Genomic DNA, 131,638 nt, shown 5'->3' with positions numbered 1-131,638 from the left:
TGGAGGTGTACCTGTGGATGTATTTCAAGGCCTACCATCAAACTCAGTGCCTCTTTGCTTGACATGGGAAAATCAAAAGAAACCAGCCAAGATCTCAGAAAAAAATTTGGAGACCTCCACAAGTCTGGTTCAATTTCCAAACGCCTGAAGGTACCACGTTCATCTGTACAAACAAAAGTACGCAAGTATAAACACCATGGGACCACGCAGCTGTCATACCGCTCAGGAAGGCGACACGTTCTGTCTCCTAGAGATTAATGTACTTTACATTTTTTATTTAAAAAAATTACCCCCTTTTTGTGATATCCAATTTGTAGTAGTTACAGTCTTCTCTCATCGCTGCAACTCCCGTACGGACTCGGGAGAGGTGAAGGTCAAGAGCCATGTCCTCCGAAACACAACCCAACCCAGCCGCACTGCTTCTTGACACAATGCCCATCCAACCCGGAAGCCAGCCGCACCAATGTGTCAGAGGAAACACCGTACACCTGGAGACCTGGTCAGCGTGCACTGCGCCCGGCCCGCCACAGGAGTCGCTAGTCCGCAATGAGACAAGGATATCCCTGCCAGTCAAACCCTCCCTAACCCGGACGACGCTGGGCCAATTGTGCGCCGCCCCGTGAGCCTCCAGGTCGCGGCCGGCTGCGACAGAGCCTGGGCTCGAACCCAGAATCGCTGGTGGCACAGCTAGCACTGCGATGCAGTGCCTTAGACCACTGCGCCACCCGGGAGGCCGAGATTAATGTACTTTGATGCGAAAAGTGCAAATCAATCCCAGAACAACAGCAAAGGACCTTGTGAAGATACTGGAGGAAAAAGGTTCTTAAGTATCTATATCCACAGCAAAACGAGTCCGGGCTTTGACTAGACCATTCCAAGACCTTTAAATGTTTCCCCTTAAACCAGTCGAGTGTTGCTTTAGCAGTATGCTTAGGGTCATTGTCCTTCTGGAAGGGGAACCTCCGTCCCAGTTTCAAATCTCTGGAAGACTGAAACAGGTTTCCCTCAAGAATTTCCCTGTAAAAAGCTACATTTTAGTCTCATCTGACCAGAGTACCTTCTTCGATATGTTTGAGGAGTCTCCCACATGCCTTTTGGCGAACACCAAACATGTTTGCTTATTTTTTTCTGGCCACTCTTCCTTAAAGCCCAGCTGTTTGGAGTGTAAGGCTTAAAGTGGTCCTACGGACAGATTCTCCAATCTCTGCTGTGGAGCTTTGCAGCTCCTTCAGGGTTATCTTTGGTCTCTTTGTTGCCTCTCTGATTAATGCCCTCCTTGCCTGGTCCGTGAGTTTTGGTGGGCAGCCCTCTCTTGGCAGGTTTGTTGTGGTGCCATATTCTTTCCATTTTTAATAATGGATTTCACGGTGCTCCGTGGGATGTTCAAAGTTTCAGATTTTTTTATAACCCAACTCCGATCTGTACTTCTCCACAACTTTGTCCCTGACCTGTTTGGAGAGCTCCTTGGTCTTCATAGTGCTGCTTGCTTGGTGGTGCGCCTTGCTTAGTGGTGTTGCAGACTCTGGGGCCTTTCAGAACCGGTGTATATATACTGAGATCATGTAACAGATCATGTGAAGGTAATTGGTTGCACCAGATCTTATTTAGAGGCTTCATATTAAAGGGGGTGAACACATATGCACCGTTTTCCGTTTTTTATTTTTTAGAATTTTTTGAAACAAGTAATTTTTTTCATTTCATTTCACTTCACTTCACCAATTTGGACTATTTTGTGTATGTCAAATAAAAATCCATTTAAATTGCAGGTTGTAATGCAACAAAATAGGAGAAATGCCAAGGGTGTGAATACTTTTGCAAGGCACTGTAAATGTGCAATTTAGGCCGTGGATGAGCTAATGCCTTGCGTCAAAGGATATCATCATTGGAAGACAGATTGACAGGAGATCCTCATTTGATATCATCATACATATACAGTAAAGGCATGCAGAAATAGCTGTATACTATGTAAAACAGGTGGAGAAGTGTAATGGTTTGTTGATGGTCTTGTCTAAGACAATAAACATGCAACAAATCCACTCAGACAGTGTGAAAAGCTTTGTCTGGTGGCTGGGTTGTGAATGTTTTATTTGATATGACCATAATTCTGATGAAAGCCACAGTGATGGTTTTTGTATGAGCCAATCAACCACTTAACCTTCTCCAGTACCTCTGAGCATGAGAGGTGCATCATAACAAGTGGTTTTGGATTAGATAAGGACTTCCTCCACCGGCAGTCCTAGTATGCACCCCAAATGCAAATGGCACCCTAATGGGCCCTGGTCATAAGTAGTGCACTATGTAGTGAATAGCATTCCATTTGAGTTGCAGACTTAGTCCCAATTAGGCTCTGCAGTGAGTGTTCATTTTGTTTCGATGAAACGGAACATTGCTCATAGGGGGAAGTAGAGTGTCAAAGGGGACCAATTTAACCGTAGAGGGGGATCGTTTGACATATCTACCTCCTGGCTAGTACTCTGAGGTTTCAGGAAGGATTACCTCTTCTGTGATACTCTGACACTGTAATGTTTAGGAAATTAAGGGCGATACAATACAGTAAAAAAAACATATTTTTTCCCTATGTAATATAATACCTAATTGTTGCTCTTTGTGAGGCTGCATAAACTCACCAGACTACCAATTTCCCTTTGTCTCATGTTTGGCAATTAACTGAAATAAGAACAAGGGGAAAAATCTGTATGGTTGAGATATTATTGCCTAAGGAATTACAATGTCTCATTACGAAAGACTGTGAGTGGTCTTGTGTGTGGCTCAGTTGGCACTAGCATTGTCAAGGTTGGGGGTTCAATTCCTGGCGGGATCATATACACATACTTAAAATGGCATGCATATATACAATATCAGTCAGAAGTTTGGACCTACTCATTCAAGGGTTTTTCTTTATTTTTACTATTTTCTACATTGTAGAATAATAGCGAATTCATCAAAACTATACCCCTACCTTGTCACAACAGAACTGATTGGCTCAAATGCATTAAGAAGGAAAGAAATTCCACAAATTCACTTTTAAAAGGCACACCTATTAACTATAATGCGTCCAAAAAAAGTACTGTACAGTATATACAGTACCAGTCAAAAGTTTGGACATACTTACTCATTCAAGGATTTTTCTTTCTTTTACTATTTTCTACATTGTAGAATAATAGTGAAGACATCATAACTATGAAATAACACATATGGAATCATGTAGTCATCAAAAAAGTGTTAAACAAATCAAAATATATTTTATATTTGAGATTCTTCAAAGTAGCCACCCTAGGCCTTAATGGCAGCTTTCCACACTCTTGGAATTCTCTTAACCAGCTTCATGAGATTAGTCACCTGGAATGCATTTTATTTAACAGGTGTACCTTGTTAATTTGTGGAATTTCTTTTCATCTTAATGCGTTTGAGCCAATCCGTTGTGTTGTGACAAGGTTGGTATACAGAAGATAGCCCTATTTGGTAAAAGACCAAGTCTGTATTATGTCAAGAACAGCTCAAACAAGCAAAGTGAAATGACAGTCCATCATTACTTCAGGACATGAAGGTCAGTCAATATGGAAAATATCAAGAACTTTGAAAGTTTCTTCAAGTGCAGTCACAAAAACCATCAAGTGCAATGATGAAACTGGCTCTCATGAGGACCGCCACAGGAATGAAAGACCCAGAGTTACCTCTGCTGCAGAGGATAAGTTACCAGCCTCCGAAATTGCAGCCAAATAAATGCTTCACAAAGTTCAAGTTACAAACACATCTCAACGTTAACTGTTCAGAGGAGACTGCGTAAATCAGGCCTTCATGGACGAATTTCTGCAAAGAAACCACTACTAAAGGACACCAATAAGAAGAAGAGACTTGCTTTGGCCAAGAAACACGAGCAATGGACATTAGACCGGTGGAAATCTGTCCTTTGGTTTGATGAGTCCAAATTTGTGATTTTTGGTTCCAACCGCTGTGTTTTTGTGAGATGCAGAGTAGGTGAACGGTGGATCTCTGCATGTGTAGTTCCCCCTGTGAAGCATGGAGTAGGAGATGTGATGGTGTAGGGGTGCTTTGCTGGTAACACTGTCAGTGATTTTACTTAGAATCCAAGGCACACTTAACCAGTATGGCTACCACAGCATTCTGCAGCAATACACCATCCCATCTGGTTTACGCTTAGTGGGACTATCATTTGTTTTTCAACAGGACAATGACCCAACACACCTCCAGGCTGTGTCAGGGGTATTTGACCAAGACGAATAGTGATGGAGTGCTGCATCAGATGACCTGGCCTCCACAATCACCCGACCTCAACCCAATTGAGATGGTTTGGGATGAGTTGGACCGCAGAGTGAACGAAAAGCAGCCAACAAGTGCTCAGTATATGTGGGAAGTCCTTCAAGACTGTTGGAAAAGCATTCCAGGTGAAGCTGGTTGAGAGAATGCCAAGAGTGTGCAAAGCTGTCAAAGGCAAAGGGTGGCTACTTTGAAGAATCACAAATATAAAATATGTTTTTATTTGTTTAACACTTTTTTGGTTACTACATGATTCCATATGTGTTATTTCATAGTTTTGATGTCTTCACTATTATCCTCTACAGGATCGGTGTCCCAATACCGGCACGGTTGTTGCTAACGTGCGCTAATGTGACTGGAATGACGTTGTAAGTAACAGCCAACTTTCCAGGACATAGACATTTTTTATATGTGCAGAGAGCTTACATTCTTGTTAATCAAACTTCACTGTCCAATTCACACAGGACCGGCTCAATTCCACCACCTGCCTGCCAGGTGACCCCATGACCTTTGGTTACCGTGGTTTTCTTCCTGGGGTTGCCTTGCATGCAGGTGACAAAAGGTCATGGGGTCACTTGGCAGGCAGGTGGTGGCGTTGAGCCGGTCCTGTGTGAATGCCACCGATGCCCTGAAGAGGAGTGTGTGTGCGTATGGGTGTGTGTGTGTGCGGGTCAGTGGCACCCTAATAAATGCAAACCAATCACACTTATTTGTGTGTTCAAAGAAGAGAAAATAAAGAGAGGGAAAGAAAGAGTGAGAGTCCCCATTTTATCATTCAATATTAACCTCTTTGTTTATTCAAACTCAATTCAATGATGAACATCGGCAACAAGCCCATTAATCAACCATGCCAGACCAGACAGCTGTAGACCAGACTAGCACAGGGAGAGATTGTGATAAAACAGAAAAACAAGAGAGATATCTTCTGTAATAACCCTAAGAAGATACCAGAATTATTCTAATACCAGAGGAAGTCATTTAGTCAAAACAGAAAATGGGGGGACAATGTTTTTGATTGGACAGGGCAGAAATCAGATATGTGCTATCGAGAGTATTTACATGCCATCATTCATTTATTATACAGTAGTGATAAGCAAAATGCCAAACACTGAGGGTGGAAATTAATATGAGGAATTAGCAACTAATAACATAAGGTTGAAACATATTTGGGGCCAGTTTCCTGGACCCAGATTAAGCTTATTCCTGGACCAAAAAGCACTTTCAATTAAGATTTTCCATATACTTTTTATTTCAGTGGGAGGTTTAATCTGAGTCTGGGAAACCATCCCTTGATGTTTCGTTTCAGACAGAAAGCTTGTCCCTGAGGACAATACCTTGAATTACCATAAATTGATGCCCCTGAAGATCACTTTCAATGGCTCTGACTTTATGAATTTAAGATCAGTCTTGTCCCAAGGGGAATTATTAAGTCTAGGTCCAACCAGCACTGTTGGCATGGCTGATGCTAAGCATTATGCAGAGACAGATAAGAAATCATTGCCAGCTCCCTCCCATCAGACACCAGGAGGAAATGAAAACACATCACAATCAGGCAGTGTTTTAGCTGGCTCACGGTCTGTTTTAACTGGCTCAGTCTGGTCTGGTCTCTGTATGCGTTGTGGTGCTACAAGCCTGGTGCTCACTGGATAGCAAGGTGTGTATTCAAATGTCATTTTCTCCTGTTTTGCCTGGCAAAAACAGAGTAGCCTACTTTTATATAATCCATATAAAATACAGTTAGCTATCTGCCACTGATGCATCTTTGCCAGAACAATCTGCCTGGTCTCATAGCAGCCCAGCAACAGTGAACAATAGGCTACCTGGCGATTTCATTGATCATTTCAGATAGGCCTAGTTTGGTGAAGTTAATTATTAGGCTGTACAGTGCATTCGGAAGGTATTCAGACCCCTTGACTTTTTCCACATTTTGCTACATTACAGCCTTATTCTAAAATTGATGAAATAGTTTTTTTCCCTAATCAATCTACACACAATACCCCATGTTGACAAAGCAAAAACAGATTTTTTTAAATGTATGCAAATGTATACAAAAAAAAAATGGAAATATCACGTTTACTTAAGTATTCAGACCCTTTACTCAGTACTTTGTTGAAGCACCTTTGGCAGCGATTACAGCCTTGAGTCTTCTTGGGTATGACGCTACAAGCTTGGCACACCTGTATTTGGGGAGTGTCTCCCATTCTTCTCTGCAGAACCTCTCAAGCTCTGTCAGGTTGGATAGGGAGTGTCGCTGCAGAGCTAATTTCAAGTCTCTCCAGAGATGTTCGATCGGGTTCAAGTCCGGGCTCTGGCTGGGCCACTCGAGGACATTCAGACTTGTCCCTAAGCCACTCCTGCGTTGTTTTGGCTGTGTGCTTAGGGACGTTGTCCTGTTGGAAGGTGAACCTTCGCCCCAGTCTGAGGTCCTGAGCACTCTGGAGCAGGTTTTCATCAAGGATCTCTCTGTACTTTGCTCCATTCATCTTTTCCTCGATCCTGACTAGTCTCCCAGTCCCTGCCGCTGAAAAACATCCCCACAGCATGATGCTGCCACCCCCTTGCTTTACCGTAGGGATGGTCCCAGGTTTCCTCCAGACGTGACGCTTGGCATTCAGGCCAAAAAGTTCAATCTTGGTTTCATCAGATCAGAGAATCTTGTTTCTCATGGTCTGAGAGTCTTTAGGTGTCTTTTGGCAAACTCCAAGCAATGTGCCTTTTATTGAGGAGTGGCTTCTGTCTGGCCACTCTACCAGAAAGGCCTGATTGGTGGAGTGCTGCAGAGATGGTTGTCCTTCTGGAATGTTCTCCCATCTCCACAGAGGAACTCTGGAGCTCTGTCAGAGTTACCATTGTGTTCTTGGTGACCTTCATGATCAAGGCCCTTCTACCCCGATTGCTCAGTTTGGCCTGGTGGCCAGCTCTAGCAAGAGTCTTGGTGGTTCCAAACTTCTTCCATTTAAGAATGATGGAGGCCACTGTGTTCTTGGGGACCTTCAATGCGGCAGAATTCTTTTGGTACCCTTCCCCAGATCTGTGCTTCGACACAATCCTGTACGGACAATTCCTTCTAATAACTTGGTTTTTGCTCTGACATGCACTGTCAACTGTGGGACCTTATATAGACAGGTGTGTGCCTGTCCAATCAATAGAATGTACCACAGGCAGACTCCAATCAAGTTGTAGAACCAGCTCAAGGATGATCACACCTGAGCTCAATTTTGAGTCTTATGGCAACGGGTCTGAATATTTATGTAAATAAGGTATTTCTGTTTTCTATTTTTAATACATTTGCAAAAATGTATAAAAACGTGTGTAGATTGAGGCTACTGTGTGTAGATTGATGAGGATAACATTAATGTTTATCAATTTTATAATAAGGCTGAAACGTAAAAAACTGTGGAAAAGTCAAAGGATCTGAATACTTTCCGAATTCACTGTACCTCAGTTCTGAGTACTGGCTATATGTCTAACGATAGCTGTAACATCGCACTACACTGAATACTTTTGGGATGATGTAAAATATTCTGGCGAATTTATTACGATATTTATGAGGAAGAAAAAGGCTACAGACAGACCATGCTTTCCAACCTGCATACAGAGGACCCTCAACCTACCCTTCATACAGAGGACCCTCAACCTACCCTTCATACAGAGGACCCTCAACCTACCCTTCATACAGAGGACCCTCAACCTACCCTTCATACAGAGGACCCTCAACCTACCCTTCATACAGGTAGGCCGTATTATCTTGCTTGCTCTGAAGAGACATGATATACCTAGTTGATATTGACTACTAAATGAATAACTTTCAGCTCAAAATTCAGGCATTAAACGCAGTTTATTTCTGTATCTTGCGTTTTGGTTGGGAGAATAGGGGTATGGCCGGGAGAGTGGGGGTGTGGCTGGGAGAGTGGGGGTGTGGCTGGTCAGGGGATAGCTGGGAGGAGGTGGTTCATAGGGAGAGATTGTAGGGGTTGGGGGGTGTTGGCAGAGAACATGAAGTATGACTCTGGGTGTACCTTGAGTATAAAAATAGATCTAATTTAAGGATCTAATTTTAGTCTGTGACAGTTTATAATTCAGAAGAGAATTCAGAACAGTTGGGCATCCATCCTATCCCAGCCTTAAATACAGACGGATGGAGGGAGGGAGGAAGCCGGGAGACATTGAACAGATGTAGCCGTGGTGTCGAGGGGAAGAAAGAAGCGAGTAATTGTTTTGAGACAGACAGGAGCACTCATGTATGGCAGGCAGCGTTTGTTCGTCTGTGCTTTTAGCGAAACGTTGACAAGAGGCCTCTAGCCTCAACTTCAAACACTATTTCCCTTTGTTTCAATTTAGCCATGATTGGCTCCTCATCAGTGTGTGTGTTTGTCTGTGTGTGTGTCTGTGTTTTCTGAACATGCCTTATTCATGATCTGTCATACTTTGCATTTAAAGATAGAATCCGCAGTACAGTGCCACTGGCCGCCCCACCACCCTTGTTATTGTTTTTGTTGCCGAGCAGAAAAACGTTGTGAGCAGAGAAACGTTGTGCAGCATGGTAAAAACATTACAGTACATATTGTGCTCTTCTATCGCGCGTGCAATGATGTCAGAGGGGGAAAAACTGTGTTCGTTGTTTGCAGTAACCTCTTTGTTGTTGTAATATTGCAAACAGACTTGGCTGTTTCACCATCAAGGATTCCAGCTTTAAAGACAAATGCAAATAAACATACTGAAGCTCATTATTCAAAGAGAAGCATGTTGTTTAGCTAAAACGTGAACAAGTGATTGATACAGCACAGTAGGTTGCATGTTGTGTGACAATGTTATCAGCGTATGGCAAAGGTCCCTCTGTAAAGTGTATTGAAAACTTGTGACAATACACTTTAAATAAAGTTGACTGGACTTCACGGGCATATGGGTGCCCTCTCTACTCCTGATGCCTAGTATTGGGTAGAAGGCTACAACAATCATCATGACCATCCAAAGCTAAATTCAAATAAATCACGAGTGTCCATATTTCCTTTATTTCCTTTAATGACATGCCTTTACAACGTGTGGATGGTTGTATCAGTGCTTGGTCTTGAGTTTTATCACAAAGCATCAGACAATGTTTTGTCCGTCTAAAAAAAACAAAAAGAAAATGGACAGGCAGAGAAGACAACCACATTCTCTCTGTTTTATGCTACTTTCACGTTTTTGCTTCTTTATTTAGATGGTGGGAAACTAGGATATCAACGTCCATTTCATTTCTATCAGCTCTTTCAAAGACAAACCATACAGAGTTAATGTCTCCTTTGTGTTGGTTCTGTATACACTATGCTGGACATGAAAGGATTCCAAAACACAGAAACCTTTGACTGTGAAGCGCAGTGCTTTTTTCATTCATGTCCAGAAAACAATTCTGAATGTGAAATTATTTGGTTAAAATGAGAAACAGAAAATGTGAGAGAAGTTTTTCAGGCACTTATTTAAATATTCTTCCAGAGTCCTTGGCTTGGCTACACTGTGCTTTTTTCATTTGCGGTATGGGTACATGCATTGAAAGAAAAAGTCTCCTCTCCTAAACCCATTACAAATACATGAGACATGAACTCATGGCCTCTGCTCTGCAGGACAAGACAGCGCAAAAGGCTGTACAGTAGCACAACATTCAAATACAACAATTTATTAAATGGATTTCAAATTCCTTCTCGCACACAACAACAATGTACCTATTTACATTTATTTTGATAAACGTGTGTTGTGACTAGGCCTACTTGTCTATCAACCTGTTGTAACTACTACCTGTTGTAACGACTTGTTTTAACTACAACCTTTTGTAACTACTACCTGTTGTAACAACCTTTTGTAACTACTACCTGTTGTAACAACCTTTTGTAACTACTACCTGTTGTAACTACTACCTGTTGTAACTACTACCTGCTGTAACTACAACCTGTTGTAACAACCTTTTGTAACTACTACCTATTGTAACTACTACCTGTTGTAACTACTACCTGTTGTTACTATTACCTGTTGTAACAACCTGTTGTAACTACAACCTGTTGTAACAACCTGTTGTAACTACTACCTGTTGTAACAACCTGTTGTAACAACCTGTCGTAAATACAACCTGTTGTAAATACAACCTGTTGTAACAACCTGTCGTAAATACAACCTGTTGTAAATACAACCTGTTGTAACAACCTGTCGTAAATACAACCTGTTGTAAATACAACCTGTTGTAACAACCTGTTGTAACTACTACCTGTTGTAACAACCTGTCGTAAATACAACCTGTTGTAACAACCTGTCGTAAATACAACCTGTTGTAAATACAACCTGTTGTAACAACCTGTCGTAAATACAACCTGTTGTAAATACAACCTGTTGTAACAACCTGTTGTAACTACTACCTGTTGTAACAACCTGTTGTAACAACCTGTCGTAAATACAACCTGTTGTAAATACAACCTGTTGTAACAACCTGTCGTAAATACAACCTGTTGTAAATACAACCTGTTGTAACAACCTGTTGTAACTACTACCTGTTGTAACAACCTGTTGTAACAACCTGTCGTAAATACAACCTGTTGTAAATACAACCTGTCGTAAATACAACCTGTTGTAACTACAACCTGTTGTAACTACCTGTGCTCATCATATGATCAAATCCTTCCAAATGAACTGGCCACCTTGCAGCACTGGGGGGAAAATCTAAACTGTGTAAACATTCCTTGTACATAATACATAATTTCTTAACCACATTGAATATGGAAAAAAAAGCTTTTACTTTTTTCATTCTCTCACTCTCCTGCCCATATCGCTCCTTTGCCCACCTATCTATCCTCTCTCCTTCTCTCTCTCGCTTTCTCTCTCACTTTCTATCCCTCTCCCTCTCTGCCCTGCCCTGCCCTCCCCCTCCCTTCTCTCTCCATCTTTCTCGCTATGGGATGTTTTAGTGAACCCATGTCACTGTGATGCAAGTGAAAGCCATTTAAACGAATGACAGCTGCAATTTTCTCTTCTCACATTGCTGGGGATAGAACTCTACACACAGTGTTATTAAAGGCAAGGTAAATGATGCATGCATCTATCTGCATTCTGAACGCAGCATGGGGGCTGAACAGAAAAGGGATGTTTGTGTTGAAATTATTACAGTCTTCCCATCGACAGGTTTGTGACTCTGTGGGTGTGTCCCAAATTGTACCCTATTCTCTACATAGTGCATTACTTTCCACCAGGGCCCATAGGGCTATATGTAGGGAATAGGGTCCCATTTGGGACACTGAGTATTTCTCCACTTTGGCTGAGAAAGGAATCTTTGTGTGAAACACATTTCTTTGAATATGAATATGTATTCTATTTCAGGAAGCATAGACTGAGTCATTAAAAATCTTAGCAAATGAGTTTTGTGGAAAAGCCAAATGCACAGTATTGTTTTTGGGTGTTGTTGTGTATGTGTTGTGTTAACATGTAACACAAAACACTTGTTGGTTCTCAGGACTTGAGAACTTGGACACTACTAGGGTACTGGTAAATCACATGACACACATACGAATCACTTAAATCTACCGACTCTTTTGGGAGTCATTTGATTTGATATCTACCCCAAACCATTGTGCTACGTTATCTGACCATCACAAATCTACTAAGATGCAATGAATCAACTTTGTCATTTCAAGACAACAAGAACATACAGTACAGGGACTTGACAAAATTAGGGAAGAAATGTTTAGTATTTTTACAGCACATCAGTAGTTTTTCAACATTGGTGATGTCATGATCATTTTAACAAATCATTGATTCTAATTATTTCACATTTGGAAAGTAAAGGTAAGTTTCATGATTGATGTTTGGGGCCTGTTATTTATTCAAATTAAATTAAACAAAGTAGGCAGTTGGATGCACAAGCACAGAACACTCTCTAGATCAAAGGCTTGTTATCATTACCTTACAAAAATGTTGTCCAAAAACCATTTCTCTAGATTTTGCTCTAAAAAAATACTTATCAGCCTATCAAAATTTAAACCTGAGATTCAGATTTTCAAAACAATCTCAGAACAGATCTCAATGAAGCCATCTGTGGTACCCCTATAGACTTTACCCTTCTGTTACTGTGATCTGAACTAACTGCTGTTGTCTATGCACATGTACACTGTGCATTCCAAAATGCTTGACTTTAGATTGACATCTGCAGACAAACACTAACATTTAAGCATTTCTCTTCTTTAAAAATTGGGCTTTCTCAGTGTTTACCTTTGTAATTAACACATATTGGGTATGAAGCTTCAAACGCAAGGATCCAGGTTTAATCTATCATGATTTCTTTTGAGTACATCAAAAAAACATTTTCACAACAGAAGACGTTACATCCATCTTGAAATATGGGTCCTATATCTCCGGGTTTAGTTCTGAACTTCTGCTGTTCATGCATAGAATTAGAATCAATTAGTCATTCTAATTCTAGAACTAATTAGGCAATCTAATTATATTGTATACAGTCAGTTCTCACTATAGTGATGTCAGTTCTCACTACAGGGATGTCACACTGGAGTACTGATGTCCTATAGTGTCTAGTAGTGATGATGTCCTGTTACACCACAGTACTGATGTCCTCCACCTCGTTGGGCTTCACAGGCTTGCTGGGCAGCGACTTAAGGTACTCCAAGTGTCGCCGGGCATCCTCCTGGTTCTGCCGTACGTAATACACCACGTAGGAGATGACCATGGCGAACCAGCCGAACATCGTCACCAGCATTGCGTAGTCCGTGGTCCTCTTGGCCAGGTTACACAGGTCCGTGTCCACCGCCAGGAAATGGCGGCCCTCCTGCTCCTGGAGCTCGGAGCTCCGGCAGAGGACGCGTGCAGCCGCCTCGTGGTTGTGGGCCATGCCGCCCAGTGCCTGCTGCAGGGTGCAGTCACAGTGCCAGGGGTTGTCGTCCACCAGGACCCGCGCTTTGAGCCGGGCGAACGCATCCTTGTGCACGCTAGTGATGCGGTTGTGTGAGAGGTCGAGGACCTGTAGTGTGGCCTCCACGCCACTGAAGGCACCCTCCTCCAGCGTCTCCACAGCGTTGTGGGACAGGTTGAGCTCCCGCAGCAGCCTCAGGCCCCGGAAGGCATGGTCGGGGACGGCCATGATCTGGTTGTGGTCGAGGCGGAGCACGGCGGTGTCTGGAGGCAGGTCCGGGGGGATCTCTTTGAGCCGGGACCCGGTACAGGTGACATTGAGGCCAAGGAAGAGCCCCAGGGGCCCCGGGCCAAGGTGGAGGCCCGGGTCGGGTCGGGCCCGCTGGCAGACGCAGCCCTTGGGACACATGGAGGCGGAGGGGAAGCACAGGGCCATGAGGACCAGGCTCTGGAGGAGCAGGCACATGGGGATGGAGCGGGACAGCCACAGGTCCAGGGGAGTCATACTGGTGGGGACCACCAGCCCTCAGCATCCCGCCAAGGGACAGGGACACCACACCACTGGACCGGCCCAAGGACCAACAGACCGGCCACGGCTCATACCAAACACTCCATACTGGAGACTGATGAGCCTCCACCAACACACTCACGGTCTGTTCAGGTCTAACAGGACCTGCCACCAGTTGAACTCATGCTGAAATAAAAACAGATAGAAGCATTAAAAAATATAAAACTGCTTAATGAAGGACTATAAGTATTTTGAACAACTTTTTTAGTGTGGACCTTTTGGTTTTTGCTGTAGTCAAAAAGACAAAACACGAGCACCACGGTGTGTAAGTGAAAATAAACCATTGATTTACTCTGTTGTATACACATCATCATCATTTCACTGTTATTGATAGAAACAATATTGCACGACTTGTTCTATTTATGACATGCTAGGCTACACGATAAGGTTAAGGTGCTGACCTGTTGCACCCTCTATAACCACTGTGACTATTATTTCACCCTGTTGGTCATCTATAAATGTTTGAACATATTGAAGAACAATCTGGCCTTAATGGCAATGTATTGGCCAGAAGATAATCTTCTAATCTCCACCTGGCAAAGCCAGAAGAGGACTGGCCACCCCTCAGAGCCTGGTAACTCTCTAGATTTCGTCCTAGGTTCCTGCCTTTCTAGGGAGGAATTCCTACAGTAGCCACCGTGCTTCTACATCTGCATTTCTTGCTCTCTGGGATTTTAGGCTCTGTTTCTGTATAAGCACTTTGTGACAACTGCTGATGTAAAAAGGACTCTATAAATACATTTGATTGATTAAGCTAGGTTAGACGAATCACTGTCCTTAAAAGAACACATTCTTTACTGAGACGTGGCAATAAGGATAGACCTGTGAATCAAACACTAGCAAGCTACAAACTATTTTTATTTAACCAGGCATGCTAGTTAAGAACAAATTCTTATTTACAATGACGGCCTAGGAACAGTGGGTTAACTGCCTTGTTCAGGGGCAGAACGACAGATTTTTACCTTGTCAGCTCGGGGATTTGATCTAGCAACCTTTCGGTTACTGGCCCAATGCTCTAACCACTAGACTCTAACCACTAGAATCTAACCACTAGGCTACAACTATGTTGTGTATTTAGTCAATTAACCTTTTACTGCAGTGGGCTAAATCAAGGTCACACAGAGTGTTTCTTGGTAGTCTTAAACAAATCTACTTTGAAACCAAAGTATACACCTCACACACATGGTTATGGGATTAAAAAAAGAAGGCCCCTGCATCATTTCAGATATAGAGTTGAAATGTATCACATTGTGAGTTTGCATCCCAATATTACACTTTATATACATTACAGAAGACTGAAATATAACAAAACCGTTTGACATAGAAACACCGGATTTTCGCCATTGAATATATATTTAAAAAAAATTATAATTATGAAATTCTGAGAAATATGAACATTCCACCCATGAGGCCACTAGCAGGGCGATTTAGTCATTTGACTGCAGGAAAGAGTTTTAAGAACAGATTCAAATTCACAATGACGATTTGTCAAACATGTTGTGACATGTACATTTTATTATCTGTGTAAGAGTAAGAATATGGTAAGTGCACAGTAATGGGAAGTTAGAGCGGACAATGGAATCAATGTTTACTTGCGTTCCCATTCATGACATGATCGGTATTGTTAGTAAAAAAAACATACACCTGCTCTATTGTAAGCTTGCGTACTGTGGATAACAACAACACATTGCCTGCATTCCAAAAGGCACCCTATTCTCTATGTGTGCACTACTTTTTACCAGGTCCCATAGGGAATGGGGTGCCATTTGGGACACATACATTGTGTGATAGGGACTCAGCCATTGTGTGATAAGTGCTAAGTACAGTGGAGTGCAGCAGGCTGGTTATATCCTGCCCCCCCTCATTCTCCCTCTGTCACACTGTGTATTGTCACCTTCTCAAAACAGATCCTTGTCTGCAGAACATCACATGGGGAAGACACAGCACAGGGTGAATGTCTGGAATTCACTTACAGTACAGGAACTCTACATTAACCCAACTGTACAATACAGCCCTATTCAATCATAAAAATGCTAGGCACCTTTATTCAGCCATAGCTGTATTTTCCCCATATTGAAAGCCTATCTATCCTGTAGTCTGTAAGTCAACTGTACAATACAGCCCTATTCAATTATAAAAGTGTGTGTCTGTCAGATCTCCCTGAGGTACTGATAAAACACATTCATTACCGAGTTCGAACAGGATAAGATCCTGAAAAATGTATCCACTTAGACATACAATCAATTCTGATTATACACAACTTTACCATACTGCCCAACAGCTTGAAGGGAGGAATTGTAGAGCGCTCTAGAATACAGTGATTGTTAATGGATATGGGCATCTCCCCATATCTGGGAAAAATAGATACTAAAAACTATAGAAATAATAATAACCTAGTGTGAGGGAGTGGCCCTATCTCCCTACAGCTTGTGTTGTTCACTAGATCCTATGAGGATGATAGAGAGAGAGATGGAGAGAGATTTAGAAAGGGAAGAATCTTAGTTGACTGTCTGAGGCCCAGTCTCCCCTGGGAGCACCAGGCACAGCTCAAAGATATGACAGAGAGACTAAAATAGAATAGAATTTATGTTTATTTATCCATTTCAGGGAGGGAAGCATCTGTGTTGTCTGAGGCCCAGCCTCCCTTAAGTGTGTCTAGGTTCAAACGCCAACTGACAAAACGTTGAATTGCATGCAGGCATGTCATCCACCATCCGCAAGTAGAAAAATGGCAAAGCAACACAAGTGACAGTTGGTATCCGCGGTGACGAGGGATTTTGAATGCATCATCTTCAGAGGCCCTTAGAGGGGAGAATGTAGGCTATGTGTCACTGGGAGTGTGTGAGCTTTGAGGCCTTTCAAGTCCAATGACTAACTGACTGAAGTCATACCATCATACCCAACAGATATTTCACAGTAATGACCTGGCTGAATTCAGCTGCTGGCCCTCTTCCGTCTCTGGTCACACTGCAGTGTCAAAGGTTTTTCACATACAGGTTGAAATGGGCGCCTTTGAATTCTATAATTGGCCAAACGTTAATTGATATGTAAATGTTGTGTGTCCACAGTCCACTAACAACTAGCATACAGCCTCAGCTGCGAGGCTGCAACAATTTCTATTTTTTTATTTTTATTTTTATAAATTTTATCCCCTTTTCTCCCCAATTTTCGTGGTATCCAATCGCTAGTAATTACTATCTTGTCTCATCGCTACAACTCCCGTAAGGGCTCGGGAGAGACGAAGGTCGAAAGCCATGCGTCCTCCGAAGCACAACCCAACCAAGCCGCACTGCTTCTTTAACACAGCGCGCCTCCAACCCGGAAGCCAGCCGCACCAATGTGTCGGAGGAAACACCGTGCACCTGGCCCCCTTGGTTAGCGCGCACTGCGCCCGGCCCGCCACAGGAGTCGCTGGAGCGCGATGAGACAAGGATATCCCTACCGGCCAAACCCTCCCTAACCCGGAAGACGCTAGCCCAATTGTGCGTCGCCCCACGGACCTCCCGGTCGCGGCCGGCTGCGACAGAGCCTGGGCGCGAACCCAGAGACTCTGGTGGCGCAGTTAGCACTGCGATGCAGTGCCCTAGACCACTGCGCCACCTACAATTTCTATTTTTGCCACCACTTCAATTTTCTTTTCACAAATCAAGAAGGACATGATTGCCCTGTCATTCAGATTCAGTGGAACCATTAAAACATTCATAAATTGAATAAAGTCCTTACTTTCTACCTGCAGTCTTTATATGACCATATTGTTTAGCAGCACGGTTTAGACAATTTTGAAACTCTGACCAATTACAGATGTAAGATCTTAATTTGAGCCAGTTTGCTACATGTGGATAATAATTTATGTGGATAATAATTTACATTTCTTGTAGGGGATAATACATTTTTCGTTAGGGTAAATCAAGTCTGACAGTTTAAAGTCGAAATTACAAACTTTATAAGCCTTTTTAAACCTACAAGTTTATACAAGTTTCATACACTACAAGTATGCATTTCCTACTGTGCAGGAAAATTCTCAGCAACAACAGAGTGATCAAATTAAGATCCTACATCTGTATCATGTCATCAATGTTAACTTTGATTTTTGTTAAGTAAATATCTGTCATCATATGATTTTAAGGGGTAAATGCCGGAGAGTGGATTGGGGATAGAGAATAATACAACCTTTAACATTACTGTAAAAAGAGCCATCCTTTACAAAAATCAGATTTTCAAATGCAACTAAATTGGTCTGCAATCACAATTTAGCAGGCACTCTAGAACTGGGATGGGCTCCCAATCAACTACAATCATGCATGGGCTTTGTAAATAGCATGTAGGCTATGTAGTGGCTGCTCAATAATTTTCTCCCCCATGTTTTTTCTCTCTTTGTAAGAGCTTAGCTGTGACTTCCACTGATGTCAACCAAAGCTTACAGTTAAAGCTAATTCTTATGACAAATCTCAACATGGCAGTAAGGATGAATCATGAAGTAAAGAAAAATAAATACAGCTATAACTCTTTTAGGTTAAGTGATATTGAAGCCATCCATTGCAAAACACTGTCAGCCAGGAAGCATTAGCCTGAAGATGAATGAATGGTCAATAGTTCAATGAAATAGCTCTTTGATATGACCCCACCATAAAGTCAGAGAATAAATAATGTCAATTGTTCCATTACTATGCATTTACAAAACAATTACTAGAATACTATGTAACATCAATGGTGTTACTGTAGTGTTACTACACAGTTATAAGAGCAACTTGATGTACACCATCATTGTATTAAGAGGCAGAGTGATTAGACAGAGTTTAAATGTTTTTTGACACAACCATGACACGATTTCTATTATTTATCATAGGATATAGCCATTCTCTTACTTAAGTTACATGTTCCTGTCAAGGCCATATTTATGAAATTCAACAAAGATGTGGTGTGCATCTCAGCATCCCAAATGGCACCCTATTACATACATAGTGCACTGCTTTTGACCAGAGCCGTAGTGCACTACATAGGGAATAGGGTGCAATTTGGGACATAGACTTAGATCTACAGTGGACTAGCCTACTATGTTTTCATGAAGCATATAGCCCCACATCACTTGATACAGTTTGTGTTAATCAAATCAACATTATTATTAAGGATGAACCATTTATGCAAATAGTCTTGATGCATTTAGGGATTTCGAATTACCATAGAAATGGGCCTGAGCAAATAATAGCCAAGCTATTCCTCAAAGACAATAGTCTGCAAGTGTTATAAATGGCATGGCATTTCCCAAACAAATAAACCATGCCCCATGGTAAAGAATCGGATTTATGAGTAGCCAAGCCTACACAGATTTGTACACTTTTTTTTAGGTAGGCCTATAGGTCTAAATGTATGCCTTTTGTTTATCGGTTATATATGATCATTCTGATATTACAAGATGTTATTATATAGTATGAGTTTTGATATGATATAATGAGTGTGTATCTGCTAAACAATTTTCATATGAACACTAAAGAAAAGGACACCCTGCTGTGTGAGCCTGCTCGTCACCAAGGTGAATTCCTTCCTATAGCGCACTCCTGGGCTCAACCGTCAACGGTTAACCCTACCCTCGAGCTCCGCGGCCGAATGCGACGTAACCTACTACAGGGTTCCCGGCTTCCCTTTCTGACCAGCGCAGCTGTTGTTTTCTACATGGAAACAACTCACTGCCATGATTAAACTATTTCATTGCGGCATGCATGTAAAGATGACACCCAATGAACTATGTTATGTCCAAGTATGTATCAAGGACATAACAGCAATATTATTGCAGGCATCCTATCATAACATTATTATAACAGAAAAATACCAGTATATTCGACATTCCAACAATAAACTATATTTGAGTGATCAGAAGACATGAATGAGGCTGTGAAGCAACACATTGAATCGTCACATGACAACGTTTAATAATAATATTAATTTAAAACATGGTGGATATTGAAATCACCCCAAAAACGGATATATGACTACCCCAACTCATCTATTTTTCCTGTTTGTTTCTTAATCTGACTAACAACAACCATCAGACAAGAAAAATAAAGGTGGAAAGCCAGCATGAAAATTATTCTATACATACGTGTGTGTGTGCTGCGCGTGTAACGGAACTGCGGAGCAACAGGCGACATATGTTTCCATTCTCACCTGCAATAAAAACAACCCCTCTCAATTCCATACGTTGACATTCTAAACGGATCGTTCCAACCCAATCTTCCTTCTGTAATTTTTGCCTCAAAGATGTTCGAATATCCGAAGTTGAAATTCACATTGTTGCAATTGCTTGTTGCTGCTCAGTATTGAACATGAAAGGAATGTGACTGGGCTCGAGCTGGTAAGGGAGGGGTTTGCGAGACAAGAATTGGCCGCGACGGTATTTACCCGGAGCGCGCGCGGGGATGAATGGAATGCACGCGGCGGTCAGACAGAAAGTAGGTATTGCCATACTGTCTGTTGGGTTCTTCTGACTAATTCAATCAACTTGTAATACATCATCAGACATTTTCATTGTATTGTATTCTCGTAAAACTAAATGGAGAGTTGTTAAGTTAAGACAAACTGTAGATGCATTTCACTGTTAGTCTACACCTGTTGTTTACGAAGCATGTGAGGAATACAATTTGATTTGTGGCCCCAGTCACCACCCTCAATCTGCATAACACTTCAATGAGTCCAGGGTAGAAATAATTGTCAAAATATTGCTCTTTCAGTGTTGCATACTTGAATTGTAGCCGATCACATTGGTCCACATTTGAAAATACCCTATACTAAATACTTTTCTGTTACTATGTGTCTGCTCACACAAGCTTCCTACAGGTAGCCTACATAATGTAATCAGGAGCCCACATTTGCCATGTGGCCTACACAGTAAATACCATGGTAAATGTGGCCTACACAGTAAGTACCATTTACCATGGTATTTATGAGTCACATGAAGCTGTCACACTGCCACGTGACAGTCAGGGGAATCTGAGGGGAACTGTCTATGTAACATGCCCATGGTGGCCACCAGCCGGGCAGTCAAGCAGGATCTCCCTCAATTTCTCACATAACAGGCAGGGAAGGAATGGGGACATCCATATACATCATTTCTATGGGAACACCCAACTGTGGTGATGACATGAGGGGCCCTAGAGATTCCCTGGGGGCCAGACACCACGTGACATCAAGTGCTTTCTGAGTTTGGTCATAGCCTGGCCAGGCAACCATGGACACAGTATACAAAGACATTCAGGACTCAGGAGTCTATATTTTGTAATCAGACATCTCCGATCACCACCATTCCACCACAAGACTGTGATAGCCCGCTGAACAAAAGCCTCAACATTAGCTCAGGGAGCTAATGCAAGTCTTCAGATCTCAGGTAAGATTATTCATCACTTCATCATGTGGTTAGTCAAACCACCTCCGCTACACCTTATGTATAATTCCCCAACAGATGTTGATTCGAGATAAATAGCCATCTATTTACATGTAACAGTCCTTTTCTCATATTAAGCAGTTAGTGATCAGCTGAGGTATATCAACCACACACAAATCATCCAGCGATGTATTTGAGAGGGTCTAGCTGCTCCGATGATGAGACATTTTCCTTTTCACCCATAAAAGGTTTTGTTTTGTTACGGTTATTTGCATACTGAGTGGCTAATTATTTCCAGCCAATAAGCAGTTATCTGATGGATGATTTAGAGGGGAAAGAATGATGAATAGTTAGTACAATTTATCAGGCCATTAGTCTATTTGGGTGACCACTGCGATCAAACTCTGCATGCAACACAGATAATATTTATAACCCTATCCCTAACCCTTTATGTCATGAGATGGTAAAGGGGATACCTAGTCAGTTACACAACTGAATGCATTCAACCGAAATGTGTCTTCCGCATTTAACCCACCCCCTGCCTATAATTCCTCAATTGCCATGTAATGCCTACCAATACATTTGCAATGTTTAAGTCTGTCTTCAAGCAATCATTTTCTCAAACCTGTCATTTCATATATACCTGAACGGAATAAATTAATTAAATAAATGATGGTCTGTTTACCGCTGTCACAGAGATTTTCTGCAGCAACCAGCAGCCTCTCAGTTTAACTCTGTTAACTGGACCTGTCCCTTTCAACACAATACAATCTGATAAAAGTGTATATGTCACCAATTAAAATGATCAAAAATGGCTGTAGTGGGCCTTTAAACACAATCCGATTGTGTTTTTATTTACCTTTGTTTTAACTCAAAGGTAAGGCTATTTGACATAGCACGTACACAGCAGCATCAGGCGGTCGATACACACACACACACACGCATGCACAAACGCACAAAACAGCAAGGGGGCGGCCAGTTGATACGGGCACATCAAAAGTAGTGCACTATGTATAGGAAACAGGGTGCCATTTTGGACGCACCCTTTGATTGTCTCCTAGATTAAGCCCCTCCTCCTAAGGTTTGACAGATTGATGTAGCACACTGTTCCTCCTCCATTTCTAAGGGGGAATAGATTGATGTTACCACTAGGATAAGTATGTTGTTTGTGTGGTGTTGTACAGACAAAGATGAGGTTGAATGGCACTCTAAGGAAAATGGTTGAAAGAGACCCTTAATACAAACACACCCCCATAAAGAAAATGAGAATTAAAAACAGGTTCAGCCCCTGGTTCGACGGTGATCTTGCAGAGTTACTCCACCTCAAGAATTGCATTTGGCGAAAGGCTCGGCACAAGCATACTCAGGCTGACTGGCTTTCGTTCATGCAAATGAGAAATAAGTGCACTCAGGCTATCCGGAAGGCCAAAGTTAGTTACTTTAAGGAGCAGTTCTTTCTCTGTGGGTCTAACCCCAAGAAGTTATGGAAAACGGTTAAAGACCTGGAGAATAAACCCTCCTCCTCACAGCTGCCCAAGTTGATGATGTGGTTGTTACTGACAAGAAGCACATGGCTGAGCTCTTTAATCACCACTTCATTAAGTCAGGATTCCTATTTGACTCAGCCATGCCTCCTTGCCTGTCCAACATTTCCCCATCTCCCACCCCTTCTAATGCGACTATCCCCGATGCTTCTCCCTCTTTTCCCCCTGCCCTGCTATAAAGTTTCTCCCTGCCGGCAGTCACTGAGTCCAAGGTGCTAAAGGAGCTCCTGAAACTTGAACCCCAAAAAACATCTGGGTCAGATGGTTTAGACTCTTTCTTCTTTAAGATTGCTGCCCCTATCATCACCAAGCCTATCTCCAACCTTTTTAACCTGTCTCTCCTTTCTGGGGAGGTTCCCATTGCTTGGAAGGCAGCCACAGTTCATCCGTTATTTAAAGGGGGAGATCAAGCTTATCGTAACTGTTATAGGCCTATTTCTATCAAAAGTGTTGGAAAAACTTGTTAATAATCAACTGACTGGCTTTCTTTATGTCTATAGAATTCTCTCTGGTATGAAATCTGGTTTCCCCTCAGGTTATGGATGTGTCACTGCAACCTTAAAGGTCCTCAATGACGTCACCATTGCCCTTGATTCTAAGCAATGTTGTGCTGTTATTTTTATTGACTTGGCCAAAGCTTTTGATACGGTAGACCATTCCATTCTTGTGGGCCGGTGTCACGACTTCCGCCGAAGTCGGTCCCTCTCCTTGTTCGGGCGGTGTTCGGCGGTCGACGTCACCGACCTTCTAGCCATTATTGATCCATTTTTCATTTTCCATTGGTTTTGTCTTGTCTTCCTACACACCTGGTTCCAATCCCATCAATTACATGTTGTGAATTTAACCCTCTGTTTCCACTCATGTCCTTGTCGGAGATTGTTTGTTGTATGTAGGTGTTTATTGTTATTTCTGTTGTGCGACGGGTTTTGCACCCTCTATTTCTTATTTTGTATACTTTGGTTTTCGGAGGTTTTGATGTTTATTAAACAGCTCTGTTTTTACCAAGTTCATTCTCCTGCGGATGACTTCCGTGCCACCAGCACGCACCACATTACAGCCGGCTAAGGAGTATTGGTGTCTCTGAGGGGTCTTTGGCCTGGTTTGCTAACTACCTCTTTCAAAGAGTGCAATGTATAATGTCAGAAAATCTGCTGTCTCAGCCACTGCCTGTCACCAAGGGAGTACCCCAAGGCTCGAACCTAGGCCCCACGCTCTTCTCAATTTAGATCAACAACATAGCTCAGACAGTAGGAAGCTCTCTCGTCCATTTATATGTAGATGATACAGTCTTATACTGAGTTGGCCCTTGCACGGATTTTGTGTTAAATGCTCTACAACAAAGCTTTCTTAGTGTCCAACAAGCTTTCTCTACCCTTAACCTCCAAAACAAAGGTCATGTGGTTTGGTAAGAAGAATGCCCCTCTCCCCACAGGTGTGATTACTACCTCTGAGGGTTTAGAGCTTGAGGTAGTCACCTCATACAAGTACTTCAGAGTATGGCTAGACAGTACACTGTCCTTCTCTCAGCACATATCAAAGCTGCAGGCTAAAGTTAAGTCTAGACTTGGTTTCCTCTATCTTAATCGCTCCTCTTTCACTCCAGCTGCCAAACTAACCCTAATTCAGATGACCATCCTACCCATGCTAGATTACGGAGACATAATTTATAGATTGGCAGGTAAGGGTGCTCTCGAGCGGCTAGATGTTCTTTACCAATAGGCTATCAGATTTGCCACCAATGCTCCTTTTTGGACACATCACTGCACTCTATACTCCTCTGTAAACTGGTCATCTCTGTTGATGCTTATTTATAAAACCCTCTTAGCCCCCCCCCCCCCCCCCCCCCCCCCCCCTCTGAGAAATCTACTACAGCCCTCATCCTCCACATACAACACCCGTTCTGCCAGTCACATTCTGTTAAAGGTCCCCGAAGCACACACATCCCTGGTTCGCTCCTCTTTTCAGTTCGCTGCAGCTAGCGACTGGAACGAGCTGCAACAAACACTCAAACTGGACAGTTTTATCTCAATCTCTTCATTCAAAGACTCAATCATGGACACTCTTACTGACAGTTGTGGCTGCTTAGTGTGATATATTGTTGTCTCCACCTTCTTGCCCTTTGTGCTGTTGTCTGTGCCCAATAATGTTTGTACCATGTTTTGTGCTGCTACCATGTTGTGTTGCTACCATGCTGTTGTCATGTTGTGTTGCTGCCTTGCTATGTTGTTGTCTTAGGTCTCTCTTTATGTAGTGTTGTGTTGTCTCTCTTGTCGTGATGTGTGTTTTGTCCTATATATATATATTTCTATATATATATACACACATTTTAATCCCAGCCCACGTCCCGGCAGGAGGCCTTTTGGTAGGCCGTCATTGTAAATAAGAATTTGTTCTTAACTGACTTGCCTAGTTAAATATAGTTTCAAATAAACACAGAGAGGTATTTGTATCAAGCAAAGCCACAAAGCCCCTAAAAAAATCGGTGAAAAACTTTTTATTCCACATTTTTTACATAAAAAAAATCACAAAAGTTGTGAACTGGGCCTTTAATAGTCCTTTATTAGCAGACCGATATAGCCATCTGTAGCGCGTGCAAAATATCTGCACCGCCACCCCCCCTACACAAGCCTACACAATGTCCTCTATCAAATGCTTCTGACTTGACAAGACACATTCATCAGAGCAGCTAAATTAGCTTAATGTTATAACTAGATAATGGTAACGGGGGAAAGTGTGTGTGTTTCTGTGTGTGTGTGCTTGTGCAATTGTGTTTTGCAAAGCTCAAGCTCAATAAAGAAGCTCATGATTGAAATTGTGACAATGGGTTAATGAGGGGTTAATGACGTAAATGGTATTTCTGTCTGTTGGTCAGCTGTGAATAAGCTGCATGGACAATGTATTACATAGATAGAGACAGGGTATTCCGGGAACACAGTGAAAGTGACATGCCATTGACTCATTGACTCTTCACAGGTACAGCTCACCATACGCTCACACACACACACACACACACACACACACACACACACACACACACACACACACACACACACACACACACATACCAGCACGCACGCAGTGACACAATGAAACACACACACACACCAAGTTGCCTTAATTATAAAGAGTATAGAAATAGATTCTTGGTTCATATGGCAATTAAACCTGGAAGAAGCATGATTATCCAAGCATTTCACTTTACCATCTCATCTAGCCACTCTTCTGGGCTCTGTGTGTGTGTGTGTGTGTGTGTGTGTGTGTGTGTGTGTGTGTGTGTGTGTGTGTGTGTGTGTGTGCACTATGCATTATGGAACATTTAACATGACTGTCAAGAACAGGAAACACCTCTTTTCTTTCTCATACCAATGGTTGGTCATTTAGCACGTGTAAACTGGAGTTGAGCTCTGTATCATGAGCCTACACTTAAATAATAGGGAGGCAATACAAAAGAGAGACATTTATGATTAATTTGACAATAAAAAATACAATTTAGCCACTCATGTGGATACACTGCATTTAAAATCATAGAGGATAACAAAATAGAGTTTAACAACTTATTCCATTGGGGTCTTCTTGCTTTCATACCAAAAACAGACTAATATTATGATACTGTTTCAAATTGGTGTGGGGACTTTTTTAATGAATCTAATCAGAAGAGTGATACTAACTTTATTTGTAGAGCCAATATATGAAAGCAATAGTAAGTGAATAATATTGGGGCAGTTTTCTATGATTCCTCATGTGGAGAGAGGGGAAAGACCGCTTCTTCAGCTTCATGGTTCTCCAATAAAAGGGGGAAATCCCTGTGTGGCAAGTGCCAGAGTAAGCTGCAAGAAAATCTGCCTTGAGGTATAGCTGGAGAGTTTTGTACGGTAAGACTGTTCTACAAGTCCATTCAACAAACTGGGTGGGATGCACGCCACAGAAGACTGCATTAGCCTGCTGAGCTAAAGTTGAGGTATTAGCTTGGGGAGCTAATGCAACTAAACCATCTCTGTTACACTTACTGGTGGACTATGGACTGCAGTGCTCCTGTTGAGAAGAGCACTGTTGCTGGCTCATGTTATGATCTCAGCAATTTATACCTTCTAACAATGAGATAGAGAAAACCCATTTCAGCCCTTTGTGTGCACAGCTAAAAACAAACCCAATCTCTGTGCATAGTTGCCCGAAAGCCTGAAGGCTATCCTTTGAAGTGCTTAGACAGAACTCAACTAATGTCTTAGAAAGCATGTGTGACCACGCTGTTTTAAATAGACTGGATGCACACCATTAGCAAGAGAGAGGATCAAATTGAATTGGCGTTAAAACGTTGGGCCGTTCTCTCTTCCTGATCTGCTTGGCAGTGTGCTATCTCATCTCAGTGGATATGGTAATTACCATTTTGCTTTTGTATAACATCAGTTCAAATGGCCTCTTTCGCCCTGCTCTGGGCCGCATCAGATATAGTCAGTGGCAAATGGCACCGGAGCTCTGGTCAAAAGTAGTGCACTATATAGGGAATAGGGTGCCATTTGGGATGCAATCAGTGCCTCCGTAGCCTCTCCTTTGAAATGTCTTTATCCCCAGTCAGTCTGTCTGGGACTTTGTGGAAATTATGACATTGGAATCATAACCCTGGAGTGTAGCCACTTGTCTGGGTCACAATGTGTGTGTGTTTGTGTAGCCACTTGTCTGACTGTGTCATGATTGACGGTTTCTGGAATTTTGCCAGGACCGGGCCGTTCTCTTGATATCATTTTGTAATAATCTCTGCCTGCATTGACTGAGTGCACTGTCAGTTGCAGCTGGGGTCCCTCGTTCCTTTCATCCCTCCTTTCCTTCAACCCTCCTTCCCTCCATTACCCCTTGTCTCATCCATTTTTCCATTCCTCCTTCCTTCCACCTCTTCTTCCCTCCATTCCTCCTTCCCTCCATCCCTCTGTCTCTGCATTCATCCCTCTTATCTCTATCACTCAGTCCTTCTATCCCTCCTTATCTCATTTAATTCTTCCTTCTCTTCATCCCTCAGTCCTTTCATCCCTCTATAATCATATTCACTGATACATTCAATGTTGAGATGTGTTCAAGGTTAGATCAGCCAATTACTTGCTATGAATGGACCAACAGCTGTATGCCCTTGGGTCCTCACTGATGTCAATGTCACATTGAGTGTGAAGTGTGAGGGCACACTGGGGAGCAGGTGAAGGAGGGGGAAAAAGAGGGGGAGAGGAGGGAGGATGAGGCTGAGAGGAGGAGGGATGGAGGAAGAGAGGAGGATGATGGGGAGGGTGAGTGAGGAGGAGGAGCAGAGGGAAGAGGAAGGGGGGATGAGGAGGAAGAGGACGACTATAGAAGGTGTAAATCCCAATGACAATATAGAGTAATCCACAGTTAATAGTGGTAGCGTCAGCAGCCAGTAGTCCCATATGGACCTACAGGAGAGGAGACCAAGGTGATTGTTGCCTGCCTGTCAAAAAAATGTCATACAGATGCTCAGTACAGATTCAATATTACATTACTCACCACTCTGTCCACAGCACCAAGGGCAAGGTCTCTCACCCTCACAACTGTCTGCCACTATTGTTTAATCAATCAAACCATAAACAGTACTGTACTCTCACTAATAACTACAATATGTCATTGTTTTTCTGTAAATCCACTCTGATCGAAAATCTGTTCCCATGTATTGAATTCAAAAATGAAGGTTGTGGAGTTTGCCTGAGCTCGGGAGATGTGCCTGCTTCAGTATCTTTTTAAGAAGAAGTCTGAGTGGGCGACGTGACTGTCAAGGTAATTGTCACTGTATCCACACATGGCTATAGAAATCAATAGAAAATAATACATGTGTGTGTGTGTGTATTTCTCTCTCTCTCTCTCTCTCTGTGTCTCTCTCTCTCTCTCTCTGTCTCTTTCTCTCTTGGAGAAACAAGGGTTATAGAATAATGTGCCAGATATCCACAGAAAAAAAATCTATACTGTATTGTGGACACTCAACATAACATACAAACTGTCGAAGCACACAACCCAGAATAGTGAAATACCACTTGAACCACTTGAAAACAATACCCTTAGAGTGTTGCAAAATTAAAACAGCAATGCAAAAACCATACATCATGCAATAGGAAGAATAACGAAGGCAGTCAGTCAGTGGCGAGAACTATGAGGCAGCTGGGCAATGAGGAGAGAGTCTTTGTATCCTAAACCCAGTTGACTCTTTTTCTGTCTCATTGTAACGTAGGGTTTGAAACACGATGGGCTCTTTTAACAACATGCAATGCATGTCCCCCGCCACCCTCTCTCCGAGCGCATGGCTTTGAAACGTCTCTCTGCTTTAAAAGTCGTAATTTCCATGTTCTCTTCATTATAAGTAGAATCCCTCATCCAAGCCAGGCTTTTTCATGCATAAAACATAGAAGTCTAGATACAGCCTTCACAGATGTGGATGGAGAGGGATACTCCACTATACCAGCAGCATTCTGACTCAAAATATTACATTTGCTTTTCATACCTTTCACCAGAGGAATTCATCAAATGTCTCATATTTACACATTTCTCCCTAATTTCATCTGTCAAAAAAAACATATTTCACATATTCAGAAACGTGGCATTTAAAGGTAATATTACTCCAACTCTGGAAAACCCTGGTATTTTACAGAGATCAGGGGGATTCCGTGAATCTTTAAGGAGATAGCCTAATGGTCCAGGAGTTCTTTCAGGGAAGTTCTTTCCATCCAATTAAGAAAGGAATTAACAGTGATAAGGAGGACATTTATCTAACCGCTCTGTGACTCCAAAATCCACCGGAGCTCCAAGATTCCTCTTTAGGGAATATTCTCACTTCTCATTGTCAGTCATCCCTCTCTGTACTCTGCCCCTTCCTCCTTCCACACCCCCTACATCCTTACCATTCCTCCTCGATAGAAAGGGCATAAAGTGGATGGAATGAAAAAGGTGTATGGTACTCCTTTTAGGTGCCTGAAGCCTACTCCTTTCATCTTGAGCTCCAATGTTCTGAGAGCCAATGTTCTATGAGGTGCCGATACTCAAGCCGTAGAAAACTCAGGGTGTCGGTATACACTGTACCAGTGAGCACCGCTCAAGCACTGCTGTTCTAGTCTCAGGTCATTAAAATCCCATGGTATGACAATTGCATGGGACATTGCCTACATTTGTGGGAGAAAATGCATGGGAATAGGTGCCGTTAAGAGATCTCTGATATCATGGTTCCTCGGTGTGTATGTAGAGGAGGTGATTTCTTGGTCGGTTGACCCGGAGGGATCTAATCCTAACGGTTACACATACAAATATGCACTTGCGTTTATGTACTGCACTTGAGTTTATGTACTGCACCTGAGTTTATGTACTGCACCTGAGTTTATGTACTGCACTTGAGTTTATGTACTGCACTTGCGTTTATGTACTGCACCTGAGTTTATGTACTGCACCTGAGTTTATGTACTGCACTTGCGTTTATGTACTGCACTTGCGTTTATGTACTGCACTTGCGTTTATGTACTGCACTTGCGTTTATGTACTGCACCTGAGTTTATGTACTGCACTTGAGTTTATGTACTGCACCTGAGTTTATGTACTGCACTTGCGTTTATGTACTGCACCTGAGTTTATGTACTGCACTTGCGTTTATGTACTGCACCTGAGTTTATGTACTGCACTTGCGTTTATGTACTGCACTTGAGTTTATGTACTGCACCTGAGTTTATGTACTGCACTTGAGTTTATGTACTGCACTTGAGTTTATGTACTGCACTTGCGTTTATGTACTGCACTTGAGTTTATGTACTGCACTTGCGTTTATGTACTGCACTTGAGTTTATGTACTGCACCTGAGTTTATGTACTGCACTTGAGTTTATGTACTGCACTTGAGTTTATGTACTGCACTTGCATTTATGTACTGCACTTGAGTTTATGTTGGCATATATCTAATAATGTGTCTTTGAGTGTCCTGAAAGGTGTCTGCCAAATAAAATCCATTATTATCATTATTATTATTAATAGTTAGCCGAGGTTGTCCTTGTAGATGATTAGATTTACATTGAAACTGAACACAAACTCAGCCACAACAAGTCTAAACATCAGCCTCTCTCTATGAGCTGAACATCCCAAGAGTTACATAGGAGAGATGAAAGGTTACCTCTCTCCCCCTCCTCTCTCTCTCTCTCTCGCTTTCTCTGTCTCTGTTTCTCTCTCTCTCAGAGTACAAGAGAGTCAACACTTGTTCATGTCCTTGGGGAAAGTAAAGGCAGAATTGGTAGCTATAAAGCTTTTTTTTAAAGCAATAAAAGAATTCACTTCAACTTGTATGGGTTGGAGACAGAAACATCCTTGACAAATAATTGACCAAGAAGTTTCATAATATCTAATTTTACAGTTTCAGGCTACAGAAGCACAGTACAAGCTTATGACTATAACGTGACAACAACCTTGAATATTGAGAAACTTGTGAATAGCCAGCTACACTTCATGGACAAAGGTTTCCGCTTGACAGGAAATTACTTTTAATGCTCAGGGGGGAACGTGCACTTCTTGTCCCCCGCTAAACCACAGAGAACAGAGATCGACCCTCGTCCTGCGAGACGTGAGTGAGTTGTGCTTCACCATTCATATTAACACCACTTAACAGAGCACACACGGAAGTTGTTATTAGCAATCCAATGAGGAAGGGAACAAAGAGGATACTAGTATAGTAGTAGGCAGGTAAAGTTCTGTGGCCTGCCATGGAACACACTATCTAGACAGGCAGCTTCGTGTGTGGAAGTATTATGTTCAACATAGGAATGAAGAGGATGAATTACAGATGTAGGATTTTTTTTTGGGGGGGGCCGGTTTGCTACAGCAGGAAATAATCGTGCAGCAACAGGAAATATTAATTATTATGTGGATTATAATTAATATACATTTTTTGCAGGGGTTGATACATTTTTCATAAGGGAAAATCATATCTGAAATTTAAAAGTGGAAATGACAAACTTCAGAAGTAATTTCAAACCTCAAATACACTACAAATAAAAAAAGATCCTGTATTGCAGGACATTTCTGCAACAGGGTGATTAAATTAAGATCCTGCATTGTAGCCTATGTGGGCAGTTCTTAAAAATAAATTCAGAACATTGTCCTCCTGTGCAGTCATTATAATACACCGTATAGGTAAGCATCTTCACTGGAACCCATCAGAACATGCTGAGTTGACAAAAACTACATCCATTTACACAGGAGGGCTACATTGAACAGGACAGGAGTATACTCTATGTAAGGGGCTGGTTGCTGGCATATCAATTTCTTCATTGTCTCAGGAGACCCTGAGTGTGTGTGGGTCTATGTGTGTTTCCACGTGAAGGAGAGAAAGCCTCTGGAGTGCAGCTTATCCCTCCCTCCTTTCATCACTCCCTCCTTCATCCCTCCTTTTCAGTGTCCTTCTGGTAGAGGAGGAGAAGATAGCCAAGGAAGACATTCCCAATGGATACCTGTGTGTGTGTGTGTGTGTGTGTGCATGTGTGTGTGTGTGTGTGTGGTTAATTAGGTAGTATTTACTCAGTTCCTCAGGTCATAAAGAATGTTAATTCAACCATTGGTGGATACTAGTTGAACTCTGTCTCTGTATTTACAAGACAACACAGATTGTGTGTGTGTGTGTGTGGCTCCTGAGTAAAGGTCAAGAATGTGAGAATGGCCAGTCAGTCAACCCGTCTGTCCAATCAACAGCTGTCTTTGAAGTGTGTGTGTGTGTGTGTGTGTGTGTGTGTGTATGTGTGTGGTTAATTAGGTAGTATTTACTCAGCTCCTCAGTTCAAAAAGAATGTTAATTCAACCATTGGTGGATACTAGTTGAACTCTGTATTTACAAGACAACACAGATTGTGTGTGTGTGTGTGTGTGTGTGTGTGTGTGTGTGTGTGTGTGTGTGTGTGTGTGTGTGTGTGTGTGTGTGTGTGTGTGTGTGTGTGTGTGTGGCTCCTGAGTAAAGGTCAAGAATGTGAGAATGGCCAGTCTGTCAACCCGGCTGTCCAATCAACAGCTGTCTTTGAAGTGTGTGTGTTTGTGTGTGTGTGTGTGTGGTGAGGGGTAATCCATGCGTTAGCCCTCTAGAGCCCTACGCATTAGTCTGACAACAGATAGGCATGCTGCACCATTCTCTCCGGTTCTATCTCTAATGCTGAGGAACCCCAGACACAGTGGGCTACATAATGATGATTCAAATAATGCACAGTATAATATAGCTTCTATAATTGATGCTCTTACCAGTTAATTCAACTAAACACGTACCCAGTAATTTCCAGTTATAAATATAACACAGATCACTATGTGGGGGTACTAATACGCTGCGTATCGTCACAGGTTGTTCAATGGAGAGTGTCCAGGACTAAACACTGTAGGTATAAACTAGGTCTGGGAAACATATTGCTTTGTAATGCTACTCAATAGATGTTGGACAACATTAATGTGTCACACAATATTCACTATAGCCAGATGAGAGCACTGTTTGTTCAGCGGTCTGTCTGGTCAGTCAAATATGTCATGCAGGTCATTAATTACTTGATATGCTACTAACTCACATAGGGACTTCTCACTGACTCCATTTACAGGCTGGGCATTGGGAGTATTGGAGCTGCTGAGGTAGACAAGTGTTTCTCAATCAGCTTTGTACTAGTTTAAGTCAGGAGTGCTCCAAGGAGGAAGGATTATATAGCTGCCTGTCTCTGGTACAAAACAGGTTGAGAAACACTGAGGTAATAGAGAACCTCACCCCAGTAGTTCCAAAAACATGTTGGTACCTTGAACCCACCCAACACCTTTGGAGTTTCTATGCGACCCTGCAAGTCACATCTTTTTATATACCGGAACTGTTGAGTGGAACAGACTACCACAACAACTCAAAGCCATGCAGACCATAACTTAATTTAATAATGTCAAAATCTGGCTAATGATCGGGCAATTGAACAACTGTTAATGTCTGTATCTATGAAATGTATCTGTATCTAAGTAATGTTTTTTCACCATGGAATTTAGGGACCACAATGGAAATAAGTCTGACTTTTTTGTGATATCTCTGTCATGTTTTTAAAATGTACAGTGCCTTCGGAAAGTATTCAGACCCCTTGACTTTTTCCACATTTTGTTAGAATACAGGCTTATTCTAAAATGTATTAAATAATTTCCCCCCCCTCATCAATCTACACATAATACCCCATAATGACAAAGCAAATACAGTTTTTTAGACATTTTTGCTAATTTGTCAAAATAAAAAGAACTGAAATATCACATTTACATAAGTATTCAGACCCTTTAATCAGTACTTTGTTGAATCACCTTTGGCAGCGATTACAGCCTCGCGTCTTCTTGGGTAGGACGCTACAAGCGTGGCATACCTGTATTTGGGGAGTTTCTCCCATTCTTCTCTGCAGATCTTCTCAAGCTCTGTCAGGTTGGATGGGGAGCGTTGCTGCACAGCTATTTTCAGGTCTCTCCAGAGATGTTCGATCAGGTTCAAGTCCGGACTCTGGCTGGGCCACTCAAGGATATTCAGAGAGTTGTCCCAAAGCCACTCCTGCGTTGTCTTGGCTGTGTGCTTAGGGTCGTTGTCCTGTTGGAAGGTGAACCTTCGCCCGCGTCTGAGGTCCAGGGCGCTGTGTAGTAGATTTTCATCAAGAATCTCTCTTTACTTTGCTCCGTTCATCTTTGCCTAGTTCCTGACTAGTCTCCCAGTCCCTGCCGCTGAAAAACATCCCCACAGCATGATGCTGCAACCACTATTCTTCACTGTAGGATGGTGCCAGGTTTCCTCCAGACGTGACGCTTGGCATTCAGGCCAAAGAGTTCAATCTTGGCTTCATCAAACCAGAGAATCTTGTTTCTCATGGTCTGAGAGTCTTTAGGTGACTTTTGGCAAACTCCAAGCAGGCTGTCATGTGCCTTTTACTGAGGAGTGGCTTTCGTCTGGCCATTCTACCATAAAGGCCTGATTGGTGGAGTGCTGCAGAGATGGTTGTCCTTCTGGAAGGTTATCCCATCTCCACAGAGAAACTCTAGTGCTCTGTCAGAGTGACCATCGCATTCTTGGTCTACACCTGCTTCAATCTGCATTGCTTGCTGTTTGGGGTTTTAGGCTGGGGTTTCTGTACAGCACTTTTTGACATCAGCTGATGTAAGAAGGGCTTTATTAATACATTTGATTGATTGATCACCTCCCTGACCAAGGCCCCTTTCCCCCGATTGCTCTGTTTGGCTGGGCGGCCAGCTCTAGGAAGTGTCTTGGTGGTTCCAAACTATTCCATTTAATAATGATGGAGGCCACTGAGTTCTTGGAGACCTTCAATGCTGCAGAAATGTTTTGGTACCCTTCCCCAGATCTGTGCCTCGACACAATCCTGTCTCGGAACTCTCTACGGACAATTCCTTCGACTTCATGGCTTGGTTTTTGCTCTGACATGCACTGTCATCGGTGGGACCTTATATAGACAGGTGTGTGCCTTTCCAAATCATGTCCAATCATTTGAATTTAACACAGGTGGACTCCAATTAAGTTGTAAAAACATATCAAGGATGATTAATGGAAACAGGATGCACCTGAGCTCAGTTTCGAGTCTCATAGCAAAGGGTCTGAATACTCATGTAAATAAGGTATTTTTTTATTTGAATTTTCATACATTTGCAAACATTTCTAAAAATCTGTTTTTGTTTTGCCATTATGGGGTATTGTGTGTAGATTGATGAGGATTTTTATTTATTTAATCTATTTTAGAATAAGGCTGTAACGTAACAAAATGTTGAATAATTCAAGCGGTCTGAATACTTTCCGAATCCACTATTTGTACTGTGTGTGTGTTTTTTAACTGGAATATAAAATCAGTCAATCAAGTCAACAAAACCAGTGTTTGTAGCCAAGCTAGAGTCTTAATTAAACCGGGAAAATAACTTGCTGAGACCCATCACCAATGAGTTCTTACCCACTGTTTGGGAAACACTGCCCATGGAGTGGAACACAGCAACAGAGGCTCACACTAAGCTGTAAAACCCATGACCCCTCGGTTCATTAGTTTCTTTACCAGGTTAGTGGAACATATCTTTGACCATTCGTTATATTCCTCTCTATACATTACCATGCTGTAGTGAAAATCTCTAGGCTAACACACAGGTCATAATCTGAACTATGCCCTTTGAAGAATGTGCATGGTCTTCCATCCTCCCTGTGTCGACTCTAGTGCGTCATATTCCAGAGCCTTTTAGCCCATTGATCCGAATATAAGCATCTCTGCCTGTGGTGATGTGATATACGGCGACATCAGGTTCTACTGTATATTGACCCTCATTAAACCAGCACTAGGCCCCAATGAATGGCCGAGATAGAGAGGCTATAATTTTAGTATGCATACATGTTTCTGTAGAGGAGCTAAACCCCGTTCCTCTCCTCTGGGACGGTTGGTTGGCTCGGCCTGATATCAAAGGGAATACATGCCGACTCTGTTGCCATGGTGAGCCTAATTCAGCTTGGACGTCTCCTAATTGGAAAGCATGGATGGAGAAAAAGAGAAAAAATAAGAGAAAAACATCAGAGTCATTATCATTAATAGGAATCAATAGTCCCTGGCCTAGGTGCTCGGGCTGTGGCAGTATCGATAGGTGAAGGGGGAGAGGTGAGGGGGGAGGGGAATCAGAGGAGGGCTGTGACAGGGGGAGGGAGGGAGGAAGGGTGTTCATACAGATCAATGGAGGAGCCTTTAACTTAAATGATTGCCGCTCAGAGTAGAAAAGCCAGGCAGAGAAATACTTTTAAGCTGAACGTACCGTATACCACAGATCATTTACATACTCAGGGTCCGCTCTCTCTAGCTGTCAGTGTTTTACCACCTGACGTACTGTGCACTAAATGGCAGTGTGAGTGCATTACAGTACCGTGAGGTGGGAAGGCAGGGGCACCTACTTCTGTCAATGCTGTAGGTGGGAGCTAGCCTTTTGTTCATAACGCTATAAAAACAAATGGAACTGTAAATGTCAATCTCCAATTTCATGCACAAAAATGCAGCATTGCGGAATGGAATGAGAAGACCTAAAACTCTACTCTCTCTGTTAAACCAACAAACGAAGAAACAACAAGTCAATTGGAAACCATATTTGTGATCTCGTGATCCCACATTTCTTTGTCTATCCTGTACATGGAATAGATCAGTAGCATCTCTTGATCTATAATCAGTCATAACAGCACAATACTGCAGTGTGTCAATGGCAGTACTTTTGATACATGAGGGATGGTAATGCAATGGCAGCCTTTGAGGGGGTGTTAGGTCATCACTGAATAAACATTCCTACAATGAATCTGTTATTATTGTGTTCTGTCTGATACATTAGGTTCACTTTCCATTAATCTCCTTCCCAAACACTTCCGCCCAAATGCACTTTGCGCAATAGCCAGGGGACGAGGTTGACTTTCCACAAATAACTTTGTGAAAATACCACAGATAACAGCACCTGCTGCTGGTTTAGGTCAGATCCCCCTACAAAACTCTAAAAAGGTTCAAGACACAGATAAGGACTTTCCTTCCCTCCCAACTCGAAAAAAAGGTTCCCCTATCATTTATCCATGTCAAATTATTTAAAATTAAAATGGCGAATGAATAATTGATTTATTCATTAGTGGAAGATGACATCCTGTAAGAGTTAATAAAACTTCATCTCTAAAAATGGCCTTGAGAGATACATCCCCCTGTAATTCATCATGCAAGTTAGTTTCCTGTATTGCATCTTCTATTAACTTCAGTCATGACTCGTGACTGAACAAACTATTGAAGAATTCATACACTGAAGAGTATGTTTTGCACAATGTTTCCAATACATAGAAAGCCTGCATTTTGTTCATATCTGTCACGTTCCTGACCTATTTCTGTTAGTTTGTTGTATGTGTTAGTTGGTCAGGACGTGAGTTTGGGTGGGCATTCTATGTTTTCTGTTTCTATGTTGGTTTAAGGGTTGCCTGGTATGGCTCTTAATTAGAGGCAGGTGTTTGGCGTTCCTCTAATTGAGAGTCATATTTAGGTAGGTTGTTTCACAGTGTTCGTTGTGGGTGGTTGTCTCCTGTGTCAGTGTTTGTCGCACCATACGGGACTGTTCGGTTTGTTTTTGTACATCGTCATTTTGTGTAGTCTATTTTCCCTGTTCGTGCGTTCTTCGTGTTTATGTAAGTTCGTCGTCCAGGTCTGTCTACTCCGTTTGTTGTTTTGTTAGTTATAGTGAAGTTCGTGTTTTTTCGTCTTGTCTTTAAATAAATTATGTGTTCACAACCCGCTGCGCCTTGGTTCCATCACTACTCCTCCTTTTCGGATGAAAAGGAGGAGAACAACCGTTACAATATCAACTGATGTTCTTACCAGTCAATATGTACAGTAAAATACACTACTAGTACATCATACTGTATGCACCTCTCTATATACTCCTGCGCCAACAGGTTGCAAGAGGCTAGTCTTCTTTTGCAATCACATTCATAGTAGCTTTGCCTCAGACTGAGCAACCCACATCCAGTGATCCAGAGGGAATACAAAGAGGATAAGAGATCCCCAAATCACCCTTCATATTCCCCCTATGCAATCATTACACATCTCCCTCAGAAGGACCACGTTGGTTCAACAACTCCGTTTTTGTTTTCCACTGAAGAGCGGCTAGCACTGATTATGGCTTTTACATATTGGAGGAGTGGAGGAACAAATGTGAAAGCTTATTTTCCTGGTCCCCTCTGGGCCACGTTTCTCCCATTACCTCTGCGTCTCCCTTGAAATAATGTATGCGTCCCAAATGACCAGAACCCTGTAGTAGCGTGCTAGGGGGAATAGGGTGCCATTTAGGATGCAGATAATGCCACATTGTCTCCACTGAACCTTCCCCTATATCACATCACCACTGTGCTCTCCTCTGTCTGAGACTGAGACCTTGTTGTTCACACAGAGCCCAAACAAATACAACGCCGGTTTACCTGACAATTTCCCTGAGAATCTCCATTGAAAGCAATTTTTTTGTCCAGGACTAGGCTTTGTAACCTGTGTCCGGGAAACCGGCCCCCCAGTATCTAGAATAGATCTTAGTAAATTAGAGAGAAAATGCATTCAGATAGCGATCTGTCATTAACATGCCACTCGTGACAAAGTTTCATCTGAAATGTCATTGCCAGAATCCATAAACGAAATTGTGTAATGAATCATATATGGGACTGTATGAAGTGAAGGTCTTCAGTTAAAACATTCTACTGCAATGGTTTTACAAGTTGGATTGTACAACCCAGAATGAAGGGTTTGAAAGGATGAAGTGTCTGATTTTGTGTTGATTGTATTTACAACCCAGAATGAAGGGTTTGAAGGTGTCTGTGGTTTTATGCGTTGATTTCGTTTACTTACTCCTTTGATAGTTTAACCTCTTTCAGCTAGGGGGCAGAATTTTTATGTTTGGAAAAATAACATTCCCAAGGTAAACGGACTATTTCTCAGGTGCAGATGCTAGAATATGCATATAATTGACAGATTGGGATAGAAAACACTCTAAAGTTTCCAAAACTGTCAAAATATTGTCTGTGGGCCTCCCGGGTGGCGCAGTGGTCTAGGGCACTGCATCGCAGTGCTAACTGCGCCACCAGAGTCTCTGGGTTCGCGCCCAGGCTCTGTCGCAGCCGGCCGCGACCGGGAGGTCCGTGGGGCGACGCACAATTGGGCTAGCGTCGTCCGGGTTAGGGTGGGTTTGGCCGGTAGGGATATCCTTGTCTCATCGCGCTCCAGCGACTCCTGTGGCGGGCCGGGCGCAGTGCGTGCTAACCAAGGGGGCCAGGTGCACGGTGTTTCCTCCGACACATTGGTGCGGCTGGCTTCCGGGTTGGAGGCGCGCTGTGTTAAAGAAGCAGTGCGGCTTGGTTGGGTTGTGCTTCGGAGGACGCATGGCTTTCGACCTTCGTCTCTCCCGAGCCCGTACGGGAGTTGTAGCGATGAGACAAGATAGTAATTACTAGCGATTGGATACCACGAAAATTGGGGAGAAAAGGGGATAAAATTTATTTAAAAAAAAAATAAAAAATAAATATTGTCTGTGAGTATAACAGAACTGATTTTGCAGGCGAAAACCTGAGGAAATCCAACCCGGAAGTGCCTTTTATTTGGAAACATCCCTGTTCCGTTGCCTGCCCCTCCTCCATTTAAAGGGGTATCAACCAGATTCCTTTTCCAATGGCTTCCTCAGGCTGTGACCAGGCTTTAGACATAGTTTCAAGCTTTTATTTTGAAAAATGAGCGAGATTTTTCAAAACGCGTCAGGTGTCCTTTGATTAGTTCCTGCGCGCGACAGATGTAGCTCGACATTTTCCTTCTCTGTAGTATTGAATAGGTTACCGTCCGGTTTAAATATTATCGATTATGTATGTTAAAAACAACCTGAGGATTGATTATAAAAAACGTTTGACATGTTTCTACGAACATTACGGATACTTTTTGGAATTTTCGTCTGCCCTTCAGGACCGGAACGAGCCTGTGGTTTTCTGAACATAACGCGCAAAGCAAATGGCGTTTTTTGGTTATAAAACTAATCTTTATCGAACAAAAAGAACATTTATTGTGTAACTGGGAGTCTTGTGAGTACACGAGTGTACTTACACTTTATGAACAACCAACTGCTCATTACTGGGCTGGGACACATTCTTCTATTACAATAGGCTCTGAGATGGAGCTGAACTTCCTGTATAGACTGTCTAAATATAAAAGGTAAGAAACCCATAGCCTCTCCAGTGTAGGTTTCATGTGAGACAGTGCCACCTGCTGGTGATAAATATATATACTACTGGTATTCAAGTACACAAAGTATATCTGTATTTTAATGAACAAAATGCAAACATCGATGTCACGAATATCACCGAAGGTGGCTCCCCTTCCCGTTCGGGTGGCGCTCGGCGGTCGTCGTCACCGGTCTACTAGCTGTCACCGATCCCTTTTTCCCTTTTCGTTTGGTTTTGTCTAATTGTTTTCACCTGTTCCTTGTTGGGGTTTTTGGGTTGGTGTTATTGAAGTTCGATTAGCCCGATTGTGTTTGTGCGGGCTTGTTTCTGTTATGTGAGAGGTGTTCTTTATTTGTATGGGTTTTCCGCTGTCCGGTTAGATACCAGTGTGTACTTAGGTGGAATGGTTTACGCCTATGTTCGGCGTTATTGTACGTTTTTTGGTTGGACATCAAAGCATGTTTTTCCCCGTAACCTCTGCTCTCTGCGCCTGACTCCACACCCATTCACTCTTTGAACGTTACAGAAGCCCGCACCACAAGTATGGAGTCAGCAGGAGCAGCGACCACCCCTCTCCCCACGATGGAGGAGCGAGTCCTTCATCACACGTCCATCCTCCATCGCATCGGATCAGCGATGGATCAGATGATGGAGAGGATGGACCGCTGGGAGAGGGGTGGTCTCCCTACTACCCCTCCAACCCTCCCATCGGCAACGCTACCATTTCCTCCAGCGGGATCCGGTACCAGCGCTCTGCGTATTGCGCCTCCGAGGGAGTATGATGGAGCGGCGGCAGGGTGCCAGGGATTCCTGCTACAACTAGAGATTTACCTGGCCACCGTTCGGCCGGCTCCCTCGGACGAGGAGAGCGTGAGTGTCCGCGTCTCTTGCCTGACGGGTAGAGCCCTGGAGTGGGCCAATGCCGTCTGGAACGGGCCCGACTCGGCGAGGGGCCACTACCCAGAGTTCACCCGCCGTTTCCGGGCCGTGTTCGATCACCCTCCGGAGGGCCGAGCGGCGGGTGAGAGATTGTTCCATCTCAGGCAGGGGACGAGGAGAGCGCAGGACTTCGCGCTGGAATTCCGGACCTTGGCCGCTGGAGCGGGATGGAACGACAAGGCCCTGATAGACCATTACAGGTGTAGCCTGAGAGAGGACATCCGCAGGGAGTTGGCTTGTCGGGACACTACGCTCAGCCTGGACAAGCTCATAGACATGTCGATCCGGCTAGACCATCTGCTGGCTGTTCGCGGACGTTCTGAAAGGGTCCTGTCTGTTCCACCTCCTGGCCCTCCCGCTCCCATACCTATGGAGCTAGGGGGGGCTGCATCTAGGGAGACCGGAGGAGGAGGCTCCTCCTGTACCAGTTGTGGCCAGAGAGGGCACACTTCCGGTCGGTGCTGGAGGAGTCCATCTGGGAGTCGAGAGGGCAGGCAGAACACTCCTCAGTCACCCCAGGTGAGTCAGCACCACCCTCACCCAGAGATTCCTGTTGGTCACATGTTTTTATTAATTTGTTTCCTTAAGTTTTCTCCTTCTTTCCAGCATAAGGCGCTAGTCGATTCAGGCGCAGCTGGGAACTTTATAGATCGTGGACTCGCCCAGAGGTTGAGGATTCCGTTAGTACAGGTAGACCCCCCTTCCCCGTGCACTCCTTAGATAGTTGACCGTTAGGGTCAGGGCTGGTCAGGGAGGCCACGATTCCTCTGGAGATGATTACTCGGGGGGGATCATAAGGAGCGGATTAGTCTGTTCCTTATCGATTCACCTGCGTTTCCGGTGGTGCTGGGGATTGCCTGGCTGGCTATTCACAATCCTAAGATTTCGTGGAGACAGGGAGCTCTCCAGGGGTGGTCTGATGAGTGTTCAGGTAGGTGTGTAGGAGTTTCCATCGGTGCGACAACGGTGGAGAGTCCAGACCAGGTTTCCACCGTGCGCATTCCCGCTGAGTATGCCGATTTGGCTATCGCCTTCAGTAAAAAGAAGGCGACCCAATTACCACCCCATCGACAGGGGGATTGCGTGATAAACCTCCAGGTAAACGTTGCACTGCCCAGGAGTCACGTGTATCCTTTGTCCCAGGAGGAGACGTTGGCTATGGAGACATATGTCACGGAAGCTCTGGGACAGGGGTACATTCGGCCCTCCATGTCACCCGTCTCCTCGAGTTTCTTTTTTGTGAAGAAAAAGGAGGGTGGTTTGCGTCCGTGTATTGATTATCGAGGTCTCAATTCCATCACGGTGGGTTTTAGTTACCCACTACCTCTCATCGCTACGGCGGTGGAATCATTTCACGGGGCGCGGTTCTTCACGAAACTGGACCTCAGGAGCGCGTATAATCTAGTGCGTATTCGGGAGGGAGATGAGTGGAAAACCGCGTTTAGTACCACATCTGGCCATTATGAGTACCTCGTCATGCCGTACAGGTTAAAGAATGCGCCAGCCATCTTTCAATCCTTCGTCGACGAGATTCTCAGAGACCTGCACGGACAGGGTGTGGTGGTGTATATTGACGATATCTTGATCTACTCCGCCACATGCCGCGCATGTGTCTCTGGGCGCAAGGTTCTTGGGCGACTGCTGGAGCATGACCTGTACGTGAAGGCGGAGAAATGTGAGTTTTCCAAACGAGCCGTTTCCTACCTGGGTTATCGCATTTCCACCTCGGGGGTGGTGATGGAGTGTGACCGCGTCAAGGCCGTGCGTAATTGGCCGACTCCGACCACGGTAAAAGAGGTGCAGCGGTTCTTAGGGTTTGCCAATTACTACCGGAGGTTTATCCGGAGTTTTGGCCAGGTAGCGGCTCCCATTACCTCACTGCTGAAGGGGGGGCTGGTGCGTTTGCAGTGGTCAGCAGAGGCGGACGGAGCTTTCCATCGTTTGAAGGCGCTGTTCACCGACGCGCCAGTGTTGGCGCATTCGGACCCTTCTTTGGCGTTCATAGTAGAGGTGGACGCATCCGAGGCTGGGGTTGGAGCCGTGCTCTCACAGTGCTCGGGTACGCCACCGAAGCTCCGCCCCTGTGCTTTTTTCCCCAAAGAAGCTCGGGCCGGCGGAGCAAAACTATGATGTGAGGGACAGGGAGTTGTTGGCTGTGGTTAAGGCCCTGAAAGTGTGGAGACACTGGCTTGAAGGGGCTAAGCACCCTTTCCTCATCTGGACTGACCACCGTAACCTGGAGTATATCCGAGCAGCTAGGAGACTGAATCCTCGTCAGGCAAGGTGGGCCATGTATTTCACCAGATTTCAATTTAAGATCTCGTATCGGCCAGGTTCCCTCAACACTAAGGCCGACGCACTGTCCCGTCTTTACGACACTGAGGACCGGTCCATCGATCCTACTCCCATCATTCCGGCGGCTAGGTTGGTGGCACCGGTAGTATGGGAGGTGGACGCGGACATCGAGCGGGCGCTAAGGGAGGAACCTGCGCCTCCACAGTGCCCGGAGGGTCGTAGGTACGTGCCGCTCGCTGTTCGTGATCAATTGATTCGATGGGCTCATAGTCTACCCTCGTCAGGTCACCCGGGTATTTCGAGGACAGTGCGAGGTCTTAGGGGGAAGTACTGGTGGCCCACCTTAGTGAGGGATGTGCGATTCTATGTCTCCTCCTCTTCGGTGTGCGCCCAGAGTAAGGCTCCTAGGCACTTGCCACGAGGGAAGTTACAACCCCTCCCCGTTCCACAACGGCCGTGGTCCCATCTATCGGTGGACTTTCTCACTGATCTTCCCCCGTCTCAGGGAAACACGACGATCCTGGTCGTTGTGGATCGGTTCTCGAAGTCCTGCCGTCTTATCCCGTTGCCCGGCCTCCCTACGGCCCTACAGACTGCGGAGGCTCTTTTCACCCATGTCTTCCGGCACTACGGGGTGCCCGAGGATATTACGGAGTCCCCAGTTTACATCCCGAGTGTGGAGGGCGTTTATGGAACGTCTGGGGGTCTCGGTCAGCCTGACCTCGGGGTATCACCCGGAGAGTAATGGGCAGGTGGAGAGAGTGAACCAGGAGGTGGGTAGGTTTCTGCGGTCGTATTGCCAGGACCGGCCTGGGGAGTGGGCGAGATACATTCCCTGGGCTGAAATGGCCCAGAACTCACTAAGCCACTCCTCTACCAACATGTCACCGTTTCAGTGCGTGTTGGGGTACCAGCCGGTCCTGGCACCATGGCATCAGAGCCAGACCGAGGCTCCTGCGGTGGAGGAGTGGGTGCAGCGCTCTAAGGAGACCTGGAGAGCCGTCCAGGAGTCATTACGTCAGGCGAGTGGATGGCAGAAGAGGAGCGCTGACCGTCACCGCAGTGAGGCCCCCGTGTTTGCACCGGGGGACAGGGTCTGGCTCTCGACCCGAAACCTGCCCCTCCGCCTGCCCTGCCGGAAGCTGGGTCCGCAGTGTGTGGGGCCATTCAAAGTCCTGAGGAGAATAAACGAGGTGTGTTATCGATTATTAATTCCTTCGTATTATCGTATTAACCCCTCGTTTCATGTGTCTCTCCTCAGGCCGGTGGTAGCTGGTCCCATGCAGGAAGGCGAGGTTCCGGAGGTCCCTCCGCCCCCTCTGGACATCGAGGGGTCCCCGGCGTAAACGATAAGGGCCATTCTGGACTCGAGACGCCGGGTGAGGGGCCTGCAGTACCTCGTGGACTGGGAGGGGTACGGGCCGGAGGAGAGGTGCTGGGTCCCGGGGGGGACATATTGGATCCATCTATGCTATTGGATCCACCTGCGCCTCGCCCCCCGGGTCGTCCCCGAGGCCGGTGTCGGCGCGCTGCGGGAGCCGTGCGTCGGGGGGGGGGGGGGGGGGGGTACTGTCACGAATATCACCGAAGGTGGCTCCCCTTCCCGTTCGGGTGGCGCTCGGTAGTCGTCGTCACCGGTCTACTAGCTGCCACCGATCCCTTTTTCCCTTTTCGTTTGGTTTTGTCTAATTGTTTTCGGGTTGGTGTTATTTAAGTTCGATTAGCCCGATTGTGTTTGTGCGGGCTTGTTTCTGTTATGTGAGAGGTGTTCTTTATTTGTATGGGTTTTCCGCTGTCCGGTTAGATACCAGTGTGTACTTAGGTGGAATGGTTTACGCCTATGTTCGGCATTACCTATTGTACGTTTTTTGGTTGGACATTAAAGCGTGTTTTTCCCCGTAACCTCTGCTCTCTGCGCCTGACTCCACACCCATTCACTCTTTGAACGTTACAATCGATCATAATTTCATGCAAATTATTTACTGTTACATGTCCCAATATAATATTGAGAACATTTTGAAACTGAAATACTAGGAATCTATAAAGGATCTGTTGCAAAATCAAATCCCATACAAAACCAGTAAGAAGTGAATCCTTCAGACAAGCTTTTCAGACACTGGTGAGACACAGCGACACATTAGTCCCCCCAAACCCAAAAGAGTTTGATAGCTACCCGTCTACCCTCTTTCTTCCACTGCTATGCAGTGCAGGGCACATAGTTCAGGTCAAACTCTGGCTCAGTGAAGTCCAGATTGAAGGTGGGTGGCAAAGTGCTGTGGTAGCAGGCCAGAGCAGTGAAGGCTGCCTCTAGGGCTGCAGCAGCCCCCAGTAGATGTCCCGTGGCCCCCTTAGTGGAGGGGACAGCCAGGGTGGCGGCGTGCTGCTGGAACAGTCTCTTGATGGCAGTGTTCTCTGCAGAATCACCTAGTGGTGTAGAGGTGGCATGTGCGTTCACATACGTTCCATGGGCTGGTTCCACACCAGTGTCTCAGAGCGATGCAGACATGCACCTGGAAGAAGAACAGGAGAAGTAAAGTGGACTGTAAAAATGTCATGACTTCAAATATGTTCACCATTTCATAAAAAAATTCTGAATTGTTTTAAAATAGGCCTAAGATTTTTAAATGTTTTATGTCATGGTCAAGTTGATAGATATTGATAATGGTACTGGCTACAGTACATCTCAATGATTCTTTAACACAAATAGTAAGCACCTGGTGAAAGAGTGCTATAAACCCCATCCATGACTATTACCTGATGGCTCCATCTCCATCAGCAGTGGGGGCTGTGATGTGGCTGGCGTCCCCTGACAGGCCGTACCCCAGCACCTCAGCATACACCCTGGCCCCCCTCCTCACAGCATGCTCCCACTCCTCCAGGAACACCACCGCAGACCCTTCACCCATCACAAACCCATCCCTCTCTGGGTGTAAGGGCCGTGATGCCAGCCTGGGCTGGTCGTTCCAATGGGTACCCAAAGCCCTTCAAGAAAATGTAAAAGTTGAATTACACCTACATAGCAGTCAATACAAACTGAAATCCATGAACATACAAATGGCGTAGGCATATCTTAATACATATGTAAAAATGTATAAAAAGGACAGACTAGATGTATACTAACAACAACAATAACACAAAAAAAACAAATATCCTGGGATCTTCAAGATTTACCTCGCCCTCGCAAACCCCACGATTGACAGAGGTCCCACCTGCTACCATGGCGACAGCGTCTCCGTGGGCAATGAAACTGGCTGCGTCACCGAGGGCATGGTCTCCAGTTGTGCAGGCGGTGGACACGGCGTGGTTGGGGCCTTTTAGTTTGTGCTTAATGCTGACGTGACCTGCAGCCATGTTGACCAGGATACGAGGCACAAAGAAGGGGCTGACCTAGAATACAACTTTTATTAACTTCATCCATCCATCGAAATAGAAATTGGTGTTTTATTTGCAGACTGTTCTTATATAATCCCAAGTTCTCAACCCTCTTCTGCAAATAGGACACATTCAGACTACAAAGGGAAGCACAGCCGCGAGCTGCCCAGTGGCATGAGCCTACCAGACGAGCTAAATCACTTCTATGCTCGCTTCGAGGCAAGCAACACTGAGGCATGCAAGAGCGCATCAGCTGTTCCGGGAGACTGTGTGATCACGCTCTCCATAGCCGACGTGAGTAAGACCTTTAAACAGGTCAACATACACAAGGCTGCGGGGCCAGACGGATTACCAAGATGTGTGCTCCGGGCATGTGCTGACCAACTGGCATGTGTCTTCACTGACATTTTCAACATGTCTCTGATTGAGTCTGTAATACCAACATGTTTCAAGCAGACTACCATAGTCCCTGTGCCCATGAACACAAAGGCAACCTGCCTAAATGACTACAGACCCGTAGAACTCACGTCCGTAGCCATGAAGTGCTTTGAAAGGCTGGTAATGGCTCACATCAACACCATTATCCCAGAAACCCTAGACCCACTCCAATTTGCATACCGCCCAAACAGATCCACAGATGATGCAATCTCTATTGCACTCCACACTGACCTTTCCCACCTGAACAAAAGGAACACTTATGTGAGAATGCTATTCGTTGACTACAGCTCAGCGTTCAACACCATAGTACCCTCAAAGCTCATCACTAAGCTAAGAATCCTGGGACTAAACACCTCCCTCTGCAACTGGATCCTGGACTTCCTGACGGGCCACCCCCAGGTGGTGAGGGTAGGTAGCAACACATCTGCCACGCTGATCCTAAACACTGAAGCTCCCCAGGGGTGCTTGCTCTGTACCCTCCTGTACTCCCTGTTCACCCACGACTACATGGCCAGGCACGACTCCAACACCATCATTAAGTTTGCAGACGACACAACAGTGGTAGGCCTGATCACCGACAACGACGAGACAGCCTATAGGGAGGAGGTCAGAGACCTGGCCCCATTCTCATCGACGGGGCTGTAGTGGAGCAGGTTGAGAGCTTCAACTTCCTTGGTGTCCACATCAACAACAAACTAACATGGTCCAAACACACCAAGACAGTCGTGAAGAGGGCACGACAAAACCTATTCCCCCTCAGGAAACTAAAAATATTTGGCATGGGTCCTGAGATCCTCAAAAGGTTCGACAGCTGCAACATCGAGAGCATCCTGACTGGTTGCATCACTGCCTGGTACAGCAATTGCTCGGCCTCTGACTGCAAGGCACTACAGAGGGTAGTACGTACGGCCCAGTACATCACTGGGGCTAAGCTGCCTGCCATCCAGGACCTCTACACCAGGCGGTGTCAGAGGAAGGCCCTAAAAATTGTCAAAGACCCCAGCCACTTCAGTCATAGACTGTTCTCTCTACTACCGCACGGCAAGCGGTACCGGAGTGCCAAGTCTAGGACAAAAAGGCTTCTCAACAGTTTTTACCCACAAGCCATAAGACTCCTGAACAGGTAATCAAATGGCTACCTGGACTATTTGAATTGTGTGCCCCCCCAACCCCTCTTTTTACGCTGCTGCTACTCTCTGTTTATCATATATGCATAGTCACTTTAACTATACATTCATGTACATACTACCTCAATTCGGCCGACCAACCAGTGCTCCCGCACATTGGCTAACCTGCATTGTGTCCCGCCACCCACCAAACCCTCTTTTACGCTACTGCTACTTTCTGTTCATCATATATGCAGTCACTTTAACCATATCTACATAAACATACTACCTCAATCAGCCTGACTAACCGGTGTCTGTATGTAGCCTCGCTACTTTTATAGCCTCGCTACTGTACATAGCCTGTCTTTTTACTGTTGTTTTATTTCTTTACTTACCTATTGTTTACCTAATACCTTTTTTTGCACTATTGGTTAGAGCCTGTAAGTAAGCATTTCACTATAAGGTCTGTTGTATTCGGCGCACATGACAAATAAACTTTAATTTGATTCCTACCTACCAACCCTGCCACAAACACACATCTGAGAGGTTGGAAGCAGCACAGCACGCTTCAGCGCCTGCTGGCTACAGCAGACCCCATAACTGTTCTTACTGTAACCTTTCGCCTAGAAGATGGCCAATGTCTTGGCGATCTTATCCAGCGAAACCATTCCCACCTCTGTGGTCAGCTGCTCCTCCCCAGGGCTGCTGGGATACCACCCAGAATCCTCCAGTGCCAGCTGTGTAGCACCGAGAGCCATGACAGTGACATACTGTTGATCTCCCCGCGCGTGGCGAATCTCTCGTCCTTGAACTGGCCCTCTCCATCCCCTCGGGCACCAGGGCTGCCACTTTACAGGGGACTGTCTTATATGTCTCAGAGTCAAGGGCGACAATCCCACTGGCACCGCTAATCAGCTGGTTCCAGGGTAGAGTAGTCCCTGTGCTGAGAGGAGAGAGAAGTGCTATTCCAGTGATTGCTACTCTCCTCCTGGACGGATTCTTTCCACAGGTGTAGTGTCTCAGATTGGGACTCATTGAACAAATACAAGTGTTCTTGTTGAGAAGTGTTATGGTTGTGATGTGATGCCAAGTACAACAGCAGCTTTGGCCTACACGATGAAGACATGATGTTGTTTTGTTTCTCTGCTATCTCTGTGGAATAGAAAAAACTATAATAAACAGTTTAGCAGTATAACTCATTCTTGACTCATACCTACCACCAATCACGTCAATACAGTACGGTATGTAGGTAGTACAAATGCTATCATATCCACCAAGGTAAAGTTGGTTTTATATTCACACATTCAACAGATATTCATCAAACATTCGCCAAAATAAATTTAAAATGGTAAAAAAATCAATAACTTATTAATTGATTGTCACAGATACATAAAAATAGATATGGTTTATTCTATAAATGTCTACCACACTTTTACAACCTTTGTTTTGAATAAAAAAATCCAGTTTTGATTTGATGGAAATACATAATCTTTCAAATGCAATTTAAAGCTGTATAAATCAATAACTAATTCACCATTTGTCACAATCATCAAACTAGATATGATTTATTCTATAAATGTCTAGCATACTTTTACAACCTTTGTTTTGAGTAGAAATTCCAGTTTTGACATGATAGAAATACATAACATCTATAAAATGCAATTTAAAGCTATATAAATCAATAATGTTTTTACTGATTATGACAGAATCATCAAACTTGGTATGATTTATTCTATAAATGTCTAGTATACTTTTACAACCTTTGTTTTGAGTAGAAATTCCAGTTTTGACATGATAGAAATACATAAAATCTCAAATATTGCTTTTAAAGATGAAGAAATCTAATTCAGTGATTGTCTCAGAAAAAAGTGAAAATATGCATTTATTTGCAATAACTTTTAAGAAATTTTAATTTCAAGTGCATTGTGTTCTGTATGAAGTTGTACAATGTTTACAATCTTAAATTGTATGCCAAATCAATGTTTGCATTTTTAGTGCATTTTATGTCTCTATTTTGGTTTCGTCAGGGTGTGATTTGGGTGAGCATTCTATGTTCCTTTTTCTATGATTTGTATTTCTGTGTGTTTGGCCGGGTGTGGTTCTCAGAGGCAGCTGTCTATCGTTGTCTCTGATTGAGAACCATACTTAGGTTGCCTTTTCCCACCTGTATTGGTGGGTTATTGTCTGTGTAGTTGCATGTCAGCACTAGTTGTTTATAGCTTCATGTTCGTTTTGTTAGTTTGTTTAAGTGTTCTTCGTTTGAATGAAAGAAGAATGTATTCCAATCACGCTGCGCCTTGGTCTCTTTCCTTGACGGACGTGACAGTGCAACAGTTCCACATTGTAAAGTAGTTACAAGGCACAACAGTCATTTATTTATACGTCTCTAATTTAACAGTAAAGAGGCCCCTTCCAATCATTTTCTATTTTGGCTTTGTTGAAGTCCTTCATGGTCATCCCCAGACAAGCTGATTGGTACCATCTCTGGCACACAGAGTATTCTATCTGCAGTATTAAAAACATGAAACAATGTTTTGTTTATTTACATGTAAATTACAGTTCTGGAATACCCAAATTCTGTTACATGCTTTTGCAATTAGGACCATTTTCAAATTGAATTGGATTTTTGTTCAATTGCTAAATTGACTTTAAATGACATGCATTTGACCACAACCCTGACAGAAGCACACATAACTGAGATGTTAATCATCGTTGAGTATTCAGGCAATATAAATCATATAGTATGATGAAAAAGGTATCTCACATCAATGTTGTAATATCAAACATTACAATAATGGCAGTCTTTGAAATCCAAATCAGTTTAATCGTCACTTGTGCCAGATACGTGTACCTATTACAGTGAATTGCTGTCATAGTATGTATCTGGTATCTCTCACAGTATAATAATACAAGAGTCATGATAATAGAGCATTAGAGCAATAACAAGGATAACCCTGATTAAAAAGTTTAAAGACAAAGTTTCATACTTTTAAATGTCTTGAAGGATGAAACTACATGAGTTTTCATAGCCTACTGTAATATTACACAAAGACAAACCCAGTTGGTCAGATCATCATTTTTCTCTTGATGATGCAAAGCACACATTGAGCAGTCTTGCTTCAAATTGAAGACTGGAAAAAAAGGAGGACCACATTTTTATGCATTGACACATTTAATGACACATTTAAAGATGCTCTCTGGAACCCTTAGTTCTCAAGGTTCTGCTTCAAAGACAAAATCTGTCCCTCACAGTTGTTCTCTCACTGTCTGTGCTTTACCCCCTTCCCACACCCTGTAGCAAAGGGTTCCTCAAAGATCGTCTTTCTGCTTTACACGACCCATTGGACCCAAAAGTTTACCTCGAAAAACCCTAGTCAACCTTGTTGTAAGCTACTGTCTGAGAAGTCTGAGAATTTCTCTCCTTTTTTCTGTATTTCCTGTATTTCCTGTTAGCCTAATGCAGAATAAAAATAACACCTCCTCCTAGTGGCCAAGACATAAAAATAGCAAAACTCCATGAGATCACCATGTGGGATTTAGAAATATATGTAATATTAATTACAATAACAACAGTATGTACCTCAAACCTACATCAAAGTACATTAAACCGCCCAAAATGTATTTTCCAGTATCAGTATTTCCTTTTTCAGGCTATTTTCCTGAGATAATAGATTCAACTGTTCAACACTTACAGCCAAATGATTAATACCCCGGGTATTCCCGAGAACACATTCTGGAAAGTCTTTAGATTCAGTGGTCACTTTATTAAGTACAACCCACTTTGCACCTGGAACAGCGTGAATTCAAAACTGTTGATGCAACTGGGAAAGGAGATACACTGTTCAAGTTGGAATTATTAAAAAAGTGTTGGAATTATTAAAAAACACTTATGGAACTTTTCTGAGTTACAAAAGACCATCACAGACTGTGCTGTCATTTTGTACATTCTAAAGTTCAAACAAACAGTAAGAAAATACCATAATACTTCTCTGCATTCTTTAGTGTCTAGCAAGCCAAGACCACGGGACTTGGTGTATGTAGGAGCAATTTATTTTTGTGAATAGGGTGGTGAACATAATAAAGTGGCAACTGAGTATAGCTATCACAAACAATTCCTTTTGAGCAGTGTCTGTCTGTTATACGTTTGATCAATGGGTATAATGGTAAATCTGATCCCCAAGGTCCTCATAGGCTCACTTGGATATATAGAGTTGGAGGTAAATAAAAAAAAGATGAAACTAAGACATTAAAACACTGGCAGAATTCTTTCATCCACATCCATTCACATAAAATATGTATTTTAAAGTATAAATACCCTTCTAAGACCACTGTCTTTCTGGACATTTTAAAAGGTTTGCAAATAGTTCTTTCTGCAAGGAATATGATTTGAAAGGGATATGGTAATACCTATGTAGGTGACGTAGTTTCTCCACGGGTATAACGTGTGGTAGTTGCACACCTCCCTGCTGAATTATGTAGAGCTGATTTGGGCCAGCTGATCTTTTTTTGTCATGATCTTTCTGAAAGAACACATTTTCACATTGGCTTTATGCTAGCAGTTTAAGAGAGAAAGAGAGCAAATAGCATAGGGACAACCTGGTTGAAGTCCTAGTTTTTAATGGTTAGTGCCAGTGGATTGCAGAGGGGTTCACATACAGTTCAGAGGCAAATCATAATGTATACATTTAGCCCAAAAACCAAACATGTACCATCTACTTCTTATATTAGTGCTTTTGTTTGTTATCCACCCTCTGGTATCGCGAATGCTAGCTATATACAGTATATACGTATGTTATGGTTATGTTATGTTATGGTTCACTCTTAGTTTTCATTATCTCCACTGTGGAATGTCCATGTTGATCCTCTTGGTTGTCTTGGTCCTCTTGATCCATCCACCTGTCTTTTTTGTTAGTCAGGTCTGACCCCTTCATCCCATAGTTTTCCCCTGTAATCTAATTTAATACGACTGAAGATGCAGCATTTTCTGCCAGGCCCCTTCTAATAGGGTATAACAGACTCGTTAGAACTTTGACCGCACGCCCTCTAGACGGACTACATGCCCTCTATCAAATCAAAACTGGAATTTTTCCTCAAAACAAAGGTTGTGAAAGTATGCTAGACATTTATTGAATAAATCATACCTAGTTTAATGTTTCTGTGACAAACGGTGAAATAGTTATTGATTTATACAGCTTTAAATGGCATTTGATAGATTTTATGCATTTCTATCAAGTCAAAACTGGAATTTTTCCTCAAAACAAAGGTTGTAAAACTATGCTAGACATTTATAGAATAAACCATATCTAGTTTTATGTTTCTGTGACAATCAATGAATTAGTTATTTTAAATGGCTTTTGGCAAATGTCTGTTGAATGTCTATTGAAAGTCCGAATGTGTGAATATAAAACCAACTTTACCTCGGTATCATATCCTTACTGCTCCAACTGTGTCCCTGGACCCAGGCTGTCAATGACTGATCCCTCACCAACACGACAACATAACAGGCTATTAGCGTTCTAATTTGTCCAACTACGAAATACACCTCCCTGAATCATCTATTTGCCACTTATCACGTGAAAGCGATGATATATTATGTCATTATACGTCTGAAATCCTTTGCAAATGTCAAATGTGTTTCGCTCATACACTGGCATCCAAGCAAGTGAGTTCATTCAACGGGGATACTATCGTATTGCCTGATACCATACATTGAACATAGAAGTGTAGATTACAATTTATATACAACAGAACAATGTCAATTAATGTATACATTTGGGAAATATTGATTTATGGATGTCATTACCATATTTTACATAGATTTTTGAATAGTTTTTATTTGTAATATTCGTGATTTGTTCAGGCATTGCAATGGCAGCTATTTGGATTATTTACTTGAGGTTGCTAGCAGCAATGAAATCGTCGTTCATATAGCTAACGTTAGCTACCCTAGTGAGTAAAATACGTCCAGGGAAGGAGGTTGTAGCAGAGAAGACATGGCTGGGTCTCAAGGATTCTCAACACTATGCGAAAATTCGAATGAAGTGTTTCTAGACGTCGCGAAATTGTTGATCACCTATGCCGACAACATTCTTAGGTAATAATGTATTTGTGCTTGAATGTAAGCGGAAAATATTGCCTAGCTAACTTTGCTAGTTAGCTTATGATGCTAGCTTCCTTACTAACTAGCTTAGATTCTTTAGCTCATAGCTAGACATTATGCAATGTCATCTTGTTGAAAAGAAAATGGAAATATGAGGCGACTACAAACTACTGAAACGGGCAAAGCTGTCATCCGCTTGAGTCGCGAGCGCTTGTTACATTGTAACGGCATTTATTTTTCTCTTGGAAACGATTGTAACAAATGACCTACTTGTCTCTAGCTCAACTTTATCTCATGCAGCTGCTGAGCAACGTATGACAATTGCTTTAAAGGAACTCCAAGACCTGCCTGTTCTTTACATAACATACAATGCCTTGCAAAAATATTCAGACCCCTTGCCTGTTGGATTTCATCACAATTTATTTTTAAATTGAAAAAATAATTGTCATCGACACAATCATGTCTAAGTGGATTTCATTTTTTAAATTTTATTAATAAAATGTAATAAATAAAATATAGTCGTATTCAGCTCCCTAAGTCGATACGTGTTAGAAAAACATTTAGCATCGATTACAGCTGTCTTCTTGGGTAGCTGCAAAATGCAGAATTTGCTCCTCCATTCCCTTGTTGCTAAAATTGTAATTGTTCGCCTAATTTCAGTTTGACAAAACAATCTATAGTGTAGATAATCATTGTACCATCTCTAAACCGCTGTGAAATATATTTGCAATAACCTAAAATATTGTATTTTATGCTTTATTTAAGCTAGTGTACAAAACCGAAAGTAACATACTGACCACACCGCTCCCATCGCGTGCGCAAGCGTTGCAAAATAAATGTACACATGCATGTTATTCAATCTTTGCGCCAACGAGCGTCTGCGTTGCCAAGCGCTAAAATAGAAGTCAGTTCTATTTGTGACACGTTGTGCAAGTCCTGCCTCACCCATCTCCACATTGGTTATACCCACTTGGGTGATTGAAAGATGAACTGAGGTTGGTTGTTGTGGTAATACTATGAAAGTTAGATGCCATTCGCCATATAAATTAGCGATCACGACACGCAGGTTGAAATATCAAAAACTCTGACCCAATTATAGTAATTTAGGGACAAGTCAAAAAGCACTAAACATTTATGGCAATTTAGCTAGCTAGCTAGCTTGCAGTTGCTAGTTAATTTGTCCTATTTAGTTAGCTTGCTGTTGCTAGCTAATTTGTCCTGGGATATAAATGTTTAGTTGTTGTTTTACCTGAAATGCACAAGGTCCTCTACTCTGACAATTAATCCACACATAAAACAGTCAACCGAATCGTTTCTAGTCATCTCTCCACCTTCCAGGCTTTTTCTTCTTTGAAATTTATATGGAGTTAGATGCCAAACTTTCATAGTATTACCACGACGACCAACCGACCTCAGTTTGTCTTTCAATCATATCTGCTTCTATAAATCAATGAGGAGATGGGAGAGGCAGGACTTCGTCACAAATAAAACTGACTTCTATTTTAGCGCTTGGCAACGCAGATGCTTGTTGGCGCGTGCGAGCGAGCAGTGTGGGTGCAATGATTGAATAACATGTATGTGTACATTTTATTTTTGTAACATGACGCGAGCGGTGTGTGTGAGATGCAAAAAAATTGTGATCATAGAAATATCACCCTTAAAACAGATCTACCACTTTCTTTCAACAAGTGACAGATCTATAACTAATTTCTATGTTAATTTGGTCGGTCCTCCAAAAAGTTACGTATTGCTTAAAGTTATGGGAGTTGTCTTGAGTCTTTTTGGGGTAAATCTCTACTTGCTTTGCACACCTGGATTGTGCAATATTTGCCCATTTATTATTTTCAAAATTATTCAAGGTCTGTCAAGCTGTTGTGGGATCATGGCTACACAGCAATTGTCATGTCTTGTCATAGATTTTAAAGCATATTTGCCAAAACTGTAACTTGGCCACTCCAGAACGTTCACTGTCTTCTTGGTAAGCAACTCCAGTGTAGATTTGGTCTTGTATTGTAGGTTGTCCTGTTGAAAGGTGAATTCCTCTCCCAGTGACTGGTGTATGGCAGACTGACTGAAGCAGGTTTTCCTCTAGCATTTTGCCTGTGCTTAGATCCATCCCATTTCTTTTTATTCTGGAAAAACTCCCCATTATTTGCCAATGTCAAGCATACCATACCATGATTCAGCCACCACCATGCTTGAAAATAAGGAGGCAGTTACTCAATGATGTGTTGGCTTTGCCCCAATCATAAGGCTTTACATTTAGGCCAAATTATGTATTCCTTTGCTGTGTTTTTGTTGTTGTTGCAGTATTAATTTAGTGCCTTGTTGCATACAAGATGCATGTTTTGGAATATTTTTATTCTGTATATTTCTATTATTTTCACTCTGTCATTTAGGTTATTATTGTGGAGTTTCTACAATGTTGTTCCACCCTCATTTTTCTCCCATCACAGCCATTGAACTCTAGCCATTTTAAAATCAAGAATGGCCTCATGGTATTTTGTTAATTTAACCTTCATTTAACTAGGCAAGTCAGATAAGAACAAATTCTTATTTACAATGACTGCCTACCCCGCCCAACTCTGGGCCAATTGTGCGCTGCCCTATGGGACTCCCAATCACGGCTGGTTGTGATACAGCCTGGAATCGAACCAGGGTGTCTGTAGTGACGCCTCTAGCACTGAGATGCAGTGCCTTAGACCGCTGCACCACTCGGGAGCCCGTGGTAACATCCCTGAGCAGTTTCATTCCTGTCCTGCAGCTCAGTTCAGAAGGACAACTATCCTTGCTGTGTCTGGGTGGTTGAATACATAAACAAAAGCATAATTATTATCTTGACCATGCTTAAGGAGATATTCAATGTCTGATTTTGTTTTTAAAGTTTACATTTTTAAAAACTTTTCCCCCTTTTTCTCCCCGGGATTTCGTGGTATCCAATTGGTAGTTAGTCTTGTCTCATCGCTGCAACTCCCATACGAACTCGGGAGAGGCGAAGGTCGAGAGCCATGTGTCCTCCGAAACATGACCCAACCAAGCTGCACTGCTTCTTGACACAATGCCCGCTTAACCCGGAAGCCAGCTACACCAACTTGTCGGAGGAATCGCCGTACACCTGTTGACGTGCATGCGCCCGGCCGGCCACAGGAGTCGCTAGAGCGCGATGGGACAAGGATATCCCTGCCAGCCAAACCCTCCCCTAACCCGGACGACACTGGGCCAATTGTGTGCCGCCCCATGGGTCTCCCGGTCGCGGCCAGCTACGACAGAGACTGAACTCGAACCAGGATCTCTAGTGGCACAGCTAGCAACTGCGATGTAGTGCCTTAGACCACTGCGGCGCTCAGGAGGCCCTGATTTGTTATTATTACCCATCTACCAATCACTGACCTTTTTGATGCTTTTGAAAAGCTCCCTGATCTTTGTAGTTAAATTCAATACTTGACTGAGAGACCTGATAGATGTTGTATGTATGGGGGACAGAGGAAGGGTTAGTCATTCAAAAATGTCAAGCCGTATTATTTCACACAGAATCCATATGATTTGTTCAGCCAAATTGTATTCCTGTGCTAATTTAGGCTTGCCTAAACAGAAGGGCTGAATAGTTATGCAACAAATTCAAAATTTTAAATCATCTTTAAAAAAAATAGTTTTTCTTCCACTGACAGAGTATTTTGTGTGGATTGACAAATTACAATTAAATCCATTTTAATCCCACTTTGCATCACAAAAAGTTAAGAAATCCACGGGGTCTGAATACTTTTGCAAGGCACTGTGCATCCAATACATTTTCACTAGCTAAGATATTTGTGAATGTCCTTGCAGGAATCCCAATGAAGGCAAATACAGGTCTATTCGAATAGGGAACCCTACATTTTCCACCAAACTCCTTCCTATCAGAGGGGCAGTGGAGTGCCTCTTTGAGATGGGCTTTGAGGAGGTAGGCTACTGTTGTCATCCTTATTCTAAAAACACACTGATTGAATGTAATTGAAATGTCAAGAAAGATGTATGCATGACTGCCTTTGAAAAGTTCTACATAAGTAAACATGCCAGAAGCCTAGATGCATGTCTTTTGGGATGTATTTTTATCTGGATGTCTCCCTCTCTCCTCAGGCTGAAACTCACCTGGTGTTCCCCAAGTCTGCCTCTGTGGACCAGCTGAGGAGAATCCGGGAGTCCATCGCTGCAGAAAGGGATCAGAGACTGGATGTGGGTCAGCCCCAACAGTCTCCTGTGACAGCAAGTGCCACAGCCCTAGCCTCAGCTCCAGCCTCGGCAGCAGCCCAGGGTCCACCTGTTACTGCCAGCCTGGCAGCTAGACAAACCCCTGCTGCACAAGCACCCTCCTTGGTAAAGCTTCAGTCTTGTGTGATAATTTCTCTCCGATACACTTTTGTATTTTTTATTTGTATTTTATTAGGACCCCATTAGCTGTTGCAAAAGTAGCATATCCTCCTGGGGTCCAAACAAAACATGAAACATAATACAGAGCATCATTAGACAAGAACAGCTCAAGGACAGAACTACATACATTTTCTTACTTTGTCAGTAAACGATTGCATCCCTTCAATTGACCTCTCTCTCATCTCTCTCACCCCCCCTCTCTCCCTTTTTAATCTATCTCCCTCCCTCTGTTTCTGTTCATCAGGAAAGCAGTATGATCTTCCTGACCACCCTCCAGTCTAACTTCCAGCATGTGATGGAGTATGAGAACTCAGAGCTACAGCAGAAAGCTTTAGGTGTTATACCACACCAGCAGCTGACCACCACAGCCAAGGAGAAACTACAGCAGGCCAAGCAGGCCGATCCAGGTAACACCAACCCCGTAGTTCAGAGTTCCTATTCAGGTTTAACCTCGTTCCCAGTCTCAATTGCTATTGTCGGTTGGCAGATGAGATGAATTCCGGCTAAACCAGTTCTACTGTGCTTTATAAACGCTGGGTGGATTGCAACAAAGATGTTGAACTTTACATGGTGCACCGTGTTGGTACAGTTTTTCTTAAAACGATACTGAGTCCTAAAATAAGCTTGATTGCAATGAAAAACTCACAACAACAAACCAGTGATTTGGCTGATCTTCAGGGGTGCAAACTAGTCACCTTTCGGAAAATAGGTGACGTACGTGATTTGTTTAGATCCAATGAGAAGTTTGGGGGTGGGGGGGCTTTGGCTGACTACTGGCTGTATGTGAACGAGTGATATGCATTTGGAGCAATACTGGATGTATCCAAGGCTTAGCTAATCGTTCACGTAACAGAATGCAGCACGTGACTGAAGAGAGAAGAGACAACCAATTTGTTAGTTACAACAGCATCAGTGCTCGCTCTGGAAAGAGCGTGGAGCGGTAAATCTGTGGCCAATGATAGTTGCAATTGAGATCACCCGTGCGGCTAATTTTAGCAGTTGTTGTTGGTTTAACGAGACATTACCTTGTTTTAGTAAGCTGGCCAATATTAGCTGCAATAGGCGTAGTAGTAGTAATAATAATAATTAAAACGACAAGAACACTTGCTACCTCACTCCACACAGAAGGTGCATGAATAAAGGAGCAAACTCTTCAGAGCTTGTAATCAAACTGTTGATGTTTATTGTATTTCTGGATGTCCATGAACTTTAAAGACATTTGTTCTTTCTTTGACCTTATTCCTGTCTCTCTCCGGTCTTCAGATTGCAACCTGAGTGAAGAGGACCTACTGGTGCTGGAACTGCTCCGCTGGTTTAAAGGGGAGTTCTTCTCTTGGGTGGACTGCCTGCCGTGCAACCACTGTGGGGGTCCAACCCAGTCCTCAGGCCCACTGGCCCCTTCTACAGACGACCTTCGATGGGGAGCCCAGAGGGTAGAGAACCATCACTGTCAGGCCTGTAACCACTCTACCAGGTTCCCCAGGTGGGTTCAACGAGTCAGTGTTTTCTCTATCATTATATATCCCACCTGTTTCAAAGATGAGCTGGAACATGGTCCTATGTGGCCAGTTGGTAGGAGCGTGGTGCTAACAATTCCAAGGTCGTAGGTTCAATTTCTGCAGGGATTATAATTAAAAATGTATGCACTCACTACTGGATGTCACATTGGATAAAACATCTGCTAAGGTACAAATTAAGACATCACTCTCCTCCGTGTGCAGGTACAACAACCCTGAGAAGTTGCTGGAAACCAGGAGAGGGCGCTGTGGGGAGTGGGCCAACTGTTTCACCCTGTGCTGCAGAGCCCTGGACCTGGAGGCCAGGTATATCTGGGACAACACAGGTACTGTAACACTCTATTCATTCATGTTAAAGCACAGAAGCTGTTAGAGGCTCTACTAATTAAGACTGGTTCAGGAGGGGATCTCTCGACATGTTCCTGTTCTGTGTTAGTGTGACTGCTTTCCCATTCTCTGCTACTTTCCCTGGAGAGGTTTATTGACTACATGGAGCAATTAGCTCCGTGGTGGTTTATCCTATTCTATTCTCAACTATTTCTAACTGGCCATAACTGTGCATCTCCGCAAATACTGTATGGCAGATATGTCGTTAATATGTTATCCTGTTCCTTGTCCTGTCCCAGACCACGTGTGGACGGAGGTGTACTCTGCCTCTCAGCACCGCTGGCTGCACTGTGACTCCTGTGAGAACGCCTGTGACAAACCTTTGCTCTATGAGATTGGCTGGGGGAAGAAACTAGACTATGTTCTTGCTTTCTCCAAGGACCAGGTGAGGAACACACTCGCTCTCACACAGAATGTACACTTTGAAGGTGCCGGAGAGAGTAGTTGGCGTTTCCAACTGAAAATGCCTTGTTCAAACACAACGCAATAGTGAGCATTCACTTAGGCACAATCTGTTAAAGTATGAAGAGATGCTTTACCTAATCTCTTCACCCATGCTTAGCTTGATTACACACACACTTCAGAAACAAATGAGTCAATAAGTCTCTAGCTGTGGCTTGTAGAGTTTTCAGGATGTTAGGAGTATGTTGATGTGCTGCAGGTGGTGGATGTGACCTGGAGGTATTCCTGTAAGCACCCAGAGGTCCTGTCCAGACGGAACAAGGTCCAGGAGCCCTGGCTGCTATACACCATCAACGGGCTCAATGCTGTGGTAGGTTCACCTCAGACCTCCACCACTTTTTAACCTCATATATTCATCACCAAACCCGTGTCTACATATGTGTAAACGAATATAGTGCTTCACGTGTTATGAGCATATATGTTATGCAATTTGTGTAGAGAGACCTCTCATCTGGTGAGGTAGATTGTAAACATACAAGCAACAGCCCCTCATCCATGTTGTTCAGGGTTTGTCTATAGAGGCACCAGTCACTTTACCCAGAGCCTGATAACATTCCTGTGTGTTCATCTGTAGAGGGTAGAGCTCAGTCACCCATCACTTTTCTGTATTCATGTCCAGAGGCAGCAGTCCCTGAGCTCTGAGAGGAAGAAGGAGCTGTTAGAGAGACTCCTAGTGGAGCTGGTGGAGTTTATATCTCCTAAGACACCCAAACAGGGCGAGCTGGGAGGACGCAACTCTGGCTCCCTGGCCTGGAGGAATGCCCGCGGCGAAACAAGACCAGGGACTACTCCATCGGTGAGCTATACAGCTGTGTTACTGAGTCAAATAACTTGTTACTTCCTTGCATCTTTGTGGACCCACTGGGACCACCGATACGAAAATGTATGCATGCATGACTATAGTCGCTTTGGGTAGAAGTATCTGCTAAATGGCGTTGTTGTTATTAATAATAATAACTGTAATGGTCCTTTGAGTCAGATAGGAACAATTGTCTTGTAACAATGGGGGAAACGTCTCTTTTTAAATGAATGTATTTGTGTTTCTCTCTCTACCAGGCTGCTGCAGCAGAGTTTGTGTTTGTTCCGACTGAGAAGGAGAAGAGTGGGAGAGTATTCCATCTGCGGTACAACTCCACCAAGGATCACTACTGCAGGGTGTCCAATGACAGTGAGGACATCCAGGGCTGGGACAAGACTGTGTGGAGGAAAGAGTCTGTCTTCAGGAAGCTGGAGAATGACTGGCAGATGGTTTGTTTTTATCCATGATATATAAACGACAAGATGCAATGCTCTTATTGATTCAATCTAGTTCTTATATTGACACATCAATGGGATACTTTGTTGCTTTTCTGTCTTTTTAATATTGGTCAGTCTTTGATCGTTAATTCAAGGGCATTACTTTTTTGCAGAACCAATAATAAAGAAGTTGCCTTTATCAATATATCCTAACTTTGGATATGTTGCTTCTATAAGATGTATGTATCGCAACTGTAAATGTTTCCATATTTATTCTGTCTTTTTCCTGTCAGTAAATGCGCTCTGTCCTGTCAGGTATATCTAGCTCGTACAGAGGGCTCATTGTCAGGGAAGATCAGTTGGAAGTTGGACTGTGCTCCTGTAAGGATGAAGATAAAGACCGTCTCAGTCAGAGCATGCAGCCAGACGTTTCACTCTGGAACCGTCCGCTGGGGTCTGCAGTCTGGACAGAACACCACAGAGTTCTCAGGAGGTTGATTGATAGATTTGTCTGGTTTATGTGACCCATCCCTTTCACGATTAAGTTGGAAGCCTTTTTTCAAATTGACTAGAAGTGCTAATTGTATACTTAGTGATTTGTAAATGTAAAACTGATATATTATGATTTGATTATCAGGTATGCTTTGCTTGTGCACTTAAATTATATATTTTTCTTCTTTATCCTGCATAACAATGGCTAAATGTTTTGTCATGTTTTTGAACACCCAGACGGGGAGATGCATTTGCTTCCGGGCCTTTCGGGATCCTCTGAGTTGGTCGTGGAGGCGGAGCTAGCCGGAGGAGAGGGCGAGTCGTCATGGCAACACTCCCAGCTGTTCCGGCGGAATTTGAATGAGCCGGAGGAATCCTCGTTGGAAATCTTCGTCGAGATGGAGGAGGAGGATGCTTGATGATGGAGACTGTGCATTCGATGGCGATCGCTCTGAGCAAGGCGCTGCTACGTTAATCTTCATCGCGTAATGAGTAGTTATATTTGGGATGCAACATGATGTATAGATCAGTGATTCTTCTCAGTGCCTTGCTCAAGATCAGGGGAGTCAAACTCATTCCATGGAGGGCCTAGTGTCTGCTTTTTTTTCTTCTTTCAATTAAGACTTAGACAACCAGGTGAGGGAAGTTCCTTACTAATTAGTGACCTTAATTCAGCAATGAAGTACAAGGGAGGCGTGAAAATCCACAGACATACTGCTCTCCGTGGAATGAGATCGACACATGCTCAATATGATCACCTTGAATACACAGACTCTGTACATAGTCATGTATAGTATATTCATATGCGTCCTGGCGCTTATGAGACAAACGACGGGTTAGTAGTTTGGTGATGATGATGGTTGTGGGTACAGGATGGATGGTCGGTCATGTAGTCCAATAATCCTTTGGGATCTGTGTGTCTTGAATCAATAATCTTATATTGATTACAGATCTTGTAATGATGCTGGTTGGATATTTACTGCCGGGAATGTAGCAAGACCCAGACCCAGCTTCTGTATGACACAAAAGCCTCTTATCTAGACTGTCTCTGCCCAATGAGGAGTAACTTAATCCTCTTGGACCCCTTGGGAGCATATGGTGTCCAACATGGCTTTCCACCTTAAAGGGGACTATGGATCAATATGGCCTGGCTGCAACCCCCTGCCATAACAAGGTTCTGGCTCCTGGACATAGGAATATGACCTGTGAGCCTGAAGTCCATCTGATTTGGATTTTCCACTTGTCTTTTGAAGAAAGCAATATAATATCTGTGTGTAATTGTTGTATGTAAAGTTGAATGGGTCCCAGAAAGCAATGTAACTATTGATAGGTTTTGATGTCTGTATCCACTTATGGATATACAGGTATTCTATATTTTATTTGTGGTGAATGCATGATGAAGACCTTTGTTAAAATATTTTAACTACCTTGCAGAAATATGAAAGAAGTTAATGTGTCCTTGTTCAAATATGTCAATTGTGCAATCGGTATAATAAAGAATACATTTTTTTGATTAACTGGTTTCATGCAGTCTATGGACAACATGGGTTCCTAAGTAAGAAAAAGTAGTACGGTCGGTGTTTCTACTACCACCTACTGGTTAGAAATTGCAAGTACATGATGGGTCATGTTATTTTTTTTCTTCCATTTCTTCCATTGGCTGAAGTACCGGCTCCTCGAAAAGCGAGCACCGGATTGGTGGGTTCCGCTGTGGGGGATTGTCGCCTTGAGGATGGTGGAACCTGACGGAGGCAGGCGGCGGTGTTATTATTTGTGAATGAACATTTTGGTATTGATTTACAGCCGTATTTTAAAGTCATTTTATTTATACAGTATTTCAATTTATTTTGTACTACATTACATTTTGTGGAACTATTTAACGTCTGGATTTTGTACAGTAATTTATACACATCGGCAAGTAGCACGCAAGCGTTGACGATTTCAGGCCTAGTTCTAACCACCGCTCGTCGATTTTAACAATAGCCGCGCTACAGTCCCCCATCTTGAACTATTTTGACAGACATTTTATACTTGTACTGACACAGAAAATAACCGAATGGGGTCCGTTAACTGAAAGCATTCCTGAGTTTATGGACTATATTGCATGCCGGACTTTTCAGTATTTTATCTGCTTAGTAGCATCACTCAAATTTAGGGAAACAAAAGGAAGATGTCCAACGGCGCAGCAGGAAGTGGGGGTCTGACTTGGGTGGTAAGTTACTATTTTGTTATGTTGCATTACTGGACATGTTTACTTTATCGATTCAGCTAGCGTTGATCATTTTGCTGGGATGCACGAGAGAAATTCCCCAGTTTCAAGAGCTGGATATTTGTAAAATGGCCAGTGATAACTAGCCAGCAGCTAATACATTCCTTTAAACTATAATGCGCCTATTCAAGATGGGCCATGATTTGGGATATTCATTTAGCTACGATTGCCCGACACATACAATCACAGATTGGTCCACCAACGTCAGATACATTGTTTTCTTTTATCATGTCATTCGGCAACATTGCTTTTCGGTGAGTGAGCCACTTGGCCAATGGCAATGCCCCAAGAAGTTCTTTGTTGCAATACACGTCAAGTGTGATTGATAGTCAGTTTGCATATTTTACATGCACGCCGTTTGAATATAGAATCTTGAAGGTGTCTCAAATCCCGTAATTCGTAGGTAGCCTAATCTATATATAAAAAAAAAAAGATTATGCGAAATATTCCTTAAATGTATTTGCACGACATTTGGTCAGCTAACGTTAGCTTTAGCAGCGACCAGCCCGTAGATACGGCAGCACAATTTGGGACCTGTGTAAAGCTAGCCACAAGCATTAGCCACAATAGTGGAATTTGCGGTTTTCCTTCTAAATAAAAGTCCCCGTTTGAAAGTGATTCAAACGGATATATAGTGGAATCGTGACATATTTGGACTAGATAATGCTAAACAAAAGACAATTAGTTAATTTGACAAAAATCTGTTGAAATCATACTGTGGATGTATTAGACCTTAGAATTGCATCGGGGGCATACTTGCATGCTACTGTAGAGCCTAACCTATGGATTTTGCACCCATGAAATGGGGTATTGGCCTTCTCAGTGACACTCACAGAACACAACTGTGTAGAGTTTACACAAATATTAGGTCTCTGGTAAGTTAAAATGTATTTATGCATATCGGGTAGGGTGGGAAAGCCACAGATCCATTTCGGAACAGGTACAACTTTTTGGACCCTTGAAGACCTCTAGCTTAAAGCAATGAGTGATGTATTTGAAGGGCAGTGGTGCATTTTGAACCCACAACCTCTGTTTTTCAATTGGTTCTTCAGAACAGCACCGGTCTGTTTAATTGAACATTGTATTATGTTTTTTGGGCCTGATTGCAGCTTTGTTTTCTATTAAAAAAAAGTTTGAAAATAAAATGGTGACAATTTTAAAATAAATGTCACACCAAAAATGAGCGTAACAACATATTGGGCCATATTATCAAGCTGGTGTGTTATTTAGCAATAAGCAATTATCCCCTGTAGCCCAACTGATGCAGTATAGTTGCTATAAATAAATAGATGGGGTTGCCCATCTGTATTTGTGCTAATCATTAGCTAGATTTATATATTTTTTATTTAACCAGGCAAGTCAGTTAAGAACAAATTCTTAATTACAATGACGGCCTAGGAACAGTGGGTTAACTGCCTTGTTCAGGGGCAGAACGACAGATTTTTACCTTGTCAGCTCGGGGATTCAATCTAGCAACCTTTCGGTTACTGGCCCAACGCTCTAACCACTAGGCTACCTGCCGATCAGTGCCTCCCAAACGTTTTCAGTCTTGGCCCCTTCATCATGGGGGAAGTAAGGAGGATAGGTTGCTGCTGGTCAGAGTCTGAGACAGGCATGCTGCCTCTGACTGGGGAGAGAAACAGGCTAGCTTGAGCCTACTGCCTGAGGATCAGAGAAACAGCCCTAATGTAATTATGTGGTTTACTGGAACCCAGTTTCAAAGTTTATAATACTTCCAAAGTTGACTTTGAACTCACAAAATTGAGCCCAATTTAACAGTGACCAATAATCACTTGTTTTTCACGCCCCGTCACTTCGCAATCGAAACCTTCTCCATTTAAAAAATATTATTTTCTAATTAATTCTTATTTATGCTTATGAATTTACCATGTTAAATATGATTGTACATCTCCATTTATTACAAGTTAGCTCAGAGAATTAAGTGTTTTAAGAGAGTGGAGAGAAAGAGGCGTTATTGGGCAACTTTTTTCCCTTCACAAAAGAACAGCCTCTGAGGACCGGACAAAACCAAGCATAATTGGTGGTGGGGGGTCCAATCATAAAATGAAGAATAGAGTAGTACTGTGTAGTTTAAAGCCACAGAAGGCCAGTAGCTAAGGTGGGAAAATAATTTCCAATTCATCAAGATCATCATGGTACACTACCGGTCAAAAGTTTTTTAGGTTTTCTTTATTTTTACTATTTTACTACATTGTAGAATAATAGTGAAGACATCAAAACTATGAAATAACACATATGGAATCATGTAGTAACCAAAAAGTGTTAAACAAATCAAAATATATTTGAGATTCTTAAAATAATCACCCTTTGCCTTGATGACAGCTTTGCACACTCTTGGCATTCTTTCAACCAGCTTCACCTGGAATGCTTTTCCAATAGTCTTGAAGGAGTTCCCACATATGCTGAGCACTTGTTGGCTGCTTTTCTTTTGCTCTGCACTCTGACTCATCCCAAACCATCTTAATTTGGTTGAGGTCGGGGGATTGTAGATGCAGCACTCCATCACTCTCCTTCTTGGTAAAATAGCCCTTACACAGCCTGGAGGTGTGATGGGTCATTGTCCTGTTGAAAAACAAATGATAGTCCCACTAAGCCCAAACCAGATGGGATGGCGTATCGCTGCAGAATGCTGTGGTAGCATGCTGGTTAAGTGCCTTGAGTTCTAAATAAATCCCAGTGTCACCAGCAAAGCACCCCCACACCATAACACCTCCTCCTCCATGCTTCATGGTGGGAAATACACATGCGGAGATCCTCCGTTCACCTACTCTGCGTCTCACAAAGACACTATGGTTGGAACCAAAAATCTCCAATTTGGACTCCACACCAAAGGACAAATTTCCACCAGTCTAATGTCCATTGCTCGTGTTTCTTGTCCCAAGCAAGTCTCTTCTTTTTATTGGTGTCCTTTAGTAGTGGTTTCTTTGCAGCAATTCAACCATGAAGGCTTGATTCACACAGTTGATTGATTCTGCATTGTTGGGAAAGGGCTCGTAAGTAAATATTACACGCTATAGTCCACACTTGTTTTATTCGGCGCATGTGACAAATAAAATTTGATTTTGATTTGTGCGTATAAGTATGCCCCCCCAATGCAATTCTAAAGTCTAATTTATCCAAAGAGTGTTTACTTTTTTTTGGTCAAATTTACAATTTGTTGTTGAATTTATAACAATATTCCGTCCTTGTTTAGCATGATCTAGTGCAAATATGGCATGATTCCACTTTGTATCAGTTTGAATCACTTTCGATGGGGGACTTTTATTTTGAAGGCGAAGTGCAAATTCCACTATTGTGGCGAATCCTTATTGTGACTAGCTTCACACAGGTCAATTTGGGTGCCACTGGCAGCAGATAGACAATGGAGCAGCTGGCTGTCTGATAGAAGATGCGATAATGAGGTCATGCAGAATTCTTTGTGTGTTTGAGCAACCAAGATTAGGTTCTTAGCAGACCTAATATATAATACTCTCAAGATTAATTTTTTGTACATATCTTGTCAATGCAAATATCCCAGAGTGGTGGACTGTCCTGAGCTAAATGGCTGCTTTCGCTTGATAATCTGATTATGACTTGCTGTGAGAGTTGGTAAACCATAGATCATATGGAGTGAACTGTCTTGGGTCCTCTGTTTGTTACTAATAGGCTGATGAGAATTGTGAGGGTCTGTTGCTCAGATACCTCCCCATAGAGAAATGTAAACAGATCTCAAGGGCCACAGGTGACAGGGACTGCATTTTACTCAACCACTGTGTTTGTTAGTGCACAGTAGATTATTTGCTTAGTCTATTGCATGCTCAACGGCTCTGGATCAATTGTATACATACATTACCACAACAATACCGTTTAGATTTCCCTATGCTTGAAACATTTACATTTTTATTTGATAAAGTTTGCTCCTCAGGCTCAGTCACTTTTTGGCCTCTCCTTGGGTGCAGTCCTAAGTATTTAACAATGAGATCTACTGCCTTAACCAATGGTGTCTACTGTGGGTGTGTGCCGGGCAATTAGCCTAACCAAGTAAACCTTCCAAGTTCCAACCAACCCACTAATCAACCAACCAACCAAAGCGTAAAGGAGCATTGACGGAAACATTTGAGGTTACACTGGACTAGTAGGATTTAGACCAGGGGTGTCAAACTCATTCCATGGAGGGCTGAGTGTCTGCCGGTTTTAGTTTTTTCTTTCAGTTAATACCTAGACAACCAGGTGTGGGGAGTTCCTTACTAATTAGTGACCTTAATTCATCAATCAAGTACAAGGGAGGAGCAAAAACCTGCAGACCCTCGGCCCTCCGTGGAATGAGTTTGGATGGTCTGTCTAAGTCCCGTGTCAAACAATCAAATTCAAACAAAACGGCTACTGCTGTGCCTTAGTTCTTGCAGTGCCTGCAGACACAGAGTTCAATAATTTATCTCTAGTGTAATTTTTAACAAAGTTGTGCACATGTGTCTAATACCAGACCCTCTTTGATAAGAAGAATGCTGCCAAAAAGAGGGAGGAGGAGGCAGCAGCGGCAGCGAACGGCAGGGGCGATGGGGGCAAGCCCGAGGGAGGAGGTGGAGGAGCCAAGAAGAAGGGAGGAGAGAAGATGTCAGTGGAGAGGGTGTACCAGAAGAAGACCCAGCTGGAACACATCCTACTGAGGCCTGACACCTACATCGGCTCTGTGGAACCTGTCACCCAGGTGGGTTCGGTTTCTTCATGACTGTAGATGTCTAGCTTGTGTTCAGGAGGGTGCAAAAAAAAAAAAAATTGTGAATATTTTTTTTCACTCCTGTTTTGCCAAATTAACTTTACTCATATTCTACACCAGTGGTTCCCAAACGGAGGGGTTCGGCTTTAAACTTACTCTTGAAAGTTGTAATAGGTGAATGCACAAGGTGTCATTTTGAAATTGGGTAGTGAATCATCAGCTCCTCTTGTCATGTTAGTCATTGCAGACCTTAGAGAGCTATTTATAACTTGTCAGAAATGTGCAGATACACTAGCCCATGTCAGCTAACGTTTTGTTATTTAGGTTTCTTTGCCCATAGATATTGTTGTAATTTTCTTGTCACTCAAATATCACATGAATACACATTAGACATGGCAAAGTTTATAGAATTGAAAGAAAATTTGCTTTAAAACTGCTAAATGTTCTTTGTACCCCATGACAAAATGTGTAGAATTGCAGGAAATAAGCTTCAAACCTGCAAAATAGACATTCCACATGCTGGAAGGGGGGCCCGAGTGAAACAGTTTGGGAACCCCTGTTCTACACAACGTTAGTCACAACAACATCCAGTTCTATAGATATATCTAACAGAAATCTGGTGTTGCTCTTTGTTGTTGTTGCGTAGTCAAGTATTATGAATGGTTGATCAATAGACGTATCTATTTCAACCCTTTCAGCAAATGTGGGTTTTCGATGAAGACCTTGGGATGAATCTACGAGAAATCACCTACGTCCCTGGATTATACAAAATCTTTGATGAAATTCTTGGTAAGTCTATTTATCAGGGTATTTTAAAGCAGAACATACACAGGTAACAAGGTGGTCATTATGAACTAGCCATAGCACTCAGTTAATTGTTATTAGGCTGTTATTAATCAGTTATTATCAGTTTATATCAGGCCCAGTTATTACTGTGATGGCCTCTGATGGACATTGCCTCAAGATCGGCAGATAGGGGCCTCCCGAGTGGCGCAGCGTTCTAAGGCACTGTATCGCAGTGCTAGAGGCGTTACTACAGACCCTGGTTCATTCCCAGGCTGTGCCACAACCGGACGTGGCCGGGAGTCCCATAGGACGGCACACAATTGGCCCAGCTTCGTCCAGGTTGGGAGGGTTTGGCAGGTAAAGCTACTCCTTGTTGCGGGCTTGGTACCTGCAGGCTGACCCCGGTCACCAGTTGAACGGTGTTTCCTCTGACACATTAGTGCGGCTGGCTTCCAGGTTAAGCTGGCAGGTGTTAAGGAGCGTGGTTAGGCGGGTCATGTTTCGGAGGACGTATGACTCGACCTTCGCCTCTCCTGAGCCCGTGTTGAAGCGATGAGACAAGATCGGAATTAGGAAGAAAAGGGGGGTAAAAAAAAGAAGCGGCAGGTAGCCTAATAATTAGCCAAAATGTCGCTGGATCGAATCCCCGACCAGACTAGGGTCTCGATAAGAGCGGCTGCTAATTGACTAAAATGTAAATGTAAGAGAACATAAAAATCTCAATTGTTTGACGTAGATTCTATTTTAGGCATACTTTGCTATGTCAGTCGACCAGTCTAAATTTGACATTTGATTCATTTTAGCAGACACTTTTATCCAAACAGACGTACATACAGTCAATCTATTGTTGTAGGTAGGATGATAATATTTTTGTACACCAGTGACTGGAGATGAAAACCAGATTCTAGGTAGGCTTAATATCTGGTCCAACAATACCTCTGAAACATCTATTAGATGTAACCTGTTGTGTAGAGGAGCTAGCTTGTCCTTGTGTGTTCTGTGTCCCTCTCCTCGCTCCTACTCCTCATGTAGTAATTTGTCTGGAATGAAGAGCCGTCTGAGGAAATCTTTTATTGGTTGTCAGTCGCACACTGATTAAGGCAAGCGGCAGTAGAATCCAGCGCTAGTCTCGCTTATGTGTTTGGCTGACTGGCACACATGGTGTACAACCAATTATTGTACCGGAAAATGTTAGGCTCATGCATTGATTAAAAGATGAATACCCCTGTCCTGTAACAGTACGTTTATACCAGGCAGTACCTTGAGCGATCAAACTCCTGGAACTCGGTCATATGCAATGGAAGGAGACATGAGAAGACATCAAGTTTTTTTGGTCCGCACACTGTGCTCATTTAGCTGTTTTATAGTGGTGATAAGGTAATGACAGCCGTCTGTCCTCGTTGGTCAAATATTCACTAGTTCCTACCACGTCTCTGTAATTACTGACTAGACATAACTCACACAGGGTCAGTCACACAATGTCACATTACAACCAAAGCAAAGGCTTTATAATGCAAACCGTATAACACACAGGAGACTTGATTGAGGCTATTTGACTTTTCAATCTGTTTTCAGTATGAGAGACTTGCTGTGTTGAAAGGATGTGGTTTTGGATTTTATTGGCCAGACAACATTTAGGCTATTGATTCTCAAGTGTGTCTAAAGCTCTTGATGAAAATGCCAGTACCAAGTATCTTTTCGATAGTTTCTATCAACACAATTGAATCCCTGCAGTGTACTACTTTTCATGTGAACATGATTTTCTCTACTCCACAGTCAACGCGGCCGACAACAAACAACGGGATAAGAGCATGTCGACCATAAAGATCTCCATTGATCCGTAAGTACACATGACCAGTAAGCAGTTGTCAATCATTAGTCAAGTCCAAAAACCGTACTGTGCACGTGGCTTAGGTAGGCACAGCAGCTTCTATCTGATGCATCTGTCATGAATCCGTCATTATCATAAGTTCTGTTTAACAGTCCTGTTTTGTTTCGGCAAAGCCCTCAGCTCGTGCGTAGGAGTCAAATCATTTGAGCATAGCAGCGCCACCTCAAAAAAAATGTGCAGTGCATGTTGCCTAGGTAGGTGCAGCCGCTTCCCTTCATTGGAAAACAATGGCTCGCCCATTGCCATTTTTGCTGTTAGAATGTGAAAGCCCTTTCAAGCATCACTTTGAGGTAGTTGAGTGAGTGGCTGTTTAGAAGATTAAAAAAATAAAAAATAAATGTAACATGATGCTTTCACTCTTTAATGCCATCAGATTGTCATGCTGCCTGGGTCTCTAGACTTCTTGCCGTTAAATTATTGATATTTTAGCGGCATTAGGTGGAAATGGTTCTGGTTGACCAATAAAATAAAACCAATAAAATAAAACCCAATAGCCTTATAAATATACAGTGCCTTCAGAAACTACCCCATGACTTATTCCACATTTAGTTACTTTACAGCGTGAATTCAAAGTAGATTAAATGCATGTTTTTTTTCTCACCCATCTACACACAATACCCAATAATGACAAAGTTCATTTTTAAAGTTTTTTTTTAATGCAAATTTATTTAAAAAATGTAATATATAAATATCTTATTTACATAACTATTCACACTCCTGAGTCTTTACAGCTGTGAGTGTTTCTGGGTAAGACCTTACACTATTTACAATATTTGCCCATTATTCTTTTAACAAATTCTTCAAGCTCTTTCAAATTGGTTGTTGATCATTGCTAGACAACCATTTTCAAGTCTTGCCGTAGATTTTCAAGCAGATTTAAGTTAAAACTGTAACTCGGCCACTCAGGAACATTTACTGTCTTCTCGGTAAGCAACTCCAGTTTATATTTGGCTTTGTGTTTTAGGTTATTGTCCAGCTGAAAGGTGAATTCATCTACCAGTTTCTGGTGGAAAGCAACCACTATGCTTCAAAATAAATACGGAGAGTGGTACTTAGTAATGTATTGTATTGGAAATTCACTGCTCGACTGGGGGACCTTACAGATAATTGTATGTGTGGGTACAGAAATGAGGTAGTCATTAAAAAATTATGTTCAACACTATTTTTGCACACAGAGTGAGTCCATGCAACTTATTTTGTGACTTGTTAAGCATATTTTTACTCCTAAACTAATTTAGGCTTGCTGTAATAAAGGAGTTGAATACTTAATAGCTCAAGACATTTCAGCTTCTCATTTTTCATGAATTTGTAAGATTTCAAAAAACATTATTCCACTTTGACATAATGGGGTATTGTGTGTGTAGGCCAGTGACAAAAACATCTACATTTAATCCATTTTAAATTCAGGCTGAAATGCAACAAAATTTGAAAAAGTCCAGGTGTGTGAATACTTTCTGAAGGCACTGTATCAAGGCATGAGGATTTTTCTGTGGGAGGATGTCTTTGAAAATGCAGAGCATCCATTTTGTTGAAGTGATCTGATGCCTGTGTGGTGTGTGTGTGTGTTTGTGTTAAAGTCTGCATTGTGCATGGTTCAGCTGAGTATTTAGCTGTAGGTTGATCCGTGGCACAGTTGTTGGTGGCCTTGGTAGTTAGCTAACAGCAAGGGGTTTTAGTGGAGGGGTTTAGGGAGAACAGAGTGAAGACGTGGAGGAGAGAAGCGCCAGAGGAGAAAGAGATGAGAGGGGAGCGGTGGAGAAGGAGAGGAGAGGTAAGATAAGAGAGAAGAGGAGATGGAAGAGAGGAAGGAGGGTGTGTGGGAGATAACTGGACAATGGAGAGGAGAGAGACATGGAGGTACTGTAGAGGCTGAAAGATCTCTGGGTAGAGAGAGAGACATGGAGGTACTGTAGAGGCTGAAAGATTTCTGGGTAGAGAGAGAGACAGGGAGGTACTGTAGAGGCTGAAAGATCTCTGGGTAGAGAGAGAGAGACAGGGAGGTACTGTGGAGGCTGATAGATCTCTGGGTAGAGAGAGACAGGGAGGTACTGTGGAGGCTGATAGATCTCTGGGTAGAGAGAGAGAGAGAGAGACAGGGAGGTACTGTGGAGGCTGATAGATCTCTGGGTAGAGAGAGAGACAGGGAGGTACTGTGGAGGCTGATAGATCTCTGGGTAGAGAGAGAGAGACAGGGAGGTACTGTGGAGGCTGATAGATCTCTGGGTAGAGAGAGAGAGACAGGGAGGTACTGTAGAGGCTGATAGATCTCTGGGTAGAGAGAGAGAGACAGGGAGGTACTGTAGAGGCTGATAGATCTCTGGGTAGAGAGAGAGAGACAGGGAGGTACTGTAGAGGCTGATAGATCTCTGGGTAGAGAGAGAGAGAGAGACAGGGAGGTACTGTAGAGGCTGATAGATCTCTGGGTAGAGAGAGAGACAGGGTGGTACTGTGGAGGCTGATAGATCTCTGGATAGAGAGAGAGACAGGGAGGTACTGTGGAGGCTGATAGATCTCTGGGTAGAGAGAGAGACAGGGTGGTACTGTGGAGGCTGATAGATCTCTGGGTAGAGAGAGAGACAGGGTGGTACTGTGGAGGCTGATAGATCTCTGGGTAGAGAGAGAGACAGGGTGGTACTGTGGAGGCTGATAGATCTCTGGGTAGAGAGAGAGACAGGGTGGTACTGTGGAGGCTGATAGATCTCTGGGTAGAGAGAGAGACAGGGTGGTACTGTGGAGGCTGATAGATCTCTGGGTAGAGAGAGAGACAGGGTGGTACTGTGGAGGCTGATAGATCTCTGGGTAGAGAGAGAGACAGGGTGGTACTGTGGAGGCTGATAGATCTCTGGGTAGAGAGAGAGACAGGGTGGTACTGTGGAGGCTGATAGATCTCTGGGTAGAGAGAGAGACAGGGTGGTACTGTGGAGGCTGATAGATCTCTGGGTAGAGAGAGAGACAGGGTGGTACTGTGGAGGCTGATAGATCTCTGGGTAGGTCTTAATGAACAGTCAGTTCTGGAATTCAGGGAGCTCATTTAACATGCTGTTCAACCTACGGCACGAAAACCACAGCAATCTGCCGAACGCACGCATTCCTCTGGGGCTTCTGTCTCCACACACAGAGAGAGAAAGAGCAGACCGCTTAGCACCAGTGTCCTTTAGCAGAGCTCCCAGTCTTCTCCCTATAAGGCCCTGTCATACCTCTCATCTTATGCACTCAGGACATGCGTTGAGAGTCCAGAACTCCCTAATGATTATCAGGTCGCTAATGGCCTGGTACTCAGTGCTCGATTGTCCCTCTAACCACTCAATGCAAATGTTATTGAAAATCACATCAAACACATCATCAAAACAGTATGTGCGTTTAAAACTCACCTCACTGATCAATTTGAAGAAAGAAGTTCAACAATGGGTTGAAACTGAGTGGATACATGCTCATTGTGGATGTTGTTTCAAAGCCTAAAGGTGTCCCCATGCTTCCCAGCTGAAACAGTTCAGAAGAGTTTGTGCATATATTATGACAACATTTTGTGATGTTTTTGTTCGTTTCGGAATTCGGTGAGGGGTTTGTCAGTTGTTCGGGCACACAACATTTTTTCTTGAGGCAAGTCACTGAGGCCGTCATTGTAAATAGGAATTTGTTCTTAAAACTGACTTGCCTAGTTAAATAAAGGTTAAATAACAAAAGTCTACACCCCTTCGTCGGTGAACAGTAAGGATTCTTCAGGAAAGTCTTTCTTGTCATTCAATGAGAGACTTGTTTTCATGCACATTGTTTGGTACAGGATTTCCAAATAAAACATCTTAGTGAGATGTAAAATTGCGCAACTAAGATCTTCTTGACAAAAACGTCAAAATTAATGACATTTACTGAGTTATCTTAGATTAATTCTGACTAGTTTGAGGAAGTGTATACTGGTTACGGCGTCTCAAAATGGACAAACGGTACTATTTCCGCTTATTTCTCTTTTTTCAAGTGAATGTCTTTTAAGGGAGTATGCGAGCACACTCGTTCGCCTAGCCAACTTCAGCTAGCCGCCAGCCGAACTAAAGCATGCTGACACCTTTACACAACGAAATGAACAGCACTTTATAAGGTGACGATTAATTCAAAGCCGCCATATGCATATTAGTGTGTATGCATACGCATAGAACTATATATGAGCCCAAGCCCGAAAAAAATAAATCTATATACTAAAATAATTGTTTTGCCGTTATACAATACATAGCCTACTGCATATAATGCACGACTGACACATTACCTTTAGCTACGGAATATCTCACCAACACCATCTCCTCCCCTCTCTCCTTCATTCCTTTCTCGAGTGTGCAGAGAGGGATTGTCAACACTTGAAATATGTTTTGTTGTGGAAACATGTTACTATTGATGTTCCCGAACAGATTTCACTTGGTTTCCCAAATTAAGCACTGGGTAGCTACAGGAACCTAGTTGGAGAGCCTAGGACATAGAGAGTTTGGGCAGAATATCACCTGTCGCTCAGCAGCCTCCTCAAACAGTGGCTGATGTGTAGAGTGAAATAACCAGAGTAGCCTACCCGGTATGAGTGAAAAACAAACCAGTGGGAAAAACAAACCTGCGGGAAAGTGGCCTCCATTCGCTTTTCGAGTGCATACGGATAACTCTAAGTCTAATGTATAAGGCCTGTTTCAAATGATCACTTTTACTCTCAACCTAGCCACTTCATATTCGCACTCACTCCAGAATGGGCAAAGTATCCTTTCTATTTCATTCAGCTAAGTTCAATTATATTCTTCTTACTATAAAATCAGATAATATAAAATAATGGCATGGGACCAGTGGAGTCTCCTCAGAGGAGGTAGTGGAGGACCATCCATAGTGAATTTCATAAAAATAATGAAACATTAAAAAAGTTATGCTTTTAGTTAAAACTATACTAAATATATTAACAATATATTCAGCACACTGTAGGATAGCACCATGGTGTAGCCAGAGGACAGCTAACTTCTGTCCTCCTCTGGGTACATTGAATTGAACCTAGGAGGCTCATGGTTCTCAGCCCCTTCCGTAGACTTACACAGTAATTATGACAACTTCCGGAGGACGTCCTCCAACCTATCAGAGCTGTTGCATCATTTTTTTTTTTTTTTTAAATTTAATCATTATTTAACTAGGCAAGTCAGTTAAGAACAAATTCTGATTTACAGTGAAGGTCTACCAGAAGGCAAAAGGCCTCCTGCGGGGACGGGAGCAGGGATTACATAAAAAAAATCAAAAATAATAGTACAAAACACGCATCACGGCAAGAGAGACACCACAACACTACATAAAGAGAGACCTAAGACAACTAGCATGAACTGACATGTTGTCCACCCAATCATAGGATCAGAGAATGGATCTTGTACTGAAAGCATAAGCTAAAGCTAGCTAGCACTGCAGTGCATAACATGTGGTGAGTAGTTGACTCAAAAAGAGAGAAACACAATAGTTATACAGTTTTGAACAAATGTACTTATTCCAAAATTAATAGAGAGATATATTTTGTTGTATATATTTTTACACTTCTCTTACTTAGCTAGAGTCTAATGCAGCTAGCTAGTTTAGCATACTTAAACACCCGGCTCAAACAGAGAGGGAAGCTATTTTAGATAGCTGGCTATGGCTATCCAACACTGGAACTCATCCAAGTCAAGATAAGCTTTTGGTTTTATTAATTTATTGCCACATGGGCCCGCCTGTGTAACTTCTAAGCTGCTTGCTGCTGACTGTACACTATACTGCATGATTGTAGCAGGTTTACTAACACGTTAGGTCTAGTAGCTATGTTGACTATGACGTGACAATGATGTAGGCTGTGTGTAGCGGTTAGCAGTCATGATATGAAGGTTTGGCTTGGAAAAGTTTGTGCTCCTGGTCACAGACAGCTGATGTGTTATGCACTGAAGTCCAAAAGCCAAGGGAAAAGGTGAGAGGAGGAGAGTGCGTAGTTAGATGCGAGAATAAATTATATATACAATGAGCTGTTTGAATGTGGCTGCTATGAAAGTGAACTGTGTGATCAGGGGTAAATTCATTGAGCCGATTCTGTTGAAAAACATTTCTTAAACGGAAGCTAACAGAATGGAACTGGGATAAACATACCTGAGTTTGTCCAATAGAAACTCTTGTTTGCAAATGTTGAACTAACGATTACACATTAGATCAGCTAGATGCAGGCAAGAGTGCAAGGCGGTATTGAATGTGTCACTGTCTGTCACCTTGATAACTCAAATTCTCTCCCTCCCTGTGTGCACCTACGTTATAAACTTTCATTCGTAGGCTAGGTTGTAGCAACCTCATGATGAGTATAGGGAAAATGTTAGTATCATGTAGTAGCCTGAATCTATTGATGTCACATTGAGCTGGGTGAATGAAATATGAATGAATGTCATCCAATGTGCTGTAATAGAAATAAGGCCATGCTCATGAAAAGTAAAAAAAATAACCTCCCTCATCTTAAACAGCACCAATCCGCCAATGCATGGAACATATAAGCATATCTTGTCTGCTAAATGAACAAGCCTACTGTCAATGGCACATAGCCAGATAACATACAATAGACCAACTCATATTCTGTTCTTCTGAAATACATTTTCTTCATATCATAATGTTTCTTTAGACCTGAATAAAATAAATAATGGATTTATTGTGATGGTGTATATTCAATTGATTTATTAGAATTTTTAAATTGTAGATGTTCCAAAAGCGTGCATCAGTGGTTTGTATTCATGGAGGCCTGGAGATGCTAAACATTTATGTTAATTAACGATCAATTACCGTGAGACCAGCAGTCTTTTGCATGACAATAACCGTCTGACAAAATGTCATTACCGCCAGAGCCCTAATCTAAAGGTTAGTACATCTAAATGGAAATACGTAATGGTTATTCAAGTTGGGTCATGATGCTTCTGTCTGTCCTGTGAAGTTCTTTGGCATGCATTGTTTATCCATCCTTGTTTATTCCTCCACGTTTATTCCTCCGTTCATCCTCCTCTCTTCCTTCAGTGAGTCCAACACCGTCACCATCTGGAACAATGGTAAAGGCATCCCCGTGGTGGAACACAAAGATGAGAAGATGTATGTTCCCGCTCTCATCTTCGGACACCTCCTCACCTCCAGTAACTACGACGACGAGCAGAAGAAAGTCACAGGTGACAAAATCATTCTGAAAACGAGAATCTAATTAATTTATTATTGTCCATTTGTGTAACACCATTTCATATGGTTTCGATAAAGCTTCAGCCAGAACGTCCAACCTAAACCATTTTTACTGTCTGCTTTTATGATCTCAACTGAATAGTTTTGTGCTACCCCTTGCAGTGCTTAGTAACACAACACTGGAATGAGTGAATGACTATAGCTCTTCAAGGACAATCTCTCCATAGATGAAAGCATGTCTCCCTTCTGTTTTCCTGCTAGGTGGAAGGAACGGGTACGGTGCTAAACTCTGCAATATCTTCAGCACAAAGTTTACAGTGGAAACTGCCTGTAAAGAGTACAAACACAGCTTCAAACAGGTACAGACAACGAGAAAGCACAGTGTGATTGACATCTGTTGTTTAGTCAACCTTGAAAATAACATTCTTCAAACAGCTGAACTGCAGTTGATGTTTTGTAGGAGTACAGTATGTAAGGGGGTGAGTATGAGTTGATTTGCACTGTCGGGGGTGGTCTCACAGGATTTTTATGTTGACATTGTAGGAGTCTATATAGTTTTGGGGAATTTCGGTTATTTCTCGTAAGCCAGATGGTTGTTGTCTTTGTGGTTTGTCCTACAATTGTCACTTTCAATGAAATGACTCACCAAAATAGTGATAGTTTGTTCAATCAGTTTCACAAGGCTTTTTATTAACTCGTATCTCTTTGATGGAATTTCACCATTCACAATATTTAATTCTAGTTTTCTTTACATGTGAAGAATGTAGTGCATTTCATGACAATCTCTGTCCCCTTCTTTCTCTCTCTTTTCCCCTCTTTTTCTCTCCCCCTCTTTCTCTCTCCCTCCTTAGACCTGGCAGAACAACATGGGGAAGACGAGCGACCCCAAGATCAAGTTCTTTGACGGGGACGACTTCACGTGCGTGACCTTCCAGCCGGACCTGTCCAAGTTCAAGATGGAGAAGCTGGACAAGGACATCGTGGCTCTGCTCACCAAGAGGGCTTACGACATTGCTGGCTCCTGCAAGGGCGTCAAAGTCATGCTCAACGGGAAGAAACTCCCTGTAAGTCTCCCTACCCCATGTAACCGCACATAGTAAGATGGGCTGTCCCATATACACAGACTATATGCTGTACATAACGTGCCAAGTCTTGGAAGACCCTGAGCAGAATGTTTTGACTTGAAATAAAACAGCTCATTTCACTACACCTCTTTCAATACAATGTCATTTGCTAATAACCTTTCCAGTACCAGAGCCACTATCCAGACCCGGTTTAGGCTCCTCTCACCTGTCCTCGTCCTCCCAGGTGACTGGGTTCCGCAGCTATGTGGACCTGTACGTGAAGGACAAGCTGGATGAGGTGGGCGTAGCCCTAAAGGTGGTCAACGAGTCCATCAACGAGCGTTGGGAGGTGTGTCTCACCATGAGTGAGAAGGGATTCCAACAGATCAGCTTCGTCAACAGTATCGCCACCACCAAGGTAACATCCCCTCAGAGAATTATGTTGTTATTTACCAGAAATCTACCCTTTGATTTAGAAAACTATGACTTGACCAATCTAGGAATAATGGACAGAAATGAAGTGCCATTTGCATGTGTAAATATACTGGGATGAGTGTGCATCTTAATGGTATTCACATCTCGGAGTATGACTTGAATCACTTTCTACCACATCAGACATGTTTTATGTACTACACTGCTTGTTTTGTGTCATTCAGGGTGGCAGACACATTGATTACGTGGTGGACCAGATCGTAGCCAAGCTGATAGAAGTGGTGAAGAAGAAGAACAAAGCTGGTGTCTCAGTCAAACCCTTCCAGGTTAGTTATTGCCATCTTATTACTGTGTTATTACTGTCATGTTACTACAATAGTGTTACTAGTGATTACATTCTTAGTACACTGGTATAGGAGCAACCTAATGTAAAGTTTGGTCAATCTTAATGCTTTGTTTTTCTCTCCATCAGGTGAAGAACCACATCTGGGTGTTTGTGAATGCGTTGATCGAGAACCCGACCTTTGACTCCCAGACCAAGGAGAACATGACCCTCCAAACCAAGAGCTTTGGTTCTAAGTGTCCTCTGTCTGAGAAGTTCATCAGAGCGGTAAGGAGATACATCATTCATGTATACATCCTATGTTGTGCATTTACTCTCTACATACACTGTTTCCTTACTGAGAAAGTAAAGTTATTTAGATTTAATTGATATCATATGATCCTAAAATCTGTTCCATGTCCTCTTGTGTTCTCAGTTCACCTGGAGTATTAAACAATGATATATCATATTCAATTATTTATTTTGTCTGCAGGCGACTAACTGTGGCATTGTGGAGAGTATCCTGAACTGGGTGAAGTTCAAGGCCCAGACACAACTCAACAAGAAGTGTTCTTCAGTGAAGTACAGCAAGATTAAAGGCATCCCCAAGCTGGACGACGCCAACGATGCCGGTAAGACAACCACAACTACTCTGCCCTGCTATGTTCCTAATCTACTTATCCACCAAGAGGGCCTATTTTACCAAATGTTTATATTGACACTAGTTGAAGATATTTAATTAGGCTGGGGGAACAGAGCTAGGCGGTTGGGCCCCACCCCACTTATAAAACATTAGGGGAACACTGTTTCCCCTCCCTCATTGTCGTCACACGTCATCAGAGTGAGCAGTTGAACACTGTATGCTGGAAAACACCCGGTTTGTTATTTTTGATTAAAACTAAACCGCTGTTAATTGAATAAGAATACCAAACTTGTTTTTGTGTGGATTCTGCGACGTGTTTAGCTTTGAACAGCTAGAAAACACCGCTAACCAAACAACAGTGCTAGGTGGCTGTATTAGAGACACCAGTTGTCGTCGTGGGAAAGGTGCATTGTTAAAAACTTTTGAAAAACAGTAAAGAGCCAACCTGGATACTAAGAAGATCCTGAGGGAAATCGACGAGTACCAACAGCTTTAAGCTATGGAGGAACAACATACTCCATCATGGAAAGATCCGACTACCTCACAAAATAACTTGAACCCGACAAAAAAAAGAAAAACAGATTAATCTACAGACGTGGATGATTTACTTACCTTTGAAGTAGAGGCTAGTGCTCTGGCTGGAATCCATGCAACACTGGAAAAGTTGTGAGGAGGTAGCAGGGCTGAGGGGGTTTGGCCAGAGTAAAATTCTCACGCTCCAAGGAGAGAACAAGGCACTCACAGCCAAGGTAAAAATCCAACATTCTGAAATGGATTGTCTACTCCATTTTACACTTCCTCTAGAGACTGTAAACAAGGTGGCTTTCCACTGTGTACACAGACTTGGAGCTCCAAGTCTAAGGGTCCCTGGCCGATTATCGCAAAATTTAAACACTACCAACAAAAGGAACTGATCAAAAGCAGGGGAAGGGAGCTTAAAGGGACCAAATTTGATCTCAATGACCAGTTTCCAAGGGAGATAAATGAACATCGCAAGAGACTGTATCCGGTACAGAGGCAACAGAGGGAGAGGGGTAAGCGTGCCTTTCTCATTGTGGACAAACTCTTTATAGATGGACAGCTATTCCGAGACAGCTCCGTAACACCATGGCTGTACTATATTCTACAGGGACTTCAGGTTACGAAAAAAAGAAAGTATGGGAACTGTAAAAATATCTGAACACTATGAAGTGGATATGAACACACATGTACTCAATTACATGCTCGCTTACACATACGGACTTATACATACGCACACACACCTGATCTCGCTGTCTTCTCTCCCTCTCTCTTTTCTCTTCTCTCTCTCTCTATTGTCGAGAACTGTTCTATAATTGAATATGTTTCTTGTTTGTCCATCTTTTCTATGTATTTGTCTACATGTTTATATATGTTTACAACAAGCAAGGGAAAGATATCAGAATGGAGACATTGGGGAATAATAACATATTGTACAGGATAAATTTGTATTGTAGTGAAGCCGTCTCCAGAGTAATGCAAGGTCTCTTTCATGATCATGTGAAACGTCAATTGCTCTGGTAATGCTGGGATGTGTTTTTCAATGATGTTAAAGGTAATTATGATGCAGCTATGACGGTGATACGATATGGATTACAATTATCATCATGAATATTAAGGTTATACGCACTACATGTTACACACATAGACACTCAACCATGCAAATTGGCGGAGTTATTATTTTTTTGGACAGCACACATTATAATCTTACTCTTATACAGACATCGTATACACTCTCACTAAATCACATCCAATATCATACTCATCAACCTACTCAGATTTACTACACACATAATATCTTATCTCAATTTTCTAACATCTGTGGCATTGGCTCACAGGCAAACAGGCAAGGGAATAAAACATATATTGCTAGAACCTATTTCTTGAATTGTAAATATCAGACATTTGAAAGCTCTGGTTTTGATACCTCATAATACCTCTGATGGCAGTAACTTTACAAGCACCAATTATGGACAATTTAGACTGAGAATAGTATCTGGTTATGGTAAGGGGTGAAATAAGTATAGCCAGTTACAATTGTAACGGTTTAGCAGATTATAAAAAAAGAAGATCAGTCTTTGTGTCTAAAAGAAAAGGAATATAACATATATTGTTTACAGGAAACTCACTCTACATCCTTAGATGAAGTTGCGTGGAAAAGGAATTGGGTGGTGAAATCATTTTCTGTCATGGACAAAGGAACTCAAAAGGTGTGATGATATTAATTAACCAAAATTTCGATCTGAATGTGCAAATAGTTAGGAATGATTCGCAAGGAAGGTGGATTTTAAAAAATATGAAAGTGGACAAAAAAGATTTGGCTCATTAATCTATATGGTCCAAATCAGGATGATCCATACTTCTTCAAAAATATTTATACCAATTTATTGAACTTACAGGCAACAAATGATCAAATCATTATGGTAGGAGACTATAACACAGTGTTAAGTACCTCAATGGACGGAAAAAGGAAATCACTCTACAAACTCATCACACCGTGCCCTTAACGAAACCACAAATATTATGGACACATTAGAAATAGTGGATATTTGGAGTCTAAAAAACTCAGACCTAGTGAGATATACATGGAGGAGACTTAATTCTCTCTTTCTCTCTTGCATCAAAGGTTAAAAAAGTTTTAATAGGAGACAGAATGCGATCAGATCATCATCTAATTGGCCTTCACATAACTCTTATAGGGTTTCCACGTGGATGGAGATATTGGAAATTTAATCAAAGTTTACTGGAGGACAACTTATTTTTAACTGAGACAAAATCATTTATAACTGAATTTTTCCAGTATATTATAGGAACAGCAAATCCACTTATTGTTTGGGATACCTTTAAATGTACCTTCAGAGGTCATTCAATTCAATATTCATCAATTATAAAAAGCAGTTTCTGGCTAAAGAGACAAGACTAACAAGGGAAATCCATGAACTAATAGTACAGGTAGATAGCAATAAAAACAATACTACAGAGATACAAAATAAGTTAGAGGAAAAACAAAAATAACTCGAGGAACTTATTCAAGAACAATCTAATATAATCTATTACAAAAATAAAGCAAACTGGATGGAATATGGAGAAAAATGCACAAAATTCTTCCTGAATCTCCAACACAGGAACGCTAACAAAAATAATTTGCAGAAACTCATTACTGAAGACGGAGTCATCTATGATTCCCCAAATGATATTTTAAAAGAGGAAGCTAAATATTTTAAGCAGATGTTCTCTTTTCCGTCTCATCCTCTCCCACTGAATGAAGATTACGGTAAGGAATTCTTTCCAAATAATAAAAAAAATGGAAAATTAACAAATGTACAGAAAGATCAGTGCGAAGGCCAAATTACAGAGGAAGAACTTTTTGAGGCTATTAAATCCTTTCAGTCTGGAAAACCCCCAGGGCTTGATGGCATACCGGTAGAGGAACAGTTGAAGTCGGAAGTTTACATACACTTTGGTTGGAGTCATTAAAACTAGTTTTTCAATCACTACACAAATTTCTTGTTAACAAACTATAGTTTTGGCAAGTCGGTTAGGACATCGACTTTGTGCAAGACACAAGTAATTTTTCCAACAATTGTTTACAGACAGATTATTTCACTTATCATTCACTGTATCACAATTCCAGTGGTTCAGAAGTTTACATACACTAACTTGACTGTGCCTTCAAACAGCTTGAAAATTCCAGAAAATTATGTCATGGTTTTAGAAGCTTCTGATAGGCTAATTGACATCATTTGAGTCAATTGGAGGTGTACCTGTGGATGTATTTCAAGGCCTACCATCAAACTCAGTGCCTCTTTGCTTGACATCATGGGAAAATCAAAAGAAATCAGCCAAGACCAAGTCTGGTTCATCCTTGGGAGCCATTTCCAAACGCCTGAAGGTACCACGTTCATCTGTACAAACAATAGCACGCAAGTATAAACACCATGGGACCACGCAGCCGTCATACCGCTCAGGAAGGAGAAGCGTTCTGTCCTAGAGATGAACGTACTTTGGTGCGAAAAGTGCAAATCAATCCCAGAACAACAGCAAAGGACATTGTGAAGATGCTGGAGGAAACAGATACAAAGGTATCTATATCCACAGTAAAACAAGTCCTATATCGACATAACCTGAAAGGCTGCTCAGCAAGGAAGAAGCCACTGCTCCAAAACCGCCATAAAAAAGCCAGACTACGGTTTGCAACTGCACATGGGGACAAAGATTGTACTTTTTGGAGAAATGTCTTTTGGTCTGATGAAACAAAAATAGAACTGTTTGGCCATAATGACCATCATTATGTTTGGAGGAAAAATGGGGAGACTTGCAAGCCGAAGAACACCATCCCAACCGTGAAGCACGGGGGTGGCAGCATCATGTTGTGGGGGTGCTTTGCTGCAGGAGGGACTGGTGCACTTCACAAAATAGATGGCATCATGAGGTAGGAAAATTATGTGGATATATTGAAGCAACATCTCAAGACATCAGTCAGGAAGTGAAAGCTTGGTCACAAATGGGTCTTCCAAATGGACAATGACCGCAAGCATACTTCCAAAGTTGTATCAAAATGGCTTAAGGACAACAAAGTCAAGGTATTGGAGTGGCCATCACAAAGCCCTGACCTCAATCCTATAGAAACTTTGTGGACAGAACTGAAAAAGTGTGTGCGAGCAAGGAGGCCTACAAACCTGACTCAGTTACACCAGCTCTGTCAGGAGGAATGGGACAAAATTCACCCAACTTATTGTGGGAAACTTGTGGAAGGCTACCTGAAACGTTTGACCCAAGTTAAACAATTTAAAGGCAATGCTATCAAATATTAATTGAGTGTATGTAAACTTCTGAGCCACTGGGAATGTGATGAAAGTAATAAAAGCTGAAATAAATCATTCTCTCTACTATTATTCTGACATTTCACATTCTTAAAATAAAGTGGTGATCCTTACTGGCCTAAAACAGGGAATTTGTACTAGGATTAAATGTCAGGAATTGTGAAAAACTGAGTTTAAATGTATTTGGCTAAGGTGTATGTAAACTCCCGACTTCAACTGTATATCAATCCTTTTTTGATATACTAAAAGCTCCATTGTTAGATTGTTTTAACTACTCCTATAGAAATTGTTGTCTGTCAGGTACTTAGCAGGAAGGTCTGATTTCACAATTATTAAAAGAAGACCCAGATGGCAAATATAAAGGTCCTTCTATTAAAAAAAAACCTGGAGGCCCCTTACACGTCAATGTTGTGATGCAAAAATACTAGCGAAATGTATAGCACTCAGAATTAAAAGGGTTTAACCAGGTATTGTTCATCCTGATCAGACAGGTTTTTTACATGGACGATACATTGGAGATAATATACGACAACTACTAGAAATAATAGAACATCATGAAACATCAAAGAAGCCAGGCCTGGTATTTATAGTGGATTTTGAAAAGTCATTTGATAAAGTAAGACTGGATTTTATTTATAAATGCCTGGATTTTTTTCGATTTCGGTAATTCTCTTATAAAATGGGTAAACATGGGTATAGCAACCCCAGGTGTAAAATAGTAGATAGAGTTTTGAATTGTTAAGAGAAGTTAAGGATGTCTGCTGTCACCATATCTATTCGTTATGGCCATCGAAATTCTAGCTATTAAAATGAGATCCAATAACAACATTATAGGATTAGAAATCCAAGGCTTAAAAACGAAAGTGTCCATGTATGCCGACGACTCAAGTTTTATATTAAGTTCGCAAGCTAGTTCCCTGCAATGTCTCATTGAAGATCTAGATAACTTTTCTGGACTCTGGACTAAAACCTAATTATGATTAGTGTACAATATTACATATTGGATCTTTAAAAAATCCAACTTTTACATTACCCTGCAGTTTTCCTATAAAATGGGCTGATGGTGAAGTAGACAAACTTGGTATTCATATCACAAAATATATAAATAAGCTCTCAACAATGAATTTCAATAGAAAACTAAAAATAGACAAGATCCTGCAACCATGGAGAGGTAAATACCTGTCTATTTATGGAAAAGTTGCCCTGATTAACTCCTTAGGCATATCTCAGTTTACTCTGCTGCCTACTCCTGATGATTAGTTTTTTAAATCATATGAGCAAAAAATATTTTGCTTTATCTGGGATGCTAAACCAGACAAAATAAAGCGTGCCTATCTATATAATGAATATGAATTGGGTGCGTTGAGAGCATTACATTTAAAAGCACTAAACCGCTCTCTAAAAAGTTTTACTTGAACCCTAAATGGTTCTCAAGTAGATTACTAAGAAAAGCTCATCGTTTAAAAATTGCCTTTTTGCCTTTGTGCAGATTGCCATGTCTCATTTTCTCTCTTTTTCAAACAAGCATTGCAGAGCTGGCTACAATTTTACATTTCATCCCCCTGAAAAGATAGAACAAATATTATGGCTGAACTCAAATGTGCTGGTTGATAAAATAACTGTATTTATGGGAAAGATGTTTGAAAAGGGTATTTTGTTCTTAAATGATATTGTAAATTGGAATAGTGGAGTTATGTCTTTCATGGAGTTATCAGAATTGTACGGGAAGGTCTGCTCAAACCAAGAGTACAACCAATTGATTACAGCATTAACCCAAAAATGGAGGAGGCAGGTGGCAGCGGGAGGAGATAGGGAACTGGTCTTTCTGCCAAATATAAAGGATCAAAACTGGCAGAGGAATAAAAATAGCATACATAGGAAAGTATACCAGTTTCATTTGAGATCCAGTATGTTGGCAACTGTGCCACACAGATTGCAAAATAGTTGGGAAGAGATTTTTTATGTACCGATTCCATGGTACAGGGTGTATGAGTTGATATATAAAACAATGCAAGATTCAAGACTTTGTGTTTTTCAGCTAAAATTATTACATAGAATTCTTTCCACCAACAAAATGTTGAATATTTGGGGCATAAAATCATCAAAGCTCTGCAGATTTTGTTGTGAGGATACAGAATCAATAGACCATTTATTTTGGTATTGCCCTCAGGTAGCCTGTTTCTGGTCTCAGGTTCAGGAATGGCTGAAAATGCAAAACATTTTATCTAAAATTGACCCTAGAAATAGTACTGTTAGGAGATCTGGAGAGACCTGGTCAGTCAATTAGTAATATACTAATACTCTTAGTAAAAGTATTTATCTTCAACTTGCAATCTGTGGATTCTATTCGATTACATAGATTGAAATTGTACGTTAAACATCCCAGCGTAGTTGAAAGATATACACTACCGTTCAAAAGTTTGGGGTCACTTAGAAATGTCCTTGTTTTTGAAAGAAAAGCTATTTTTTGTCCATTTAAAATAACATTAAATTGAGCAGAAAGTCCTCAACTGACAGCTTCATTAAATAATACCCGCAAAACACCAGTCTCAACATCAACAGTGAAGAGGAGACTCTGGGATGCTGCCTTCTAGGCAGAGTTCCTCTGTCCAGTGTCTGTGTTCTTTTGACCATCTTAATGTTTTCTTTTTATTGGCCAGTCTGAGGTGTGGCTTTTTCTTTGCAACTTTCTTTGACAGAGGAACTCTGCCTAGAAGGCCAGCATCTCGGAGTCTCCTCTTCACTGTTGACGTTGAGACTGGTGTTTTGTGGGTACTATTTAATGATGCTGCCAGTTGAGGACTTGTGAGGCGTCTGTTCCTCAAACTAGACACTCTAATGTACTTGTCTTCTTGCTCAGTTGTGCACCGGGGCCTCCCACTCCTCTTTCTATTCTGGTTAGAGCCAGTTTGCGCTGGTCTGTGAAAGGAGTAGTACACAGTGTTGTACGAGATCTTCAGTTTCTTGGCAATTTCTCGCATGGAATAGCCTTAATTTCTCAGAACAAGAATAGACTGATGAGTTTCAGGAGAAAGTTCTTTGTTTCTGGCCATTTTGAGCCTGTAATCGAACCCACAAATGCTGATGCTCCAGATACTCAATTAGTCTAAAGAAGGCCAGTTTTATTGCTTCTTTATGAGGGCAACAGTTTTTAGCTGTGCTAACATAATTGCAAAAGGGTTTTCTAATGATCAATTAGCCTTTTTAAAATGACAAACTTGGATTAGCTAACACAACATGCCATTTGAACACAGGAGTGATGGTTGCTGATAATGGGCCGCTGTACGCCTATGTAGATATTCCATTAAAAATCAGCTGTTTCCAGCTACAATAGTCATTTACAACATTAACAATGTCTACACTGTATTTCTGATCAATTTGATGTTATTTTAATGGACAAAAAAAATAGCTTTTCTTTCAAAAACAAGGACATTTCTCAGTGACCCCAAACTTTTAAACGGTAGTGTATGTTGTGTAGAAATCCGAAGAGAGTAGTCAGCAGAGATAGGTGGGATGGGCTGAGGGAAGCTGAGGGTTGGGATATGGAATTGGAGACAGGTGGGAGTGGAGTTGCTGGGCGGGAGATAGAATGATGGTCAAATATAAAAGTATAAAAAATAAAACATAATAAAAAGTCTGAATGACAATGAGGGGCAGTGTTTTTACAGCTAATGCTGGTTTACCTGAGGCTGATGCAGTGCAGGTGTTTGTACACATGCATATACAAACACTCTCATTCAAATACACACATACACGGACACACACACATGTAAATAGTGCCAGACATGCACTCAAACATATACAGTTGACCTTGCTGTTATGATTTTAGTTGTCCTTGATGTCTTTAGTTGTTTTATTTGTGTTGTTGTTTTCTGTTTTCTTTTGTCTTTTTCTTTTTTCTCATGAGTTAATTTTATTGGTTGTTGGTGCATTGGGGGGGTTCTTAGGGGTGGGGAATGGAATTCATTTTCTTTTTTATTATTGACTTTTTCTTGGGGGGCAGGGTGGCTGTGGGAGGGGTCTCGGATGGTGGAGGGACAGCTATGTGGAACAGTGGGGGGATCTTGGAGGGTTTGCGTCCCTGTCTTTTTTGGCCTTGTGGGAAGATCTGTTGACGTGCCCTTGAGCAGGGCGTGGACCCTGGATGCTTCTGTGTGTCGCTCTGAATGGGAGTCTGTTGGATGACTGGTGTAGTTGTTGAGCGGCTTCACTGCAAGTATATTGTATGTTTTGGATATTCAAAAAAATATATATAATAAAAAAAACACTGTTTAAACACTCACTCAACTGCACGTTTTACCTCTGTCTTCACCCCCAGGTGGTAAACACTCGTCTGAATGCACTCTGATCCTGACTGAGGGAGACTCAGCCAAGTCCCTGGCCGTCTCCGGGCTCGGCGTCATCGGGCGAGATCGCTATGGTGTCTTCCCACTAAGAGGAAAGATCCTGAATGTACGAGAGGCCACACACAAACAGGTGAGTGTCTAGAGAGCCGTTAGGTTGAGCCCATATGTTCACTTGGCTACGCATGCCTCTCTCTAATATCAATATGCCTCGTCCATTACTGTCCTGGTTAGTGATTACTGTCTTATTTCACTGCAGAGCCTTTAGCCCTGCTCAATATGCCTTAACCAACCATGTTGTTCCACCTCCTACATATGCGATGACATCACCTGGTTTAAACTTCTCTAGAGACTATATATCTCTCATCATTACTCAATGTCTAGGTTTACCTCCAATGTACTCACATCCTACCTTACCTTAGTCTGTACACTATGCCTTGAATCTATGCTATCGAGCCCAGAAAACTGCTCCTTTTAATCTCTGTTCCGAACGTGCTAGACGGACAGTTCGTATAGCATTTAGCCGTACCCTTATCCTACTTCTCCTCTGTTCCTCTGGTGATGTAGAGGTTAATCCAGGTCCTGCAGTGCCTAGCCCCACTCCCACTTCCCAGGTGCTCTTATTTGTTGACTTCTGTAACCGTAAAAGCCTTGGTTTCATGCATGTTAACATTAGAAGCCTACTCCCTGAGTTTGTTTTATTCACTGCTTTAGCACACTCTGCCAACCTGCATGTCCTAGCCGTGTCTGAATCCTGGCTCAGGAAAACCACCAAAAACCCTGAGATCTCCATCGCTAACTATAACATTTTCCGCCAAGATAGAACTGTCAAAGGGGGCGGTGTTGCAATCTACTACAAAGATAGCCTGCAGAGTTCTGTATTACTATCCAAGTCTACCCAAACAATTCGAGCTTCTACTTCTAAAAATTCACCTTTCCAGAAACAAGTCTCTCATTGTTGCCGCTTGCTATAGACCTCCCTCTGCCCCAGCTGTGCCCTCGATACCATATATGAATTGATTGCCCCCCATCTATCTTCTGAGCTCGTGCTACTAAACAGCCACCACTAACATTTAGTGGCCGCTGCCAACATACTGACTCAACTCCAGCCACTTTAATAATGGGAATTGATGGAAATTATGTAAAAATGTACCACTAGCCACTTTAAACAATGCCACTTAATATAATGTTTACATACCCTACATTACTCATCTCATATGTATATGTATATACTGTACTCTATATCATCTACTGCATCTTGCCATCTTTATGTAATACATGTATCACTAGCCACTTTAAACTATGCCACTTTGTTTACATACCCTACATTACTCATCTCATATGGATAGACCGTACTCTATACCATCTACTGCATCTTGCCTATGCCGTTCTGTACCATCACTCATTCATATATCTTTATGTACATATTCTTTATCCCTTTACACTTGTGTGTATAAGGTAGTAGTTGTGGAATTGTTAGGTTAGATTACTTGTTGGTTATTACTGCATTGTCGGAACTAGAAGCACAAGCATTTCGCTACACTCGCATTAACATCTGCTAACCATGTGTATGTGACAAATAAAATTTGATTTGATTTACTAGATGACTTAAAGTGGGACATGCTTAACACCCCGGCCATCCTACAATCTAAGCTTGATGCCCTCAATCTCACACAAATTATCAATGAACCTACCAGGTACAACTCCAAATCCGTAAACACCTGCACCCTCATAGATGTCATCCTAACTAACTCGCCCTCCAAATACACCTCTGCTGTTTTCAATCAAGATCTCAGCGATCACTGCCTCATTGCCTGCATCCGTAATGGGTCTGCGACCAAACGACCACCCCTCATCACTGTCAAACGCTCCCTAAAACACTTCTGCGAGCAGGCCTTTCTAATCGACCTGGCCGGGGTATCCTGGAATAACATTGACCTCATCCCGTCAGTAGATGATGCCTGGCTATTCTTTAAAAAGTGCCTTCCTCACCATCTTAAATAAGCATGCCCCATTTTCAAAAAATGTAGAACTAGGAATTAGATGTAGTCCTTGGTTCACTCCAGACCTGTCTGCCCTTGACCAGCACAAAAACATCCTGTGGCGTATTGCATTAGCATCGAATAGCCCCCGTGATATGCAACTTTTCAGGGAAGTTAGGAACCAATATACACAGGCAGTTAGGAAAGCTAAGGCTAGCTTTTTCAAACAGAAATTTGCATCCTGTAGTACTAACTCAAAAAAGTTCTGGGACACTGTAAAGTCCATGGAGAATAAGAGCACCTCCTCCCAGCTGCCCACTGCTCTGAGGCTAGGAAACACTGTCACCACCGATAAATCCACTATAATTGAGAATTTCAATAAGCATTTCTCTATGGCTGGCCATGCTTTCCACCTGGCTACCCCTACCCCGGTCAACTGCCCGGCACCCTCCACAGCAACCCGCCAAAGCCCCCACCATTTATCCTTCACCCAAATCCAGATAGCTGATGTTCTGAAAGAGCTGCAAAATCTGGACCCCTACAAATCAGCCGGGCTAGACAATCTGGACCCTCTCTTTCTAAAATGATCTGCCGAAATTGTTGCAACCCCTATTACTAGCCTGTTCAACCTCTCTTTCGTATCGTCTGAGATTCCCAAAGATTGGAAAGCTGCCGGGGTCATCCCCCTCTTCAAAGGGGGTGAAACTCTAGACCCAAACTGCTACAGACCTATATCTATCCTACCCTGTCTTTCTAAGGTCTTCGAAAGCCAAGTTAACAAACAGATCACCAACCATTTCGAATCCCACCGTACCTTCTCCGCTATGCAATCTGGTTTCAGAGCTGGTCATGGGTGCACCTCAGCCACGCTCAAGGTCCTAAACGACATCATAACCGCCATCGATAAGAGACATTACTGTGCAGCCGTATTCATCGACCTGGCCAAGGCTTTCGACTCTGTCAATCACCACATTCTTATTGGCAGACTCGACAGCCTTGGTTTCTCAAATGATTGCCTCGCCTGGTTTACCAACTACTTCTCTGATAGAGTTCAGTGTGTCAAATCGGAGGGCCTGTTGTCCGGACCTCTGGCAGTCTCTATGGGCGTGCCACAGGGTTCAATCCTCGGGCCGACTCTCTTCTCTGTATACATCAATGATGTTGCTCTTGCTGCTGGTGATTCTCTGATACACCTCTACGCAGACGACACCATTCTGTATACTTCTGGCCCCTCTTTGGACACTGTGTTAACTAACCTCCAGACGAGCTTCAATGCCATACAACTCTCCTTCCGTGGCCTCCAACTGCTCTTAAACGCAAGTAAAACTAAATGCATGCTATTCAATCGGTCACTGCCCGCACCTGCTCGCCCGTCCAGCATCACTACTCTGGACGGCTCTGACTTAGAATATGTGGACAACTACAAATACCTAGGTGTCTGGTTAGACTGTAAACTCTCCTTCCAGACTCACATTAAGCATCTTCAATCCAAAATTAAATCTAGAATCGGCTTCCTATATCGCAACACAGCATCCTTCACTCATGCTGCCAAACATACCCTCGTAAAACTGACCATCCTACCGATCCTTGACTTCGGTGATGTCATCTATAAAATAGCCTCCAACACCCTACTCAACAAACTGGATGCAGTCTATCACAGCGCCATCCGTTTTGTCACCAAAGCCCCATACACTACCCACCATTGCAACCTGTACGCTCTCGTTGGTTGGCCCTCGCTTCATACTCGTCGCCAAACCCACTGGCTACAGGTTATCTACAAGTCTCTGCTAGGTAAAGCCTGCAAAAATCTCTGAAGCTGGAAACACTTATCTCCCTCACTAGCTTTAAGCACCAGCTGTCAGAGCAGCTCACAGATTACTGCACCTGTACATAGCCCATTTATAATTTAGCCCAAACAACTACCGCTTCCCCTACTGTATTTATTTATTTATTTTGCTCCTTTGCACCCCATTATTTCTACTTTGCACATTCTTCCACTGCAAATCTACCATTCCAGTGTTTTACTTGCTATATTGTATTTACCTCGCCACCATGGCCTTTTTTTGCCTATCTCACCTCATTTGCTCACATTGTATATAGACTTATTTTTCTAATGTATTATTGACTATATGTTTTGTTTATTCCATGTGTAACTCTGTGTTGTTGTATGTGTCAAATTACTATGCTTTATCTTGGCCAGGTCGCAGTTGCAAATGAGAACTTGTTCTCAACTAGCCTACCTGTTACTTAATACCCATCCCGGATCCGGGAGCATCCTCATCAAAAAGCTGACTAGCATAGCCTAGCCTAACGGGACAGGGATATCATATAATATAATTTTCATGAAATCACAAGTCCAATACAGCAAATGAAAGATAAACATCTTTTGAATCCAGCCATCATTTCCGATTTTTAAAATGTTTTACAGCGAAAACACAATATGTATTTCTATTAGCTAACCACAATAGCCAAAGACTCAACCGCATATTTTCACCATGTTTCTACCGCATAGGTAGCTATCACAAAACCGACCAAATAGAGATATAATTAGTCACTAACCAAGAAACAACTTCATCAGATGACAGTCTTATAACATGTTATACAATACATTTATGTTTTGTTCGAACATGTGCATATTTGAGGTATAAATCATAGTTTTACATTGCAGCTACCATCAAAAATATCACCAAAGCAGCCAGAATAATTACAGAGAGCAATGTGAAATACCTAAATACTCATCATAAAACATTTATGAAAAATACATGGTGTACAGCAAATGAAAGATAAACATCTTGTGAATCCAGCCAATATTTCCGATTTTTTTTAAAGTGTTTTACAGCGAAAACACAATATAGCATTATATTAGCTTACCACAATAGCCACACACACAAACGCATTTATTCACCGCATAGATAGCATTCGCAAAAACCAGCAAAAGATATAAAATTAATCACTAACCTTGAACAACTTCATCAGATGACAGTCTTATAACATCAGGTTATACAATACACTTATGTTTTGTTCGAAAATGTGCATATTTAGAGCTGCAAACCGTGGTTATACATTGTGAAAATGTAGCAACATTTCCCCAGAATGTCAAGAGCTATTTTGGACACTCACCTAATCTGACCAAAGAACTCATCATAAACTTTACATAAAAATACTTGTTGTATGGCAAATGAAAGATACACTGGTTCTTAATGCAACCGCCGTATTAGATTTTTAAAAATAACTTTACCATAACAAACAGCTTGCGTTATTGCGAGACAGCACCCGCCAAAACGGCGGAGAATAGAAATAACATTTTCCACAGAAATACAAAATAACATCATAAATTGTTCTTACTTTTGCTGAGCTTCCATCAGAATCTTGTACAAGGAGTCCTATTTCCAGAATAAATCGTTGTTTGGTTTTAGAATGTCCTTTTCTCCTGTCGAATTCGCGCCACAATGCTAGCCAATGTTGATGACGTTCCCAGTTTCTCTCGACGCAAAGAACGGAAAACTCCAAAAGTCCCAATAAACGTTGAATAATCTGATAAAACTCGGTTGAAAAAACATACTTTACGATGATATTATCACATGTATCAAATAAAATCAGAGCCGGAGATATTAGCCGTGTATACCGAACGCTTATCAGAAGACAATATGGAGGTGCTTCGCGCGCCTAGGTAGAGAAAGGAAATTCCTGACCTGCCACTCCAAAAGCTCTTGTTCGACCTCAGATCAAGCTAGACACCCCATTCCACCTTCCACTGCCTGTTGACATCTAGTGGAAGGCGTATGAAGTGCATGCATATCGATAAATATAAGCCAGTTGAATAGGCAGGCCCTGGAACAGAGCCTCGTTTTCAGATTTTTCACTTCCTGTATGGAAGTTTGCTGCAAAATGAGTTCTGTTTTACTCACAGATATAATTCAAACAGTTTTAGAAACTTGAGAGTGTTTTCTATCCAATAGTAATAATAATATGCATATTGTATGATCTAGAATAGAGTACGAGGCAGTTTAATTTGGGCACGATTTTTTCCAAAGTGAAAATAGCTAAATAAAAGAAATAAAAAAAAAAAGTTGTCTGGGAGAGTGTATGGGTGATTACAATCTAAATGATTCAAGTAGCTATCAGACGTACACTGCAATAATAAATTATCTTGTAAAGAGATAATTACTGAAGGGATTTACATTAATTATTTCCCAAATGTGGGGCAATAACCATTCAGATCAACTGAAAAGGAAATTGAGATCAACTGAAAAGGAAATTGAGATCAACTGAAAAGGAAAAGGAAATTGAGATCAACTGAAAAGGAAATTGAGATCAACTGAAAAGGAAATTGAGATCAACTGAAAAGGAAATTGAGATCAACTGAAAAGGAAAAGGAAATTGAGATCAACTGAAAAGGAAATTGAGATCAACTGAAAAGGAAATTGAGATCAACTGAAAAGGAAATTGAGATCAACTGAAAAGGAAATTGAGATCAACTGAAAAGGAAATTGAGATCAACTGAAAAGGAAATTGAGATCAACTGAAAAGGAAATTGAGGTCAACTGAAAAGGAAATTGAGATCAACTGAGGCCAAACTCCACCAGAGCTAGGGTGGCCCACCCTGCCTATATTATGTTAGGGGAAACACTGACACAATCCATTTTTCTCTTTCCCACCAGATCATGGAGAACGCAGAGATCAACAACATCATCAAGATCGTGGGTCTGCAGTACAAGAAGAGCTACGACGACCCAGAGTCTCTGAGATCCCTACGCTACGGCAAGATCATGATCATGACCGATCAGGTTCTAACACTTAATCAATCCCACCAACGACTGACGTCTACAATTGACTGATGTCTTGGGATTTTCATCATCAATAATTGTAACAACAATGAGCGTAAAGCATCTTTCATACAGTATGCATGTTCAAAGCCTTGTTTTGTTGAAGTTACACTCTAAGGTTACTCTGAAATGGCATGATATTCCCTATATAGTATGGTGTAATGCACCAAAAGTAGTGCACTACATATGGAATAGGCTATCCTTTTGGATGCACCCTTGGGTCATAACAATCCATACTAATAGTGTGTGTTTGTGTTGATGATCTGCTGACAGGATCAGGATGGCTCCCATATCAAGGGTTTGCTCATCAACTTCTTCCATCACAACTGGCCATCCCTGCTCAAACACACCTTCCTGGAGGAGTTCATCACGCCCATCGTTAAGGTAAGACTCACGCAGGTAATAGCAGGGGTTCTGGGCTATTACACACATTCTATATAGTCAAAGTAAGATTCATACATTGGTACAGCCAGACCCAATTTTCTCCCTACCACTTCCCCTTGGCTTGAACTCTTCAGTGTTTGCAAATCTACACCGGCTGAAACCTCCATCATAGGACAAGGACTACATGACACAGTCGTGACCTCTGATTTCAGCTTATGGCAACTAACTTTCAACTGTTATAAAACACAAACAACGTTTAGATTGACTTAAAACTAGCAAGCATGGTTGTAATGCTGCTTTTAACTCTTTCCTGCAGGTGAACAAGAATAAACAGGAGCATGCTTTCTACAGCATTCCAGAGTTTGACGAATGGAAGAAACAGACAGTCAACTTTAAAACCTGGCATATAAAGTACTACAAAGGTTTGTTCATCCTATGTGGATATTCCTCCAAACTAACCATTATTGTTAGAAGCTATTCTGTTTCACACTACTGAGGCAAATCGAGCCAAGCTCTACTGTACTGGCCTGAATATACATCCACCATATTTGCTGGAGCATGCTGGAAAGGACAATGTGGGGAAAAAATATCTGAGCCAGCCAGCACAGTTTGGGTTGCCACGGTACTGTGAAAAGGGTTTGAGTGTTTGATTGCTTGTGTTCCAGGTTTGGGTACCAGCACAAGCAAGGAGGCCAAGGAGTACTTTGCAGACATGGAGAAACACCGGATCATGTTTAGATACGCCGGGACAGAGGACGATGCTGCCATCACACTGGTGGGTTTAACATGGATACCACTCTCTCTCCTTTTCCCTGGCATGGTCTTCTGAACACGCTTTCTGTAAATGTACAGAACAAATGTCTAGAAAAGTTAGAAAATCAATTCTGAAATGGCTAAAACATTTTAGAAAATATATTCCTCAAGCTAGGATTGCTGTGCACACACTTAGTGCTTTCTTCAAACCTTCTATCAACTCACACCTGAGATGTTGTTTTGACTTTGTGATTTGTCAGTGCTCTGCTTGAGAGATCCTTGCCAAATGGAGAGAGGACTGACAGTGATTTCGTTTGACTGACACTAACTGATCTATATATTGCTGTCTGTCTCTAGGCGTTCAGTAAGAAGAAGACTGACGACAGGAAGGAGTGGCTCACTAACTTCATGGAGGACAGGAGACAGAGGAGGATGCACGGCCTGCCAGAGGTGAGTGGGACAGACTGTGTGACCGACTGGGTTCAAATCCGGGTCTCCTGCATGCCAGAAGACTGTTAGCCCGCTTAGCTTAATAAACAAAAGATTTATCCACTTTTTTGTGTTATATTGTATTTGTGCATCTCTGAGTGATGTTCTATCAATTCCCGGTGTCATTTCATGTTTTCACGTGTATCTGAGATATTCACCATTCAAGTAGGCAGAAATACAGCCAGTATATCAAGTTTTGCATACCTCCTATTGCGTAAATCTTCAGGTCTCTGCAGCGGTTACTCATCACACAAGTGTGCTTCACTGAAACGTCTAGGTTCCATCTGCACTGTGAGAGACTGTCCAGATCATTCACATCAGTGCAGATGAAGGAAAGGAGACAAGGAGAGGAAGCAAGAGACTATTGAGATGCACCCAGTGAGAGACATTTTGATATTGGAGTTTGATTAAAGGAAGAGGATGTAGACTGTTTAGATGTTTGTGTTTTTATACAGGGATCTCTCCACCATGGGAGTTACTTGGACCATGATGTATCGCAGCTTGTTTAGAGTCTTTAGCTGGCTCAGATTCACAAGCCTCTGAGGATTTGTGTACAGTCTGTGTTACCCAGATATCCTAAGCATTGAAATGGAAATATTTCCTGAAAATTCTCTACTGTCTATCACTGATGTAAAGTAGCAGCTGCTTTCCCCATGTGAATCTCATCAGAGCCAGGTCTAACACCGGTGACATCATCAGAGCACTGCTTCAATTCTGTTTATTTCTGTCTCATCCTACAGCAATACCTGCACGGAACACAGTTTTGTAAATGACTCTGTTTGCTGTCGGTCGCTGATGCAAAGTAGACACTGCTCTCCCTTGTGGCACTGATAAGACCATAACAACATCATAGCCCTAATTCAAGTCACTTTACATTTCATCCTTTTATTGTCCCCATGCAGCAATACCTGTACGGCACGCAGGCGAAACACCTCTCCTACAATGACTTCATCAACAAAGAACTCATCCTCTTCTCCAACTCCGACAACGAGAGATCCATCCCATCCTTAGTGGACGGTACGTATGCATCGATCCACTAGACTATCTCCCTGGACATTCTGTCTTAGTAGCTTTTGTTGTTGTGTTTGTTGTCAAATGGCTTTGAAGTTTAATAAGGGAACTGAGAAGCCTGGAAACTTGTTTTTAACAGAGTTCTTCACTGTCCTCTTGATGCATTGTTTGTGTGTGATGTGGTCCCCTATTGATGACGTGTATCATTTGTTTATTTGAATCCCCATTAGCTGTTTGTTGCAACACCTATTCCTCATGCGGTCCACTTGTGATCCCCTTTGAAGAGATGTGTGGTGTGGTGCCCTTTTGATGATGTCATGTGTGCAGGTCTGAAGCCAGGCCAGAGGAAAGTGCTGTTCACCTGTATGAAGAGGAATGATAAGAGGGAGGTGAAGGTGGCTCAGCTGGCTGGTTCAGTAGCAGAGATGTCTGCCTACCATCACGGAGAGGTCCGTAAACTTACTGAGATATATGAAATATACTTACTGAGCTATAGGAAATATACTTACTGAGCTATATGAAATATACTTACTGAGCTATATGAAATATACTTACTGAGCTATATGAAATATACTTACTGAGCTATATGAAATATACTTACTGAGCTATATGAAATATACTTACTGAGATATAGGAAATATACTTACTGAGCTATATGAAATATACTTACTGAGCTATATGAAATATACTTACTGAGCTATATGAAATATACTTACTGAGATATATGAAATATACTTACTGAGCTATAGGAAATATACTTACTGAGCTATAGGAAATATACTTACTGAGCTATAGGAAATATACTTACTGAGCTATAGGAAATATACTTACTGAGCTATATGAAATATACTTACTGAGCTATAGGAAATATACTTACTGAGCTATAGGAAATATACTTACTGAGCTATATGAAATATACTTACTGAGCTATAGGAAATATACTTACTGAGCTATAGGAAATATACTTACTGAGATATATGAAATGTACTTACTGAGCTATAGGAAATATACTTACTGAGCTATAGGAAATATACTTACTGAGCTATAGGAAATATACTTACTGATCTATATGAAATATACTTACTGATCTATATGAAATAAAGTGGTGGAAAAGTACCCAATTGTCATACTTGAGTAAAAGTAAAGATACCTTAATAGAAAATGACTCAAGTAAAAGTGAGTGACCCAGTAAAATACTACTTGAGTAAAAATCTAAAAGTATTTGGTTTGAAATATACTTAAGTATCAAAAGTAAATGTAATTGCTAAAATATACTTAAGTATCTAAAGTAAATTATTTAAAGTACAAATCATTTCAAATTCCTTATATTAAGCAAACCAGATGGCACCATTTTCTTGTTTTTTATTTATTTACGGAAAGCCTTGGGCACGCTCCAACACTCAGACATTAATCATTGGAGGCAGTAGGGTTGATGAGGGATTTTCTCTTGATAATTGTGTGAAATTGGACCCTTTTCCTCTCCTGCTAAAAATTCTAAATGTAACGAGTACTTTTAGATGTCAGGGAAAATGTATGGTGTAAAAAGTAAATGATGTTCTTTAGGAATGTAGTGAAGTAAAAGTTGTCAAAATATATTAATATTAAAGTAAAGTACAGATACCCCAAAAAACTACATAAGTAGTACTTTAAAGTATATTTACTTAAGTACTTTACACCACTGATGAAATATACTTAGAGAGCTATCTTCCACTTTAAATCAATACTGTCTGAAGAGACTTTGTGTTTCCCACAACAACACTGTTTTGACATGTGTTCCTCTGTATGTGTGTGATCAGCAATCCCTGTTGATGACGATTGTGAACTTGGCCCAGAACTTTGTGGGCAGCAACAACGTCAACATCCTGCAGCCGCTGGGTCAGTTTGGTACCCGCATAAACGGGGGCAAGGATGCTGCCAGCCCCCGTTACATCTTCACCATGCTCAGGTAATGCCTCCGAGGGTCAAAACAGATTTGTGCTAGCTATTTGATTGGTCTACTTGTTGAATGATTTGTATGGGCCATTGTGCCATCCTGAAGTGCAGTCATACCTGCTTGATTTAAAAAAAGGTTAATGATACATTTCATGTAAACTTTGTTTATACATCACCTTTCATAAAACACATTAAAACTCAAAATGCTTTAAAAATGTATTTATTATGAAGTAATGTCACTTCCTCAGTCCCCTGGCCAAGATGTTGTTCCCAGCGATGGACTCCAGCCTGCTGAAGTTCCTGTTCGATGACAACCAGAAGGTGGAGCCAGAGTGGTACATCCCCATCCTCCCTCTGGTGCTGGTGAACGGGGCCGAGGGCATCGGGACGGGCTGGGCCTGCAAGATCCCCAACTACGACCACAGAGAGATAGTCAACAACCTGTACCGCATGCTCAACATGCAGGACCCTCTGCCCATGGTGAACATTTACAACTTTCAAACGTATTTCATTACATAAGATAAGATCAACTTTATTGTCCCAGGGGGGAAATTTGTTGTGGACACACAAGCAGCGCTATTGTCCATTTGGTTTTAGGATTTTATTGCTTAAAGCATATCAACTCCGATTAATATTTTTGTAGATTGATACCATTATACATTAAAACCTTGAGCTAAATCAATTGTCATTTGGGATCTTAAAACAATTTTTGATAGAACTGGATAAACCACCAACTTTCTGTGTCTGCTGTTGGTTATCCAGAACTTCAGCAGGTCCACCGCTGGGAACGATAATCAAGATTTGTGTTAATCATGTTATGAGTAAGTCATTTATCATAATGACTGAATATTCCTATGTCTCTCCTTTCCCAGCTGCCCAGCTATAAGAACTTTAAAGGCGTGATCCATGAGTTGGGTCAGAACCAGTACATGGTCAGTGGAGAGATCTCTGTCCTGGACAAGAACACCATTGAGATCACTGAGCTGCCCGTTCGCACCTGGACACAGGTACACTATTGCTAAGGACAGGATATATCACACCTGTCCAGCACTTCTGGTCGTCTAGCTGCTTTGACGGAATGAATGAAGGAGATGTTGAACCTTTGTTTCTATGCTGCGATGTTGTGTTTGTTAGTTCTTGTAATGGACTCTGTTCTCTCTCTCCTCCTGCCCTTCTTTCTCTCTCTCTCCTCCCCCCTCCTCTCTCACTCTTCTCTCTCTCTCCCCTCCTCTCTCCTCTCTCCCTCCAGGCCTACAAAGAGTCGGTACTAGAGCCCATGCTCCAGGGGACAGAGAAGACTCCAGCTCTGATTAATGACTATAAGGAGTACCACACGGACCAAACCGTCAAGTTTGTGGTCCGCATGTCAGAGGAGAAGCTGGCCCAGGCCGAGGCTGCTGGACTACACAAAGTCTTCAAGCTACAGTCCAGCCTCACCTGCAACTCCATGGTTAGTACCCCTCCTCAAATCTGGGTCCTATTCACTTGGCACCAAACAGAAGAAAACGGACTGAAACAGGGAGAAACTACCTGAGCTTCTTCAATAATAAATGCCTGGGTTTCATTATCCGTAGCAAATCGGTTTACCCTAATGAATATGACCCTGTATTTGAGTTGAACTTATAGCTGTATTGACTCCCACTGTTTATTCATTATACACACCTCTTTGGATGAAGTGCTCTCCTATTATAGGAATCACATCTGTCCAGATGACGGGATTCTTTGGAATGAGTCTATGATCTAAAAAGGGAAAACCATTTTGAGGTGTTTCATGGTTTTTAACCTGTTTTGGAAAGGAGAACTATCTAAAGTAGTTGTTCTCCCCTCAGGTGTTGTTTGACCACATGGGCTGTCTGAAGAGGTATGACTCGGTCCAGGACATTCTCAAGGAGTTCTTTGAGCTGCGGTTGCACTACTACAAGCTGAGGAAGGATTGGCTAGTGGGGAGCCTGGGGGCGGAGGCTTCCAAACTGTCCAATCAGGCACGATTTGTACTGGAGAAGATCGAAGGAAAGATCACAATCGGTGAGAATTTTACCTGCATCTCTCTCCCTCTGTCTCTCCCTCTGCCTCTCCCTCTGTCTCTCCCTCTGCCTCTCCCTCTGTCTCTCCCTCTGTCTCTCCCTCTCCCTCTGTCTCTCCCTCTGCCTCTCCCTCTGCCTCTCCCTCTGCCTCTCCCTCTGACTCTCCCTCTGCCTCTCCCTCTGTCTCTGCCTCTCCCTCTGTCTCTGCCTCTCCCTCTCCCTCTGTCTCTCCCTCTGTCTCTCCCTCTGTCTCTCCCTCTGTCTCTCCCTCTGTCTCTCCCTCTGCCTCTGCCTCTGCCTCTGCCTCTCCCTCTGCCTCTCCCTCTGTCTCTCCCTCTGCCTCTCCCTCTGTCTCTCCCTCTGTCTCTCCCTTTCTGTCTCTCCCTCTCCTTCTGTCTCTCCTTCTGTCTCTCCCTCTCCCTCTGTCTCTCCCTCTGTCTCTCCCTCTGCCTCTCCCTCTGTCTCTGCCTCTCCCTCTGTCTCTCCCTCAATATTTATTTCAATTGGCAATTTGGTACTAGAGTAGTGCTATATTAATGTTGTTTGTCTATAGAGAACAAGTCTAAGAGGGATCTGATCAGGATGATGGTGCAGAACGGCTTTGAGTCGGACCCCGTGGCAGCATGGACCAAAGCACAGGAAAAGGTACTGTTAGCATCCTGCCACTGTCCACCATTCAGCCCTGTGACTGGCTGAGACCGCTTGACGCTTCAACACCCTGTATTCTGATTGGACATGTTCCTGGTCTCTCGCTATAGGCTCTGGAGGAGGACGATCGTGACGGTAATGACAGTGACGGCTCTGTGGACTCTGTGTCGTTGTCGGGACCAAACTTCAACTACATCCTCAACATGCCTCTGTGGTGCCTGTCCAAGGAGAAGGTGGACGAGCTGCTCCGACAGAGAGACAGCAAGGTACTGACTCAGAGAGGAAGCCTGACTGTCAAAGACTTGCAATTCTATTCAATAGATCTTTATCGTCCCCAAAGGGCTATTCATTTGCAGCAACATTACACAAGTAGTCAAGGGCTGAGTGTCTCTTTGAACAGTTGTGTGTGTTTTGTTCTTGGAGCATAGTGTGTGAATATCAGTACTTTTTTAATATGTGTATGTGATCTCAGAGGGAAATGAACCCACACGCTCTGTGTTACTAGCACCATGTCTTTCATCAACTGAGTTGTTCAACAGAACGGACAGTTGAATGAGCTGCAGAGGAAGTCTCCTGAGGATCTGTGGAAGGAAGACCTGGCTGTCTTCATTGAAGAACTGGATGTGAGTGGTACCAGCACTACGTGCAGCAGAGTCACTCATCTGAGTCACTGCTTAAGAAGGGACTACTGTCATTTATACCTACTTGTGCGAGACTGCTTTTGTTGGGGAGAAGTCGGGTAATCTCAAGAGTTCTTTCTCCAGGCTTTACTGACGGCAGATCTATTCGTAAATGTTTGGCTTTTATCTCCTTTCACTATAAACCATCACCTCAGTACAAGTGACTTCGACCATTTACAAAAAGTGACTGAGGTGTATTCTCTCCCTGTGCATGTGACAGAAAATCGAGGCCCAGGAGCAGGCAGACATGAGTGCAGGTAAAGGTACCAAGCTGGTGAAGGGCAAGGTGGGCAAGCCCAAGGTGAAGAAACTCCACCTGGAGGAAACGTTGCCCTCGCCGTACGGCCGCAGGGTTGTACCCACCATCACACAGGCCATGAAGACTGACGCCTCCAAGAAGATGACCAAGAAGAAGAAGGTAAAACATGTCATATTTGAGATGGATCCTCTCTATGCTTCATTATTAAAGGTCCAGTCTGTAATGTTTCTAGACAATTCCAACCATTGAAGATGATGATTTATACCCAGTGCCGTATGAGCTTAGTTCAACTGTATACCTCCGTCATAGCTCAGCATTGTTTGCATTGGTCTCTGTGTGTTTTCAGGCATTACACATGATGTGTGTGTGTGTGTGTGTGTGTGTGTGTGTGTGTGTGTGTGTGTGTGTGTGTGTGTGTGTGTGTGTGTGTGTGTGTGTGTGTGTGTGTGTGTGTGTGTGTGTTGGCCTCTCAGGGTGATGCGGACCTGTTGATGAAGCTGGAGTTTGATGATGAGATGGGAGTGCTGGGGTCAGACGGGGGAACAGGGGAGAACTCCCTCAACTCCTCCTCTAATACACCAGCCCCAACCCCAGCCAAGCCCAAGGCCCCCCGGGTCAAGCAGGAGAAGAAGGAGCCAGGTCAGCAGATGTTCCATTCTCCTTTCATGTGTCTGTCATCTTTTTGGGCTTCAGTCATGAATTGGGGGAGACAGATGAGAGGGATAGACAGGTAGGTGGTGGACCCAAGGATTGTATCCCCACCTCTTGGGGCAATTCGTAGTTGGGACTCAGAAGTGCTACCACTAGAGGAAACTTTGGCACTCATTTCTTTTAATCACACTTCATGGCTATTAAATAAAAGACCTGAAATCTGAATGAATAAATGTTCTCTATATCAGGTACTCCCAGAGCCAGGAAACCCCCCACACCAAAAGGATCGTCTGGTAAGAAGGTGAAGAAGCGTAACCCCTGGTCGGAGGACGAGTCCAAATCAGAAAGCGACCTGGAGGACAGTGAACCTGTTGTCATCCCCCGAGACACCAAGTCACAACGGGCCTCAGGTAACCACTTACCTACTGGGTTGTGTTCATTAGGACACACCATTAAAACAGAGTGGTTTTTGTTGGATAAGTTCAGACAGTAGCTTCCTTTTTCACTCTGTTTTGGGGTGTTTTCGTCGTGTTCACTGTCCTGTTAGAACTAGGGACAGGCATTCTTCCTGATCACAGCAGTTAACAGTAGTTAACTGGGCCCTAATCTCGGTTAACCCAGAACTAAAGTCTTGCGTAATTGGTCAGCTGCTCGATTTAAGTTCTGGGTCTATACCTATTAAGAGAAGAGCTGAAGAGATGCTAGAACGAGGAACAGAAGCGGAACAAGTAGCTCTCTCTCTCACTTTGCAAGTTACAGGCCGAATGTCACCTCCCCTTCCGAAATTGGAAAGATGCCAGTAATGACACCGAAACTACTGCTGCTCGTCCCATTCCTTCACGACAGATTGTACTGTACCAGTTATGTTTACGTAGATCTGTCTACGAGAGATTAACTTGGCCTAGAGTTTTTCCTGGTCCAGTCACGTAGTCGATTGGTTGTTTTTTCCCAACTGTTTTAACCAATCATCAACTTATCATGTTTTTAATTGCATATTCTTTGTGATTGGTCCTTGAGGCCATTTTGAAACGTTTAAGAGCCTCATTCTTATTTCTGTAAAAACCCGAAAGACCAAACGCCTTGGTTCTACTTTTTGCAATAAAGACGCTTTTTTATTTAATTCCATTTGTCCTCCAAGTGTTGATGGATATCCTCTCTACCCAAGTTCACGCTCCTTGGTTAGAAAGCAATGTAACGGCAGTGATCCTTTCCCTTTGCAGGTCACGTGGTCAGAAAACTCTCTGGCCTTGCTAATTCTAACATAATAGTTTTTCCTCATTGTCATTCTACACACTATGCTGTCTGTCACCTGGGGTGACTATAACTTCAAACTCCATCAGCTCTTTGAAAGTCTGAAAGTCTGGTTCTCCCTGGCTTGATGAGCCTGAAGTCTGACAGCAGCGTGACGCAATCCATATGCAATAGGAGAGGTTATTCTACGGTTCTCAGCTCTCAAAACACTGATTTGACTCACACTTTGAACTCTGTAGCTCTTCCTTATCACTAGTAGTGGGGTATTAGGACATGCTGCCTTTCAGAAATCATTACAAATCAATCAAACTACAACATGTGATTCAAAACACACCCACATTTATAATGAACTTTGTCTGTTCCTCAGCGGCCAAGCCCAAGTACACATTTGACTTCAGTGAGGAAGAGGATGGAGGAGAGGAAGAGGATGATGATGATGCTGCATCCTTGCCAGCCCGGCCCTGCAAAGACGACTTCACTGCCTCCTCCGAAACTAAAGACCGATACAACGACCACAGCAATGATGATGAAGATATCTTCCCACAGCCCAAACAGACCACCACCACCGTCTCACCAGCAAAGAAGAAGAAGGAACCAGAGAGTATATTCTCCTCCTCCAAATCAGCCTGCTCCTCTGAAAAGAGCAATGACAGTGGTGAGTTCACACAGCAAGCTCAGCATGTTTGCCTTGTCTTGTACTTTCTTTAGTAAAAGTTTAGATGTATATTTCTTGTTTTTATTTCCTGTCTTGTGTGTTTGTCTATGAAAAAGGACTTTGTCTGTACATAAGCTCCTAGTCCCTGCGTTCATCTGAGGGTTAATGTCTGTTACTCTTCTCTTCCAGACGATCTGAAGTTGGACAGTGACGAGGAAGACAAGGCCTTCTCATACTCCAGCAGCTCTGCCTTCGACAAACCTGTCCCAGCTAAGAAAGGTAACACACAGAGCCAAATATGTATCTACAGCCTGGCCACATTAAACAGACGTACATTTGTGTACCTTCATTAAGTACTTCTTACATTTCAAATTAAATAATGGGCTGTTTACTTAAGACAGAACAATAGGGAAGGTTTGTCAGGGAGGATGGGTGGGCGTATACCGCGATCGAGAGGTTGCGTGTTCGAGTTGCGTCGGAGACAACTAGCAATTTAGTTAACCTTCCCCCGGACCTTTTTCCTAACCTTAACCTAATTCTCATGACTTTCTAGGCAAAATTCTCCTTTCCTTTGACATTATGACACAACAAGCAGCCTGGTCTCAGAGCAAGACGTATAATATTATACGTCCTCCAACACGTATGATACTATACATCCTCCAATTTGTATGATGTTGTATGACCGCTATTACATTACAATTTCTGACTTTGGTAACACCCACATCTGCCGCTAGAGGGAACACTAATGTAAATCTCAAATCAAATCACATTTTTATTGGTCACATGCACGTGATTAGCAGATGTTATTGCGGGTGTAGCAAAATGCTTGTGCTTCCAACTCCGACAGTGCAGTAATATCTAACAAATTACCCAACATATACCCAATACACACACATCTAAGTAGGAATGAATTAAGACTATATACATATGGACGAGCGATGTCAGAGTGGAACGGACAGAGATACAGTTAGAATAGTATAGAATACAGTATATACAAATGAGATGAGTAATGCCAGATATGCCAGGAATCCCTCTTACAAATCTCACTACCAAGGAGGATTAAAAAGATACTGATAATGTTGCTGCTGCTGAATAAAGTGTACTATATAGGGAATAGGGTGCCTTTTTAGACGCAGACATGGTGTCTTGCTGAGATCCTTGTTATTATTGATTGGCTCACTCTCTGTTACCCACAACAGTGAAGAAGCCTTCGGATGCAGCTCCCAAACCCAGGAAAGCACCAGTACCCAAAGAGCCACCAAAACAGAAGTTGGACACGTCCGTTTGGGACTCCGACTCAGATACCGGCTCCAAGAAGCCTGCAACACCCCTCAAAGGTACAGGCTTACCTCACAATGACCAGTGGAGAGTCAGTAAGCTTAACCTCTATTTATCTATGAATATAAAAGATTGACAAGTGTAAACTGACTATAAAAGGGTGTGAACCGAGTGTAACCTGGATGTGTTTTTCCTTACCTGTGTAGGTAAAGGCGGAGGGAGGAAGAGGAAGCAGTCTGAATCTGAAGAGGATGATTTCAGTCCCAAGAAGACTCCTGGGAAAACATCCAAAGCCCCTACCAGCAGAGTAAGAGAGTGTGTCTGTGTGTGTCATTGAATCATATAGGATATTAGAAGATACAAAAAAATCGAAGACTTCCATACAACAAGATACTTAGTCTTCTCGTCTTCTCCCTGTGTAGAAACCGTCAAAGAAAGCAGCCGTGACCCCACCCCCCATGTCAGATGATGATGATGTACACTCCAACCGTTTCAGCCAATCCGGCACGGCATCCCAAGACCGACCGTGCAGAAGCAGTGCCAAGAAGGAAGTGAAGTACTTTGCTGAGTCAGCGTCAGGGTCAGACGACGATCAGTACGACATGTTCGACTAGACCATGGAATCCCTCCCACACAGGCTCTGTTCTGTTCCAATGCTTCCTCCCTCCCTTGAAGTAATCACAGATCTTCATTGGTTGGACTAGGGAAAGTAATTGGTTGGTACCCCATGCTGTCACCTATCCAATCAATTATGATCTGTGATCACCTTGATGAAATCAGGAAGGATGGGTTTTTAAACAGCCATTTGCACACACACCGCTTGAGTAATTTTAACATGCATCCTTCCTTCACTTTCTAGAAGAAATCATCTGAGAGGTGGGATAGGTGTAGGCAGTGGTTGTATAAATATCCAGTCATGTTTAAATATCATGTGATTATTTCAACGTAGGAAGGAAGAATTTAGTTTTGAAGTATTCAACCAGGACCAGACACACACTGGTTGAAATACCCCTGTGCTGTGTCCACAAGACTTTTGTACACCCCCCCCCCTTAATTTTAATGGTGATGTTTAATGCTTTCTACTGTGTAGGTGTTTTACACTTTTTATTATACATACAAAACAATTTTGTTTTTTAAATTATTATTATTACCATGGAAATGTTCTGTATTTGTCCTAAGCAGCTTTTAGAAGTTAGGAACGCGGTGCTTCAGCACATTTTAACTGTTTAAAAAGTAAAAAAGAGACTATGTACCTTTTTGAACATGAACTTGGAAGTAAACAATGAAATGTAAATTATTCTCAGGCTGTTGGGTTTTCTGTAAGATTTTCTTAATTGACTTCACTCTATTTCCTGCAGAGCAGAACTGTAGGAACACGACACACACACACACACACACACACACACACACACACACACACACACACACACACACACAAGGCTTCGAGGTTACAGTAAATCTAAATATTCGGGTTATAACACGTTCACACGTTATGTATTTTAAAATAAATATATTTTTATTACTTTGCCAGGGCATTTCATGGTAAAGTTAAACAGTATATGAACATATAAAGCATTGTTAATATACAAACAGACAATATTGAAAACAAGATAGAAGCTCACCGTAAAGCTCCTTATGAGGACTTCCAGCTTTCTCTTCCCACCAGGCCAGCAGGAGGTTCTGGGTAAATGTATAATCACCATGACAACTCCCTGCTGCCCTGCCCACCCTCCAGTAAGACAAAGTTAAGAAAAACTCAACCATAATTTGATCATGTCTCTTCATAATAACGCTAACTATACAACACTGCATATGATGACAATGATACCGATGGGGAGAAAAAGGCAATCATATACATTATTTGTAAAATGTTGAACTTTTGAACATTGACACTTTTTGAACAGGCATAACAAAAAAGTTGCTTTCGAAGGTACATTTTTTTGAGGTTCACAGTCATGCTTCTACTGGATAGTTGGATAATGGGCCACCTTCAGTAGGGCACCGCGGTGGAACATTCATATAGAAATACGTTGCATAGAACAGACACCACTGACTTGTAGAGTATGGAATCGTCATGCCAGATCTATTCAGTGTATTTCTATCTGCAATGTTCAGTACGTTGCCCCCTTCCGGAACGCGTATTGTGTCTTATTCCGTTATTGACTTAACCAAATTTCTGTCAGTTGATTGATTTAGTGACAGCTGCTTGGCATTCCAACTGAAGAAGGGAAAGCAGCTCTGTTGTTTGATCAGCGATGACATCGGGGTAACTAGGGTTTCGAAATTCCGGAAACTTTTCACAAATTGAAGAATTCCACGTTGGAAATTCCTTTAGCTTATTACCTCCTGATTACGAAAATCCTCCGACCATGATCCCCCCCCTCCCAAAAAAAAGGAATTTGGGGAAGGTTTCTGGAATTTTGCAACCTTATTGTGAACCCATGCTCAGGTACTGAATGATGTGGGGGTGAGCAGCTGCTACCCAAGAGGGGCTGGCTATGAGATGAAGCTCTGAGAGGTCAGATAGCCTAAAGCTGCCATTAGTTGAGACATAAAGCACACCACACACACACCATCTAATACATGAACAAGTCTGCAGTGAGATAGTAGTAGTAAATATTAACAGTTACATCGGTACAACATTCAACAGAAACCAATGTAAATTCGGCATTGTGGAATGGATTGAGTTCCCTGCTGTGTCACCTGGTGCCTGTAGGTGGCGCTCAGGTCACTAGGGAGATGGATGTAGACATTCTTCAGCTGTGAAATAAGTTTTCCAACTTCAAAGACACTCAGGGTAAATTTCAGAAGTCTTTCCTTGATTCGTCACCTCAACAACACATTGGAGAAGGTCTGAGGTTCTGCACCCTTTCCTCCAATGCGTTTTGAGAAGGAGACGTGGCATCAAGGGAGAGGAATGTAGGGAAGGCTATTGAGATTCACCCACACTGCTCTTGTGATGAGCCACCAGGATTGTTTTCCCCTACATCCCTCTCTCCCTTAGAGGGAAAGAGAGCATTTGATTTTTTGTCATACATACAATGAGATGCAATGAATTTGACAAAACGCTGTTTTGAAGTAAGTATTCCTTTAACACTGCATATCATTCCTATGTAACGCCTGGACGGCATATTCACATTCAAACATGGTACAACGGAGACAGTTTTGTTTTCCCCTTAAGATATGTATGTATTACATGTGGTGTTGATATGGAGGAGAGGAGATGGTTATGTGTGAGATGTTTCTGAAAGGTTCTAGCCAGGGTTTGGGTCAATTCCATGTCTATTCAGGAAGCAAACTGAAATAATCCAACAGGAATTGACCCCAACCCTGGTTCTAGCTGACTGACTACAGTGGTCATCTATTCCCTTCTTTTCTTTATACCTCTGAGATGAGTGACTCAATAATCACCCATAACAGTTTATGCCTAATTATTATTACCCTTAAGAATGATAAAGAAAACTGTTTATTACCATCACCCTTAACATTATGTCGGCTACATATAATTCACGTTCAAGTTTTATATAAGTACTATGAGAAGTATTGCCTTTGTGCTAGTTGAGTAACTGGTCACCATCTGAATAAATGATATTGTCTATAGCCTGGCTTCCACACTGAATATGACTCTGTTTCACTTCACAACAGTGAATATTCAGTGTGGATTCTAGGCTATTAACTTTATAAATAGTGTCCAAATTCTAATCTGTGATTTAGAGTTAGATCCAATCCGTAGAGCTGAAGAACAGTGTAATTTCCGATTGAGCAGACATATGCAGCGTTTACCGTGAATGCAGTCTCCGCCAACGTGGGAACATTGCCTTCACATTTTAATCGCGGTATACCGCAGATCTTCAGTGCTATGGACTAAATCTAGCCCTTAGGCTCTAAAGAAAAACAGCTTTACTAAGAATATATTTATAAGATCAGAACGGCTGTTGCGTCGGCGGCCGATATGGGACATCGTTCCTCATCCCTGAGAAAAAGAGCTGTCTAGTGGATCTGCCGTCCAAAACACAAAGCAGGGTTGGGTTCAGGAGATGCAACGTTCAGGAAAATATATTCTTGTTTTAGAGCTGACATGATTCCCTATTCTACATGATAGAGAAGCGCATGTTTACATAATATATTTATATCTGAACATTCTGTGATGTTGCAACCCAAATGAAGGCTACCCGAGCTTGTCTATCTATAATTACTGCACGTCTCAGGGGTTAAGGGTCATGTGTAAAGAATCTCCTTTGCATCACTGTAGTTTTGCACAGGACTTGTGGAGGAGCAAGGCAACGGTCAGTCACTCTGTAGGACTAGAACTAAGAATGCGCAGTGGCTACTAGAGTCTAGTGTACAATCTTCCCGGCCGAGCGGTTAGGTCATGAATATGTATTTTAACGATTGCAATGTCCCCGTGGTTTCCTTCCAAAACAAGACACTTATGTATGCAAGTATGTAAGAAGGGGTAGGTAGTGATTCTGGGCCTACAGGACTCCTTGTAATCCTGGCCCAGAACAATGTTCATTTTGTGTTGCACAGACGCTTGTAGTTGCTGACAGCCATTAATGTACAATTACTAGATTGAATCTGCATCAGAGAAGTAATTTACAGTTTAACACTGTAATAAGAATGGATTTAACTGCACAGATGGTGGAGAATGTTCAAGAGAATTGCAAGGAAACTTCAAATGTATAACCAAATTCATAAAAATAAAAAAACATCTACATTTCTCAGTGGCGCAAGCTTGGGTTAAGGAAAGTCTTTGTCAATGAGAGTCGCTTAACCCTTATCTTTATCCAGAGATTTCACTTGTTAAGACTGCTTGGTTTCTCTCTGGGAATGTCATTTAATGATAAAATCTCAGAAGCCTTTTAGCCTCAGAAGCCCTGTACATTACATTACAGCCTGTTATCTGTGATAAACTATTACCAGATTGGATCTGTCTATCTAGATTCAATCTAGTCATTGTATATCTATGGCCTCTACAGTCTGTGGAAGCGGCTGAAGAGATGCAGCCACTGACACGGGAGAGAAACCTCTAGCACTCTGGCTTTATGGTGATGTAATGTACACTGATGGAGACGTCAACATAATGAGTTATAAAAGACAAAACAAAAAACAGCTTTAAATAGAGGAACAAATATAAAGTATTAGTCTTCCATACTGTCTATATGCAAGAACAGTCTATATAACTGTTTTTGTAAAGGACTTTACATTTTAGCCCCCCTTTGAACCTTGTCATGTATGTACTGTTTCGCATCAAACAATAATATTTAAGACAATGGAAAAAGCACCACAAAATTCATCATAGAAACAGACAGATTTCTAACCATACAATGGTATATACAATGTATTCCAACAATGTGAGACAGAGATAGAGACAGGGAGAGAGAGGGAGCGAGAGAGAGGGAGAGAGAGAGGGAGAGACAGAGAGAGGGAGAAAGAGAGAGGGAGAGAGACAGAGGGAGAGACAGAGAGAGGGAGAGAGACAGAGAGAGGGAGAGAGACAGAGAGAGAGAGACAGAGGGAGAGAGACAGAGAGAGAGACAGAGAGAGGGAGAGAGACAGAGAGAGAGAGACAGAGGGAGAGACAGAGAGAGGGAGAGAGACAGAGAGAGAGAGACAGAGGGAGAGAAAGAAAGATTAAAACTACGTATTAAACTTGTCGAGTCCATCATGCAGGGATGAATTTATACAGGAGACCTGAGGAGGATGACCTATGACCTTTGTGTACAACAAGTAAGTGGGCGTGGCCGGGCGAGGTCAAACCCAACTCAACCAATCACACCCTAGTCCCCGAGACACAACGCCAAAATAAGAGCTCAATAAATGTAGAATTATACACAAACCAACCACTGGTCCTTTTTTAAGGGAAAATAAAGCGATAAAGAGAGAGAAGGAAAAAATAAACGTAAAGGATAACATAAGAACAAGCAAAGGTGGTGGTGGTTCGCTAAGGGACCAACGGCCTGAGGGGAGGAGGAGAGGAGAGGGGAGAAGGAGGGGTCCACTATGCGGTTGACCTATTTTCAGTTGTTTTTTTTTTTGCAAAGGAATGTCAGCGAGAGAGAGTGTCAGTCTGAGAGGCCCCTGAGTTCCACGGGGACCTAGGGGTCCTCTTCCTCCTCCTCCTTGGGGGCCGCTATGGGCCCGTCACTGTCTGAAGCATCTGGGTCAGGGTCAGTGGACACAGGGCAGGGTTTACCCCCCTTAGGGATTCCCTTCTTGGGGCTGCTGCCGTCCTCGCCCTCGGTGCTGCTCTGGCCGTCTTGGCCCTCTGAGTTCTCCAGCATCTCCTGGATCAGAGGAGGCATGGAGCCAGGGATCTCCATCTTCAGCGAAATGACCCGCTCCGCACCTGGAGGGAGAGGAAAGGACATATTGCAAAACAAACGTAGTGCAAAATGATGTTATAGGGCATCTGTGTACAAAGGTTTCCTACTGAACTGCTATTGAATCTATAGTGTGCTCATTTCTACTCAGTTTTATTAGTGTATTAGTCTCTGTGATGTCTGTACCTTTGGCGCTGATGCTGCGGAGGTCAGTGATCTTCATCAGGGTCTTGGGGAACATGTGTGGCTTGCTAGGCCTCCTCTTCCTCACGTAGATCTTCAGAGCTTCCAGTAGAGGCTCCTGGAGCTGGTCGACCTTAGAGGGTTCCTCCAGGTCCTGACGGTCTGTGAGAGAGACAGATTGAGGGAGAGAGATAGTGAGTGAGAGCGAGAGAGTGAGAGCAAGAGAGACAGATTGAGTGAGAGAGAGTCACACAGATCAATTTCAAATTCATGAAGCATCTTCTTTGTACATAGGCTATGTAGGACCAACGAGTTAGAAAGACACATCCCAGAGTCATACAGTAGGGAAACGCTAGGCCTTTACCAGGCCATACACCCCATCAGCTTGCACTCTGCTATAGTTGGCATTAAAGGAGATGTGCTGTAAATGTCTAGAAACGGGGGAGTTGCCTGAATTCTAACTCGGTTAGAAGTAATCCAACTTGAACGGTTTCCATTGAACATTAAAAGGGCTTATGGTGTAGGAAAAATATATACAATTCAACCAACGTCTTTTTATTATATACCGCTTAGTTCTCAAGAGACAGTAGCCCTATATGATCATCTTACCACCTTCTATTTGTCACATTGTCCCTTGTAATGCTTGCAGTACCAATTCAATCCATAAGTGGTCAGTGTGTGAGTGCGTTGAGAGAACAGGCTCCTGCTGTGGGAACGGCCTGCCTCCCAGTCACAGAGTCACATTACTGAGAGACTCACAGCAGTGGAGAGTGTTTAGTTATTTCCTCTGTGGATTATGCAACAGCATGTAATATATGTCAAGGCTCTGGGGAATGGAATGGGGGGAATCTAGGGGAATCCAATCTAACATTGGAATGGAAACTTACGCAGTCACAGACTTCAGAGTCAGAGCAGGGGGAAAGGGGGATACCTAGTCAGTTGTACAACTGAATACATTCAACTGAAATGTGTCTTCCACATTTAACCCAACCCCTCTGAATCAGAGAGGTGCGGAGGGCTGCCTTAATCCACATCCACGTCATCGGTGCCTGGGGAACAGTAGCTGCCTTGGGAGGAGCGTGTGTCAGAGAGGTGCCTGGGGAACAGTAGCTGCCTTGGGAGGAGCGTGTGTCAGAGAGGTGCCTGGGGAACAGTAGCTGCCTTGGGAGGAGCGTGTGTCAGAGAGCTGCCTGGGGAACAGTAGCTGCCTTGGGAGGAGCGTGTGTCAGAGAGGTGCCTGGGGAACAGTAGCTGCCTTGGGAGGAGCGTGTGTCAGAGAGGTGCCTGGGGAACAGTAGCTGCCTTGGGAGGAGCGTGTGTCAGAGAGGTGCCTGGGGAACAGTAGCTGCCTTGGGAGGAGCGTGTGTCAGAGAGGTGCCTGGGGAACAGTAGCTGCCTTGGGAGGAGCGTGTGTCAGAGAGGTGCCTGGGGAACAGTAGCTGCCTTGGGAGGAGCGTGTGTCAGAGAGGTGCCTGGGGAACAGTAGCTGCCTTGGGAGGAGCGTGTGTCAGAGAGGTGCCTGGGGAACAGTAGCTGCCTTGGGAGGAGCGTGTGTCAGAGAGTCTGTTTGCGCATGTTTGTAACTGCATTATGGAAAAATGTAGAGCTCAATGTGTGTGTGTGTTTTAATGTCTGCCTGCCATGTCCCAGCTGAGGGAGAACTAGTGCCTGGGTGTTTTGTGCTGAAACAGGCTGAACAGAACAGACTCATCTCCTGTGGGAACAGTCCAACACACACACCCTGTCTCACAGAGATGGACCTGTGGATGACCTGATTCCAGACTTTGAGTCTGTCTGTGTAAGTCTGTATCAGAAGTGTCCATTCAGAGTTGTACTGCCTTTCTAATGACTTGTCCAAGCTTCACATCTGCCCCAAAGGCACCTTTCAACCTTAGACTGGGAAACTTTTACTACTTCTTAAATCACCATCTCTCGGTCTCTGGCACCGACCAATCTCTCTCCTTGCCCAGCTCTCTCTCTCTCCTTGCTCCCCCCTCCCTCTCTCCTTGCACCCCGGTCTGGTGCCCGCTGGGTATGTACACCCCACTGTGGTGCCCGCCTCTGGAGATGACAGTCACCTTCTTACCCCCCCAGATGGGACTGAGGTGGCCTGTCGTCTCTGTGTCACAAAATTCAGACTTTAATTTAGACATTTCATCTCTTGTGACATACTATTCAACACTAATGTCACTAATGACAGATGCTTAACGAATATATGCATCCTTCAAAGAAAGTGCAGAAAGTGTAGTGTACCTCCAGAGATGAGGCAGATGGCGCTGAGCAGGCCTGTCTCTGTGTCGTCCATCTCCATGGGCAGCAGCTGGTGGGCGAAAGTGAACACCAGGTCAGTGAGCGGGCCGAAGCCTGCGTTGTGCATCTGGGTCCGGTTCAGGGTCAGCCCGTCTGAGAACGTCATGGTGTCCTGATCCGGAGTGTACCGCGTACAGATACGCAAAATCTAAATGACAGGGGACAGGAGAGGAGAAAATTATACATTACGTATACACACACATTATCTGACAGAGGAGAGGATAGGGACAGTGAGGGGGAGGAGAGAGGGACAGTGAGGGGGAAGAGAGAGGGACAGTGAGGGGGAGGAGAGAGGGGCATTGAGGGGGAGAAGAGGAGAGAGGGCACGGTTGGGTAGGTTACAATCTAAATGTAATCCGTTACAGTTACTAGTTACCTGTCTATAATTGTAATCAGTAATGTAACTTTTGGATTACCCAAACTCAGTCATGTAATCTGATTACATTCAGTTACTTTTAGATAACTTTCCCCTTAAGAGGCATTAGAAGAAGACAATAATGTATGTTACCAATTGAACAACATCTATTGCAGGATAAATCAATGTTAAAGTTTACATAGCTGACCATATATGGATGTTAAATTTTACTTTATGGGTTGGTTATGTAGGCTTCTTCTAACCCATCACTTTCTACTACATATAATAATATGATTAAATTATATCTTTACATTAATATATATACTTTATATGTCAAAAATGGATGTAGCAACTACAGATTGCCCCGTTAAGTCTATCCAAAGTGTGCAAGTTTGAACATGTGTCCATTAGGCCTATGGATTTTTTCCCAGCATGTATTAGATTGAGCAATAAAAGCTTCACTTTCATTCCATAGGCTGGGATCTGCATTATGCAGATGTTGCAGGAGCGCATTTTTCATTGGCTGTCCAAAACAATTATTGATAGGCAGCTTAAATTTATTGAATTCAACCATTATTGGGTTCAAATACACATTTAGATTTGTAAGTAATCCTTGAAGTAATCATCTAGTTTTCAAAAGTATCTGTAATATGATTACAATATTTTAGCTGGTAACATAATGGATTACAGTTACCGTTTTTTGTAATCCCTTACATGTAATCCGTTACTCCCCCAACCCTGAGAGAGGGACAGTCAGGGGGAGGAGCGGAGAGAGGGACAGTAAGAGGGAAGTGAGGAGAGAGGGACAGTCAGGGGGAGGAGCGGAGAGAGGGACAGTAAGACGGAGGAGAGGAGAGAGGAACAGTAAGACGGAGGAGAGGAGAGAGGGACAGTAAGACAGAGGAGAGGAGAGAGGAACAGTCAGGGGGAGGAGCGGAGAGAGGGACAGTAAGACGGAGGAGAGGAGAGAGGAACAGTAAGACGGAGGAGAGGAGAGAGGGACAGTAAGACGGAGGAGAGGAGAGAGGGACAGTAAGAGGGAGGAGAGGAGAGAGGAACAGTCAGGGGGAGGAGAGGAGAGAGGGACAGTCAGTAATAAGGGAACTGAGAAGCCTGGAAACTTGTTTTTAACAGAGTTCTTCACTGTCCTCTTGATGCATTGTTTGTGTGTGATGTGGTCCCCTATTGATGACGTGTATCATTTGTTTATTTGAATCCCCATTAGCTGTTTGTTGCAACACCTATTCCTCATGCGGTCCACTTGTGATCCCCTTTGAAGAGATGTGTGGTGTGGTGCCCTTTTGATGATGTCATGTGTGCAGGTCTGAAGCCAGGCCAGAGGAAAGTGCTGTTCACCTGTATGAAGAGGAATGATAAGAGGGAGGTGAAGGTGGCTCAGCTGGCTGGTTCAGTAGCAGAGATGTCTGCCTACCATCACGGAGAGGTCCGTAAACTTACTGAGATATATGAAATATACTTACTGAGCTATAGGAAATATACTTACTGAGCTATATGAAATATACTTACTGAGCTATATGAAATATACTTACTGAGCTATATGAAATATACTTACTGAGCTATATGAAATATACTTACTGAGCTATATGAAATATACTTACTGAGATATAGGAAATATACTTACTGAGCTATATGAAATATACTTACTGAGCTATATGAAATATACTTACTGAGCTATATGAAATATACTTACTGAGATATATGAAATATACTTACTGAGCTATAGGAAATATACTTACTGAGCTATAGGAAATATACTTACTGAGCTATAGGAAATATACTTACTGAGCTATAGGAAATATACTTACTGAGCTATATGAAATATACTTACTGAGCTATAGGAAATATACTTACTGAGCTATAGGAAATATACTTACTGAGCTATATGAAATATACTTACTGAGCTATAGGAAATATACTTACTGAGCTATAGGAAATATACTTACTGAGATATATGAAATGTACTTACTGAGCTATAGGAAATATACTTACTGAGCTATAGGAAATATACTTACTGAGCTATAGGAAATATACTTACTGATCTATATGAAATATACTTACTGATCTATATGAAATAAAGTGGTGGAAAAGTACCCAATTGTCATACTTGAGTAAAAGTAAAGATACCTTAATAGAAAATGACTCAAGTAAAAGTGAGTGACCCAGTAAAATACTACTTGAGTAAAAATCTAAAAGTATTTGGTTTGAAATATACTTAAGTATCAAAAGTAAATGTAATTGCTAAAATATACTTAAGTATCTAAAGTAAATTATTTAAAGTACAAATCATTTCAAATTCCTTATATTAAGCAAACCAGATGGCACCATTTTCTTGTTTTTTATTTATTTACGGAAAGCCTTGGGCACGCTCCAACACTCAGACATTAATCATTGGAGGCAGTAGGGTTGATGAGGGATTTTCTCTTGATAATTGTGTGAAATTGGACCCTTTTCCTCTCCTGCTAAAAATTCTAAATGTAACGAGTACTTTTAGATGTCAGGGAAAATGTATGGTGTAAAAAGTAAATGATGTTCTTTAGGAATGTAGTGAAGTAAAAGTTGTCAAAATATATTAATATTAAAGTAAAGTACAGATACCCCAAAAAACTACATAAGTAGTACTTTAAAGTATATTTACTTAAGTACTTTACACCACTGATGAAATATACTTAGAGAGCTATCTTCCACTTTAAATCAATACTGTCTGAAGAGACTTTGTGTTTCCCACAACAACACTGTTTTGACATGTGTTCCTCTGTATGTGTGTGATCAGCAATCCCTGTTGATGACGATTGTGAACTTGGCCCAGAACTTTGTGGGCAGCAACAACGTCAACATCCTGCAGCCGCTGGGTCAGTTTGGTACCCGCATAAACGGGGGCAAGGATGCTGCCAGCCCCCGTTACATCTTCACCATGCTCAGGTAATGCCTCCGAGGGTCAAAACAGATTTGTGCTAGCTATTTGATTGGTCTACTTGTTGAATGATTTGTATGGGCCATTGTGCCATCCTGAAGTGCAGTCATACCTGCTTGATTTAAAAAAAGGTTAATGATACATTTCATGTAAACTTTGTTTATACATCACCTTTCATAAAACACATTAAAACTCAAAATGCTTTAAAAATGTATTTATTATGAAGTAATGTCACTTCCTCAGTCCCCTGGCCAAGATGTTGTTCCCAGCGATGGACTCCAGCCTGCTGAAGTTCCTGTTCGATGACAACCAGAAGGTGGAGCCAGAGTGGTACATCCCCATCCTCCCTCTGGTGCTGGTGAACGGGGCCGAGGGCATCGGGACGGGCTGGGCCTGCAAGATCCCCAACTACGACCACAGAGAGATAGTCAACAACCTGTACCGCATGCTCAACATGCAGGACCCTCTGCCCATGGTGAACATTTACAACTTTCAAACGTATTTCATTACATAAGATAAGATCAACTTTATTGTCCCAGGGGGGAAATTTGTTGTGGACACACAAGCAGCGCTATTGTCCATTTGGTTTTAGGATTTTATTGCTTAAAGCATATCAACTCCGATTAATATTTTTGTAGATTGATACCATTATACATTAAAACCTTGAGCTAAATCAATTGTCATTTGGGATCTTAAAACAATTTTTGATAGAACTGGATAAACCACCAACTTTCTGTGTCTGCTGTTGGTTATCCAGAACTTCAGCAGGTCCACCGCTGGGAACGATAATCAAGATTTGTGTTAATCATGTTATGAGTAAGTCATTTATCATAATGACTGAATATTCCTATGTCTCTCCTTTCCCAGCTGCCCAGCTATAAGAACTTTAAAGGCGTGATCCATGAGTTGGGTCAGAACCAGTACATGGTCAGTGGAGAGATCTCTGTCCTGGACAAGAACACCATTGAGATCACTGAGCTGCCCGTTCGCACCTGGACACAGGTACACTATTGCTAAGGACAGGATATATCACACCTGTCCAGCACTTCTGGTCGTCTAGCTGCTTTGACGGAATGAATGAAGGAGATGTTGAACCTTTGTTTCTATGCTGCGATGTTGTGTTTGTTAGTTCTTGTAATGGACTCTGTTCTCTCTCTCCTCCTGCCCTTCTTTCTCTCTCTCTCCTCCCCCCCTCCTCTCTCACTCTTCTCTCTCTCTCCCCTCCTCTCTCCTCTCTCCCTCCAGGCCTACAAAGAGTCGGTACTAGAGCCCATGCTCCAGGGGACAGAGAAGACTCCAGCTCTGATTAATGACTATAAGGAGTACCACACGGACCAAACCGTCAAGTTTGTGGTCCGCATGTCAGAGGAGAAGCTGGCCCAGGCCGAGGCTGCTGGACTACACAAAGTCTTCAAGCTACAGTCCAGCCTCACCTGCAACTCCATGGTTAGTACCCCTCCTCAAATCTGGGTCCTATTCACTTGGCACCAAACAGAAGAAAACGGACTGAAACAGGGAGAAACTACCTGAGCTTCTTCAATAATAAATGCCTGGGTTTCATTATCCGTAGCAAATCGGTTTACCCTAATGAATATGACCCTGTATTTGAGTTGAACTTATAGCTGTATTGACTCCCACTGTTTATTCATTATACACACCTCTTTGGATGAAGTGCTCTCCTATTATAGGAATCACATCTGTCCAGATGACGGGATTCTTTGGAATGAGTCTATGATCTAAAAAGGGAAAACCATTTTGAGGTGTTTCATGGTTTTTAACCTGTTTTGGAAAGGAGAACTATCTAAAGTAGTTGTTCTCCCCTCAGGTGTTGTTTGACCACATGGGCTGTCTGAAGAGGTATGACTCGGTCCAGGACATTCTCAAGGAGTTCTTTGAGCTGCGGTTGCACTACTACAAGCTGAGGAAGGATTGGCTAGTGGGGAGCCTGGGGGCGGAGGCTTCCAAACTGTCCAATCAGGCACGATTTGTACTGGAGAAGATCGAAGGAAAGATCACAATCGGTGAGAATTTTACCTGCATCTCTCTCCCTCTGTCTCTCCCTCTGCCTCTCCCTCTGTCTCTCCCTCTGCCTCTCCCTCTGTCTCTCCCTCTGTCTCTCCCTCTCCCTCTGTCTCTCCCTCTGCCTCTCCCTCTGCCTCTCCCTCTGCCTCTCCCTCTGACTCTCCCTCTGCCTCTCCCTCTGTCTCTGCCTCTCCCTCTGTCTCTGCCTCTCCCTCTCCCTCTGTCTCTCCCTCTGTCTCTCCCTCTGTCTCTCCCTCTGTCTCTCCCTCTGTCTCTCCCTCTGCCTCTGCCTCTGCCTCTGCCTCTCCCTCTGCCTCTCCCTCTGTCTCTCCCTCTGCCTCTCCCTCTGTCTCTCCCTCTGTCTCTCCCTTTCTGTCTCTCCCTCTCCTTCTGTCTCTCCTTCTGTCTCTCCCTCTCCCTCTGTCTCTCCCTCTGTCTCTCCCTCTGCCTCTCCCTCTGTCTCTGCCTCTCCCTCTGTCTCTCCCTCAATATTTATTTCAATTGGCAATTTGGTACTAGAGTAGTGCTATATTAATGTTGTTTGTCTATAGAGAACAAGTCTAAGAGGGATCTGATCAGGATGATGGTGCAGAACGGCTTTGAGTCGGACCCCGTGGCAGCATGGACCAAAGCACAGGAAAAGGTACTGTTAGCATCCTGCCACTGTCCACCATTCAGCCCTGTGACTGGCTGAGACCGCTTGACGCTTCAACACCCTGTATTCTGATTGGACATGTTCCTGGTCTCTCGCTATAGGCTCTGGAGGAGGACGATCGTGACGGTAATGACAGTGACGGCTCTGTGGACTCTGTGTCGTTGTCGGGACCAAACTTCAACTACATCCTCAACATGCCTCTGTGGTGCCTGTCCAAGGAGAAGGTGGACGAGCTGCTCCGACAGAGAGACAGCAAGGTACTGACTCAGAGAGGAAGCCTGACTGTCAAAGACTTGCAATTCTATTCAATAGATCTTTATCGTCCCCAAAGGGCTATTCATTTGCAGCAACATTACACAAGTAGTCAAGGGCTGAGTGTCTCTTTGAACAGTTGTGTGTGTTTTGTTCTTGGAGCATAGTGTGTGAATATCAGTACTTTTTTAATATGTGTATGTGATCTCAGAGGGAAATGAACCCACACGCTCTGTGTTACTAGCACCATGTCTTTCATCAACTGAGTTGTTCAACAGAACGGACAGTTGAATGAGCTGCAGAGGAAGTCTCCTGAGGATCTGTGGAAGGAAGACCTGGCTGTCTTCATTGAAGAACTGGATGTGAGTGGTACCAGCACTACGTGCAGCAGAGTCACTCATCTGAGTCACTGCTTAAGAAGGGACTACTGTCATTTATACCTACTTGTGCGAGACTGCTTTTGTTGGGGAGAAGTCGGGTAATCTCAAGAGTTCTTTCTCCAGGCTTTACTGACGGCAGATCTATTCGTAAATGTTTGGCTTTTATCTCCTTTCACTATAAACCATCACCTCAGTACAAGTGACTTCGACCATTTACAAAAAGTGACTGAGGTGTATTCTCTCCCTGTGCATGTGACAGAAAATCGAGGCCCAGGAGCAGGCAGACATGAGTGCAGGTAAAGGTACCAAGCTGGTGAAGGGCAAGGTGGGCAAGCCCAAGGTGAAGAAACTCCACCTGGAGGAAACGTTGCCCTCGCCGTACGGCCGCAGGGTTGTACCCACCATCACACAGGCCATGAAGACTGACGCCTCCAAGAAGATGACCAAGAAGAAGAAGGTAAAACATGTCATATTTGAGATGGATCCTCTCTATGCTTCATTATTAAAGGTCCAGTCTGTAATGTTTCTAGACAATTCCAACCATTGAAGATGATGATTTATACCCAGTGCCGTATGAGCTTAGTTCAACTGTATACCTCCGTCATAGCTCAGCATTGTTTGCATTGGTCTCTGTGTGTTTTCAGGCATTACACATGATGTGTGTGTGTGTGTGTGTGTGTGTGTGTGTGTGTGTGTGTGTGTGTGTGTGTGTGTGTGTGTGTGTGTGTGTGTGTGTGTGTGTGTGTGTGTGTGTGTGTGTGTGTGTGTGTGTTGGCCTCTCAGGGTGATGCGGACCTGTTGATGAAGCTGGAGTTTGATGATGAGATGGGAGTGCTGGGGTCAGACGGGGGAACAGGGGAGAACTCCCTCAACTCCTCCTCTAATACACCAGCCCCAACCCCAGCCAAGCCCAAGGCCCCCCGGGTCAAGCAGGAGAAGAGGAGCCAGGTCAGCAGATGTTCCATTCTCCTTTCATGTGTCTGTCATCTTTTGGGCTTCAGTCATGAATTGGGGGAGACAGATGAGAGGGATAGACAGGTAGGTGGTGGACCCAAGGATTGTATCCCACCTCTTGGGGCAATTCGTAGTTGGGACTCAGAAGTGCTACCACTAGAGGAAACTTTGGCACTCATTTCTTTTAATCACACTTCATGGCTATTAAATAAAAGACCTGAAATCTGAATGAATAATGTTCTCTATATCAGGTACTCCAGAGCCAGGAAACCCCCACACCAAAAGGATCGTCTGGTAAGAAGGTGAAGAAGCGTAACCCCTGGTCGGAGGACGAGTCCAAATCAGAAAGCGACCTGGAGGACAGTGAACCTGTTGTCATCCCCCGAGACACCAAGTCACAACGGGCCTCAGGTAACCACTTACCTACTGGGTTGTGTTCATTAGGACACACCATTAAAACAGAGTGGTTTTTGTTGGATAAGTTCAGACAGTAGCTTCCTTTTTCACTCTGTTTGGGGTGTTTTTCGTCGTGTTCACTGTCCTGTTAGAACTAGGGACAGGCATTCTTCCTGATCACAGCAGTTAACAGTAGTTAACTGGGCCCTAATCTCGGTTAACCCAGAACTAAAGTCTTGCGTAATTGGTCAGCTGCTCGATTTAAGTTCTGGGTCTATACCTATTAAGAGAAGAGCTGAAGAGATGCTAGAACGAGGGAACAGAAGCGGAACAAGTAGCTCTCTCTCTCACTTTGCAAGTTACAGGCCGAATGTCACCTCCCCTTCCGAAATTGGAAAGATGCCAGTAATGACACCGAAACTACTGCTGCTCGTCCCATTCCTTCACGACAGATTGTACTGTACCAGTTATGTTTACGTAGATCTGTCTACGAGAGATTAACTTGGCCTAGAGTTTTTCCTGGTCCAGTCACGTAGTCGATTGGTTGTTTTTTTCCCAACTGTTTAAACCAATCATCAACTTATCATGTTTTTAATTGCATATTCTTTGTGATTGGTCCTTGAGGCCATTTTGAAACGTTTAAGAGCCTCATTCTTATTTCTGTAAAAACCCGAAAGACCAAACGCCTTGGTTCTACTTTTTGCAATAAAGACGCTTTTTTATTTAATTCCATTTGTCCTCCAAGTGTTGATGGATATCCTCTCTACCCAAGTTCACGCTCCTTGGTTAGAAAGCAATGTAACGGCAGTGATCCTTTCCCTTTGCAGGTCACGTGGTCAGAAAACTCTCTGGCCTTGCTAATTCTAACATAATAGTTTTTCCTCATTGTCATTCTACACACTAATGCTGTCTGTCACCTGGGTGACTATAACTTCAAACTCCATCAGCTCTTTGAAAGTCTGAAAGTCTGGTTCTCCCTGGCTTGATGAGCCTGAAGTCTGACAGCAGCGTGACGCAATCCATATGCAATAGGAGAGGTTATTCTACGTTCTCAGCTCTCAAACACTGATTTGACTCACACTTTGAAACTCTGTAGCTCTTCCTTATCACTAGTAGTGGGGTATTGAGGACATGCTGCCTTTCAGAAATCATGTACAAATCAATCAAACTACAACATGTGATTCAAAACACACCCACATTTATAATGAACTTTGTCTGTTCCTCAGCGGCCAAAGCCCAAGTACACATTTGACTTCAGTGAGGAAGAGGATGGAGGAGAGGAAAGAGGATGATGATGATGCTGCATCCTTGCCAGCCCGGCCCCTGCAAAGACGACTTCACTGCCTCCTCCGAAACTAAAGACCGATACAAACGACCACAGCAATGATGATGAAGATATCTTCCCACAGCCCAAACAGACCACCACCACCGTCTCACCAGCAAAGAAGAAGAAGGAACCAGAGAGTATATTCTCCTCCTCCAAATCAGCCTGCTCCTCTGAAAAGAGCAATGACAGTGGTGAGTTCACACAGCAAGCTCAGCATGTTTTGCCTTGTCTTGTACTTTCTTTAGTAAAAGTTTAGATGTATATTTCTTGTTTTTATTTCCTGTCTTGTGTGTTTGTCTATGAAAAAGGACTTTGTCTGTACATAAGCTCCTAGTCCCTGCGTTCATCTGAGGGTTAATGTCTGTTACTCTTCTCTTCCAGACGATCTGAAGTTGGACAGTGACGAGGAAGACAAGGCCTTCTCATACTCCAGCAGCTCTGCCTTCGACAAACCTGTCCCAGCTAAGAAAGGTAACACACAGAGCCAAATATGTATCTACAGCCTGGCCACATTAAACAGACGTACATTTGTGTACCTTCATTAAGTACTTCTTACATTTCAAATTAAATAATGGGCTGTTTACTTAAGACAGAACAATAGGGAAGGTTTGTCAGGGAGGATGGGTGGGCGTATACCGCGATCGAGAGGTTGCGTGTTCGAGTTGCGTCGGAGACAACTAGCAATTTAGTTAACCTTCCCCCGGACCTTTTTCCTAACCTTAACCTAATTCTCATGACTTTCTAGGCAAAATTCTCCTTTCCTTTGACATTATGACACAACAAGCAGCCTGGTCTCAGAGCAAGACGTATAATATTATACGTCCTCCAACACGTATGATACTATACATCCTCCAATTTGTATGATGTTGTATGACCGCTATTACATTACAATTTCTGACTTTGGTAACACCCACATCTGCCGCTAGAGGGAACACTAATGTAAATCTCAAATCAAATCACATTTTTATTGGTCACATGCACGTGATTAGCAGATGTTATGCGGGTGTAGCAAAATGCTTGTGCTTCCAACTCCGACAGTGCAGTAATATCTAACAAATTACCCAACATATACCCAATACACACACATCTAAGTAGGAATGAATTAAGACTATATACATATGGACGAGCGATGTCAGAGTGGAACGGACAGAGATACAGTTAGAATAGTATAGAATACAGTATATACAAATGAGATGAGTAATGCCAGATATGCCAGGAATCCCTCTTACAAATCTCACTACCAAGGAGGATTAAAAAGATACTGATAATGTTGCTGCTGCTGAATAAAGTGTACTATATAGGGAATAGGGTGCCTTTTTAGACGCAGACATGGTGTCTTGCTGAGATCCTTGTTATTATTGATTGGCTCACTCTCTGTTACCCACAACAGTGAAGAAGCCTTCGGATGCAGCTCCCAAACCCAGGAAAGCACCAGTACCCAAAGAGCCACCAAAACAGAAGTTGGACACGTCCGTTTGGGACTCCGACTCAGATACCGGCTCCAAGAAGCCTGCAACACCCTCAAAGGTACAGGCTTACCTCACAATGACCAGTGGAGAGTCAGTAAGCTTAACCTCTATTTATCTATGAATATAAAAGATTGACAAGTGTAAACTGACTATAAAAGGGTGTGAACCGAGTGTAACCTGGATGTGTTTTCCTTACCTGTGTAGGTAAAGGCGGAGGGAGGAAGAGGAAGCAGTCTGAATCTGAAGAGGATGATTTCAGTCCCAAGAAGACTCCTGGGAAAACATCCAAAGCCCCTACCAGCAGAGTAAGAGAGTGTGTCTGTGTGTGTCATTGAATCATATAGGATATTAGAAGATACAAAAAAATCGAAGACTTCCATACAACAAGATACTTAGTCTTCTCGTCTTCTCCCTGTGTAGAAACCGTCAAAGAAAGCAGCCGTGACCCCACCCCCCATGTCAGATGATGATGATGTACACTCCAACCGTTTCAGCCAATCCGGCACGGCATCCCAAGACCGACCGTGCAGAAGCAGTGCCAAGAAGGAAGTGAAGTACTTTGCTGAGTCAGCGTCAGGGTCAGACGACGATCAGTACGACATGTTCGACTAGACCATGGAATCCCTCCCACACAGGCTCTGTTCTGTTCCAATGCTTCCTCCCTCCCTTGAAGTAATCACAGATCTTCATTGGTTGGACTAGGGAAAGTAATTGGTTGGTACCCCATGCTGTCACCTATCCAATCAATTATGATCTGTGATCACCTTGATGAAATCAGGAAGGATGGGTTTTTAAACAGCCATTTGCACACACACCGCTTGAGTAATTTTAACATGCATCCTTCCTTCACTTTCTAGAAGAAATCATCTGAGAGGTGGGATAGGTGTAGGCAGTGGTTGTATAAATATCCAGTCATGTTTAAATATCATGTGATTATTTCAACGTAGGAAGGAAGAATTTAGTTTTGAAGTATTCAACCAGGACCAGACACACACTGGTTTGAAATACCCCTGTGCTGTGTCCACAAGACTTTTGTACACCCCCCCCCCTTAATTTAATGGTGATGTTTAATGCTTTCTACTGTGTAGGTGTTTTACACTTTTATTATACATACAAAACAATTTTGTTTTTTAAATTATTATTATTACCATGGAAATGTTCTGTATTTGTCCTAAGCAGCTTTTAGAAGTTAGGAACGCGGTGCTTCAGCACATTTTAACTGTTTAAAAAGTAAAAAGAGACTATGTACCTTTTTGAACATGAACTTGGAAGTAAACAATGAAATGTAAATTATTCTCAGGCTGTTGGGTTTTCTGTAAGATTTTCTTAATTGACTTCACTCTATTTCCTGCAGAGCAGAACTGTAGGAACACGACACACACACACACACACACACACACACACACACACACACACACACACACACCACACACAAGGCTTCGAGGTTACAGTAAATCTAAATATTCGGGTTATAACACGTTCACACGTTATGTATTTTAAAATAAATATATTTTTATTACTTTGCCAGGGCATTTCATGGTAAAGTTAAACAGTATATGAACATATAAAGCATTGTTAATATACAAACAGACAATATTGAAAACAAGATAGAAGCTCACCGTAAAGCTCCTTATGAGGACTTCC

At 42.7% G+C, this 131,638-nt stretch overlaps 6 protein-coding genes, 1 long non-coding RNA gene and 1 pseudogene across 8 annotated transcripts; 5 read left to right on the top strand and 3 right to left on the bottom strand.

Moving 5' to 3' along the window:
• Nucleotides 1-12,841: 12,841 nt before the first annotated feature.
• LOC120026970 (leucine-rich repeat-containing protein 3B-like) lies at nt 12,842-13,663 on the bottom strand. The gene has a single exon (XM_038971788.1). It carries the CDS (start codon nt 13,661-13,663, stop codon nt 12,842-12,844), a length of 822 nt encoding a protein of 273 aa, XP_038827716.1.
• A 31,669-nt stretch (nt 13,664-45,332) lies between these two features.
• On the bottom strand, nt 45,333-49,834 carry LOC120027328 (annotated as a pseudogene).
• A 4,631-nt stretch (nt 49,835-54,465) lies between these two features.
• Nucleotides 54,466-64,649, top strand: ngly1 (N-glycanase 1). Its single transcript, XM_038972134.1, has 12 exons — nt 54,466-54,625; nt 58,457-58,571; nt 58,748-58,984; nt 59,283-59,445; nt 60,302-60,521; nt 60,760-60,881; nt 61,182-61,327; nt 61,604-61,714; nt 62,024-62,200; nt 62,461-62,652; nt 62,956-63,133; nt 63,370-64,649. The coding sequence occupies exons 1-12, from the start codon at nt 54,525-54,527 to the stop codon at nt 63,549-63,551; spliced, it is 1,944 nt and encodes a 647-aa protein (XP_038828062.1). The 5' UTR covers nt 54,466-54,524; the 3' UTR covers nt 63,552-64,649.
• Nucleotides 64,650-64,861: 212 nt separating this feature from the next.
• Nucleotides 64,862-111,733, top strand: LOC120026869 (DNA topoisomerase 2-beta-like). 2 transcript variants are annotated; one of them, XM_038971587.1, is made up of 35 exons: nt 64,862-65,344; nt 69,903-70,109; nt 70,817-70,907; nt 72,681-72,744; nt 79,816-79,961; nt 80,230-80,327; nt 80,820-81,032; nt 81,277-81,450; nt 81,689-81,790; nt 81,937-82,074; nt 82,280-82,418; nt 91,589-91,746; nt 98,257-98,382; nt 98,695-98,805; nt 99,122-99,227; nt 99,471-99,580; nt 99,916-100,008; nt 100,950-101,064; nt 101,386-101,507; nt 102,855-103,003; nt 103,239-103,470; nt 103,863-103,997; nt 104,240-104,440; nt 104,820-105,015; nt 105,568-105,659; nt 105,773-105,928; nt 106,202-106,285; nt 106,563-106,760; nt 107,075-107,240; nt 107,501-107,662; nt 108,871-109,158; nt 109,348-109,437; nt 110,358-110,495; nt 110,643-110,743; nt 110,859-111,733. In XM_038971587.1, the coding sequence occupies exons 1-35, from the start codon at nt 65,303-65,305 to the stop codon at nt 111,048-111,050; spliced, it is 4,935 nt and encodes a 1,644-aa protein (XP_038827515.1). In that variant the 5' UTR covers nt 64,862-65,302; the 3' UTR covers nt 111,051-111,733. The 2 variants fall into 2 exon arrangements, with proteins under 2 accessions (XP_038827515.1, XP_038827514.1); XM_038971586.1 differs by having other exon boundaries at nt 69,885-70,109.
• Nucleotides 111,734-116,534: 4,801 nt separating this feature from the next.
• On the bottom strand, nt 116,535-120,120 carry LOC120027041 (retinoic acid receptor beta-like). Its single transcript, XM_038971886.1, has 4 exons — nt 120,070-120,120; nt 119,196-119,400; nt 116,946-117,104; nt 116,535-116,785 (listed from the first exon to the last, which is right to left on the bottom strand). Exons 1-4 carry the CDS (start codon nt 120,118-120,120, stop codon nt 116,535-116,537), a joined length of 666 nt encoding a protein of 221 aa, XP_038827814.1.
• Nucleotides 120,121-120,795: 675 nt separating this feature from the next.
• Nucleotides 120,796-125,824, top strand: LOC120027040 (DNA topoisomerase 2-beta-like). The gene is made up of 10 exons (XM_038971885.1): nt 120,796-120,802; nt 120,930-121,051; nt 122,399-122,547; nt 122,783-123,014; nt 123,407-123,541; nt 123,785-123,985; nt 124,365-124,560; nt 125,113-125,204; nt 125,318-125,473; nt 125,680-125,824. Exons 1-10 carry the CDS (start codon nt 120,796-120,798, stop codon nt 125,710-125,712), a joined length of 1,323 nt encoding a protein of 440 aa, XP_038827813.1. The 3' UTR covers nt 125,713-125,824.
• Nucleotides 125,825-125,838: 14 nt separating this feature from the next.
• LOC120027039 (DNA topoisomerase 2-beta-like) lies at nt 125,839-127,388 on the top strand. Its single transcript, XM_038971883.1, has 5 exons — nt 125,839-125,946; nt 126,108-126,305; nt 126,632-126,796; nt 127,054-127,213; nt 127,351-127,388. The coding sequence occupies exons 2-5, from the start codon at nt 126,135-126,137 to the stop codon at nt 127,386-127,388; spliced, it is 534 nt and encodes a 177-aa protein (XP_038827811.1). The 5' UTR covers nt 125,839-125,946; nt 126,108-126,134.
• A 1,186-nt stretch (nt 127,389-128,574) lies between these two features.
• Nucleotides 128,575-130,041, top strand: LOC120027220. Its single transcript, XR_005473272.1, has 3 exons — nt 128,575-128,716; nt 128,907-128,996; nt 129,916-130,041. It is a non-coding gene; the product is annotated as an uncharacterized LOC120027220 (long non-coding RNA).
• The last annotated feature ends 1,597 nt before the right edge of the window (nt 130,042-131,638 follow it).

Source organism: Salvelinus namaycush, chromosome 32, assembly GCF_016432855.1.
Source record: "Salvelinus namaycush isolate Seneca chromosome 32, SaNama_1.0, whole genome shotgun sequence".
NCBI classification, from domain to species: domain Eukaryota; kingdom Metazoa; phylum Chordata; class Actinopteri; order Salmoniformes; family Salmonidae; genus Salvelinus; species Salvelinus namaycush.
The sequence above is the reverse complement of the archived record's forward strand: the minus strand, read 5'-3'. Positions and strand labels throughout refer to the sequence as shown.

Bases quoted from the DNA above. Each gene is read 5' to 3' on its own strand.
- ngly1 (XM_038972134.1), top strand. From the start codon at position 54,525: ATGGCTGGGTCTCAAGGATTCTCAACACTATGCGAAAATTCGAATGAA. The intron at 60,882-61,181 runs GTACTGTAACAC...GTCCTGTCCCAG, and splicing joins GTATATCTGGGACAACACAG to ACCACGTGTGGACGGAGGTG. The intron at 62,201-62,460 runs GTGAGCTATACA...TCTCTCTACCAG, and splicing joins GACCAGGGACTACTCCATCG to GCTGCTGCAGCAGAGTTTGT.
- LOC120027041 (XM_038971886.1), bottom strand. From the start codon at position 120,120: ATGCGCTCCTGCAACATCTGCATAATGCAGATCCCAGCCTATGGAATG. The intron at 119,401-120,069 runs GTGAAGCTTTTA...CCTGTCATTTAG, and splicing joins TCCCAGCCTATGGAATGAAA to ATTTTGCGTATCTGTACGCG. The intron at 116,786-116,945 runs GTACAGACATCA...CTCTCCCTCCAG, and splicing joins CCGCAGCATCAGCGCCAAAG to GTGCGGAGCGGGTCATTTCG.
- LOC120026970 (XM_038971788.1), bottom strand. From the start codon at position 13,663: ATGACTCCCCTGGACCTGTGGCTGTCCCGCTCCATCCCCATGTGCCTG.
- LOC120027039 (XM_038971883.1), top strand. From the start codon at position 126,135: ATGAGTGCAGGTAAAGGTACCAAGCTGGTGAAGGGCAAGGTGGGCAAG. The intron at 126,306-126,631 runs GTAAAACATGTC...TTGGCCTCTCAG, and splicing joins AGATGACCAAGAAGAAGAAG to GGTGATGCGGACCTGTTGAT. The intron at 126,797-127,053 runs GTCAGCAGATGT...TCTCTATATCAG, and splicing joins AGCAGGAGAAGAGGAGCCAG to GTACTCCAGAGCCAGGAAAC.
- LOC120026869 (XM_038971586.1), top strand. From the start codon at position 65,303: ATGTCCAACGGCGCAGCAGGAAGTGGGGGTCTGACTTGGGTG. The intron at 80,328-80,819 runs GTACAGACAACG...CTCCCTCCTTAG, and splicing joins ACAAACACAGCTTCAAACAG to ACCTGGCAGAACAACATGGG. The intron at 101,065-101,385 runs GTACGTATGCAT...TCATGTGTGCAG, and splicing joins CATCCCATCCTTAGTGGACG to GTCTGAAGCCAGGCCAGAGG.
- LOC120027040 (XM_038971885.1), top strand. The intron at 121,052-122,398 runs GTCCGTAAACTT...GTGTGTGATCAG, and splicing joins CTGCCTACCATCACGGAGAG to CAATCCCTGTTGATGACGAT. The intron at 122,548-122,782 runs GTAATGCCTCCG...TCACTTCCTCAG, and splicing joins TACATCTTCACCATGCTCAG to TCCCCTGGCCAAGATGTTGT.